At 40.1% G+C, this 144,179-nt stretch overlaps 2 protein-coding genes across 6 annotated transcripts in view; one reads left to right on the top strand and one right to left on the bottom strand.

The window, feature by feature from the left end:
* Positions 1–32,487: 32,487 nt before the first annotated feature.
* CD109 (CD109 molecule) lies at positions 32,488–116,275 on the bottom strand. 4 transcript variants are annotated; one of them, XM_074895912.1, is made up of 33 exons: positions 116,126–116,275; positions 115,635–115,795; positions 100,320–100,348; positions 96,461–96,691; positions 96,193–96,318; positions 87,352–87,391; positions 86,636–86,720; positions 84,316–84,412; positions 83,104–83,239; positions 82,111–82,220; positions 80,178–80,417; positions 79,725–79,826; positions 79,568–79,630; positions 77,899–78,075; positions 76,319–76,471; positions 75,509–75,583; positions 75,009–75,069; positions 74,364–74,499; positions 73,488–73,605; positions 70,685–70,798; positions 70,252–70,470; positions 68,576–68,720; positions 67,427–67,603; positions 63,215–63,296; positions 61,418–61,646; positions 60,718–60,883; positions 59,385–59,575; positions 55,265–55,420; positions 55,115–55,180; positions 47,937–48,073; positions 43,662–43,818; positions 43,121–43,223; positions 32,488–41,851 (listed from the first exon to the last, which is right to left on the bottom strand). In XM_074895912.1, the coding sequence occupies exons 1-33, from the start codon at positions 116,194–116,196 to the stop codon at positions 41,661–41,663; spliced, it is 4,344 nt and encodes a 1,447-aa protein (XP_074752013.1). In that variant the 5' UTR covers positions 116,197–116,275; the 3' UTR covers positions 32,488–41,660. The 4 variants fall into 4 exon arrangements, with proteins under 4 accessions (XP_074752013.1, XP_074752014.1, XP_074752015.1 ...); XM_074895913.1 differs by lacking the exons at positions 115,635–115,795; positions 116,126–116,275 and adding an exon at positions 100,463–100,543; XM_074895914.1 differs by lacking the exons at positions 73,488–73,605; positions 74,364–74,499; positions 75,009–75,069; positions 75,509–75,583.
* Positions 116,276–133,056: 16,781 nt separating this feature from the next.
* The window catches only part of SLC17A5 (solute carrier family 17 member 5), a 23,951-nt gene continuing 12,828 nt past the window's right edge, over positions 133,057–144,179 (top strand). Inside the window, exons 1-7 of one of the 2 annotated variants that reach the window (XM_074895910.1) lie at positions 133,057–133,242; positions 133,382–133,429; positions 136,639–136,835; positions 138,291–138,524; positions 139,028–139,115; positions 141,904–141,990; positions 143,228–143,346. In XM_074895910.1, coding sequence (XP_074752011.1) covers positions 133,173–133,242; positions 133,382–133,429; positions 136,639–136,835; positions 138,291–138,524; positions 139,028–139,115; positions 141,904–141,990; positions 143,228–143,346 — 843 coding nt within the window. In that variant the 5' untranslated portion in view covers positions 133,057–133,172. The remainder of the gene's footprint in view (positions 133,243–133,381; positions 133,430–136,638; positions 136,836–138,290; positions 138,525–139,027; positions 139,116–141,903; positions 141,991–143,227; positions 143,347–144,179) is intronic. The other variant, XM_074895911.1, reaches the window with a different exon arrangement.

Below are 144,179 nucleotides of genomic sequence, written 5' to 3'. Positions count from 1 at the left end.
GGCAGAGCAACTTGTTTCATTCTTAAACATCTATCCAGATATTTCTACCTCCTTTTCTCAGTAAATTGATTCAGATGAGTTTTCTAGTTAATATCTTAGCAGTGTATTTCTGCTTTTGCATAAAATGTTCTACTTTCCAGCCTTTCCTTTCTGTTTCAGCAATCTGCAATACCACAGTGTCTGCCTGCAGGCACACAGCATTTCCCTAACCTCAGGCAGCAGTCATTTCTAGTCTTAGTCTGTCCAGTACCTCTGGAGAGTGCTCTGCCATCACATTCACCCATCTTCCCCCTTTTCTGCATTCTCCCTCTGCCACCATGAACAAGCAGTGCAAGGATGGCACTGAGGACCTACTTGAGCTGATCAAGTTTAACTATCCTCTCTTTCAGGAGATTCTCCAGCTCTCCAGCAATGCCATTCCTGTGTTTCCACCCATCTCTCATCTTTTTGCTGTTGTTTTATGCAACCTTCTTACTGGTTTTCTTTCTGGAGTTGATCTGAGGAACTGCTGCTTGTTATGGCTGCTTTCCTGTCTCACACACATGCATTATTTTGCTTATTCAGACTCTAGATTTGATCATCTGGGGACTGGCAGCATTTATATCAGCAGTATAACAACATCCTTCCATTCAGTCCTTGGTAGTTTGGCCATTTTATTTACTGTCCCCAGATGGCCCAATACAATGTTTCAGACAGCCCTGAGGTGAGGTTTTGGCACCGTGACAGGATCTTCTAGAGTGCCCAAACAAGTCTCACAGTTCCCCAAAAACACATAATGCAGCAAAGTGAAGATTATGTGTCCTTGTTCAGGATAGGACCCAGCCATCTGTGTGTGCTTCAGGGACAGCTCTGATTCAGGCTTTCCTAGCATCAAAAAGAGGGTCTGATGGCCAGTACTTCCTTCCTTGGGAGCCCTCTTGACTCCTCTTGATCTCCCAGTTTATCACACCAAGTCAAGATGAAGCAGTAGAGTTACTTCCCCATGTTCTCTTATGGAGCAGATACTGTTCTTCATTCACATTGGCTGCTAGTATGTAACATTTCCTAATCATCATTTTCAAGAATGGTTTCAAGAATGAAGAGAAACAATTACCTGCTAATTGGCTTCCACTGTAGAAGTAGTATTTCTTGTTCAGAGAACATAATTAACATTCCTCTTCACAGATGCCTCCCTACACTGATTGAAATTTCTTCCCTTTTTTTTAGTCACTTTTTATCACCTGCCAGCCAGCCACCTTTCCTCAGTGCAAGGGCAGTACTATACCTTGGTTTTCATTTCTGGGCCGCTTCTGTCATTGCACGCTTTGTACTAACATTTTGGAGAGCTATTCGTATCAATCGCAACAGTTTGCTTTCTCAGACTTCTCAGTCTTTCCTCTGTTTGCCAATGCCTGTCCCCAATAATACTTCCATAACAGAGTAATTTTTAAATAAATTGCTACCTGAGGAGACTACATACCTGGGCTGAAACCCCTCTTGGGTTTCTGTACAACAACGTGATGATGGTCTATCTTTCAATTCAAAGAAGGATCAGACCCTTATTCTTTCAACTAAGTTGAAGTAGCCTTAGCATGAAGAAAACCCCACACCACATAATTTCTAGGACTGGGAACATATAAGCTTTCCCATTATTTCAAGGACTTTTCAGGGAAAGGTGCATCAGAATACATCCTAAAGAGAGCTTTCACAGAGGGATTATTAGCAACACATTTTCTAGCAGATTCTTTCCATGTGAGTGGTCAAAATAAATAAAAAAAATAATAAAAAAAAAAAAAAGCCTTGGATTTTTTCCTGTTGTTGTTATTAAGGAGTATTTCCAGAATAAAGTAAACTTTTCTGTACTTCCTAGCCCTGGAGCCAAATCTAGAAGAAAATTATGTAAAAGGAAGCCATACATTTTTGGTCGAAAGAAGAGCCCAGTGTCTGTGTTGTGAACATCTTCTCCCAGATAATTTGACATGCAAATCCTAACCTTGCCATCTAGCTAAAAAGGAAATGTGGCTTTGCAGCATGTTGAACAAACTTTGAAGCCAAAAGCACTATTTCTCATCTGCTAGAGGGACCTGGGCTATTATGTGTGAAGAGTTAAAGCTTTCTGGCAACCCTCTAAGCTAGGGCTGTGAAACCGCACAGGGATAGAGCAGGGCTGAGTTGTCTCCCTTGTTGTTTTAACTGTTTGATTACTGTGTGTTCCCAAAGACCTGGGAGAAATAATTGTCACCATCAGACAGTCTAATGACCAGCTGAAAAACAAAGACCCACCTGAGAGGTCATAACTCCCATAAACTGTTGCTGTTACAGGGAAAATCCCACTGATGATTTGAAGGTAAGTGTTAGACTAGAACAAATTAAACAACAGTCTCCTAGTGAACCCCCTTAAATACATGTTCCAGCTTATGAATAACTACAGAGGACCAAAGGTGTTGTATCATATCTTCCAGCATACATCATGTGTTAAGTCTCAATAGGCAGATTTATCCAATTTTATTTGATCTCTGCTGTCTGGAACACACTACACCTGTGAGACAGACCCCATGTGCAAAGCAAGACTTGTAAATGAAAGCCAAATGTGGTTGGAAATAGTGCTTGTGAGTCAGAACATGTATTTAGCTAGTGCTTTCTCCCAAACTTTTGCTGCTGAATTCTTTAGGCTCTTTTTGAGCAAACTGTAGGTGTATGGCTTCTCAGGTCTTGTTACTGACAATTTTCTTGGCACTAACCTCCAGCCAACACCAAGAGACTCAATTTATTAAGTTACCTTTTTACATCTATCTGTTATACCAGCCACTTCTCTTAGAAATAAAAAACAAGTTTAACTTTTACAGCTCAGTCACAGCAGCTTCTTGGTGGAGGATGAGGCTTCAGTACTTGTAATCAAATGTGTATCTCTCATTGCCAGCATAAGGCCAGTGGCCACCCAGAATTGTCCCTTGATCTCTCCCAAGGTCATTACAGCTTGATGCCCACCACCTAGCAGAACAAGAGAGTATTTGATAGGAGGAGGTACATTTCTCAATTTTCACCCCTGTATTCTGTAAGGAAGGTGAGGTTTTGAAGTTTTATGAATGAGAAGGCATTTTTTTCCTTTCCTATTTTGTCCAGTCTTGCAAACACAAATCTGATACACACATTTTTTCTTTTGCCAACTGATTATCTGTCTCCCAATAATTCAGTATTAAGAAGTGTAGAAGCTATGCAAGCCCATGAAATTCAGCAGCAAGTACTGGGTGAAAATTAATGGTACCAAAAATATCCTTCTTCAGAAAAACAAAATTGTAACTTTTCTTAAGACAGAGTTTCTTCTGAGCATGAAGGAGTCTCAACTGATCATCAAGAAAAGGCTTCTACCCAGATGCCCTAGCAGATTTTGTACTTAAAATATCACTCAGGTGTGTCTGTATGATATTCAGAAAATATCTGGCTTGTCATACACAAAACCCTCCAAATCTGACCTGCCCTTGTTACTGTATTCATATGTGTACATGAAAGGGAGTCTCAATCTTCTGAAAACTCAGGTTCTAATTCATGAGGGAAAGTATGTGAACAAGACTCCTAAAGTTATAGTTTTGCAGCTAGGAAAGAAAGTACCTGGGGTCTAAATAATTTTTCCTATTGGATTCCATGCCAGAAGTAAATCCTACATATTTTTCTTGAAATAGAATTAATACTGAAGAAGGTGCAAACGATACTGATGAAAATACAAGCACCAGAATATACTGAAACAGCCCACCACCCAGACCACAACTTTTAGAAACTGAAGGCCATATTTTCTTGTGATACAACTGCCACAAATTCCACAGAAGTCAATTCAGGAATGAAAGCCAACACTAGCATTTTACAGTATCACAGTATTTGTCCTGTGTGGTGGGAAGAATATCCTTTTCTGTAATCATTATCTCCAATGGCTTTTTTTGCCTTTGGTTGGAAACCTACAGTCCAAAATGAATGGTTGATGAGAGCAGGACCATCACAGAAATGTTTTTAAAGGGCATATAACATGGAATACACCCCATTTGTCTTCACATGTTGTTATCAGAGAGAAAAGCATTTACTTCAGATATGTAAAATACTGCAGAAAGACATTTTTTTGCTGTGTACACATACTTCAGCTAAATAAGGTGCTTGTTTCTCTGTCTCTAAAAAATCGGTAATACCATGATCTGAAGAGGGAGGCATGAGGGGTAGATGAGTTAGGGGGGATTAAACTCTTTTTATATGCTATTCAGACGTTGCTTAAAAGTTTTTAAAGATGTGATGAATCAAAGGTCAGGTGGGGGTTAGATTTGGTAGTGGAAAAAATATCTGGCCACATCGTCCATGGAATGTGTTGCAATCGCTTTGAAAAACTCTGGAAATCCAAAGCTGAGGAATTTTATAGAAATTAAGGAGTTATTGGCCACATTTTTGACAGAAGACAGCTCACTGGAAATATCCTCATCCTGAAAAACTCCTGATGACATATCTGGCTCATTTGTTTTTATTGCATGGCAATAGACTGACATCTAGTGGATACAGGCCTCTCAGGAGTGAATGCTGGGCCTAACCAGGACTGGGGAGATATTGTTCTGATCTAATTTTTTTTTATTACTTTTTAATGGAAAAGTACATTTTGACTAGGCAAAAACTTTCCTGGAAATTTTTCTCTTGCTTTTTCATAGGAAACAACAATTCTTTTATCATATGCCATTTTGAAGCATTTCCCCCCAACATTTGACATTTTTGGCTGAAACTTAACCTGCCGTTTTCTTTTCTTTTTTTTTTTTTTTTGGATTAAATTTGAATTTTTTCAGTTTCACATTGAGATTTTCCAAGCAGCTACATCCCCAGTCTCTGTCGATGTGAGACATCCCTTGCTGCTCTACTGTGTATATCATCCTCATTGCTCTGACAGTTCAGGGAAACAAAGCAAAGGTCTGCTCCTCACAGAGGAGTCCTAGTTGTACAACTGATCGTTTGCCTTTGCTTACACCCACAGGCAATCTGGGTTTGGACCAAGGACAGAAGTTCCAGCCTGGGCACCTGTGAAAAGGCTGAGGATTTACCCCCCGGGGAGATGTTCATGGGCAGAGCAGGACTACAAAGCTCATTTCTTAGTGGCTGGTTGGTGGAGTGTTGCCAGGGCACAGCATCTAGAACAGATCTCTGCTTTGTGGTCCAAGAAAAACACATGAAAATTAAAGCCTCTGTTGCTCTCTGCCTCCTAAGGACATGTCCCTTCCCCAGGTGCCAGGTTTCTCACCGAGTAATGACTGTATGAGTCCTCCTGTAATCAAAGCCATCTTTTCCCTTTGTTCTGTGCTTCTGATCTGCTATTGCCACCCCCAGATGTAAATCCCCAGGTGTTATTAATCCCTTTGCTTTCTAAAGGGTTTTCCCTCTCAAAGCCCTCTCCCATGGTATGGTGGGGGGTTTGGCTGACCTCCCCAGTCACCCTGCTGTGGCAAGGCTGGACCACCACCCCATCAGCCACCCCTGGACAGGAGCCAAATGTGTCATCGGGGGGAAGCCCAGCTTCTCTGACATCTATGAACAGCAATGGTTTGGCATTTCTTGTTTTCAAGCAAGCAGTTTGCTGTGTTAAACCATGAGGGAATAGGCAAGGGAAAATGAGAGGAGTCAGCAGAGCTGCAAGGTGAAGGGCTGGGAGGTCTGCAACCATATTCAGTGTGGGACAGCAGGAAAGTCCTCCTTGTCTCCATCCTCGAAATAAAATGGGGACTTTAACTGGTTGCCAGCTGTCTATTAGCTTGATCTGATGGGCTGATATCTTTGTGCCTGACAGAAGAACAGACTTGTAATGGTCAACTCTGAACAACTGAAGAGGCAGCAAGTCCCTCTCTGTACCAGGGAAATGACACTAGCAATGACATCCAGCTGTGGTCATGGTTCAGCAACACAGTTTCTCACAGTACAGGCCATGAATCAGAAGACCTGAGTGCCTGGGTATAAAACTGGCGGAAGGCTGGTAGAACTGAGAGCTGCCTGCCACCCCCTTTGTCAGAGTCACCAGCAGCGACCCCTGGGCACAACTTCAGCTACAGCTGCACTGCTCATTAAGAAACAAACTCGTGGGATGGCTCATACCCACTGCTTTATGCCTTTCCCATTGCAAACACCAGCAATCCAGTATTCAATTACCTTGACTTCACTGGGATCTCTGCTTGAAAGAAATAATACAATTAATGCTGGGGTTGTAAAATATATACTCTGTGGACTCAGCTGTTCACAAAGTCTGAGCAAAAGAGATTTCTTCAGATAGGAATCTGTGAAATATTGGTAAAAAGTTCACTGAGTTTCTTTCACTCCTCAGATTTATTCAACTAATAATTTTATTCAGCAGATTGATTTGACTATAAGCCTGTGTTGTTTAAGAGCAGCTGGGACAATAAATCACGTTGTGTATAAGAGTTACTGTTCCCTACTTTAGAGGAGAATACAAACAAGGCCTGTCCTAGAAAACAGCACACAGACACTATACCAGATGACGTGGTAGTTAAACTGTTGCAGAAAAACGAGCCTGGAAGAAATAATGTATACATCGATAATCAAATTTGATTTGATTTGAGTACATACATACATACAGAAATTGCTGTGGTTCTGAGGCTTCTTTTCTCCTGCTTTCTTTACTACAGCAAATATTTTTCCAGGCTTGTTTTGATGCATTTTTTATAGTGTTATTTCATTCCTGGAACCAGAGGAAAAACGAATGAGGAGCAAATTTCCAGCACTGCTGCAACTGAGAGTTTCACCTTGATGGTGAAAAGCAGTTGGATCCAAGCTCGGACAGAGACCAGCAAGAGGTCTAACAGGTGCTCAGCCACAGTATTTGTAAACCTCCTTTCCTTCAGCCCAAAAACCACATTGAATTTGTCCTGAATGTAATTTAAACCATAAACAAATGTAATAAATACTAGAACATTGCTATTTTCCCATTATTCAATTGGTTCTGATAGTTCAAGGTAAACCATTATATTCATTAGAATTTTCTGTGATTATTACTAACAGTAGTCATAGTCATAACAACAGTTTGGGTATCTTTTAAATACCCAAGGATCAAGTCTCAGTTGACAAACCTTCTTAAAATGTCCTGTCGTTTTCTCTGGTGGAGGCAGGCAGCAGCGGCAGAGCAGATCAGTGCAGGCTGGCATGCTGCCCAGCCCCAGGGCCAGACATCCTGCTAGCGCTCATACTGTCCTCCTGGCACTTCCCCTGCCAGCCTTCGGAGCAGAAACTTGCATCTGATTGCATTCAAAGGCAGATTGTCTTTGCTGCTTGGCCCCAGTCCCTGCAGCGGCAGAATATCCTAATTACTTTTGCAGACACAGAGCAGCGCTATTTTGCCATCACGGCAGGCCTGATGTCAGACTGTCTGAGGGGCAGTGCATAGGTTAAATAAGGCTACTGTGCATGCCATTTTCCTTTCTCATCCAGGAGTAACAGTGAACCTTCGCAGTCTCATCCTCCCCGAAAGCTCAGTGGCCCTTTCACTGGTGGCAAATTCCTCAACAGCAGTCTCATCGGGATCAAACAGAAACAGAGCTTTCTGGGCTCAGAGAAAAATAAAGACCAAAGCCCTGCCAAATGATGTGTCTGGTGCGGTTCCTCTCCAAATCCCCATGGGAATAGGATGGGAAATCAAGCGACTGTTTTTGCACTGTTACTCTATCCTCCATAACTATAAAATCCTACAGATAGGATGCTCTTTTAGAGACATATATGGGAAGCAAAAAGCAGGAAAAGCAAATTTAATTTCCTTTGTAAAAGTGAAAGTCTATAAACAGGATTTGTCTCACTATTTTTGCTTCCAATGCATTTAACTACTAATTTAAAAAAAAATCCCATCCAAGCTATGCTTAAATCAGCCACTTATTTCCAGTAACCCAGTCCAGCAGGATGCAGCTCTGGAGAGCAGAGTCCCCTGGCTGAGGACAGCACCAGCCCCTGGTGTGCAGCTCTGGGAGAGCCACCTCCAGCCCTGCCTGCCTGCAGGCAGCAGTTGTCACAGGCTCTACCCAGAGCCAACATCAAGAGGCTTGGCAGAGGCTTGTATGTCAAGTTACAGAGAAAGCGAAGGAGCTCCCACCTGCTGGCCCTGCTCAAAAGGCAGACCTGTCACTCAGAGGACTCTGAAAGGGGCCAGGTTGTTGTTTCCATTGACTGGAATCAGCCTAGCATTGGTTTCTTACCGATGGCACAGACTGTAAATGGCACTGGCTCTCAGGCAGGTCAGTCTGTCCACCCCTCATCAGATATGAACTGGATACACATTAGGATCAAGTCCAGAGGGGGTCTTCTGTGCTCTGAGCCTCACAGGATCCAAGTTTGAGACTGGCTTCAGTTCAACACACAATGCATAAGGTGAGCTGTGCACCTCAGGACAGGAGCTTCAAGAAAAATCCAGCACTGAGTAGGAAACAAATCTCACCAGTGTTTTCAGGACAGGGCCTTCTGCTCTTGCCCCATTGATTCTGGTACTGCACCTTGATTTTTCAGATTTTCCCCCATCCACTCAGGGGTTATAACCTTGAAGACAGGAACCTCAATATTTCTTTAAAAAAGGAGAAACAGGTCACTTGCTCACTCCCTTTACCTCTGCTTCCTTATTCCTACCCCTTTCCAGAGATGGAAGAATTTAAACCCAGTTATCTTCTCTGCTCCCCTCCCATCACGCTGTCCTCCCGCTGAGGATAGGATGCTCATGAAAGAAGGGCTGAGGTGTTGTCTTGCCAGCATTATTCTCAGACATGTGGAGCATCCGCAACTCTGAAGGCCTCCAACTGCATTAATGAACAGCCATGGGATGTGGTGAGGACAATATACCAGTGACAGTCTGCTTTAAAATCACTGTTCCACTGCCCAGACCTGTCAGTTGCATTAGGTAGCACTCTGGGACACTGCGGGGTTGGCTCCGGGTAGGTGACACTGGCTGGTTGTGTTGAGCAGTCAGAAGAGCTGCACTTTCTGCTCGTTTCCGGACAGGTGTGTGCCTGCCTTCTGATCTTTGGTTTTGAAGTCGGGGTGTCTGTTTCAGCATCCCAGTCGCCAGGTGAAGGTCAGAAACTGCTGTAACAAAGTTTGCTTTTCTCCACTTACCAGATGGCTAAAGGATTGCATTGGCGGGGGGGGGGGGGGGGGGGGGGGGGGAGAGAGAGGCAGGAGGGATGTGAACTCTGCAACTGTCTTTGCAGCCTGTGTCAGCTGGAAATGAGATGACAGTGCAGTGCTCTGGACAGGGCAATGGTTCAGCTCTGTTTGGAGGCTGCAGCTAATCAACTCAGACTCCCACTTCTGATGAGGCATTTCCCTTCATGAAGATAACCAAATGTGGGCTCTTCACAGACATGCACTGCCAACAGGCTATCTGCCAGACTGGGTTTTTAAAACCAGTCTTAGGAAGCAGGCCTCTCCTAAGAGATGTCCTCTTTTCCCCGTGGCAGCTGGTCAGAGCTGCTTTAGCAATGTGCTTACTGCTGAGTCCCACTGTTGTAGGAGCAGGAGCACAGCAGGAATTCTCTATGAGGGCTCAATATCTTGGAAAATATTTCCCCCCCCAAGCCACATGCAGTCATTAGTCTCTGAGAGAGAATTGTATTCCTCGCCTGCGAGGAGGTGGGTGGGGAACTAAGGGACATAAAACTCTACAGATGGCAGAAGAGTGAACTCATTTCCTTCCTTCTGATCTAGCTGTGTTTTGGGGCTGTGCTCAAGGAAATGCAAAGTGAATGTTTTAATACACTTCAAAGTCTGCCAAAGGTGCCAGAGCATTGGGAGCACTTTCTATTATGAGTATCTATCTATCTATATATATAGAGATATATATATAAAGTCATACACAAAAATAAAGGAGAAGCAGGTTCTCAAGACTTTTGAAAAATAGGTGTCTACCCTTGCTGCTACTGTGATCAGCAAAAACAACCTGCTTCTGAATCCCCAGGTGAGAAAGTGCATCTCTGATTTGTGCCTATGGGCTTTATAGAATGAAACTCTAGGGAGACATTTTTTACCCAGGAACAGTAAAACATATCCTCAGTTTGAACTGTCTTCCCAACACCAATTTCATTAGAGGCACAGGATGGGAATTTTTGGAAGTAAGAACTGTTGTTAGGGAGCAGGAGTGGTAGGGGTGTGGTTATTGAGGTGAAACATTGGTTTAGCTGTGAGAGGAAAGCAGTATGATGACTGACATGAAACTTTTAAGAACAGGTTAGACAAACATCTGTCAAGCATGACAAGTTGTCATAGAAGCAGTAGAAATAATGATCAGCTAAAGTTCCTAGCAGCTCTGTTTTCTATTATTTCTGGGATGCTCTGTGATTCTTTGGTCAAGCATATAGCACACTTTTTAATTACGACTTTGGCAAATCTAGACATAACCAATAAAACAGTTAGGGCTGTAATATTAGAGCTGTTTGTGTAGCAATTGGCTAGAGTAGGGCTGGGAAGATGTGTGTGTAAGGGAAATATGTGATATGCCGGGTGGTCTTCGCTCATCCTCCAGAAATGCCCTATGTTCCTAAATTGTTGACTATCTCTATCAATTAGATTTATTTGAAACAGTTTTAAAAGCATAAAGCATTATGTCAATGGAAAAAGCTACTAGAGGTCTGTTGGAATCTTTCCATTTATGCCTCATCCATAAAAATTATATCAGACTAAGAAAAAGGAAAATGAGCCAAACAAAAAGGCATGCACAACAGGTGAAGAACAATCAGGGCAGCACACTACTGATTCGCTCTATCAGTTACAGGACACACTGCAACTTTACAACTGCGGTGTGCCCTAAACGTCTGTCCTTGCTGACCTCGGACCTCAGAGGTGAATGGTACTGTCAAAGGATCCTGATGGAAAATGCCTTTCCTTTTTATTTCCATGGGGCTCCTATCCACCTGCCTTCATTGCTTACATCTCCCACAGCGCAGTCGTGGGCAATGGTATTTCAGGTGGCATCACCGAATGACTCCAAGCTACCTGAACTATTCTGGAGCTCATTTATTACCTCACTGTTATATCTAAAGTGTAGTTGATGTAGTCTCCATGTTACAAGAGTGTGTCTGCCTCTGAGCCACTTTCACTAGCAGGCACGCTCCCATGTTCCCAAGGGCAACTGTCCCACAGAAAGTGTGCTGCACTGCACTCACCCTATGATGGCATTTAGCTGATGAGATGGGATAAAATGACATCCTAAGACAAGACTCACTTCTGGTTGGAAAACAAACAAAAAAAAGTGATCATGACGAATAGCATCGTTTAATTGTTCAGAAAAAAACTAAGCATTGAAGACCCATAAAAAAGCCAGTAAAACACATACCATTGGTCATGTTCTCTTCTTGGAGTTGTCTTTTCTGGCTGTTTTCTGCAGCCCAGCCCATAAGCATAAATGATAAATTTAGGCTGGATGTTAGGAGGTTTCTAACAAGCAGAACAATGTGGATGCAAATAAGATTCCCAGCACAGGAACTAAATGGAGTAGGGGACAGCAAATGAAGCGGGCTCCCAGGCTGTTCTTGGAGGAGTCCAGTCAGCTGCCAGAAGGAATTACCTAATGCAGCTGGCCTCAGGTCAATGATCTGGAGACCCTCCTCCAGGGCTGTGTCCCCAGCACCCTTTTGGTCTCAACACAATCACAGAGACACCTCCCGCTGCTGCAAGCCTCCACGTGCCCATCCCCAAGCAGACATGAACCAGGCTGTCACGTTCTCCCACCCCAGTCAAAGGCAGCAGAAGCTACAATAATTTGACCCTGCTGGAAATCTGGCCTTTAAGTCACCTCTGTGACTTAAACTGCTCTAGAAGCCAGCAGGTGCAATGGTTTTCACCCCTTTGTCCCTCAGAAGTTAATTGTTCTGATTATGTCTTCCTTAAAATGGACTAACACTTATTCTCATGGGGTCTCCAGGCTGATTAGTGTTAAAAAAACCCCATTGCATAGCTGTCAGGTATTAGAATAAATGGTGTGAACAGTAGAACAGCGTGTGCTTGGAAAAAAAGAGGCATCCAGGAGCCTTTTCTAGTTGTCAATTATGCAATTTAGCAGGGGACGCTGGTGACAGCACAGTAATCATTTGGCCTTCTTCATTAAAAAGAAAACAAACCCACCATTACAGCTGGACAAGGAGAAAAAAAAAAAAAAAAAAAAGAGAGAGATTTATACTGTCTGTACTTTCCAAAGTCTTTAAATCTGAAGAGAATAGACTGAGATCAATTGCTGTAGATAAAAGAAGGGAAATGGAGAAATATTACAGATGTCTACTACAAAACGCTAAGGCTTGCATTGCCTTCAACACAGATGGCAAAAAAAATGAGGAAGACAAAAGCTCTATCTGAAAGAACCTAGAGAAAATAAGAACAATGGTCATCAAAGCACTGGTTACCCATTGTTATTTGTTCAAAGTCTGTCATATTTCCAGAGTAGCAAAATGAGTTACAGAGAACAACAACAAAAAAAAAGTGCAGTGAAAGATATAAACAATGATATGCTTTCCAATTATGTTCTAAAGACAGTTAGAAAATCCACACAATGGAACTGAAAGGAAAGAAAGAGAAGAGGAGAGAATATGAACTGCTGAGAGTATGCCAACATATTAGTCATCCCTTGAGTCTACCCTGAAAGGTTAGTGTTATTTTTAAGAACATATTCCTTTAAGGAAAAGAATAATTTCCTAGCAGAGGTAATTTCTGGATGTTCATAAACTCTCTCAAGGGAATCAGAAGCCCCAGCAATGAAGTCAACAAAAAGTAGGCAGAGGAAGAGGAGGAAGAAATCTGTACAGGAGTCCTCAGGGCCTCAAGAGTGACCTGCTACTGGAAGGAAGAGATACAGAAAAGCCTGGCAGAGAGCAGCTGTTGAGTAGGTAAAGACCTGGTGGGAAAACAACTACAAGGCAAGGGAGTGGAAAACAGATATGTGCTTCCTAGAGATCACCTCAGGTTAGACAGCAGTAGAGGAGGCTGACTCACTCTTGTTTATTTTAGGTTTGCTTAATTTGAACTATATGAGATTTTCATGGGGGTGAAGAAGGCAGGCCAAAATTCTGTCACCTACACTTTGGTCACCTATACAGAATTTATGAATCTCCAGTGTTGAAAAAATTTCAGGGTATCTCTAGCAACACTTAATGAACTAAGGGCTGTTACAGAGACAAATGAGTCACTTCTTCTGGTTCCCTACCAGGCTCCCAGGCCAGCATTTTCTCCAGGCAGCCTCAAGTTGCACTGGAACATGACCAGTTCAGTGAAGAAAACATCACTGACTTTGCAAGTTGAAAACACCATTTTTTTCCTGTTTTAATTTACTAAAAGACTGTGTGTTTCATTGTTCCGGAATTGTAAGTGGCAGCATGTTACACAGAAGACAAAGGAAATCATTGTTAATGAGCTAGGTGACAGGTCTTATCAATTGCTAAAAGGAAATAAGACTGTGAATGGAGCTCATCAGTCTGAATAAACACTATGCCAGCTCCTCATCTAGAAGCCATCTAGAAGTTACAGATTTCTGGGCACTCCTAAGTCCCTCTGATATGCCTGGGAGTTAAAGCTGCTCAGCATCTCTGGACAAATCTCCAAGTACCATGACAATTTCATCCATTGTCATCTGGAGAACACATCACTGTTCTCTCTGAATAGCAAAGCCTGATACTCACTGGGATCACTTAATGTGTCAAACAAGTTTTATTGCTAGGCATTCTTTTAAATTAGAAAAAAGTAACAGACTCAGTCATTCGATATGCTATGAGGTAAAGAAGCTGTTTTTCAAGGTTAGTGATGACACTTCATAGGAGTTCAGGAAGGAAGAAAAAAATCCTATAATATTAGTCTATAAATTCACTTTATCAGTTCTAAATAATGGATCATTGCTATAATCAATAGACATAAGCGACTCCTGAAACAAAGTCATTTATTGCAAGACTTGCAAAGAACTTTTTCTATTGTGTTCAAGTTTTTTTTGCTGTCTGCCTTTTCAATAAATAACCTTCCCTCAGTCTGTTTTTCAGTCTATAGACAGCTGAAAGGAGGGACTATTTTAGCAGACAGTGTGCATAGTGCCAAGCCCATTTTCAGCATAGTTTGAGTATATTCATTTTGTGGGAATCAGTGAGAAGATCTTCTTTGTGCAAGGAAATACAGTTTGGATCTCCACTGCTTTAGCTTAATCCATAGGATCAGTCCTGAAATGTGATCCACATGATTCCTAGCATAGATGGAAACATTTTGTTGTGCAGGGGTTAGAAGCTTTAACACTATGTCATTCACACTCTTTAGAAGTCAGATCATGATGTTATGAGAAATTGATAAAACCAGAGAATTTAAACCAATTTCTATGTACAGTTCATCACCAGTCTGACTGGTGCAGCCAATTGATAGCAATGTATTAATTGGCTAATATTAAAGATGTTCTTCACTGTTTTATGAGTTTGGAGCCATGAAACTGGAATTTTAAGAACTGATAAACACATATTAGGCCAAAACTAGCTGTTTCTCCTTGGCAGGTTTTGAGCTTGGGGTTTTGTTTTTCACTAGCTGTTTCTTCTGAAGCAACTGTCTCAATATTGCCTCTCCCCAGAATCCAAAGCTTTGTTTTAATTTGAATGCTACTTCTTCCAGTCTTCTTTGGTGCGAGGCTTGATTTCTTTGAGGTTTATTAAAAAAAAAAAAAATGTGTTACCATAAGGTATGACTTTTAGCTTAATAGGTTTTTTCATCCAGAGCTCAGAAATTTAAATAACCTTTGGGGGGGAAGAGTTTCTGTAATCTTGTTGGAATTTCTGGTTTAAATAAAATCAATCCATAAAACGATAACAGCAGCTGAATATTTATGTATTTATTTAAAGATGCAGATTTCATGTGATGTAGGTCTTAAAACTCAGTCTTTTACATAACAGGTGTGTTTAAGGCTCCATCATATCAGATGTTGTCTAATCCATAACAAGAGAAATAGACACTACCATAAATAGACTCTTCTAGAGTCTTCTTTTCTGTGAATCTTCTAGAGTTTTCTACGAGAAAAACAGTATCTTTTTCAATACTATCAGAAGTGCTCAGGGAAGTACAAATACCCCCTCACTCCCTGCCAAGTTTCTGAAATATCAAAGACTAAATCATTCTTTGAGTTTAAGGCATTTTTATTAAATGAGGTCAAGAAGATCATTTAATGAAAACTATCACAACTCAGTGAATCTGGAATATTTGAAACCAATCTGAACCTCAGCTCTCTGAAATTTCCAAGCTTCTGCTAGGTGAGTTAGACTTTGTAATTTTTCTACAATTCCAGCAAAGTTTTATGGTCTTCTTCCTAAATTTATGGTGAATTACAACTTTTACAGAATGAAATCATTGCCATAAAGTGCTGAATGATGACACTGCAAAGATATGTAATGTACTCATCATGAAACACTCTCAAAATAGAAATCTTTCGGGAATATCTTGGTTTGAAAATTCACATTCAGCATCAAAACTGAAAACAAGAGAAAGAGAAAACCAGGAAATTCTGAGAAATTTCTGCAGATATCTCCTGGAATTATATCAACATGATCAATACTCCTTCTTTTATCCCAATTCACTGGCAATAATAAATCTCAGGCCAAAACAGCCATCTGAGCTATCTTGAACTCCTGAAACTAGGCACTCAGGAGGCCCTTGTGCTTACACCTCAGTTGGACAGGTAAAACATGCCTTCTGAATACATATGTCTAGGAATCTGCATCCACTCCTTGCTTTCTGTTGTTTCAAAATTCAACTCTTGCCAACAAATGCTCAGCTTTTGTAACACCCTCTGATAGACCTCCGGGCTTGTGAAAAATTACAAAATTATTGCAGCACTAAATGTTTTTCAAAAATATTGTCTGGTAGTTCCAGATGTTCATACACATCACATACCACATACAGAGCAGTAGCTATAGCATTCTGAAGTACAGCCAGATGAGCACATACCTTTTTTACCAATGCAAGAATGTATGTTAACCTTCACTTAGACCCAAACATTTCCCAGTACAGCTGGCTGATAAAGATTTTCCCAGTTCTAAAATACCTTGCTTCCTAAGCCCTTGCAATGAAGTCAATCTCTTGGAGGCATAAAACTGTTGGCTTTATTACAGTACTCGGCAGCATGTGTGCCTGAGATGGAGTAGCTCTCTGGAGATAACTCTGAACTGAGCTGCTTTATCATCTCTCCCCAAGCTGCAAAAAGTCAAGTATTAAACAACTGGAGAAATTGTACAGTTCTGATATTTCCAAATTTCAGGACAGAAACTCGGAAACTTTAATGAAGTTCAGGTTTGATTCAAATTTTCCAATATTATTAAACCTGGAATGATCCCTCTCTCCTCACCACCCCCATCATTCTTCTGGATCTCCTCCATTTCTGAATCACCTTCTTCATGGCAATACAGTTCCAGAATACCATGGTCATCCTTTCTATTTATGAAGACAGTATTTGCTGAACAGGAGACAAAGCCAGCAATTTTAGGGTGCTTTTAATTTCTTTCATTTCTCGGTTTCTTGTGTGATTTTTCCACTCACCAGTTCTGCATACAGAGCTGGAGCAGCAGTCATCCAAAACGGAGAAAAGCTAATGAGGGGAGTGTCACTTCTATTTAATTAACTTTTTCTTTTAAAAAGTACAATCATATCTGCAGAGCTTTGACATTCAACTACATTAAAAACCTACTGTTTTCCATGGAGAAAATTGAATGCAATGATGAAATTTCTCTTATGGGTAGCATTTCTTTAATCCATTTTAATGATATTTCCAGAATAACTATTTAGTTACATGGGAGAGTAATAAAAACAAAGCAAAGCAATTTTTTTAAACATTTAAACGAAGCAGTAATCTATCACCCCCAAATGTGCACTCACATCAAAAGTTTATAGCTGAACTAAAACCCCATCACAGTTCTTCCTCTGACCCTTAAAACCCATCATGACACCACTAAGGATCCTAATCAAAGCAGTGTTAATGATCTTTGTACGCCTTTAAACTACCAAACATGCAAAGCAGCACAGTTAAAGTAAGTTTGTAGTTTTTGATGCTTTGTAGATTTAATTGAGTTTCAAAGAGAATACGTGAGGATCTGGTCCAGAATTTTGTCTACACCTGGGCTCTACCACACACATACTATGACTCAAAATTGATCTATCTGCTGCTTTGTAGTTGTCTCACTATTTCCTCATGTTCCTTCATCTGTCCACATCCTTCTGTGTCCTCTGTGTCTCCTGTGTTGATAGTGAATCTTCTGGAGTAGGGACCATATTTTTCCTCCATGACTGTGAAATGCTTAGCATAGGTGGGTCAGGACCACTGGGAGTGACTCTTTAGCTGTCCCAGCCACAATACAGTCAGTGACAATTGCACGTGCACCAAGTCCTGACCTACCTGAGCAGGCTGAAGTGACAACTGCTCCTCCATCACAGCTTTTGAAATTGGATATTGTGTGTGCATTCCTGAAGTTTCACATACACCAGGAAAAAGAACATGAATCGGCTGTTTAATGATCTGACTAGAACAATTTTGGCTGACAATTTTTTAATTAAGTTACACTCAGCTGAGGCTGGACGCCATATTCCATTATTTTAGCACCTTAATTGATCAGAAGTAGAATCTCATTTCAGAAAATCTGTTTAGGAAATTAGTGTATCATTTACAGTCAGCTACAGGAGATTTTTCAAAATGGGAATTTGCTGCTCATGGCTGCTGGGGACTAAACTGCTTCTTGAGCTTTTGAAAAATCCTCTCTTTGTTTGCAAAATCTTTTAATGAATGTATCCGAAATACTTAATCTGATATGCTTTTATAAAATCAGCTATAAATTCTTTCTATAGTTACATTTAAAAGAAAATCCTCTTTAAAAAATCTTTGGGTACTGAATTCCACTTTCTTTCTTTAATTAGGGGATCTAATTTTGTATCAGGAGTCTACACAAGACTTCCTGAAATACTTGTAAATCATCTGGAAGCTTGAGCGGAAACTTCGTAAATTCCTGTGGCTTTCAGACTCTTAATAGGAAGGTTTGGGCATAGGATCCAGTGAACACAGACAGCAGCTAATGTTAATTTTCTGTAAACTAGTGGCATTTCCCAAGTAAACTAAAAACCTGGGATTTTCAATCACAAAATGTAAGCAAACCTCTTCTGCTTGACTATCAGCATCTATCATAAAACATGATGGCATATAAGCTTTATATGCTCTGCTGTAAGTAATAAAAAGGAAAAAAATCGAACAGCGTAGTCATTTGATCCTTCTACCTCCTTTATTTTCTTTGTTTAACTCCATTTATGGAACAAATTGCACAAAACCTGACTGTTCTAATAAAACCAGATAAAATCCAATACAGCATGCTGAAGAGTAGAACTAAAGTTACACTGGGCTGTTTGTTGGCATCAGGAGAAAGAGGATTAACAAAGCCTTTTGTCACCTGGTTCTGAGACCCTGCCAGATTCACTCACTAGGCATTACCCAAATTATGCCAATCCTGTATGTGCAGGTTTTTTCATTCTGACTATTGGCAATGTTTTTTTCCAATGTGAACCTACCAGTACACTCTTATAATTGTAGTTAGGTCACTGGACAGCTCATTTTCAAAGGAGCAGATCACTTACAGCTCCCTGGGACTCCAGGGTTTTCAGAACTGAAATTCATCTCCATTTCTGATTCTGAAATATTCAACATAAGTACTTGAAGATGGCCTAAAAACTCAAAATATGTGCAGCTCGTGGCTGAGCATTACATCTGCACATTCAGAAGGTGCCTCAGCTGAGACTCATTGGTGGCCCCCAAAGAAAATTCGATGCCTGGCTCTCTCTGTGCTCCAAGTGCTCCAAGGCATGCACCAATTTGTGCTAATGTTTAGAATATTGCTCTCAGCAAGAAATAATAATTTTTTTAAAAGTTCATAGAATATTGGAATGGTTTGAGTTGGAAGGGACCTTAAATATCACCTAGTTCCAACCCCCTGCCATGGGCAGGGACACCTCCCACTAGCCCAGGTTGCTCAAAGCCCCGTCCAACCTGGCCTTGAACACTGCCATGGAGGGGGCAGCCACAGCTTCTCTGGGAAACCTGTGCCAGTGTCTCGCCACCCTCACAGGAAAGAATTGCTTCCTTACATCTAATCTAAACCTACTCTCTTCCGGTTTAAAAACTGTTACCCCTCGTCCTATCACTACACTCCCTGATAAGGAGTCCCTCCCCATCTTTCCTGCAGGCCCCCTTTAAGTACTGGAAGGCTGCTATAAGGTCTCCCAAGAGCCTTCTCTTCTCTAGACTAAACAAGCCCAACTCTCTCAGCCTGTCTTCATGGGGAGCTGCTCTAGCCCTCTGACCATCTTCATGGCCTCCTTTGGACCCACTTGAGCAGGTCCGTGTCCTTCTTATGTTGGACCCCCCAGATCTGGACAGTACTCCACGTGGGTCTCATGAGAGCAGAGTAGAGTGGGAGAATCACCTCCCTTGACCTGCTGGCCACACTTCTTTTGATGCAGCCCAGGATACAGTTGGCTTTCTGGGCTGCGAGCACACATTGCTGGCTCATATTCAGTTTCCCATCCACTGATACCTTCAAGTCTTTCCTTCTCCACAGGGCTGCTCTCAATCCATTTGTCACCCAGCCTGTATTTGTACATGAGATTGCGTTGACCCATGTGAAGGACCTTGCACTTGGCCTTGCTTAACATGAGGTTTGCACAGACCCACCTCTCAAGCCTGTCCAGGTCCCTCTGGATGACATCCCTTCCCTTCAGCATGTCAAATGCACCACACAGCTTGGTGTCATCGGCAAACTTGCTGAGGGTGTACTCAATCCCACTGTCTGTGTCTCCAACAAAGATGTTAAACAGCACTGGTCCAGTTACCAACCCCTGAGGAACAGCACTCATCACTGGTCTCCACATGGACACAGAACCATTGACAACAACTCTTTGAGTGTGACCATCCAGCCAATTTCCTATCCAGCAAGTGGTCCATCTGTCAAATTCATCTCTCTCCAATTTAAAGAGTGTTGTGTGGGACAGTGTCAGATGTTTTGCACAAGTCCAGGTAAATGACATCAGTTGCTCTTCCCTTATCTATCAACACTGTAATCCCATTGTAGAAGGCCACCAAATTTTTCAGGCATGATTTGCCCTTAGTGAAGCCATGTTGGCTGTCACCAATCACCTCCTTATTTTCCATGTGCCATTTCATAGTTTCCAGGATGATGTGTTCCATGATCTTTCTGGGCACAGTGGTGAGACTGACTGGCCTGTAGTTCCCTGGTTCTTCCTTTTTTCTGTTTTTAAAAATGGGGGTTATGTTTCCCCTTTTCCAGTCCACAGGAACTTCACCAGACTTCCATAACTTTTCAAGTACTATGGATAGTGGTTTAGCCACTTCATCCACCAGTTCCCTCAGGATGTATCTCATCAGGCCACATGGACTTGTGCACCTTCAGGTTCTTGAACCTGATCTTCTTTTATGGTGAGTGATTCTTCATTCTCCCAGTTCCTGCCTTTGCCTTCTGCATCTTGGGTGGTGTGGCTGGAGCACTTGCTGGTAAAGTCTGAGACAAAAAAGTAGGTGAGTACCTCAGCCTTCCCCTGAGTAACCAGGTCTCCCATTTCCTTCCAGAGACAATTTCCCTAATCTTATCACCAACATACCTATAAAAGCTTTTCTTCTTGCCCTTGATGTCCCTGGCGAGATTTAATTCTATGAGGGCTTTGGCCTTCCTAACCTGATCCCTGGCTGCTCAGACAGTTTCTATGTATTCCTCCCAGACTATCTGTCCTGCTTCTGCCCTCTGTTGGCTTCTTTTTCAATAACACAGTTAACACAGCAGTTGATTTTCAAAATGGATGCAAACAATTTTTTCCCAGATGGTAAATGGCCCAAGGGCAGCTATTCTGGTATTTGCTTTGGCCCAGCATTGTGGCTTCTTTCATGGGCATCTGCACCCCAGAAGAATGGAAATACAGAAAGTATCTGAACAGTGTTGATACTTCATCAACACTCATTTGGAGAAGTTGAGTTGAACTCCTGCCAGGATATAAGACCTACATCACTGGGGATTTTACAGATTTGGGAGGATTTCAAATTTAAAGTGTTTATATATGCAGCTGCAAGCTGTAGAACAGAAAATAACAAACTGCTGTGCTTCTATCCAAGCCATACACATGTGGATATGCAAAATAAGTAACTTGCAGAGGTCAAAAATCTCTCCCTACAGTTATCACTGCTCCCACATAATCCTGCATGTTGGATTTGGTTGATTTCTGCTTGATAAATTTGTGCTACCAGCTACATTCTCTGTCATTCTCTCAGTCACTTGAAATCGTGACTAGTAGCTCTACCAAGCAGTGTTGCTGAGCAGACAGGATAGACTTCTTTCTGTAAATGTTAATGGGATTTTTTTAAAAGATGCAAATCAGCGCCAAAGAATTTTTCAAGAGTGAAAACTTTAAAGATGTCAGGGCATCTCTATATCCTTGCTCATTCTCACTCCAAGTTGCCTTTGTGGAGGTAGTGAGTATTCTCACCAGGAAAAGATAAATTCCCTGTTTGTTTTATTACCCATGTCATCAACCTCCATCTTGCAATTGTGCTGTCCTCCCAAGGAACAGGGGTTGTTTCTGTTTTGAATAATCAGGCCAATGGTTGTCAGCTGTCATTGCCAACAGCCATGTCCAGCAGCCAGTGTCTCCTGCCTAGATTGATGCCCAACAGTAGTTTGCTGAAGAGTTTACCCCTTCAAGGTTCAATCCTCAACACAGTCTTTCCAGAAGAAGCAGTGTGTTGATAAATAGGAAAGAATCACTCATTATACTGGGATTTCCAGCACACCAGTGAATGTATTAGACATGATAGATATTTAGTCACTAAAATAAGAAGCCTTTTTCCCCCACCACCTTGGTGCCAGGGAACAGCAAGAGCAGGGCTACTCACCAAGAAAGTTCATGAGGACCCCTAAGCCTACACCCTACACCCTAGAAGGGCCCTGACTCTTGGGGTCTTGTGTAGTCCTGAACTCCTAAGGCCCTTGCACAGCCAGTCACAGCACTTAAAACGTGGCAAAACTGTAAGTACAGCAAGAAATATAATAGGAAGCATTGGGACCGTGACAGCCTCATCTATAGATGTAATTTAAAGGTACTAGGTATAGAGCTGTGCTTCTGCCTAACAGCCTGCCTCCAGCACACACTTAATTCAGTGATAAATAGTTCATTTGTTCAACATCTGTTTGGACAAGTTTCATGGAAAAGTGTAACTAAAAATCACAAGTGTTCTTTTTATCTTGATTATCACAATCTTGCTTTCTGTGAGTGTTATTTTGTGCCCAAGGTATATTCAGTATCATTTTTCTGGTTTTGTAACCTCTAGCATTTTGATTTCATCCTTGGGGAAGGAAATGATGAAGAAGTAGGAAAGTTCAGCAGAAATACGATATGGAGGACAAAGCTTGGCACAGAATCATAGCAACTAATGAAAATACTCTCTGGGTAGCTTGCTCATACTCTGTAAAGCTGAATCTGCACACTATAGTCTAACAACACAGCTGCAACCAGCATAGTCACAAATTCATCATTTAAATCTATTTATAATAATGAGGAGCTGGGCTTTGAAACCTATAAAACCTATTATATGATTCAGTCTCACCTTATGAACAGCCTGGGAGAAGGGTACCTGGTATATGTACTCAGATCTGTAGTTAGGTTGCCTGCCCACATTTGTTATGCATCGACAACCCTTGACAGACTCAGAAATTCAGATCACTTTATCTGATACTTCTTATAGGATGCCTGATCCTATACTTTCCAATGAAGCGTTTTCAAGAGTGACTGTTTCATTCTGCAAGTACTCTGAACCCTGTTATAAATCGGAAGTCCAATGTCCTGGTGGTCTCACTGTCCTTTTAAGAATCAACATTGTTTTATGGAGGGAATTATGGTCTAGATTTTCATTTACACCATGTAACCTCACTGTAACTCCAGTGAACTCAAAGCAGTTTCTCTGCACTTACCTTAGCACCAGCAGAAAGTTACACCTTGCACATCTCAGTAGGTCTCTTATAAAAGCTGTCCCATGTGCATCATTGCATCAGAGCTTGCAGACATCAGCTCACAACAAAACAGACCTGGATAGGACATCAGGAGATTACTTACTCCATCTGCATCACCTAGACAGACTTGTACAGACCCAGATCATTACTAGCAGATGTTTGTGTAACTTGCTCTTACAGCATGTCTTGCTGAAGAAGCAGGCTGTCTCCCACAACAGCCTATCCCACAGTTTGTGTGTCCTATTAGGAAGGTTTTCTCTGATGTTTAAACTGAAACTTTCTTTCTGCACTTTCATCACCTGCTTCTAATCTCACCTCTCTAGCCACAGCAAACAAATTATCCTCTTCAGCTTTTCAAGAGTTTTGGATATAGCTGACAGAGAAACATTTTATCCCACACCCCTACCTCCAGGGGCTTCAAGCAACATGAAGTCATTTAACCTTCCCAAGCTGACTGTACTTTCTAGACAACTCTTGTTGTCTGTCCCTGGGAGCTCCACAGCCAGACCACTGGTTTCCTGCCACAGACCTCAAGAAAACACAACCATGTCATTCCCAGTAGCTGAGAAGTGGAAGGGCGTCATGTGTCTCCCAAGTGTACTCTTGTTTATACATCAGACTCTGTTGTTTGCGTTTTCCCACTGCAGCTTGATATTGTTGACTCTTGCTGGGCTTGTTTATGCTAGCATGTCCTGTTCATTGATATCCTTCACAGATCTCCATCACACACACACTGCGTATGACATAGAGCAAGAGATTCATGTTCAGGCCAATAAAACACGTCTTGAATACATATAGGAATGTGTTTTGCAACCTGTAAAGCAGGTTATGTAATGTCAGCCTGAAGAGTCAGTTTTGCTGCTAGTAGCACAGAATAAATACTGATCTATACATTGATCTAGCACCAACAGTCCAACATCAGTATGATTAAAATTTTGCTCCTTCTCCCTCTTTTGCTTTCCTTTCTCCACACAACCAGCTTTCTCTGTGTCCCTCAGACTCACATCCCATTGCCAAAGGTATTTTTTGTGGCTGGTGAGCAGGCACAGGTGCTGGCCACTGCCCTGGATGGGAGACAGCCACTGACCTGGGTGTTGGGGCAAAAGTGTGCAAAGAGCAAGCACTGCTCCATTAAAAAGTCACCTTTACTCACTGCCCCTCTCTTTGTCACCCCATGCCTGCAGCTGCCTGGGCTTGGGGAGCGCAAGGTGGCACTTAGTTTTGCTTGCAGATCACATGACTTGTTTTCAATCACCTCTGAGGAAAAGGACTAGTTACGAACCTTCTGCAAGCCAGATGTGCCCCATAAACTACCAGGTGGAATATGCTAATCTAGAGGGACTTGGGGTTTCAGTTTGTGTTTAAGAGTGTTCCTGCATTTGACCTGATGAGGGAAAGGCTGTGGATGTTGTCTAGCTCGACTTTAGTAAGGCCTTTGACACCATTTCCCACAGCATTCTCCTGGTGAAACTGGCTGCTTGAGGCTTGGATGGGCACAGGCTTCACCGGGTAAAAAACTGTCTGGATGGCCGGGCCCAAAGAGTTGTGGTGAACGGAGTTAAATCCGGTTGGCGGCCGGTCACGAGCGGTGTCCCCCCGGGCTCGGTTTTGGGGCCACTCCTGTTTAACATCTTTATTGATGATCTAGACGAGGGGATCGAGTGCACCCTCAGTCAGTTTGCAAATGACCCCAAGTTGGGTGGGAGTGTTGATCTGCTCGAGGGTAGGGAGGCTCTGCAGAGAGACCTGGACAGGCTGGAGCCATGGGCTGAGGCCAGCTGGAGGAGTTTCCATAAGGCCAAATGCTGGGGGCTGCCCTTGGGCCACAACAACCCCCAGCAGCGCTACAGGCTTGGGGAGGAGTGGCTGCAGAGCTGCCAGTCAGAGAGGGACCTGAGGGTGTTGATTGACAGCCGGCTGAACAGGAGCCAGCAGTGTGCCCAGGTGGCCAAGAAGGCCAATGGCATCCTGGCTTGTGTCAGCAATAGCGTGGCCAGCAGGGACAGGGAAGGGATCTGACCCCTGTACTCGGCACTGGTGAGGCCGCCCCTCAATTCCTGTGTTCAGTTTTGGGCCCCTCACTCCAAAAAGGACATTGAATGACTCGAGCGTGTCCAGAGAAGGGCAACGAAGCTGGTGCAGGCTCTGGAGCACAGGTCGTACGGGGAGCGGCTGAGGGAACTGGGGGTGTTTAGTCTGGAGAAGAGGAGGCTAGGGGAGACCTCATCGCCCTCTACAGCTCCCTGAAAGGAGGTTGCAGAGAGCTGGGGATGAGTCTCTTTAACCAAGTAATAAGCAACAGGACAAGAGGGAATGGCTTCAAGTTGCACCAGGGACGGTTTAGACTGGATATTAGGAAGCATTTCTTTACAGAAGGGGTTGTTAGGTGTTGGAATGGGCTGCCCAGGGCAGTGGTGGAGTCCCCATCCCTGGAGGTGTTTAAGAGTTGGGTCAACATAATGCTGAGGGATATGGTGTAGTTGGGAACTGTCAGTGCTAGGTTATCTGTTGGACTGGATGATCTTCAAGGTCCTTTCCAACATAGATGATTCAGTGATTCTGTGATTCTTTGACCTTGTGCAGCATTATCCCAGTCCCACTTACTGCAAATGTAGAAGAATAAAATTATTAGGAATAAGTGGAAAAAGAATGAAACTAGAGAAGCAGCTGAGGCAGAGATGGATAGGTCACGCTAGGCTTTGTTTTCAATATAATACACTGCTAAATGTCTCATACTGCTTTGGTGAGAGGCACCATTTTGAGATCACACACTTCTTCCTCTCAAAGAATTCACACCTTTTTTCTTTTGGCTTTGCTTCTCTTGTATCATGTAACAAAATTCTTCTAAACTGTGGTTGGTCTCTGTGTATTGGAAAAATGGTGGATGGTGTGAGGGAAGGAACCATGAAAGCTGTAGCATCCCATTTTAAATGGAGCAAGTGGAATATATAGCACCCCTTACAACTGTCTCAATATAATTTCATGGTTTTAAACATTTAAAAAGTTAATATTTTTATTATTCTAACTAAGATCCAATTAAAACAGAGAGGAAGAAACAACAGATCTAAGCAGCATATGAACAACTGAGCAAGGAAAATGATCATGCACAGAAACAAGATGCATTAATCATATTGAGTCTCATCTAACATCCAGCCAACACATTCACCTTTAAATGATCACTGCAGTGATGATGCATAGTTCATTCCTGAAATCAAACTGCAGACTATAAAGGAAAAATCATATGGCACCTTGCTGATACATGCTCTTGCACTGAACTTAGAATACAATGTACAGAGATATCTCTGGCTTAATTAGTTGCCCACTGAGCTACAGTTGGCTGCTATCTTTTTTCTCCATACGAAACCACAGAGCTTTCTCAGTACATTATTTCCACGTGTGCTCATATTACTATCCCTGCCCCTTGATCCAGCATTTTAACAAGCATTCATCTCTAAAAAACATATAAAGAAGTGTCTATTCACTTACCTAAAGTATCCCTCAGCCCAGACCTCCCTTTCCATCAACGTGAGCCAGAAGAATCCCCAGGGAAATCCATACAGTCTTCCTAGTAGGCAGCTGTTGTCAATCAGATCAAGAGACTCCTTTTTTTGTAATTCATTCCTTTTTATTAGCCATATGATTTATCATTCTTTGTTCCAGACATATTAAAATCCTCTCTTGCCTAGGTAGAACCGTCTAAGGCTTCAGTTGATTTCATGACATGAAGACACTGCTAGTGCCAGACAGATGTGTGCTACCACAGCACAGGGAACTGGATATTGATGTCTGAACATGAGCACCACCAACTTGCACTTCCTCTGCAAGTGTTAACAGGTGTCCATGTGTCAGAAAAAAATAAAGGAGTTAATACTTCTGCACTACTTACACATGCATCTGCCTGACACTTCCAGGACTGCTCGTGTAGGAAAAGATGGTATGTTTACACGAGTATTTAACTCAAGCTCTGTTTTTTTTCTGTTATTTGTTTTAGACTTCACCAAAGTCACTTTCCTAGGAACTGGTTCATAGTCTACTCTCTCATCTTCCCAATTTGCTTTATCTAGGGGTAATATCAATATTAAACAAGAAAAGATTAAATATAGTGCTTTGATGGCCAAAATTGATTTAAGATACTGTTCCATGTTACATTTATACAATCCCTCTTTTTCATATTTAATACAAAAATATTTAGAAATTAAACAATTATTAACAAAACTGAAATCCAGATTTTTGTGTAAGTGACTCAGTATGGAGACCACAGTACCAAACATCTTCAATCAGACTCCAAAAATAACTTCTTGTTATATACCACCCTACAAATTTTAAAGAGTCTGAAAATGTAACCGTATATGAATTTCTTCTAATAATAAAGTGTGTTGAATGGCATTGTAATAAACTCAGTGGGTTTCCCTTTTCTTACATGCTTTCATGAATAGTGAATCAATTTTATTGCATTCTCATTGACTGTAATAAAGGTGTTGGCCTAGAAGATACACATCTTGATTTATTAATCTGTTTATATATCAGATGGGAGATTATGGCAGACAGTAGTGCATAAAACTACATAAAATATAAAGTAAAACTACAAAGCAATCCTTATAGTCAGCTTGGAAGGAAACAGTGGTATGGATTTCATAAAAGACTTTAATTGAAGGCAAATGAAGAAAATAAAACAGGATACCAAATGCAACAAACAGAACCTAAAATACAAGACAAAAGCTAAGTGTCAATTGCCAGTAGGAATATAAACACAAAGCAAGTTTTGCATCTAAGAAACCTGTTCTGCTATGAAACTGTTTATTCAAGTGCGTGCTATGGTCTTATGAAAGCAGAGCCAATGATAGATTTCTGGACCCAGATAAGTAAGACCGTCAGGGACACTGAGAAGTCATGTCCATGTCCCAGCCAGGATTTACAACAGCTCCTTCATGAACTCCCACTCTATTGGCCTTTGTTAGTCTCCCAGTGCAGTACAGGCATTTCTAGCTCATTTCTACCTGGCGGCTTAAAACCCCCACTACCAGGCTTTGCACTCTGTCTAGCTACAACAGTTGGATTTCATAGCTTAGGCTTCCATGATATTATTTAGCCTACAAGCTATTTTCAGAAACTTAAGTATTCAAGATCCTTTGACTCTTTTTATTCGTATCTACATTAATTGCTCCTCGCTGCTATTTAAATCTCTTTGCTACTTTTATTGTTATCATAATAACCTCTATGCTAAACTGTTATCATATTAACTTCTGCTGCCTCTTCTGTAGATTAAACCACTGCTTTCTTTAACCCCTTCCTCATACATCTCATCTGTGAGGTCCCTGATCATTTTGGCTGCCACTTCCCAGTTGCTGCTCCTTGTCACAGGAGTACTGGGCCCACACAGGAGCAGCTACTCCAGCTGAGACTGCAACAATGCTGGATGAAGGAAGCACTGCTTTCCAGACAACACTCCTGTTTACACAGCCCAGAATGTTTGCTTCTTTTGCAATAGCTAGGTGTTTGGTGAACGATCCATTTGCATCCTGGCTTTTCTTCAGCAGAACTTCTACCTTGTTAGTCATTCCCCACTCTGCATCTGTGCAGGTCAGCACTGTCTTTCCTGAGCACAGAACTTTGCTCTTACCTCTGTTGAAGTGGAACTGATGTTCTTAGAGCATTTCTGCATTTTGTCAAGGTCAACTTGAATTCTGGTCTGTGCGGTGCTGGAAGTCCCCCCAGTCTATCGCTGCCTGCAAATTTAATAAGGCTCTTTTCTAGTTTTCCAATAGGACCCCAACACACCCCTTGAAATTTTCCCTTCTGGAGCTTCAAAAGATAATCCTTCCTCCGCTGCAACAGACAGTCTATGATTTTAAGGCTTTTAAAACCCAAAAGAGGATGATAAGCAAGTGGCAGCTCCATCCAGAGATCCTCGCACCAGAAGGACTTAGGGATTGTGTTATAGCAGATAACAGCAGAAACACCCCCAGGCCAGTCATGAAACCAGCAGAGGATGCTTCCAAAGAAAGGCATGAAATTTTAGCTGCACAATACTCTTTATTACATCAAATTTATTCCTAATCTCTCACAGTTCAAGGCTATCAACCTCTGATGCATGAGGTTTTATCTTTGCCCAGGTAAGTACCGCTGTACTCGGTCACAGTATGCTTGGAGGTAAAATCAACCCTAGAAATCATGGCTGTGCTAGATCACATTTTTTTTGACACAGAAAATATCTTACCACAAAGGTGGTCTCTATGAAGCAGCTCCATGTCTCACAGGGCACATCTCACTCAGGGGCTGCTCTACCTCTGACGGAGTCCCAGGACTTTCTATGTCATGTTGGAGACTTGGGTCTTTCCCAAAGGGTGCACCCTTTCTTCCCCTTACATGTATAGGTCATCTCTCCCCCAGACTTACTGAGCTTGGTGACTCTTAAAATACTTTCACTAGGAGATCAGTCTTCTTAGGTTCCCTCCATAGCAGAGCACAATAAATAAATAAATAAACTAATAAATAAAACAGGAGATCATTTAGGGGCTCTGACATAGCCTTTTCAGAAACCTTTCTCCTTCCACCAATTATTTAGACAGTATAGGAAGATTTGCCTACTCAGTTACTCCCCTGTCACAGTCCTGTCACCCCTCAGGACTATGCTGTGCTTACTAGGACTGCAGCAACGTGCTAGCAACCACGAGTAAACTCGAAAGGAATCAAAAGGAAAACAAGAAAATAATAATTTGCAGAGCATGCAAAACCTGCAAACAACATCCACCATTTTATATTATTCATCTTCTCCACATTCAGCAGTCAGAGCCTGCTGCAGTTCTCCTAGCCGTTAAAGCTTACCACTCCTCAGTTCCTAATGCACTAATAATGGGGAGAAAGGAGGCAGAAAATGAGCAAGAACAAATGGCAGACATCAGGCATATGTATTGAGCATAAAGGAAAATATTTTTAGAAAACAGAAAAACCATGAAGCCATCTTTAACTTTGGGAAGTGCTTTTCTATTAAAGGAACATCAGCATATGTTGTTATGTGTTAAGGGTAGTTATGTGTATTTATGTGTTAAGGGTAAGAACATACAACTAAAACATATGGCAATAAGATTAAGCAGAGTTTTTATTATCTTCTCATACTGGGCAAAAAAAAAAAAAAAATAAACCCACAAACCTGCAGCTCTTAAAGCAGTTACAGGCACGAAAAAAGCAAGAAACAAAACTGAAACATTCTGTATCTTTTATCATCTGCTGCCATCTGGAAATAGGTGTATTTTCTACAAGGTCTGGGGATTGTTGGGAGAGCTCTAGGTGAGCAAAATAAATGATAGAAAGGGATTTTTTTTCCAAGCTAATAAAGTAATTTTACTTCAGTGGATTCTTAGTCTGTACAACTGAGTTATTTTAAATTCTATCAAAATAAAATATTTCCAAGTTTATACTCCTAGGCTTTACTGTATTTCCCCATAAAAAGATAATATTGGAACATACAGTGAGAGACCCCATTGTAACAAACTTGTACTGATGCAGGAAAAGGCAAGGCTTTACCTAGATGGCAAGAGGCTTGCAATCTCACTAGAAGGGAAGAGACAGCTGCAGATACGCACAGGGAGAGGACACAAGAAACAGTGAGGAGATGCTGGTCATCGCAATAGCTCTCGAGTCCATGGGAGCATTTAAGGCTTGTTAGTGCTCACACACATCATCACATGAAAAATCACAGCAAAGGAGATGTGCAGGAGGGATTTGCAGGTACACTGATCTGACTGGCATGCAGTTAATTTTCTTCATAGTAGCCCATGCGGTGCTGTGCTTCAGATTTGTGACCAAAACAGTGTTGATAACACACTGATGTTTAACCTGTGTCAGGGCCTTTTCCATTCCTCATGCTGTCCTCCAAACAAGCAGGCTGGGGATAAGCAAAAGGTTGAGAGAGGACACAGCTGGGACAGTTAACCCAAACTGACCAAATGGACCAAATATGGTTCCATACCATATAATACCATGCTCAGCAATGAAACTGGAGATACTTTTCAAAGTAATTATTGCTCAGAGACTGGCTGGGCATCGGTCTGCTAGTGGGAGGTGGTCAGTGATTGCCTTCGAATCACTTGCTTTTTCTTTTTTTTCCTGTTTTCCCCTTCCCCCATTAAACCGTCTTTGTCTCGACCCATGCGTTTATCTCTTTGCCCTTCTGATTCTTTCCCCCATCTCACTGGGGGTGGAAGTGAATGAGCAGCTGATGGGTGCTTAGTTGCTGGCTGATATCAACTCACCACAGCAGGAAAGCAGTGATGAAGCTTTATAAGTGCAAATAAGAGCATGCAAAGCATTATGCATGTATCAATCCCTGGGGTATGCCAGCAGTAACTGCTCTTCAGCTGGGCTTTGTGCTGCCAATCACAACCCTTTGAGTCTGGCTGTTCAGCCAGTTTTCAGTCCACCTCAGTGCCAATTCATTTAGCCCATACTCCACCAGTTCATCTATGAGGATGAGAGAAACCCTTGTTAAAGTCCAGATAAACATCCACTGTTTCTCCTCATCCACGCAGCCAATCCCCTCATCACAGAAAGCTATCAGGTTGGTTAAACATGATTTCAGCTTCGTAAATCTGTGCTGACAAGTCCCAAGTGTCCGTTATCCACCCTGAGTTTGAGTTGCTATCTATTTATCTGTGAGAAAGACTGAAAAGCACTTTAATCTTGACAAGCAACAAAAGCTCTGAAGGTTAGATCTGTGAGACATCAGCGCAGGGATGGTTGCTGACCTCATGGACAAAATCACTGACAGGTCAAAGAGGTGAGCAAGGCTGAACAGAACCTCATTTCCAAGCTGAAACAGGCTCGAAGCTCTTTCAAGGGCAAGCAGTGAGAGAATTGTGAGGAGAATTAGGGAAAGGTAGGGTCATGGAGGCCAAACTTCTAAAGCATGAAAAATGACAGTTAAAATAGCCGTTCACCTGAAAAAAAAAAAAAAAAATGTGCACATCAGTTCAGTTAGGGTTTTTATAAAATACTTTGGTATAAAGATTACTTGAAGCTCTCTTATTGCCACTTCAGGTCCATGGAGCAATAAGCTCTTATCTGAAAGGGTTGCTCCCATTCACAGAAAGTACAGTTCCTACAGTTCCTGAGGTTCTCCAGGACCACAGAGGGCTTGCCTCAACTGAGTTCATCACATAATCTTAGGTATACTACTTCTGTTGATGTTAACAGCAAAGCTTCCATTAACTGTATGATGACTAAAATAATATGCTTTTAAGATGTGGTGAGCCCTAGTTAGAAAAGTCCCAGACAACGATCTGTAAGGTCATGGTTAGCAGCCTGACCATAAAAGTCACCACTGAACCACTGCAAATTATGAGCTTTAAAACACAGGTGAGGCAGCCCCTAAGACATGCTGAGGATGGGCAGTGGTCAACACAATTTGGAAACTGCAATCTACTACAAGGTGGCTGTATTGTTGAACAAGCAAACACTAGACATATATTATTAAAAGTCATCTTTAATAGAATTTTAAAATAGCTATTGCAAACTTTATTTGAAGAAAAATATATCAATGACAATTTTCCAAAATCCTGTGAAACAGTCCAGTTCCTTAACATTTGTTTTATTGCTGGAAAAGACAGAAGCAATTTGCATAGCTGGCATGTTAGTTCACCTCTGTTTGCTCAAAACAGCTCATAAAAGCATTTTTTTTTTCTACCATTTCTGATTTGATCACAAGTGGAAACATGTATGATGGTCCTAAAATAGATCAAACTAGGTATCTGACTACATCTCAAGGCAGCCAAGAATTTTAGCTCAAATTGCTTAAGGCCTGGTATGGAAAAAGAAGAGATGCAATAGCCAGTAGAACAGCTAATGTATTGTACATTACATCTGCTTATATGATACTTCGTTTGAGCCAGCGGTTTTTTATATTTTCTTCCTCATATTAGTATCTCACCACACCTAACAATACTGAAAACCACAACAAAATAATCAGTTCATAATGCAACATCATAAGATCTGAGCAAGGCTGATGAAGCTTTTGGGTAACCAAGAAATACAGAAATAAAAGGTATGATTTGAAAGTAAAGAGAAATCTTAACACTGGAGTTCTGGTGACTCAAATGTAACACATAAGCAATTAATGCTCATACACATCTGAAAATATCAAGCTATCCATTAGGAAGAATAATCACTGGATTGATCTAATACAGCACACTCAGACTTTACTGCATAGAATAGCATTAGTGCAATGGTATTTTCAAGTGGCACACAAAAATACAATAAACTGAATAAGAACACTGAAGTTTTGACATATTTTGACATGGGAAAAAGAAGAATCTAATAATAACTCAAAAGACCTGATTACATGACTGCTGTTGTATTTTATGGATAAATTACTAGTATAATAAGAGTAACTAATTTCAAAATCTTCCAATATTTAGAGAACTAAACACATAAATATCGTTTACTGCAAAAAGATTTATGGTAGAAGAAGAAAGGCTACAACAGAAATATTATTGGCCATTAGAATTAAAATTAAATAATCTTTCTTAAGTGTTTGCAATAGATAGAAAAGTTCTGCCATTAGGTACCAGTTGCTTTCCAGATATAATCTTTCCTAAAAACCTAACTGTATATTTTGAAAAACAACATCACACAGTGTTGTTTGTTCAGGCACTTTGTGAAGATCTTGAATGTTTTTAATTGCACACACACTGCACACTGTAGTACACTAGAGCCTATATAATGGCTATGTTTTCTACATATGCTTTCTACAAGAATCCGCTTAAACCAAATCTTATCAATTTTCATACTAAATTCAACAACACATTTGGAGAAATATTGCTAGGATAATATTTTGAAAACTGAATTAAAATTATTTTTGAATCTTAGGTTCTATTTTCAACAGTGACTTTCAAGACAAAAGACAGGTGTGTAACCTTGGACCTTGGCTCTTATGTTTCTCCTCCACCAGTCTGGTCACTTCCCCCTTTTATCATGTGCCGTTGATGTGCAGAAGCCACAGGCTCCTGCTTGTGAAGTAAATGGGAGAATGGCTGTGCCATGTTGGGAACATCGAGCTGGCCCAGCATACAACACTCCGAGGTGCTGTAAACCCAATAAGCAGCACTTGTTCCCTGTTCTGTACAACAGCATTTGGTATAGCAGGTTTCTAGATGACACCCAGAGAGAAATCTGTAGAGAAAACCTCTGCTAAGATCATGGATGACAGCAACGGTAGAATCGGGGGGGGGGGGGAAGAAGATCCCTTAAAACGCATTATGGTTTGTTCTAAACTTGATAATGAACAAATTACTATTTCTTGCTGATTTAACAGCATACTAATGGCCCTGCACAGACCATGTCCATTGGCAGCTAAAAAGGGCACAGGAATTACCAGAGAATACTCAGATATCAAAGAAACGGCAACCACACAGAAATGTTCAGGCAATGCAACATGAAGATTCCATCACAAAATACCTTTTGCTGACTGCTTTTAACACCACTCCTTAAAGCTCCTTGAAGACCCTGTTCCTAAAGATTTTTTGCTAAAAGATTTTGTCCTGGTTTCGGCCAGGATATAGTTAATCTTCCTCAGGCTGAGAGGGAGCACAGCTGGAGGGCCAGGCCTGGACTGGTCACTGAAGTATTCCATATTATGTGATGTTATGCTCAGTATATAAAGGAGGCAGGTGCTTTTGCTTTGCAGCTTCTGCTCGGTGCGGTGGGAAATTTCATGCTGTTGGGATCGCTGCTGGGGGCAGGCTGTGTACTGGTTGTCAGGTGGTGGGAAATCACATTGTGTATTACCTGTTTTGACTTCCTACTGTTACTGTTGCTTTGTTACTATCACTAAACTGGGGTTTTTTATTCAACCTACAAATTCTCCCTTTTTTTTTTGTCCCTCTTCTATTTCAGCAGGGAGGGAGGGAAAAAACAAGCAACCAGCTGCATGGTGACTGGCTACCAGCCAAGTTCAAACCACAATAGTCATTTTGGCACAGAATGTGGGGCCCAAAGGTTAAGATAATGACAGATCAGGTAATATTGTCTAGTGCTTTTGTCCTTTTTATCACCTCATTTGCTGTACTTAGTCCCCATGCTGCTGTTCACCACCCATGAGAGTTGGGTTAAGATTTTGGTTTTGCTGTACTATGTAATGCTGATCTATGACTTGATGCAGTCATTGGTCCTGGGACTATTTACAGCTGTGTTTGAGAATTTCAAGAATATCCTTGAAATGTTGACATTAACATGGTCATCTTACTGCTGGGAGCTAGTGTGTTCCTGCATGTGGTTCAGGCTTTGCTCAGCGTTAAGCAACTATTTAAGAGTATCACCTGGAGATCTACCCCAAGGTTGGAGAATTATGAGTGGCTGCGGGTGTGGAGTAGCATGGGCAAGTACCTATAAGAGTGGGCACCTCCAGTGTATTGGAACTTCACTCCCAAACAGGTGCAGAATCCTGAAGAATTAGTAAAATATTTAGAAAAAGTATGTTGTCACCTGGGTAATTCCAGAGAGGCACAGCTCACTGCAACATGCTGGCGCCTTGCCCCACGCCTACCAAGTGCTATTAAACACTGTTCAACACCCTCAAAATGAAGAGAAGGGCTCTGGATCTGGTAACAAAACAATTGACATTGCAACCACTACAAAGTCCACAACAGAAACTGCAGGACACAGTTTGCTTTTACCTGAAGGGGTGTCCAATACACCTGAAATCCACTACCCCAGGGGTGGAAACACAGCCCCACCATTTCCCGTGAACTGATCTAGACTACATTGGAGCAGCATGAAGCCCTGCAACACTTACAGTACGTTGATAACATCAATATATGGAGTAATATAGCAGAAGAAGTCTTCGAGAAAAGGGAGAAAAAAATGTAAATCCTTCTGAGATCCAGTTTTGCCATAAAGCACGGTAAGGTCAAGGGACCTGCACAAGAGATTCAGTGTTAGGAATAAAACAGCAAGATGGACATTGTCAGATTCCATTGGAGGTGATTAATAAAATAACAGCTATGTTCCTACCGACTAACAAAAAAGAAAACTCAAGGTTTCTTAGGTGTTATGGGTTTCTGGAGACTGCACATTCCAAATTACAGTCAGATTGTCAGCCCTCTCTATCAAGTGACCCAGAAAAATAATTATTTTATATGGGGCCTGGAGCAGCAACAGGCTTTTGAACAAATTAAACAGCAAATAGTTCATGCAGTAGTCCTCAGGCGGCTCGGACAGGACAAGATGTTAAAAATGTGCTCTACGCTGCAGTCGGGGAGAACAGCCCTACCTGGAGTCTCTGGCAGAGAACACCAGGGGAGACTTGGGGTCAACCCCTGGGGTTCTGGAGTTGGGGATACAGAGGATGATCCAAGGACCACCATACTCCAACCAAAGAAGAGTTATTGGCAGCATATGAAGGGGTCCAAGCTGCTTCTGAAGCACAGATCCTCCCGGCACCTCAACTGCCAGTGCTGGGCTGGATGTTCAAAGGGAGTGTCCCCTCTACACACCATGCAACCAATGCCACGTGGAGTAAATGGGTCACATTAATCACACAACGGGCTCGAAATTCCAGCCATCCAGGAGTACTGGAAGTGATCACAAATTGGCCAGAAGGCAAAGATTTTGGAATGGTGCCAGAGGAAGAGGTAACTTGTGCTGAAGAGGCTCCACCATATAATAAACTACTGGATAATGAGAAGCAATATGCCCTGTTTACTGACAGGTCCTGTCACATTGTGGGAAAACATCAAAGGTGGAAGGCAGCTGTGTGGAGCCCCAAACAACAGGTCGCTGAAACTGATGAAGGTGAATATAGTCAGTTAGCAGAGGTGAAAGTCGTCCAGCTGGCTTGACTATCACTGATTGAGAAAAAAGGCCAGTGCTCTACCTCTATACTGACTCATGGATGGTGGCAAATGGGTGGTTACAGCAATGGAAACAGCACAACTGGCAGCACAGAGGCAAACCCATCTGAGCTGCTGAATTATGGCAAGATACTCTGCTTGGGTAGAGAACTTAATTGTAAAACATCATATAGATGCTCATGCACCCAAGTGTTGGGCCAACAGGCGGGTCAGGCTGCCAAGATTAAGGTGGCTCAAGTAGATCTGGACTGGCAACATAAGGGTGAACAATTTCTGGCTCACTGGGCCCATGACTCCTCAGGTCATCAGGGAAGAGATGCAACATATAGATGGGCTCGTGACGAAGGGGTGGACTTAACCATGGATGGTATTGCACAGGTAATCCATGAATGTGAGACATCTGCTACAATCAAGCAAGCCAAATGGTTAAAGCCTGTTTGGTATGCAGGATGATGGTTAAAAATATGGGCAGGCCTGGCAGATTGATTATATCATGCTCCCACAAACTCGGCATGGCCAACACTATGTGCTTACAATGGTGGAAGCAGCCACTGGATGGTTGGAAACTTATGTTATGTCCCATGCCACTGCCTGGAACACCCTTTTAGGCCTTAAGGAGAAAGTCTTATGGCAGCATGGCACACCAGAAAGAATTAAGTCAGATAATGGGACACATTTCAAAACAACCTCATAGACACTTGGGCCAGAGAACATGGCATTGAGTGGATATATCACATTCCCTACCATGCACCAGCTTCTGGAAAAATTGAGCGATAGAGTAGGTTGCTAAAAACTACACTGAGAGCAATGGGTAGGGGAACTTTCAAACACTGGGACGTCCATTTAGCAAAAGCCACCTGGTTAGTCAATACCAGAGGATCTGCCAAGCAAGCTGGCCCTGCTCAATCAAACCTCCTACATACTGTGCATGGGGATAAATCCCCCATAGTGTGCATTAGAAATATGCTGGGGATAAAGGTACACCCATGCATGGGATTACTTTTGCCCAAGGACCTAGGTGCACTTGGTGGGTAACACAGAAGAACAGAGAAGTCCAATGTGTGCCTCAAGGGGATTGGATTTTAGGTGAAAATAGCAAATGAACTGAACTGTCAAATAAGCCTGTTATTGCAATTGGTACCCCGCAACATCCTCCTGCCACATCCAAAGCCTCCTGCTTCACGAACAGTCAACTCTGCCTCATTCCTCCAGCCTTAAAAGACTGTCATGACAGACAGAACCCAAAGTTACGGACTAAATTAACTCAGTAGACATTTTGGAAGGATGGCCCATAGACTAAGAGAATGACATCTGTGAGACCCAGGAAAGGAGTGGTGATTCCTTAAAATGTATTTGGAACTTAAGCATAAAGTAAATGGTATAGAATAAAGGGTGGAGACTGTCCGGGTTTTGGCCAGGATAGAGTTAACTTTCCTTGGGCTGAGAGGGAGCACAGCTGGAATGCCAGGACCGGACTGGTCATTGGAGTATTCCGCATCATGTGATGTTATGCTCAGTATATAAAGGAGGCGGGTGCTCTTGCTTTATGTCTTCCAGTTGGTGCGGTGGGGTTTTTCATGTTGTTGGGATCGTTGCTGGGGGCGGGCTGTGTACCAGTTGCCAGGTGGTGAACAACTGCATTGTGTATTAGCCATATGGACTTCCTATTGTTACTATCACTAACCTGTTTTTTTTTCATTCAGCCTATAAATTCTCCCGGGTTTTTTTGTCCCTTCCCTGTTTCACTGAGGAGGGGGGAAAAAGTAAGTGACTGGTGTGGTGATTGGCCACCAGCCAAGTTCAAACCATGACTAATAACTTCAGTGGGAGCATCTCCCCTCTAACATCAAAATCTGACTTTATAGAGCAATGGAAAAACATAGATATGCTGAACATTTGTGTAAACGTTCCTATATAACCATGAGGAAAACAAAACAAGTACTATGCCACATAATTTCCCTTTCCTCTGTTCACTGCCAACACACAATACAAAACTTATCCTCTGCAACTCATTCAAAGCACTAGCCACAACTCCAAAGTGGCGGAAGGCATTGGTGTAGGAATGTTAAAGGCCACGTAGTGTAAACATTTGTTTAAGGTCATAAAATGTACACTGTTCCTTTAAAATAGTTTAGTACAGAGGCAGATTTGGATGTCTTTAATGATATGCCTGCTGTATAGAGAAAAGTAAAATAAAAGAGGATATTTGTTCACTGACTCTGACAATTTCCATAACATGGTGCATTATGACTGATGCTTCTTAGTATGGTGTGCAAGGCAGCCAAGAGTCATTTAAAAACATGTGCTGTTTGTCTCAAAAACAAATGTAAGGGAATACTAATAAAAGCTGCACTGTCTGAAATTAGGCTGAGCAGTTTAAATCCATTTTTCTGGAGAATATTCGGGAAGCTGGGACTGCCTGCAAAATAAAACTAATTTATTCCTACTATCTACTGCAAAGGTGTAGTTTCTCTCCAGTACATTCTAGAAAATAAGCCTCTTTATCCTAACATTAATCAGGGATCAATGTCCCTCTCAGAAGCTCTACATAAAGTAAAAACTGTAAAGTATGTGAGCTTTGGGTTCTTGAAATGATATTAAATCAAGGCAAATGACATGTCAAGGTTGCTGTCCTCAAAAGCAAAAGAAGACCTGTTTTCATAGGTCATCAAAAAAGCAAACCCACAGCAAAACAGATTCCCATTTAGAGTGTGAATGTTTTCCAGATCTTACACTTGGCACAATTTAATCTATGTTCCCATACATGGGTAAAGGATTTGAGATGCAATGATGTGTTTCAATTTGTATCTTGGTTTCTATTAGTTTTGGACCCATGCAACCATGGGCATGGCTTACAGAGGTTCAGATCCTGCATCCTATTGACTAAGTAGTGCTTTGGGTTTCAATAAATACAGTATTACTTCATGTGGGTCAAAGCAGCATAGGCACTAAACAACTATTCAAGGGGCTAGATCCAAAGTGCACCAAAGACAAGTGAAAAGCGTGAAGTGACTACAAAGAACCAGGCCTAAGATCTGCCAAAGACAGAACAGAACCCTAAGTTTGTGAAAAACATTGTACCTTCTAAATATAGCAAAAGTAAAACAAATAACTAGTTTTACTAGTTACCACCTAAACTAGACTTGCGGTTAAAAACCTATACCTTAGTATTAGAAGGCACCCAGTTTGGGAAGTTCAGGCCTCTTCCCATGCTACCATCCACTGATTTCCTTTGTGAACAAAAGTACAGATGAGCACAGAATACAAAAATATACATTTTAAGCAGTAGCAAAATTTGAATAAAAATTAGAAATTGCTCAAGGAAAGTGACTGACATATTATTACATGTGCACACATACACACTCCGTCTGAAAAAGGTAAAAGAAAGGGAATCAATAGTCTTAAAATGTCTACCTCTGTTAGTCAGCATGACAGCTATTAACTTCATTTTAGTAACTAGGAATGTTATCAGCTTGGCTTCCTTACCAAAAAGAAGTAAGTATTGGATATCACAGGCAGTGTTCAAGAAGGATAAATGGGCTACCAAATAGGGAAGACGTTCAATACACTCACTCAGGAGGGAAGAGCTCCCAAGCTCACGCCATTTCTGCATTCATAGAGACCTGTAATTTGGGTATAAAAGTGCTTGTTGCTCTCCACCATCTCTCTCCTCAACTCCACTTCAGCAAAGCACTTAAGCACACAAGGATGTGCTTAAAGGCAAGCAAATGTGTCAACTGTTATGCTGGACTGAATGCATGTGCAGCCCACACTTCCTAAAAGTCTCTCCTGCCAACCAACAGGAGTTGCATGCACAGATGGCATTCAGGGCCAACCAGCTAACATGGCACAGAGAGCAGTAAACAGCTCTTTAGGGTTATGCCCCTTAAACCATTGACAGGACAACACTGCAAACACAAGATGTAAATGATGCCCCAAATTCTTTCTAGCAGACTTCCAAAAACCAGAGAAGAATCAAAGCAGCTTTCATCCTGCTGGCCATAAATATGCCAGTGACACCAGCATTCTCACATGAAAAGAGAACTAGGTTTGCTTCTGAATAACCCTGGAGAAATGAAGCCTAAAACAGACTCCATCTTTGATACATTTACAGTAAAAGTCTTTCAGAGTAAAATGCATAAGAACATCCTGAGGCCTTACTTTTAAACATGATTAGCTTATGAGTTGGCAAAAAAGTCCATGGAGCTTCTCTGTAATGATAAAGAAAGACTGACAACTTTCTGGAGCATTCAGCAGTTTGTGAATGCAGCACTTTTTGGCTCTTGAATCTGCTCTTTTTCATATTATTCCCCATGAGAACACACAGTGAAATTCAATATTAATGTTGTGTCATGCCTGCAGAACAGAACAAAGCAAGCTCTGATACCAAGCTCCCAGCGCTCTGCTTACCAGCACCCCAACAGAGGAGCAGAGAGTGTTTCAGAAAAGATGGTAAACTAACATACGTTCCTAAAAAACAAGCACAAAGCTGGGGGAAAAAAGGGAGTGGGAACACGGAAGCTAGATTTATATTTTCTCAGACTGCTTTCTCAGTAACTCTGTGCTTCTTCTGAAAATTATTTCAGTATGAAACTAACACTTGGAAAGTTTTTCCAGCAGATGCTTAAAGAAGTTTTCTGGCACAGCCAGAAATTTACCATATGGGCCAGCCCAGCTCTCCCTGAACGCAGCAGGAGTTCGGTCACTGTAATCACTACAGATGGGCTGGTATCTGAAATTTTCTTTGGACAATTTATAGAAACCTTAGATGTGAAACATAATCTGTTTCCTTTTACAGCACCCAACTGCACAGCAAGTTTACATGAAGGACAAACAGCACACAGAACAAGGAGGCCAATGAAGAGTGCTGAAGCAAGGCTGGAGAACCATCTCGGTGGCAAAGACTGCAATCACTTTCACAGAAGTCACAAGGGGTTATACTTTGCATTACTTCTGAATTGTAGCTTCTCACTGCTCTTCTCCCTGTTCAAAGGTTAGTTAACATTAGTTAATGAACTTCTGAGAACTGACCAACAAATTAGCTTCACAAAGAAAGCATTTTAAAGGGATGCACTAAACTCTGTTGCAGACCTTGTCCATAGTCCTTAAGGATATTAATTCATATCTTGAAATGAATACTGATTTATTGAGAATGTATTGATACTAAATGTATTTAAATAGAATGAAGATATTTACACGTGCATTTATATGTGACTTTTTAATATAGGTATTCATTTGCCTATCCAACAGCATTCTTATAAAAGACTAGATCCTGAGCTCTTCTCCTAGGAATTGAAGCATGTGGAAATTAATTTTGGCCATAGATTCTAAGGGTTATGTGTCTGTCTCAAATAAAAATTGCTCTAATTTGTTAAGCCACTAGGCCTTAAAACATGCTTTAGGTTAATGGACATTGTAGTTATATTTGCTAATTTCCTATTTTAGTTTAAAATTCTGTGACTGAACAAATACTTCAGCCCACATAGAGTAAATGTGATCTTCATCTATCTAAAGTAGTACGCATCATAGCATATTTGGTTGTCTCTTGTCTTGTGCTAAAACCAACCAACATGAAGAAAATTGCCTATCCAATTTTTTTATGCCTTATCTCAACTAAACCCAAATCCTTAATAATGTTTCAGCTAGCTGCTGTAATGAAAACCTAATATCTTCTCCAGCAGCTTGTAATCTTTCTTCATTTTTCATTTTGCCCAAAAGCTTTGTACATTGCTGCCTTTCTCTAAAACACACTCTACACATACATAAAAAAAAAAAAAAAAACCTAAATCAAAAAACTTTGAAACTGTTTTTCCCTTCTTTACATAACTATAGAAATCAAACCACTGGCATGTTCTCCAGTGAAGGAGTTTAAACAAGAAACAGATGGAAAAGCTACTTGAAAGATAATCATTAACTTGGTAAGCGAACCACAGTGAAGTTCCTGCTTCATTTTGGTAGTTTTTGAGAACACATTGGACCAGACTGAAGCCAATTTATACCAGCTGACAATTAAGTTATAATGACTCACACCAGCTGAGGAACCAGCCCATTAGAACAGTAAAATGTATATATGGGAAAACACCACTATTTGCTTGAAAATTTGGCATGTCAATGTCTAAAAAGTCTGCAATTCAATTAAAAAAATTAAATTTCAGTTTGATGTTGTTTTCAATAAAATTTGTGCTACCTGAAAATAAACTTTCTTTAAAACTTTGGAATCACTGAGATCCATTTGGAATGACTGACACTTACTAGGTTCATAGTAATCCACTATAGTCACTGAAGCATCTTGGATATTTGCCACTTTGAAGTCTCTCACAGCCGGAATATCCACACAAACCTGTGTTTCATTTAGCTAGAAAAACAGAAGAGAAACATCCTGAGAACCCTGGTGATGGTGCTTTCATGAAAGAGGTAAGGACTTCTAGCTCAGCGGTAGTCCACTTCATTTCTGAAGACTTGGAGTCAGGATGCATATAAAGATGCTTATCTCATTTGTAGTCATTTTGGCCAAACTACAGACTTCTTGAAATGTCTGCCTTCTTTTATATATATATATATTTTTTATTTTTTTTTAAGAGGCCTAGTCTAAAAACCCCTTACAAATATAACTGAGTTGTACCTATCTAATCAGTCCCAGTAAAAAACAGTTGAACGGTTAATTCATTGTGAACAGCAGATGTTGATTTCCCCAAAAAATACAATCATAACGTCTTTCCAAATTTAAACCAAACAATGGCAGACTCAAGATTAACATCGCTACAAACACATTTCTTTGTTATTTTCAACTTACAGAGTCTAAGTATAGGTTGACTTTTCCATTGTCCCTTTCCATCTTCTTAACTGTATTGTCTAAAGGAATGAAATCCGGTGACACAGAGAAACCACTGAGTAAGCCAACCTCCATGAGGACCATACCACTACTGGGAGCTGTGCCAGAACCCAAGTACCTTTTCAAAACACAGAAACAAAGAAACTTTTAGTATAAATACAGTAGTCCACTCTCCAAGAAACTGTTTGGTTATTAAATCCCAACTACAGAAGCAATAATGCTTAAGAATACTTAAACAAATAGAACAAAATGCTGACAAGAAAATTCCTAATGATAAAGAGATAATTGATTGATTTCTCTATTACTCTGCCTGATAATTACAACTGCATATGCAAAAGCTAGTTTAGCACTGAGAAAACTACAGCACAGAAATCATATGAGAGACTTCACTGACACCACTAGGAGCTTTCCATTGGCATCTATAAGTGCAGGTTTACATCACAAACACACAGGAAATATTTTAAACACATTTCAAAAGAAGTAATTAAGAAACCGCTGTAGGAACTCTTGAACAGAAATATACAATAGTTTCTCTTACAGATGCATTGGTTTGCTTCTGTGCATTTTTGGAGGGTGAGATAACGGCATACATCAAAAAAAGTCTCTCAAACCTTTTCATATTTCCTTCATAGAGACTGATGGTTCCATTAACAAAGTTATCAGATTATTTCTCAAAGTTCCAGTTCTAAAATGCATCACCACATTATTCATCCAGTTTTGGAAAAAGAAGTAAGTTGAGTTCCTTCTTTTTTCCTAAATAATGCTTATTATTACATTTTCTTCCAATGTGAGAATCAGATGCTGGACTAAAAAGCTTTGTTCTGTTGAGCAAGCCTTACATACTATGGCGCACAACAGAACTATCAAAATACATTTGTAGTGTTTTGTGCTACAAGTGATTCCTAAATGACCTGCAAAAGATTGTATTGCTCTAAATAAAGCAGGTGGCAGAAGAGTTTCCCCCCACTTGGCATGGAGGGTAAATGATTATTGTTGAATAGAAGTGTCTCCAATCCTCATTTTGAAGGCCTGACAGTAGTTGAAAGTAATTGAATAAAACTATTTCTTTGTAGAGCTGGATGGTTTAAAAAAAGGGAAGACTTGCTTTCAAAGCAATGCTGTTAAGCCTGGCAGCATGGTTGATTGAATACAGATATGACTTTGAAAGAAATACAGCACAACTGCTGACTTCAGTTGGCTCATGAGATTAGAAACAAATGAAACCATCTGTTGGATGATGTGCTGTGCCAAAGTAGCTGCTATTGAAAACAAATAACTGAATTGGAACTGGATGTAATTATTTCTGCATAATTACCAATAAGAGGGGAGGAAAATAACCAAGCTGTCTGGCCAGCCTGGGGTGCTACCAAAATACCAATGGGTAACCAAACCAGCTTGGTATTGTCAAGTGAATATGATATATCCCTAGAAGTTATGAGGATCTGGCTCTCAGCAAAGAAAAGGACAGCACTGTGGGTGGCTCCTGGTATCATCTCTTCACATCATGATCTCTTAGAAAAAAAAAAAAAAAAGGAATCACCATGCAAGGAGAATAACCAGTAAGAGAAAGAAAGAAAACTTGAAACTTGAACTTGAAAAAACTGAGAATGTTTTGAGTTGATTTTTACATTTCAGCAGTCCAGCAATATGAGATCTATGTGAGACCGTCTCATAGATGACACCAAGAGGAGAAAACACCAAGCTAGTGTAGGCAGAAAGCATAAACAAGAGTGAGTAGAAACATCAGCAATCAGTTTCCCATGCCTGAAAATGGCACACAGGCAACAAGACTGACTAGAGAAGAAACTGGCAGTCCTGTGAGTTAGCTCCTCTAACCAAGAATCCATTTAATTTGAATGAGACATTATCTGCTCCAGTTGAGATGACCATGGCCAATCACTATCATGCTTGGTTGAAAGAAGGTAGAATATTCTGCAGATTAGAGAAAGAAAAAAATTCCAAAACTTCAGCCTCCATTACCCAACTATACATACTCACAGCTAGCTAAACTCATTAAGATTTCAACAGTCTTTCTGTATTTGTTTACTTTGCTCTCTCTACCATGAAGCCACATCGTGTTGTAAAGATTATAAATAAGACGGTCTTTAAACTTATTCAGGAATTTAATATAGATAATGCATATATTATACACAATATAGAGAGAAAAAAAAAAAAAAAAAAAAGAGGATGACTAGTCTATCAAGCCAAGCAACCAGAGATGGTCTCAGCCTAAAGAACACAGACTTCCTAGAACTTATACCAATCCACTTTCCGTGATAAGTGTTGATGGATCTTAATGTTTAAAATATTCTGCTGGGTCAGTTTTATGCCACTAGACTTTCTCCTATCCTTTGAACGCTTCACAATTAAAACATCATCACCCTAGAGCCTTCCCAGAAAGATGGAGCCCTTCCTGTCTGTATTCCTGAGCCAAAGGTCTTAGCTAGAAAATCAGAATGCTTAGACAAGTTATCCCAGACCCATCATGTAAGCTCTTTACATGTCAGGAGTTTGTGCTAGAGTTTAGAAAGCTGTTGACACTTCATAGAAAACTTTAAAAAAGAACAAGTCCATACTATTTCAAGAGCTCTCATGTCCCTGCCCACCATCTGTATCACTGAATTGGTTACCAGAAACACATAAAAACAAGGTTGTGGCTTTGTGCCTGCTGGCTATTTTCCAAATTAAATGAATCCTCTCTGTACTGAAATCTTATTCACTGTATCTGATTACTTGTATGATGGTGTCACCTAGAGGCTCTATCTCCTGTCACAGCTCCCTTGTGGTAGGCAGAGCATAACAGTTCTAGGCATACAGTGTTTAAATAAATAACAAAATGAAGATGTGGAGGAAAGGAATGCAAGAGTAATCACAGTGGATCAGGTGGTATTTTGCAAATCTTGCATTTACAAGGAAGCCATTATAATGTCACAAGAAGAAAACAGTGTTTCTAGAGGAAGTATTCACAAACAAATGAAATCCTAAAATACAAACGATGTTGTCATCTCGACATCCTTGTAGATAATAAAAGGTATAAGATAAAAACCATAGATACAACATCCTATAGGGTTTTCTGTAAAACATGCAGTGTTCTTTATCTACAATAAGAAGTGCATACAAAAGAAACTGCCAGAGAACAAACATCTTCACATATTTCTTTTAAATACATGTATAAACACTTCCACAGCAGCAGAAATGAGGCAGCAAAGCAGTCAAAGAAACAACTTGGTTTAATGACTGGCTGACCTAAGAATATGCAATACAACTATTTAATGTCCCCTGTTCTCATCAGATCCAAATTCTATCCAGGTAACATCTGGTGGCTGTTCTGTGGCCTCTGACATGATAGTTCAGCAGTCTCAGCTCAGTTTTTAGTATGTGTTTACCAAACAAGAAACACCATCCCAGATGCATCCCCTCCTCCCTTATTCAACAGAAAGAATAGAATCAGCCTGGCTGGAAAAACTCATCACCTCTTTCAACTCTAGAATGATGCTTACATTATATTACATTACCAAATTCGTAACTATAAGACATATTGGTAAATGAAAGACCACAGATACTTGCACAATAAGACAAAACCCCAGTTGAATTTATCATTACGTAAACATGGATTTTGACTCCTGCCAAAATTGTTTTGAGCAAAGTTTATTAATAGAGATGAGAAAAGAATGATTACTTCTATTTCATGGTGTTTTCAGCACTTCAGAACTTCCTTCCCTCTTTACAAAAAAAAGAAGTATCCACTTCTAGATCAAAAGCAAAGCATTCTGTTCATGAAAGGTAAGAGTAATGGGCAGCTGTCACAGTCTGCTACTAGAAGTTAGAAATTGGAAGACGGTGGTTCAATTTTCAAGTCTGTCCACAATCCTCCATTTAGCTAAGAAGCACTTTCACCAAAGAAGCCTTTGAGTTTTTACTTGTATTTCACACAGACACTTCCATATACCTCTAACATTTAGGGTGCCACCATCTTTATGCATACTAGTAAAAAAATAGCACCTGGCCAGCAACAATTTTGCACAAAAGACCTATCACTCTATTGATTTAAGAATTGCTTCTTAGTTTAACTACTGCTGTTTTTACAAAGTAATTATTTTATTCTCGTTAGTTATACATTTATAACCCCTACATTAGTAAATCCACACAAACACATGGATAATTTAGATAATTTTAAATAATTTAAAAGCTGTATAGACAAAGAGGTGTATGAGATGCTCCAACTAAATTACCTACCTTGTGCACACATTCAGGGTCAAATGGTTTTTATCGTCTTTGTCATCTTTTACATCAACATTCAAGTCAAAGGCTTCTTGTTTCCGGACAGATCTGAGCATCTGATCACTGTGTTTTGTGTTGTAAATAACATTAAGCTGTGGATTGCAAGTAGAGACATTAGGTGACGTATGTAAAGCAAACCTGTGTGGTTAAAACACCAAGTTTCTAACAGTGTAACACCAGAGGAGTGCTCACATAAGACAGGATACATGGCCTTGTATGGGACAGCTGGACACTTGCGATTCATAAGAATTCTCTGACAGAAATATCCTTTCTGAACACTTTGCAATGCAGCAGAACCGATGCAATTAACAGGACACAACTGAGGTAAACACAGGGGAGCTCTAGGACAACCTGCAGCTTTCTCCCTAGTTGTTGTCTGGTGGTTTATAATGTATGCAGTTAATTCCTGACAGCATGAAATGGGATGAATAAAGAAAACTTCAAAGACTGACACCCACTGGGTTAAAAGAGACAGGCTATATATGAAAGCAGAGCAAGAGCAAATACATAATGTATATACAGAATTTGTCTTCAGTCTTCATGTCACAGCATTCATACACTCAAAACAGATGAGGAATAGCATGTTACTCCAAACTCAGAACAAGAGAGTTTTCTTGAAGCTAAGTAGTTTCATCATCTGGTTCATCTGTGCAAAGACAAAGCTACAGTCTTCAGTCTGCCTCAAGGACAGAGCTCTTTTCCCTTCTTCACAACAACTGCCAAGCTCTGCTAAGTGAGCCAAGTAAGGAAGTATGACAGGATGTCCAGTGCAGGACAGTAACATTAACAGAAAATAAGCTCATCTGTTAGGCACAGCTTGAAGAGTTCCCAGTTCTTCTAGTGTAGACATGTATAAGATGCTTGAAACAGTGATAGAAGAGTGGTAAAACCAGAAGCCCTTAAAAAAAGGTCTGAATAATTAGGAGGTAGCCTGATTACCTCAATGTCCTATAAAATTACCAATACAAACAGCCAAAGGAGAAATGCTGGAGCTGGAATTGAGCAACCAGTGAGTACTCTCATGTTATCAGCCATGAGAGAAAATTATGCAGTAAAAAAACAGGCTGTCCTGCCTACAGAATTGAACTTGAGGAGGTAAAGAAACAACTGAATCATTACCTGCAGTGTTTCTTTAAAACTGCCTTAGTATCAGACTGGAGGATGACAAGTGTGACAGCAATTTTTTAAAGAGTACTGGCATCTAGAAAATTGTGATTATCAAGTAAACTCTGTATCTGTACCAGAAAACATGATAAAAACTATAATAAATAGTCAAATTAATGAACAAATGAGTAAATATAACACATTGGAGAATAGCCTGTTGCTATAAACCCACCAGCTACCTGGTAAAAAAAAACATGGACAGTGTTGCTCTGTCTAATGTAAGCTACTTGTTTGTTAAATTGGCATGTAGCTGGTTAGGAATATTACTAGCCAAAGGTACCAGAACAAAAGAATGTGCCAAGCGATAAAGGGCTGTTAAGACAGGAAGACAGGGTGGGAATGAATGTTCAAACATGGAAGGAGTGGAGTCCTAAAGTAATCTGTGCTGGGTGACCACCATTAAACATACCCATACACAGCGTAGAAAACAGAGTGAATCCTGATGTGATAAAGTTTGCTGATGATACTAATTTCTTTGAGGTAGCAAAGAGTTTCAGAACGAAAGAATTTTTATGAACGTAACAATGGGGTTTGAACTGATTACTACCAGTTTATGACTTAACAAATGGTAAACTAGATGAAAATTCAGCCATAAACAAGTAAATTGGAAGAAGGACACTGTAAAGGTCCACAGAATAATGACTTGCATGGGAAAGATGAATAGGAAACAATTTTTCATGCAATTAAAGATTAAATTGTGGAATTTCTTCCCACAAGATGCTGCAGATACTAAACTGTATAAGCGTTCAATGGCAAAATAGACAACTTAATGGAATCAAAATTTTCTAAACCCACAGAAACTATCTCCAGCTGAAGATCTTGAATAATACATGATAGGACGTGGAAGACAGTCAGGTAATTACTTGCATTTATCTTCTTACAGTCTCTCCTGAGCATCAACCTCTGGCTGTTGTGGAAGACAAGAACACTGGGCTAGACTGAGGTTTGCTCTGACCCAACACAGTCCCTCTTATGCCTTCTCTCCAAATAGAAAATCTAGGGGGGCAGATTCAAGAGAAGAAAGGGGTAGTGATTCTTCATGCAATGCACCATTAGCTGCAGAACTACCTGCTGCAAGAAAATGTAGTTGTTAAAAGATCAGAAATATTTTAGAAGTTACATATTTACGGAAGAAAAAAAATTATCAAGACACTATCTACCAAGTCAGAGAGAGCACAGAGAGATGACCTGTGGATTAGGAATGCCCTGTGCTGCAAATTGGCGAAGGGCAAGAGGCTATACGAGCAACATATCACTTTGTGCTTGCCCTATTCCACTAGCCTTCATTGGTCATCCTCTCTCTACTGATCATTATGGGATACAGGATCATGAATTATATCAGTTGCCCCAGTACATCTGCTCCAGCACACTCGTGTACTTATACCAAATAAAAGAGACCAAAAATGAAATTTAACTTGAGGAAAAATTCTAAGATGCTTCAGACTTTTAACAACCAATGCAATGTTGATGGTCACTGCAAAATCCTGGCACAAACGGGGCATCACCTCTGATAGAGGACAAGAGAATGTGTTGCTGACTCAGCACTTCAGTGTAATGAATCAGAAGCTCAACTTTCAAAGCCCCAGAATGACAGAATCAAATACAAGAATCTAAGAAAATATTTATTATCAAAGAATACTTGACATCATTTGGCAAAACAGACATTTTCACCAACAACAGAACAGGAAGTTTACATACAGTTTTCACATACAAACTAATAATCATTATCTGCTCCTTTAGTCATCGAGATAAAACACATGGCAGGGCAGGGGGGAATCATCTTTGATTTTGGTAAAAAAAAAAATCATCAGAAAGTGGCTCAAATAACTCCCTTTGCATGAGCCAAACATGCACTTTGGAAAAGGGAATGAAGAGTGCTTCTGGAAAATCACAGACCCTTCACAACAGTTTCTGGCAGCAAATGGAAAACTGTCAGTCCAAACTGAAAGTTATGATGGGGGTTGTCCAGGTTATAGGTAAGGAAGTCAGTCATAGTCTAGCAAGTCTGTGCAAACATAGGAGTCTTTAATGTCTGATTTTTGCTTCTGCTGCTATGTCTCTCACTGCTTGATATGAAAGTTATGCTCTTTCTTTCAATCTACACACGTGATTCCTGTTGCCCTGCACTACACTGCTGAATTTAGTATGCTGTGTGAGTCCAAAACCAATTCTGTACAGGCACTCGGGACAGCCATGGTGCAACAGTGAAGATTTATTCTGTACAACTGCTCTGCAGGAGAAGACAGTACCACGGATAAAGCCAATCTAGAAAGCATGCCAGTTAAAGGCATGCAGAAAGTTTGGTAAAGACAAGCTGGAGGTGACTCAATGATCTGTCATCACAGAAACAAAACTGTTTTAACTTTTGCCAGAAAAAGCTAATGAATGGGAATTTACTGCCAAAGCAGGATGTCTGAAACCACATACCGAACAGGTCAATCAGCTAGTATTTTCATGGAATAAGTTATCGCTGTTATGGTCTGGCTTTCCTTTCCTTATTTCTCATGAAAATGAAGGAAAAATCTTTTTCACAACACAGTTTAATTAAAGCCTCCTTCTTCATACACTCTTACTTTGGGGACAGAAGGCTATTATAGAGAAACTAGTATTAAATCAACAAAACAAGCAACTGCATTTCTTCTTAACCCTTTTAAGAAGCAGCAGCCAAAGGTAAAGGCAGAACTGGTCCAGTCTTGTCATACTGCAGCAGTTCTGGTGAGAAGCCCAAGAAGAGAAAACTAATCTGCATGAGAGAGATGCTTGTAACAGTATCTGACCCAATCAACTGCACTACATTTCAAAAACCATGACTTTATAATGCCCTAACCAGTGCCTCCTTCCCTACCCTTTTTGCTTTGCAACTAGCAGCACAAGTGTGCTTGATTGAGGGCATGAATTCAATGAAATCATCTCCAATATTTTTCTGTCCTTTTTTGACTGCTATCTATTCAAACTGTAACAGAAAAATATGCGTGCATTTCATGGTGTACCTTTTTCAGTACCATCACGTGGAATAACACTCAGTCTCCTGCCTAAGTCTAGTAAAAATACACTGAGTAGAAAAAATGGTCAGTGCTTTTCAGTAACAATAGGTGATTATCAGCTTTTTTCTCACTCCCCCTCTATACATGACCGGGACATCAAGGAGATCTTGTTCATCTATCCACTTTGCCCATACCCATTCTCCTTGAGCCTGCCCCATCCTCCCCCCTTGTTGCTAGTCCTGGATTTCAGTGGCATTCTCCTTTCTTCTAGAAGGCATGGGTGACGCCAAATTTCTGAGGCATTTGCCAAGCCCGGTTCATAGTGGTTCCAGACAGCAGCAAGGTGTTTCTGCCAGCACTTTCAGCAGGCCACTTAGGGAAGATCGCTTCTTCAACTCCTTTCTCTAGACAGTGCCTTTCATATACTCTTTCCTCTTGCAGTCAGTGTCTTAGGTATGTGCCCACCTAATGAAGGAATGAACTAGGAGACTTTGTTGACAGCAGAACCACAAAGCTAAAAGTGTCTACTTTTGAATTATACTATCCAAACTAAATACATTTTATGAGATCCTGCAGGGTCAAGAGTGAATGCACTGCCAACTTGCACACACAGACAGCAAGGTTTCACAAAAAAATAAGGTTTTTTTATTTAAGAATCCATTCTGTTGGGAAAGCAGCCTTTTCCATTCGTGGACCAAATCTTGTGTTTTGTGATATTTAAATGAATTACTGTTTTGACATGCTACATTTGGCCAGAAAGTCAAATCCCAGAACAGTGAATCTCACCACTGTACTTTGGCGGGCCTAAGACAATGAAACCCAGCTGAAAAAATGTGATCACGATGTCATATGCTATCTGATTTATTAAATGCGACCCAGATCTAGCTTGTGTCTGGGAAAAAGAAATCTCATTCAAATGGCATTAGTGCTCTTTCTTTTAGAAGATCAGACCTGCCAAAGGAAGCAGAAGGAAAGAACTGATCCCAGCAAAGAAAAGGTTTTGGAGAAGTTACTCCAGTGTGTTAAGTACAGTATTTTGACACAAGCCACAGCATCTCTGACTCAAGGCTGCAGGAAAAAAAGCAACAGCACAGTGACCTAAATGAAGAAGATAATCTGGCGTTGGTTCCTGAACACCAGTTACTTGGGAGCCCATTTGCATGTTCATATAACAAACCAGAACTTAAAGCATGGTGCTATACACCCCCAAGGAGCCCTTTAACCATGGAGTCAGCTACTGGTTATTCTGGGTAGAAGACTTCTGCTCAGTCTTCACAGACACACTGATTTGGATGTGAAATTTTTCTGCTGGCAAGAAATTAACTGGAACCAATGTGCTTCCACAAAAGGCATTCATTTCATCAAATCAGCGTCTTCCAGCAAGAAACAATTTGCTGAAAAGTTTTTGATCAACTCGCTTAAGAAATTAGTTGACTAATATCAGGGAGTATTTCTCAACAATGATTAAGGTTAAGTAGTCTTTAACTGTTCTGGAGCCCCACTTTGTTACATTCCACATACACACACACGCGCTGAAACCACAGATGTGTGAACACAGTACTGCTGAGATGTTCATTTCTATCTTGGCCTGCAGGTCTGAATCTAAGTTATGCTCTGAAACTTTTGAACTTTGCTGTAAACTTCATTTGCACTTCTGGGAATTAATAAGCCCTGGACATGATTTATGGCACTGTGGGTTTTGCAGAATGGTGCTGAATGAATGAGGTGTATCTCTAGCTGCTGTTCACTGCTGAGAGGCAACTGTGAAGGTTTCTTTGTAAAGGTCTTTTATCCAAAAGTGTATTTACCAACCATCACCATGCTCTTCTGTTTCCCAGATGCATAAAAACACTGAAGTGAAGGTCAGGTTGAAACGATCTTGAGATCAAATCTGATCTGGCATAAAATTTCAAGACGATTAAAGGCAGCCTATGTTCAGTTTTCCCAAGTACAACTAGAAAGACTCTAGTAGAAAACTGGTTTTGTGATACACTCAGCAATTACAAGTTTATCTATATACTTCCAGTAAAATGAGTCTGCCATACTCAGAGACTAATATTTCTGTTTTATCTGTATCTATTCAAAGGTATTCTCTTTCACCTGTGTGGTTCTAAGCCACTATCATGGACAGGACAGCAGGGAAGAAAGACCCATTAGTGGTCATATCAAATCAGATCCAATACTGTCTTTTTCTCATATGGTATTTCTCATAGGACTAGGGAAAACCTTGAAGGTGGAAATTCTTTGTAATATAATCTCTGTTATGGAGGAAGAGCAAGCAGCTGAAAAGGCTATTTACAGTTTGCTAGTTCTAAATAGTATGAGCTGATCCCAGCTTAATCTGTTTAAATATAGTAAAGATGTTCGAATTTATACTACTGAAACACAGTCTTCCACAGGACAGGCAGAGAGGGGATCACTATACCTCCTTCCATTCTTTGCCATGCTCCTACTTTTGGCTGAAGCTAAGCATCTATTACTGTTGGCAGTATGCAGAATCGTTTGACTCTGTCTTTCATGCTCTTTCAGAACAGTGTAAAAATTGCTGGAGAACCTGGCCATTCTAAATCTTGTTCTGTACTGATCTGTGCCTTCCCAATGAGGCAGTTCAGCCGGGTCCACATGGCTTTTTTAATCTGACCTTTGTGCCTGCCAATGTATCACTGCAGTTTTTTGTCTTGCAAGCGGACGCTGCATTTCTGCAGGAGGACAGGGCTGTGTCAATATGGCTCTGGACCATGGAAGTGCCCCAAAACTGTTAATCATCCAGCAGTACTCAAAAGGCCGGGCCATAGGACAATAAATGACCACATGGATACGTCCATTCATACAGTATTTGGTTCACAGCATTCTTCAATTAGTAAAGTGCTTTGGTACTCATTGATCTTTCAAAAGGTTGTTCTTATTAACATGTTTTAGAAAGCTTCCAAAATATACCTTCTTTATAGAAAGAATATCTTTAGCAATAACAACTGCATTGTGTACCTGAAAGACAGCAAATCCTGTTCCCTCCGCTGCCACTGTAATGGTCATTGGTTGTGCAGGGGCAATCTGGAAGAAAGATGAGTAAAACAGTATTTTCAAAGTACTTTCAGTCAGCAGACTTTATGAAGTATTCCTTGCTTTCAACAGTACCTCCTTGGTCTGAAGCAGAAAACGGTTTTGAGTATCAATTGAAAATGTTTCTGGCGTTTTCAGAGAAGGTGCTGTCACTGTTACATCCATTTCTGTTTTGCTTGTAGTAGTGAGAGCTGCAAATAGACTCAAGGCTTGCAGAGCCACCACTGTGTCCTGTTGAGAGAAACAAATCCTTCTGTATTAAACAGAAGAAGCCTGCGTACTGAACTACCTGTGTACAGGCCATTCCTTGGGGAGCTCACAGTCCCTGCATTGTCCCATTTGTTGATTATGCTGGAGCCTTCAGGCAGCCACTTCCATATCTCCATTGGGATTCCACTGGCAAGAAGGATCCCAGCACAGAAGAGCGATGGCAGCACAGGACAAGAAGTTAGGTACTGTGACATGCAATGGAGAATGAGGTGGGAGCCAGCTAAAGAAGTTTTCCTCTTGTGGAAGACCTGACACACTGGTAGACACAACAGTCAGAACCACACAGCACATCGACAGTGAAGAAAAAGCCAATGAGGAAAGTAATGATACTGCTACTTTCCAGATTTAGTGACTATGTGTTAAATAGTCAGTACTGCACAGGAGTTTTTCGGGGTACCTTGATCACCAAGGCAAAAGATACAGATCTGAATAACTATTAACATTCATGTAAAAAAAAAGTAATTAGTGTTTATCAGACCCCCAGCAAGAATTTCAAAGGGGTTCAGCTCAGTTTTTATACTCTATTTGATCAAAAGGTTTTGTGCAATTGTTTAACCACTGCAGAATATGCTTATCATACATTATCATATATGTATATATTTTATATATATAAATATAGATTGTTATATATATATATAAAATTGTCTTTTGTTTATCTTTATGTATGACTGTAGGCTTAGCTCTCCAGGTTTTGAACACAAGAGGCAGTTTCTGAACATTTGTTCCAGCAGAGTTTAGTGAATGAGAATTTTAACATCCACTATTTTCTGAGGAAAAAAAAAAAAAACAGTAAACAATCCTATGTCTCTAATGCTTTTCAGGGATTTTTGCTCTTCATGTAGTACGTTCTGCACTTATTTTTAACCAGTGACAGTGAAGGCGTTGGCCTTGCAGGCTTGGTATACAGAGGTGTTATATACATTCATAGGTCATTTCCAGTAACAAAATTCTAACATAACAGAACCTCATTAACTACAACATGGTGACTGTGCCATACCTTGAGGTACAAGTACGTACTGCCTATTCACTCTATCTGGTTAGAAACCACTCTCCTTCCCATGCTACATCCTTGTCTGAGATGATCTGCTTCACTGATCCAGAAAGATCAACTGATTAGCAACAGTGCCAAAGTTGCTGGTATGCTGAACCACTACGGCTGGGATCCAAACTCCATTGCTTAACATGGCGTGATAGAATAGATGCAACTAATGGACTACATGAAGATTTAACAGTGTGGAGTAAGGGGCAGACTTTTTCAGTAAGAGGCCAATATTTACTCTGAAAGAACATCCTCCATTACTCCTCTGCAGAAGACAGTGACAAAGCATCTAAATGAGGCTGTGCTCATTCAGACTACTCATATGTCAGTTTTTGATGAAGATTTATGGCTTGGAAGCCCAAAACTTCTTTCACAATGAACTGAATGAAACTACAGTGAGCTATCACATCTATATACCTGATCTATCTTATAGACCTAAGGAACTATAACATTTGATTGGAGAATATAACTTTCACAGAATCATCTAGGTTGGAAAAGATGTTGAATATCATCCAGTCCAACCCTTAACCTAACATTAACAGTTCCAAACTACACCATATCCCTCAGCGCTATATTGACCCGACTCTTAAACACCTCCAGGGATGGGGACTCCACCACTGCCCTGGGCAGCCCATTCCAATGTCTAATAACCCATTCCGGAAAGAAACACTTCCTGATATCCAGTCTAAACCTTCCCTGGCACAACTTGAGGCCATTACCTCCTGTCCTATTGCTTGTTACTTGGTTAAAGAGACTCATCCCCAGCTCTCTGCAACCTCCTTTCAGGGAGCTGTAGAGGGCGATGAGGTCTCCCCTCAGCCTCCTCTTCTCCAGACTAAACACCCCCAGTTCCCTCAGCCGCTCCTCTTACGACCTGTGCTCCAGACCCTGCACCAGCTTCGTTGCCCTTCTCTGGACACGCTCGAGTCATTCAATGTCCTTTTTGGAGTGAGGGGCCCAAAACTGAACACAGGAATCGAGGTGTGGCCTCACCAGACTTTAATCATCTGAAAGTAGAAATATGTCCAACCTTACTCAAGGTGTGGAAACCAAGGAATATCTTGAAGTGTCTTTTCCAAGTCCTTACAATTAGATTTCTTATATTTACATTTCTCACCCTAAATTCAGAGAGAATTCAGCACATCTAGAAATGCTATCTGCCATTGCTGAAGGTGACTTCAGAGCTCTTCCACATCTTAGGCTCAAATGACCCTCAGAAACACAGGTAAAAAATAAGAGGGCAAAGAATCACCTACAAGGAAGATAAACATTCCCCTTGGCATGCTCTAAAGCAGAAGGCATACCCAAGGCTTTTCACCAGAAAATGTTCACAGCTGAAGCACAAGGTGCAGGGCTCAGTACGACAATGCTTCATCCAACACACAACCTGAAAAGTTAGGGAATATGGTCTCAAGCCAGACTCATAGGCCTCTCTTGCCCAGCAACACAGGCTTTGCAGAATTTGCTACTCTTTCCTACCATTTAAATATACATTCATATATATGCTATTTTTTATGTATGAATTGCATTCCTTTCTCTATGAAATATATACATTTTATGCCCAAACATTAAAAGCATTATAAAGCAAAATATACTGATTGCAAATTTATAGTAAGTTATACCATGTATCTAAACTGCAGTGAGTTATCATACCCTAACTTACAAACATCACACATGCAACTGATTACTTTCCTCCCAATTGTTTAACAATATATTAAGTTTCTAATGTAATAAACTCATGGAAGGAAACAGTCCAAACATTTTTTTTTAAAGCAACCTTAGAAGTTAACAAAAAGTATGGGGTCATTTCCACAAATTAAAAAAGGCAACTAGAGAGACATTGGAGTAATTTTGAAATTCAAACAGTTTAGACTATGGAAGAACAAAAAGATTAAATTCATTTCTTAACTTCACCCTCAGGAGTAAATTGTAAACTTCTGGATTTACAAACTTTCAAGTAAAAATGGTTTCTGGAAAATAGAGCAAAGCTTTTTTAACTCACTTAGTGCTTCAGTCAGCCTCTTCAAATAATAAGCAAGAATTAACACATTAGGAAAATACTGAAACCTCGGGGGAACCAGACTGGTTCTTAAATTGCATTTTATTCAGTATAACTAATTTCTCTCAGATTAATACCAACAAACATTTGAAAATCATGGATAGCCTGTACAGCCTTGGTACCAAGCAGTATGATGAAATGTGACATTTTACTGTGACCAGCATTTGTAGTTAATTTAAAAGCTAGTTTAAACTAATGCAATCCAAAGTACTATATAAATTTTTTGGATGCCAGCACAGCTTACAAGATGTGGTTTCAATAACATGGAAACCTCCTGGAGATAATGAAGTTCTTCCAAATTTCATGGCTCATCAAAAATTTACGCAATAATGAGGACAAAGTACATTATTAAGTTAAGACCAACTGCCAACAGAGACACTAGGTTAGGCTGTTTCCCTAAAACCTACTCCCCCTTCTTATCTTAGTTAATAGCCTTTCAGGAGTTGGAGGGCCCACATATGGAAAGACTAGAAAGAGGTTTGATATTTATCATACTTGCTTGGAAAATCTGATTAATTATTTTTCCATGGGCATCACTTCTTCTTAATTTACGATTTTTTTGTTATGAATACTTTATATAATCTAGGTGACCCTCTAATTCTGTTTCTCATTATACTTGCCAAAATACTAAAACTGGTAGTCCAGGTTTAAGATGACAATATTTCAAAGAAAGCAAGCTTGCATGTAACCAAGGCTGTTACAGCAAAACAAAATTCAGTAAATATTATGTAAAAAAATAAATGGTCTTTTTTCTCTTTTTCTATTTTTTTAAAATATATGGTGCTCATTTAGAAAGTATAACAAAGCCCCTTGAGACAAGATGTTACCTGAGTAGATGAAAATCCCCCAAGGTGATTTCTTTGCTGACTTAACCATTTCATAATAGGGATCCCCTCTGTGAATCTGTCTTGATGAAAGTGTGAGAGCAGAGCATATGCTGCAAGTTCAATATCGATGGACCGTGGCTGCCATGAATCAGAAATTTCAGAAGCAGGGGTTATCCAGAAACGAAATTCTCCTGAAAAATGAACCAATAATAACTTCAGATCCACAGACTGAATTCTTTGGACTTTTGGGAAAGACTTAAGGGAAACCTCTTAATTAATGCTTACATATGGGATCTAGCAAGGTTCTTTAAAATTGTGTTAAAGTTTAGGCACGTGTTCCGTAAAAAACTGACTTAAGCACTTCCTCAGCAGTGGCTGAATCTAGATACGAAAAAATGCTGGAGTCCAAAGAGTCACTCCCACTGATTTCAGAACTTGACATCGATCCTTTTGTTGTGACTCCAAAGTGCTCACATAAAGGAGCCCTTGTGAAAAGGCCACATCATTGCTCGGGTGCTCCTTTCTCTTCAGGACTAGAGAAAGCACCTCAGGCAGCACGGCTGCTCACTAGGCTCATTCTCTCAGTCTAAAGACTTCCAAAACAGTAACTTCCTCCCTTCTCAAAAGTGACCGTCCAAAAGGCCTAACTCAGTAAACACAGAGGGACACCCAAGAGACTCCGTTTCTAGGCTACAACATGAATTCCTTCACATTTTTCAAGAGGATGTTTACTATTTTGAACCAAAAACTTCAGTTTCTTATACTCCATATGGTCTGTTCTTCCCCCAAAACAGGGAACAACTCCAGTCATGCTGAACTTGAAAGAGATTAAACATAATGAGATGAGTCCCTACAGAAAATGCAACAGACCTCTGTATTGTCTTACAGAAAGTCCAGTCTTTCAGCTCTTTATTCCGTCACTGATTTTAACTAATTGCCCCACACACACATCCTCCTGATGTATTCAAACCATTCTGGAATAGCTAACCTCATCCATCTCCATTAACCAGGCTGATCTTAAAAGTGCACATAACAACATGGGAAAACTGACAAGTAATGTTCTTCAACAGCACTGTGGTACTTGCATCAAGAGCACAGTAACTGAGACTGAAAGGCCTAGCTTTGTTGTGAATTGTCATTCATTTATGCACACTTCTCATTAAGGCTGTCTTGGAAGTTCTTAGCTTATTCTCTATATCATACTCAAACTAGATTTTAATTCAGAAGAAGGATTCTCTTCTCTAGTTCTATATGCAGATGTATTTATATGATAGGTATTTTTAAATATGACAAAAATCCATCTATACAACTGTATCAGATAGTTGTGCAATACCTTGGTGTTCTGCTCTCTGGTTCAGTATATTCAGTGCTTCCTTTGCTTTTGTACTTTTTGCCCAGGACAATGCATATGTCACAAGTGCCAAAGTGTAATTATCCGAAATGCCTTCTTCTAATTTATCTTCTAAAAAGTTTGTAGCACTCTTGATGACATAAGCATGCTGGAAAGGAAGATCATATTGAAGAATGTAGAGTGAATTAAATATATAATGAAATATTATAATTTAAAAGAAAAATTTGTACAGAAACATTACTATCACCAAACAACCACCAAGAAATACTGAAAAATCTCTTTCAGAGTCACAGGCACAAACCTCAAAGGCAAGTCTTCTGATCTGGCACTGTCTTTTATTAATGTGAGTAATCTCAATAAAATCAATTGGAATGACTTAACATCTCTAAGGATAGTTCTCCCCATAAACTGCTTTACAAGTTCTTGGACTAAAGCCATAACAATATTCTTTTCTTGCTAAAAGCAACTGCCTTTAGATTTTGCAAAGGCACATAAAATTGAAGAGCCTAAATAGCACAACTTTGTATTGTCTCGGGTAGATAAGAGAAGTTTAAAAAAATGAGGTTAAATTTTGTCTCTGTTCAGATGTCCCTCCATTTCCTTAAACTACCAAGTGTTTGCCAGTACTATGACAATTTATGAAGTGTTCCAGAATATTAATTCTATTTAGGAATTCCAATACCTGTTTATCTGGGAACCCTAGAAGGGATGACATGATGTAAGCTGTGAGAGTGACTGGATTATTGGTGCCTCCTTGAAGATCACTGTGTAACACTTTCCCAGGCTCATGAAATTCTCCATTTAATTTCTGATGTCGGACAATCCATTTAGCTGTATCCATGAGTACATCTTGGTCAATATCTATGAATGGACGAGCTTGAAGGAAACATCTTAATACAAAAGCTGATAACCTTAGGGAAAAGGTTAATCAAATATGACAAAATTAGCAATGTATTACAACTTCTTCTGTTTAAGATGATGCAAGAATACTGTGATGCATAAGGTGTTCTACACACCTCCCAAGCACAGAGGAAAATACATGCTTCACCCAGAGAAGCAAGCAGACTAAACGTAATCCACCAAAAAATGAAGCTATTATGTCCTTGTTCCTGAAGATCACCTCTTTTGCAGCTGTTATGTTTCAAAAATAAATACAGAGTATAGACTTCAAGTCTGCCAGTACATGTATATCTTTTACTCTCCTGCCTTCTGCTGCTAGACTAAAGTGGCAAAAAACATAGTTTACAAAGTAATGAAGTTATGAGTGTGATGTTAATTATCACAATTATCCCTGTAATGATGTCACTGAAACAACCTTTGTTCGTTTATTATTAATAATCCCAAGTTCTGCTTTGACTCCCTTCTTTGCTAAACGTGTATTCATATAACCTGTCACTGCACCATTTAAGTGCTAGAGTTGCCAGTACAGATAAATTATCTTCATTTTCCAATCCATGAATACTGAGTCTAAAGCAAATTACAGAATCATTCACGTTGGAAAAGACCCTTGGATCATTGAGTCCAACCATCAGCCCTACTCTACAAAGTTCTCCCCTACACCATATCCCCCAACATCTCATCTAAACGACCCTTAAACACATCCAGGGATGGTGACTCCAACACCTCCCTGGGCAGCCTATTCCACTGTCTAAGCACTCTTTCTGTGAATTTTTTTTTCCTAATGTCCAAACTAAACCTCCCCTGTTGGTGTTTAAATCCTGTAATCCTGTTGGTGTCAATGAAAGATACTCACTGACTCCAGAAGGAGTGACTCAATCAGTGACACAGTAACTGGGACGGTTCTATTTAAAGTCAGAAGCATGTACTGAAATAAATATACGTAAGTATATTTAAACTAACTTAACATGTGTTAGCTGAACGAAGTGTTGGAACATGTCTCTATCTAGCTTCCACTACTGGGCTCACTATGCTTCTCAAAGTGAAATTCAGCACTGAAAAGGCTTTTTCAGCTGTACTTACAGTCTGAAAAAAAAAAAAAAAAAAAAGGAGGTGTGAGAGAGGTTAATAGGACAAATTTTTACCACAAGTAAAAAATTTTCACCTCCTAGGAAATGCCTCAGTCAGTCTTCAGCCTCCAGTATGGAGAGAACTAAAAATCTGTTTGAAGCAATGATGTTCACACAGCCCTAGATGGTTTCAGTCAACTGCAAGGATAAGTCATTTTATTATTCTTCATTCCTTTGAGGAAAGCAACAGAAAAACTTTCAGACCAAGCTATTCCCCTGGCTAAAATACTTCACCATTCAGCTTTTGCAAAATTAAACAGCCTTGCCCTAATAATGGCTTTGACAGCATGTTATCCAGCGGAATGACCTTAGAGTTGGCCTAAACACCTAATGAAAACCAGGCAGAAGGCTAATATAGCTGGAAATTTTTACCAGCTTCACAAAAATTTTTAGTTGCAGGGAAAATATCTAAAATACTCAAATTCCACAGTGAATCTGGCAGAACTACTTACCATGTGCTCCCAGAGGGATCTTCATTTCCAAAGGCACTAAAAGAGCCATCATCCCTCTGGAAAAGCAGCTCTCTCTGGTAGCCTGAAGTGGAAAAGCAGAGATAAGTAATGAACACTTTCCTCTCATGCAGGTTCCAGCACAAACTGTCTGCTGATGTGAAGTGAGGCACTTTCTAAGGCTGAAAAGGACAGAACTTGAGCTTATATTTCATAAAATATCTCCTAAACATACAGGAACACACAAAACCACGCAGAAGATGATGAGAAAGTGGGCAGCAGTAAGCACAAAGAATCCATCTACAAAAGCAGAAGCAGAAACTGCTCCAGCTCATCTGCTACGCAAACATGACAGCGCGGTGCAGAGACACACGCTCTCACATAACTCGGAGGCTCCGGGCGCACAGCAATGAGCCCTGCGCAGAGTAGCAGCTATTAGTTCAGTGCTTCGTTGCTTTGGGGATCTGCAGCTGTGCACCTACAGAAACGCTCCTTCCAGGAGAAGGAATGACAAGCAAAAATGAAGTACTTTCCAACTGGAAGGGCAAGGGTACAGCAAAGCTACAAATGCTGCTGAAAAACAGACCCTTCTGGCAGCTTGCTTTTGCCAAATCAAAGGACTATCTATCAGAAAAAACGTGCTGAAAGAAGCTGTTCTGAAACAAGTGAAAACTTTCAAAAGACACGAAGATCCTGAAATCCTGAGAAGGATCCATTTAAAATGCATCTGAAGATTTTTCCAGTATCCAGAACAAGTGCAGCTTTCTCCTGACTGCTGAACATCTATAATAAAAGGGCCCCAAGGGCTCACTAGCTGCTCACAACCAACAGCAGGATCCTTACTCAATAGCTGACTTTAGTGCAGAACCGATGTTCATTAATGTTAGAAATGAAGAGCTTTCTATGATATGCTTGATATGCTACTCACTGTAGGTTCCGATATCTAAAACCTTCCTCCCCTTACATTTTGATTGCCATTTGTGTATCCAGAACAATAATCACATTTATAGCATTCCACAAGACATCTTTTCTTCTTTCCTCCCACCTTGTCTTTTTCCTTGACTTTACTATTTTGGCTATTATAATTAAGAAAGTAGATTCAATAGTCTAACAAAAGACAGATGCAGACACAATACTGAATCATCTAGGCAGAAGAAAAACTCTTGGGCAACGATCACTAAATCCTACATGATTGAATTTACAAATATATTCCATGAGGTCCATCCAATTACAACCATTCCCTTGCAAAATGTTCCTTGTTTTCACTGATAAAGGATTAATCACCTGCTTACATACTATCCTGAATATAGACACACAGTGGGTGAACCACAGCCTTAATTACTGAGGAACAAATGGCCTGGTCCCTCAAGCTAAGTTACAATGTAAGATGAAATACTAGTCAGGATCTCTCTATAATGCAAGAGATACAGATATAAAGATGTGACTCTGAGCAGCCACAGTATACCAGTGCACCTTCCCACTTATCCCAGTAGCATTAGGTTTAGTTTTTCTCTCTTTTGAATTTGAAATTACAATTTTAAATTAAATATACAGTTTTTATAATGTATTTAACATGACAGTGGTTAATTGAATTATTAAAACTGGTAAATCTTTCCCATACAGAAAAATCTGTCATATCAGTTAATGATCTTGAGGAGTCAAGCACTCTTGAGAGGGAGGAAACAAGAAGGAACGAGTAGCATTTCTCACCAAGGAAAACAAAAGTCACTGACAAAGTTTAAGCCTCAAAATGATGTGCTATGAGAAACACAAATATATGTATAGGTACAAATAGATTGCTTCCTCTTCAAAAGTGTCTCACTGCAAGGCCTGAAAACTGAGGTGGTCTGCTCCTTTGCAGAATAGGCAATATACAGCAACAGGTATTATAATGACCACCCCACTGGTAGTTTAAAAGTGCTAAACTAAGACCAGCAGCCTGCTTAACAAAGACTGCTGAGCAGCCCTTACACAGGGATAAATTTAACCCAGAATTTGTTAAGATTGGGAGGGATCAGAAGGATGAGCAGAACCAGAGGGAGGACAGACCGATCGCTCAGCTATTTCCTACAGTCTGCGTGCTTTCTTCTCAATGCCAACCCCGTTGCAGTCACGCAAAATTCTCCAAACACAAGCGTATCTAACACAGGGAAGCCGGCAGAAATGCTGGAACAGGAGACCTGGGGGCTGTGATCCACCACGTTCATTCCAACGGACACTCAATCAGACATGAAAAATGATACTTCAAATGCCAACACACACAAATGGAAAGGCAAGGAAAGAAGGATCCTATTATGAAGATGTACACTAGTACTCCTAGAAGACTGGCTGGAAGCCAAGAGATGTCGGAGGCTCACTGAGCAAGGCTGAAAGAGGAGTGCATCAGGATGGAAAGGACTTCAGAAGTACGTGAAAGACGAAAAGGGTCTCACATTTCAAACAACTTGGAAATATTGCTCAAACTTGTTGCTTGCTTTGGGTCTAGCACCAAAGTTTTCCAACCAACCAGGGTTTTATTTTATTTCTGAAGAAGTGATTTCAAGATGGGATCTGTCATTCCCACAACTGAAGGAATTTTTTTTTAAAGGCAACTTTTCTTTTGCTTTGCCTTTATTCTAGGTAAATAAAAACTGCTAAAAGAAAGATCATATAGCAGTCTCTGCTAGCTATATGATCTCTTCTTCTCACAAGCATTTAGCCTTAAATTAACTACATTTACCTCAGATTATGAGGTCAATCTTTCAAATATTTAGTGAATTTTGACATGTGAAATAAAGTCTGTTTTAATCTTCATTATAACCCTTTCAAAAACTAAGCTTATAAAAGTTACATCTCAAACATTTCAACTTTAAGACTACATTTTTAAAAAAAAATCAGCAAAACAACTGATTTTTTTGTTAACTGATTAATTGTTAAAATAAAGCAAAAAACAAGAACATTTTTTAGATTATGGTTCTTTTCTATCTTAAGGTTACAAATATTTCAGCATACTTACTGTTTTGGCTACTAGTGTTAAAAACATGTATCTAAACTCAAAGCCCCAAGAACAAATATCACAATGCTTTGTATAAAAGCGACATTTAATCCTATAATTTTCAATTGCTTTGAAATAATTTTAATAAATCTGTTACTGTAAAACTTCAGAAAATTACGGTACCAAAATTCAAGCTTCAAAGAGTGACAGATTGCTTCAAACTTCAGAGTAGCTTTTTACACAACACATATCTTCCTCCCACCTTACTTTTCAACTCAGTCACGTAGTAAGGAAGGGTTTAAAAAAAACATTTAACTGCTTTTGACAGAAAATTGGGATCTTGATGAAAGGAAAATTTATTTTGAGCTGTGTCTTTTCCAAAGGAAATGTCAACAATTTAGAAAAAAAAAATAAAAAATCAAACACCAAAAAAAAGTAATCAAAGACTTACAGAGAGTATACAAAAATTTGAAAATGTCATCATGGTGCCTTAGCACAGTTATAGCTCACATGAGGATGGTCTCATTCCTCTCTGTGAACCAGGCTCTCAGCACGCAGACTGACATGTGGTGAGCGTGGCATGTCGCAGTTAGACACTGTCTGATCCAAAAGGCACAGAGAAGCGTAGTGCAACTATGTTCTCCACACTTTGTGATGCCCTGGAGTATTTCTTGATTAAAATATACAACATTTTCCAACTAAAATTTTCCAGATTTTGATTTCCAGCACAAAGTTCACTTCTGATCAAGCCTAAAACTTGGGCGGGTGAAAGCCAGCCACGAGAGCAAATGGCACTCCTAGAGCTCTACAAGGACATGGCAGGATGGGGATGGTGTCACTGAAGACACATACCCATATGGGATGCATATGGTTCACTCTGCCCACTGGCTAATCTTCATCCTCTGTGCCTCATGCAGACATCAGAAATGTTTGCTCACACATGGTTTTATCAAGGGAGAAATAACAACCACTTAGGAAATCCATATGACTTACCTTCTGAAATTCATTTTTCATCTGAAAAAAAAAAGTAACTATATAAAACCAACATTTTTTTTCTGAGCAAACTTGTCCTTGTAAATAAAATCATTTGCTCTCTAATTCTGTCAGCCCAGAAGAGGAAAAGAAAGAGAAGACAGGTCTCATGACACCAACAGAGCAGTATTTCAAATACCAAATGCAGAGTCACAGACCTCTTTTTATTAGTAAGAGTTCTTAAAAATCTTTTTTTTAATCATACAGACCTTTTCTCATAAATGATACAGCTTTTGATTTAATATCCTCTCTCAGTTGCCTGGTTTTAGTCAGGTATTGCAAAACATAAACGTTTGGAGCAAAATTGATCATATTCTGTTCACCGCAGCCGTAAGGCATCTTAATCAATGACGACAAACCGTTGATAGAAGGCCCAAGTAAATCACCTGAAAGATTAAATTTAATGAAAATAAATAAAGGCTTATTGCAAATAAATGCATACCTCACAGATAAAGGTGGGTATTATCTAAACTGGGAGAAAATGTGACACCTTAGTAACATTTGTACCAAACACCACTAACCAGGCAGAAAAGGTACTTCATCTTCTGATCAACTTTGTGCCCACTGACCCATCTCCCCACAGACCTTTTCAACTACAGAGTAATTTCAAACAGACGCTATTGAAAAACAAACAAACAAAAGATACAAGAGATATTTAATGCAAGAAAATGTTTCAGTAATGGTACATATTTGAAACTTCCTGTATTTCTTCTCTCACCCACAGTTATCAAAGCTTAGGTGTCACAAGAAACGACAGTCAGGTTTTAGGTTTTATTCTGCAGACAAGCAGAAATAAAACGATACTAGCAAACTTTGCAAGATCTTCCTTATTAAAATCTGATTCCCTCTCTAACTCTGAAAATAGATAGTCAGCACTATAATATTGTTAATTAAATAACTTAAGGGAATAACATGTTCTATCCATAAAGTCTTCCTATACTTAGGCTAATGCACGATGGTAAAATATTTAGAATTAATGATTCAACCTACTAATGCAGCAATTAAATAAAAATTAACGCAATTCCCTAAAAACCTATAAAGCAACAGCCATACTGGGCAAAATCTTGTAAGTATCCTTCAGCAGGGGCTCTGAGAGAAGCTCTGGCAAATCCTGTACAGGTTATTACACACCAGCCTCCCTGCTCTACTGGGCAGAGTTTATTACTTCTACTGGCAACTGCTCTGTTCTTTAAAAACCACCTATGCCTGCAGTGCAGAAGATGCCAGCAGCTGGATTATGAACACGTATATCTTAGATACTGGGTTCAACAAAAGCCCAGCAAGCAAAAAAATATTTTAAAAAAAATATAGCTCACCAGTAAAAAATAAAGATGGAAACAAACCAAGATAATCCTTACCAACAGCAGTGACCTGCACTCTCTCACTGCCACTTACAACATCAGAAGGAAAAGTGAAATCCAAAGTTTTTGATACTGCTTGTGGTTTATTCCCAGTCAAATCCAAAAGGACTGTCTGAGAATATGTCTGTTCCAGTCCTTCAGCCTATAAAATAAAGACAGGATTACAGTAATCTCCGACACTTTGTTGCTTTTAGGACAGGAGTTGTGTGCTTACTGCACAGAGGGATCTAAAACACTGTCAGGCATTTTGTGTTGCTTGCTCAAGAACATGGGCCTGTCCAAACTGACACAGAAATGTTTTTCTTGTAAGGACCTACCTCCAATATCTGCTTCTCAAAACCACATGTCAATTACAAAAATACACCCACAAAGTCAGTGAGAGCATCTCTGATGCCAGTGAATCAGCCAAGAACATGTCAAGGCTGAAGGTGGTACCTGCTGTCTGCAATTCTACAGCCTGTCATAGAAGGACTTAAACAGAATTTAGGTACATGACCATAAAGGTTTCATTTCCTCATGCATGCAAAATCCCTTGAGAAAAATTGTCCTTGAAGCAAAGAAAATAAATGGGTTTCTTTTCTCAGTCTACACCTTAGTTTTAACAGGCTTTTAGTCTCTTCTGCACAACAGCTGAACTTCAACAGAAAGGGCAATATGTGGCTCCACCTGAAAACAGCTTACAACCCTGCAGGACAGTGGTTTTACGTGGTCTAAGGAGAAGCTGAGAGAGCTGGCCCTGTTCAGCCTGGAGAAGAGAAGGCTCAGGGGGAGCTCATCAATGTGTACAAATACCTGAAGGGAAAGTATAAAGATGGAAATAGGCTCTTCTCAGTGGCACCCAAGAGCACAATAGAAGGGAACACACACAAATTTAAATAAAGGGATTTCCTTTTAAACATAAAAAAACCCAAAAAACCCAAACGTGTAAGGGTGTTCAAACAGTGGAATAAGATGCCCAGAAAGACTGTGAAGTCCCTGTCCTTGGGGATATTAAAAACCTGACCGTACATGGTTCTGAACATCCTGCTGTAGTTGATCCTGCCCTGAGCAGGAAGGCTGGACCACTCACTCCCTTTCAATCCCAAGCATTCTTTGGTTCTATGATCTTAGGCATTTATTTTAGGATGAGATGTACAAATGTCTACCACCTTCTACTGAAATGAAGCCTGAATGAATCAGACTTAGATGTCCAAAGTAAGGCAAGTCTCATCAATTTCTGGCTTATCAGAAAGTCTGGGGGCTAAATTTCCACCACTAGCAGAATACAGAGATGTTCAAATAAAATAGGCTTTGAATTAAAGCCAGGTGTATGGCAAAATTGATGATACTTATCCATAACACAGTTATTTGTTCCACTCTCCACAGATTATTAAGATAGCTGTAGCATCAGGCTTCACTGATACACACAGGTTTCACCTCTCTTTCAGAAGCATTTGACTCACTATTTGTTGTAGAACAGATTTATGTGTTCATTCCTGGAAGGGGATCTAAAGAATTTTAAAGGAGAAATTATTTTAAAAGAATTGTTTTCTACTTAAAACCAAAAACCTGACCTGAAACCAACCTTACAGAGCAAATGGCAGACAAGTAAATTGGTTTGCTTTATTGCGGCACTGTTGCCTATTTTAGGGAACCATTTATTTCAGAAACAAGCCAAGCTGCAGACTGTTTACCTTTACTAAAACTTTCTGAACGATGGCATCAGAAGCAGCAGATGACACTGCTGTCACTTTGATAGGAATCTCTCCCAGCTGTTTCGGTTTGATTGGGAATTGAACAGTTCTCCCATCCTCACTTGGTACAGATATAGACTGTTGATCTTCTGTAGCATTTATTTCATTGGATGTTAGAATAATTTCAAAAGCATCATTCATATCCAGGATCACAGTAACCTGTAAATACAGTAACATTTGCAATACAACGTGTTAATTTTGAAAAACTGCTTTCATAAGCTGTCACCTTTTTTTTTGTGTATAGAGAAATAGCTTTATGGTCCACTCACTGAAGAAAATATTGAAGTTTTCACAAGAGAAAGATGTGGTCTCCACTGGTAATGAAAACCCTGCAATGTCTAGTAACATTTAAGTACAAAAAGACTTATTTTACCTCAGCTTCTTCTTTCAAATAATTAAAGATGTTCACTTCCAAAATGAACTGCTCTCCTCTGATAATGGAGTATGGAAGGTTCAGGAAAATGAAGAAAGGTTGAAAAGCTTCTAGCTGCAAAACAAAATCAGCAGTGAACTCCTACAATCAGATACTAGCAAGAAAATGACTATACAACTTGTCTGCTGATCCCTTTTAAATTCAAATGACAGCGTACATTTACTTGTACTCTGCAGTTAACAAAATGTATTACTGCACAGCTGAAGCAGAAGCCAAAGATGTTCCTGGTCATAACCACCTTTATGAGAACTCAGTGGCACCATTCAGATGAGAGTTACTGACAGCTTTGACAGGGCAAGTTCCAACGAGGCACCTGAACTGGGACTAAGTCTATCATCTGGCAAATTTTGAAGCCGTGATCCTCCTGAAATCTCATTAAGGTAACTGAACTGTTTTGAGTGCACAAGTAATGGATGATTAAGAATCTGTCCATTGCCCTATTTGCATGACAATACAGAAACACATGTTGGAATATAAAATAACTAACTCTCTCAAACTGCGTAATTCACCAGCACCTTAGAATGATGTGTTATTCTGGAAGATTAATCTTGGCATAAATTTGTTACATTTCTAAAAATATGTATCTTCATAAATTAAAAGAAAAACTGCAGAAATATACCAGCAAGCAGTTACTTTTATCTGTGAACAGAGGTTTTTGGATCTAAGAAGTCAGTGGTAAGCTCTCATCAAGCTCAATGGGATCAAAATTTCACTGTTTATGAACATTTGTACAATAAGAATGGCTGAAGCATGATATCCTTTACTATTGAAATGTCAACTAAAAATGGTTTTAATTTGGTTTTCATTTTAAAAATTGTTGCACGTGTTTTGAGTTTCAGATCCAAAAACCCCACAGCTTTCTTTCTAGCTAGCAAATTTTAGAACATTTTCTTTTAAAACTTTGAAAAGTTGCTTGCTAAAGCTTTTGGTGACAAACACTTCTTTAGATATTAGACATTAGAGAAGTTCTGATGGAGAATTTTTGGTTAGTCCTTAGTCAAAGTTTTCCCTGTGTACCTATTTTCTTTGTCTTTTTTGTTTTGCTTTTCTCTAAAACTCTTTCAATACTGAAGTTTTACAGTCAGGAATATTCTGGTATATTACAATAAACTACGACAGAGTAATATTATCAACACTCTGTAGTAGAAATCAGATAAAAAACAAAATGCAAAGCAGTAAATGACATTAAGCAAGCAGATGTGACTTATTTATTTTCCCATTACAGTTCTCATGCATTTCTTTTATTTGCCTCTCTGTATGGTACTGATTAACATGTTTCAGCCATATGGAACTCTAAGTGCAATCTAAACATCCCTGAACAGTGCATGTGGGTGATTATAGTTAAATAATAATCTCAACATCTGTTCTACTTGCAGCCTTCTCAAATTTGAGGATAAGAGGCCAAGTATATATTTTCATACCGTTTGAATCAGAAAACTATTCCTCTTTCTGTCCCATCACTGTCAAGCCAAGTGAAAGAAACAAAAATCGTGATTGCAGTCTCAAAGGAGCCTTAGCTGCAAAGTCCAGATCGAGCTCCAAATTTTGTGGCAGAGTTATGATCAGGATGTTCAAAGCACATGTTCTGTGTCTGGAGTAGCAGCCAACTATGAAATCTGGACCCAGATCTCAATTTGGATCTCAAAAGTTACCCCTCCCCAAGAATTTGAAAGCATGAGAACTTAAATGGGTAAACTGGCTGTCTCCAAGCTATGTTTGCACTAGTCCTGGCATCAAGTTGGAAATCTATGACCCAGTACTGCACAGTTTCAACCTTTCTAACCTTAGGCACTTAAGTGGAGTTGTCTCAGCTAGGAACATAGTTTCTCTAGGATCTTTACATAATGAACAGAAGGAGATAACTACCTTCAGAGGATTGTTCAACGTACATAAAATACTAGCTAAATAAGACTTCAAAAAGTAATTCCTATTTTACACAGGCTAAATAACTCTAAGATGCTTCCATGAATACAGAGTGAGCTGAGGACAACTGCACTTGTACATTGGGAATCTCAGGTTAGAGAGTGCTGAATTTAGCTTAAATTGCTGAACTTCTCAAACACTTAGAAGCACAAAAAGAGTCTCAGGAGACAGGAACTTGGCAGCAAGCAGCATCTCATCCCACTGCTGGCTCTCAGTGTCCACTCTACTCCTCAATCTAAGTCACTCAAAAAACCGCACCTATGTTTAGTCCAAGACAGGTTTTGACAGATAAATGAAAGCAAGACCAGATTCTCCCATCCTCCCTCCTGAGATAAGTGTTAGCAAAGCAGTACAGTGGAATGAACTTTCCAGCAGACAATGTGCCTCTCCCACCCCGGCCACCTCTTTCTAGCTAGTCTGTGCAAAGCTCCCTGCATGCACTGTCAACTCGTGGAAAGCCCTCCTGGCAAAGCCAAGTACACATGGAAACACACTGTTCTCAGGCATTCATTCCCCCTTTCGACATATGAAGATTCTGAAGTGGGGCTATCCTGAAAGTGCTCTAACAAAACAACTGTTCCAACAGAAATAGGCACCCGAGTATCTGTGTAATGTCTGAGATACATATTTATATGAGCAGGAAGGGGAGGCAGATCATGTATGTCTTCAGTGATGGAGTTTTCTTTACAGTTTGAATACATATGGCCTCTCAATTGCTTCATTATTATAAGGATATGGCTGCTGTTAGAACTAAAATACAGCTTCCAGTAATAAACTACAGCGTTACCAGTGTTTAAAGAACTGTCTAGTGCCATGGTACCTCCACTGGAGCAGTCGTCACCCCAAGCCCACTGTTTTCAGACATCACAAAAGCACTGGCTACCCAGGATGTGATGGTATCAGGTACAATGACTTCCATTGTGGTGTTTGTGTCAGACCTGATGGCAGAAGAGGAGAGGAGACTTTCAAAAGCACCCATTTACAGACATCACTAAGTAGACATGAATGTTTAAAATGCATCAAAAATCATGTCCAAACTTTTGGCAGGAAAAGCTGCTGATTATCTGTTTTTCTTTTCCTAATCATATAGAAATATTGTGATGGGATCAAAATTATTAAAAAAATATTTTAAGTTACATGAATTGGAGGTAATTACATTGAATCACATTACACATAGTCAACTTTTACAGAACCTTTAAAACAATCCCATGTAACACTTGCTTCCCAAACTTCTCAGCTATGAAAGAATACAAGACTTGTGCTTCACAACACAGGTTGGATTTCACCATCGTTTGACAGTTCGAACTGTTCATTGAATTAGGTGCAGACAGCAAGAGATTTCCTTTTCTGGCCTAATCACCATCTTCCCATGTACTGTAGAGAAAAAGACTGGGTCTCCCTATTATCTCCTCATCTGTAAAATAAAGAGAGTTTCTTTTGTCTCCAGGATTTTTATCTAGTTTCTGTTGAAACTACAAGGCCTTCAGTTAGACATTGTCCTATTTTGTACAGCTGTACAACGCCTCATTATTTGGTGGGTCTCCAATCTCACTTGTGGCCTCTAGGTGGTAGTAGGATATCAATAATAACTACACTTTTAAGCAGTGCACTTCAGCACCAGTGCCGAATGTTACTGAATCCTACAAAATAACAACGGCAAGTGTAAATCAGTTTTCATTTGCTTCTAATCTTATACCTAGTTTTAGTGTCGATCCAAAGCCAAGTCTCTGGAAAATGTGTCCTCACATACAGATTGCTGAAATCAGGAGGTCCATTTTTAGACACCGGCATATCATCACCAAAACCATCCTCTATGGGTATCATTCCACCATCTACAAAATAAAAAGTATTTTCCTACCTACAAATACCTAGGTTTAAGAAAAATCAAATTAATACAGTTAAGAAAAGTCAAATCAATACAGTGTTTGGAGTATAATTTATAGCCTTGTTACATACAGTAACACTACCCTGTGACATCATTTTTTTTTTAACAATAAAAAACGTTTCACTCAAATTTTTATATGGTCTCTCTGGAGTGCTTATGGAACTGGTGTAATATGGGTACACATGACAAACCACTGCAACATATATCAGCTGGAACTGCAAATAAAAACTCCATTCACCCTCAGGCCTTTAATGGGTAGTGTCACTCTGGACAGCAGCAAAAAGGAAGTTTTTAAAATACCAGTCATATGCATTTTGTATGTCTTGAACCTTGGAAACAGTAATGGTTTGCAAGGCTGGATGCAGCCTGTATGAAGCACAGTAAGAAGCCTTAACCCATGGACCTCCTTCCCCACTCAGTAAATTAGATTTGGCTACATTTATTTTTATTACTTACAAAGAAAATGTTCCTTATCCTCCTCAAGAATTGCATCAGTTGATACCCAAAGGCTGCATTTCTGGATAAAATTTATACAGTATATCTCAATACAGGACATTCAGGACATCAACAGTGCTTATCTATTTTCTTTTTCTTTCTTTTTAAGAAAATAAAGTAATCATAATAAATTAATAATAGAACTAAAGCAAGTAATATACAGGAACCAACAAAACTGAGATCATCTGAACCTGAATATTGCCCTAATGACTGAAAACATTTCAAAGGGAAGACAATATCAAGCATAAAGCAATCCATATTTATGAAAGCATAAACTTTTTTTTTTTTGCATTCAGAGTGTTTACATATTGATCATTTTCATAATTCAAAACCCATATAAGCCATGGAAACAGTACATTGTCTATAGTCCCAAACTTTTAAAAGGGCATATTCTTCTAGACAGTGATATGCAAATCACTAAGCAGTAAAAAAACCCAGCTCAGAATTAAAAAAGAAAGTACCTGAAAGACACCAAAAGAACCTCTGACCAGGGGGAAATACTGCACTGTGCTGTATAAATTGAGCTCATGGAAGATCTAAGATAAGAAGAACAAAATCATCCAAAGAGTGAATGCAAACACATTTTTCAGAACTTACACTGTTGTAGATGCTGAGCTGTACCTCACACAGCAGCTTGCTTAGCTCTCATGTCAAAGAAAAAAGAATCCATGACAGGATGAAGGGGGTTAGGCTGCAATGGTTTCAAGATTAATGGAAGAGGGACCAAGACTATGTAAGCCTAAAATAGGACCTACAGCCCACTGATATTCTATGGCACTTAGGCTACGTCATTTGAGCACTTTAAGAATAATGTGTATTGTCAGCTCTTTCAAACTGTCGATGCACTAGAACTTCCGCAATTAAAGGAAATTAAAAAAGATTATTAATTTATTCTGCTCTTCAAAAAATAAAATTCTTTCTTTATTTTATAGTACTCATTTTAAAGACCACAAAGCAAAAATCATTAAGGAGTTTTTATGACTTTTTGGTCTTTCCTGAAAGAAGAAACTGCCAAGTGTTAACTATCAAATGGAAGAACAATAAAGTATTAATTGGAATTAGAAATGGTGGATCTATTACCTTGTAAGCCCTACAGTCTTTTTCCACTCATGTCAATAAACTATTTTCAGAAGTAAAAACTATTTGCATAATTAAGGACTAAAAATCCTGCCCAAAGAACATTAATCATTCAGCAAATAAACTGTAACATTTCCTTAAGCATACATGCTTCATACACACAATAACGAAAACATTTTTTCCCATTTACTTACAGAATCTTCCGTTATATCGCTACTTTCTCCTAGAAGCTTTGTAGTTTTATCAACGACTGCAAGTCCAATTACTGATCCTGGTTCTGTTGTACTGATTTTAAGGGACACTTTCTCAGATGGCTTGACCTTATCTTTGCTCCAAGAGATTTTAATCTAGAAAAAAGTAAAAAACAGCACTGGTTTAAATTATACAGTGATATTTACAGCCCCTGACAACTTCAAGGGAGCATTTTCTTAGCTTAATTGGCTATAATTAGGACGCTGGATTTGCTTTTCCTAGGATCTTTGAGAAAATACTATGGCATTCATTTTGCTCTCTTGCTCTCCTAGCTCATCAGGTCCTTGAACTGGTGGGAAGTCAGCATCAGGATCCGTTGTTATTTCAACCAGCTCTTAGTATACAAGCAGCAATCTCTTGAACCACAAGGATATACCAGTTTCTACAGCTGAGGGCAGTAAAAGAAATGCATTTGCTGTTTATTAATGCACAACACAGCACGTAACGTATTTAGGGAAAAGATAATTTGGGGAAAAAAATTCAGCTCTCAAAGATTACAACTAAGTGTTCTGCTGCGACATCAATACAGAAAAGGGATATATGTAATAGGAGCATTTGTAAGGAATATGGAAATAAATAGGCTAATACAGCATCAGTTCGCCTTCCCTGGAGTACTGAAGAGAGGAAAGGTCATCTGCTGCAAGGTATTTCTAATGCATCCCATCTCCAGTGCATCAGATGATAATGCAAAATTTCTGTTTAAAATGAACAATTTTATTCATTTTCCTCATCAAAACACCACTACTGCAAAGTCTTGAGGTGGAATTCAACTTTAAGTTACCTACATTTAGCTGTCCACATTTCAGTTCAGTATCTAAGCTCCAGTCACACATAGAGTTAAATAATTTTTCATGCAGGAGTAAGACAAACAGTGTCCCTACTGATGTCTAATTATAAGTATTAAAGTTTCCATAGGGGAGGAAGAATCTCAACCCCTTGAGAGCATTTGGGTGGTCTCACTTGTAAAAAGTCACAGTGAGGCTTTTATTTGCACAGAGGAGCAAATCTAATCCTGGTAATTAAGCTAGAAAGATCAATTCACTGATGCAATAGTAGTTTTCCCAGTCCTCTTCAACCTTTTTTGAGTTAAAGTATGCACAGTCACATGAAACACCAACACTGGTCACATTCACTGATGACAGCCCATGTACAATGTGACCACTGCCTGACTAGAACAAGGTCATCATAAACATTTGCAGTTCCGCACTTAGAGCGCTTACAAGTACCTTTCCACTATACTGGCCAGAGCAAGCTTTGGCTCAGTAACTGACCAAACTATTAAAAACACAGGGAGATGCTGTACATCTCTATGTGGAACAAATAGAGCTAATAGAAATTTCTTTCTATTAGCCCTAACTGCACCAGTATTATCAAAAGTCTTTCCAAGGATTTACACAAATCCGAGATTAGATCCTCAATGAGAAAGTTTTCACAGTTTCAATCCTATGATCTAAAATACTGTTTACCACGCAACAAACAGAAAAAAAACCCATGATCTCAGACTCAAGTTCAATATAGTTACCTTGTCATCCAGAACAGGCTGAACTGGGATAGTGAGAGCATCATTTACAACCACTCCAAGATCATCAACATAGAATACAAGTATACATGCCAAAGGAGCCCAGGAATTTTCTGCTGTTAAAGTGAATGTTTTTGCAGCCTTTGTGCCAAAAGCCATAATTTGTTCCTTAGATAACACCTGAAAGGGAAAAATGTTGGTATCTCAATGTGTCATAAGCTCTGCAATTCCTTCTGCAAATAGCTGTTAAAAGAAGAGACACATAGCTGTGATTATTTTTTTATTACTAAGTGGTCAACTAATTCTATAAGGCTGTGTATGGAACAGGTGGGTAATGTAATATTTAAACATTAGAAATAGATTTATTTTTTTCATGCTTTAATTCCTGTATCACTATGGACAGGTAACAAACTACAATGATGAGTGCACAGCCCAACATATGCTATGAGGACATAAAAATACAACAGTAATATCACTGGGCCATGTCGGTCATTTATAATAGCATTTGAGTTTGAATCAGGAATACAACCTTAAAAGCAAATCTCCCAAACACCCCTACTTACCACACTTTGGCTTGCACCATGCAGAGTGTAAACTGGGGCCCACTAACATGTTCCAGGTAAAAACAGGCATTCATTTTACCAGATCAGATTAGAGCTAGTCTGAAGGTATCTCACAATACCCAGAGCTCAGGCCCACAGCATCAACTTTTTCACTCTAAATTGCTTCTATTGGACCATATCACTTACTAATGAAACAGAGCCATGAAGGGCAGTTCCCTGCTTTTGATTGCATGGATCTGATCTTTTTTTTTTAAATCTGCTAGAAAGTGTTTCTATTTTAGAAAATACACATGAATGCCCACATTTTATATTGTCCTAAGGTTTTCCTTATTCAGTTTACTATTAAAGTCTCTGAAAGAAAAATAATTGTAGTTGTCATGATCATTATGGTGTAGACTGTGCACAAGACAGGCACATGTTAAGGACAGGATGGGAGACTGATAATGGCATATGTAATAAACTCTTCAATCCAGATATTGTAAGAAACAGTACAGCAGCTGAGCCATTAAAGAAGCCATTAGGCAAGACTTTTTTTTAAAAAACGCTTTCTACGAAGTTCCCTTGTTAACAATGCCACCCTGCTCACTGGACCATCTGTTTCCTCAGCAGGCAGGTCTTGTCCTCACCCTACACCTGCAGGCCCAGCCTTGACAGTCCTGAACCTGCATACAGGCTCCGTAAGCCCCCTGCTTCCACCTGCATCCACAGGACCTGCTGACAAGTCCCAGCTTAGGCTGCTCCTGGGACATCCCTGCCCCGTCTCCCCTCACAGGTGCTCTGCACAGTCAGAGACAGTATTGCTCTCACAGTTGCACCTTGACTCACATATCTGCAAGCAGAGACAACCCAACACCCAAATCAAAGATGCACTTCTCCCAGACAACACGTCCTTACAGTGCCAGGGGCACTTCTGATAGGTAGTGAAATGGAGCTCTCTTTCAAAAAGGACCATCCTAGAAAAAAGGAAGTTTTGGGGCCACCTCTTTCACAAAGCATGACAAAAAATGCCGAATCTCTCTAACATTCAATCACATTCCACTCACTGGAGTATTTCTCAAGTTGGTAAAAGTCATCTTGGATCGTCCTCATATGTAAAACCATTAACTTACCAGATAGTGGAACTCTCTCACTGGCTTGTTGCTTGCAATGCTCAGCTCAAAAGGCTTCCCAGCCTAGAAAAAGCATATGATTCATATGGATGAGTATGAAAACATGAAGAGCAACATGAACAGTTCTTACCTTGGCAAGTTTTGTCTCAGACTGTACCTTTATATCCTGGCTCTTTGTTTTAACCTGGAGATAAGTCTGGCTAGGGGAGCTGAACACATCATAAACACCTATGTCAGTCCTACTGCTGAGGAACTCTGCCTGCAAGACAATGCAAAACAAAGCTCTTAACAAAACAGCAAAATCTGTGTGATGTTCACATATATGGTACTGTTTACAAGAGGATGGTAGTATTAATGGCAGTACAGGACCACTTCACTGCTTATTTTGGGTATCAGTTTTGTTTTTTCCCTTGCTATATGGTACAATTATTAGATCACATTTAGACAGTATCTGTCATTTTCTTTCCAGCACTAACATGAATAGGAGGTAAGGAAAATAGCAGTAGGTGATATAACAGCTGTTGCGGATGACAAGAACAGCATATCATTGATCATAGCCCACTCGATTTGGTACGTCACTGCTCCAAAGCAACATATTACAAAGCAATACCTGAACTCTCAGAGTTTTTGTATCAGACTGGATTGGAAACTCAATATCAATTATTCCATTTTCTGGGACCGTGTAATTCAGGACATGGACTGTCAGATTTCTCTCCTCTGTTGCCTCATTCTCAAGGTGAGAAAGTGAAGAGTGGTGAAAAAGCAGGTCTGACTGTTGTGCAGTGATTGTGACAAGATTCTGCCTCTCTGCAGCTGTCAGCTGGTTGCTATCAGAACGTGTCACCTTTAGCTAAAAACAGAAAGAAAGAAAACACCTGTCAAAGGGTAAAGCTAAAATGCACATCGCGTAACATGTAACTATATATCTCTCACATCATATCAAAAAAAACAAGGGCATCCTGAGTTTTCTCACACATCAGTAACTTTAATCACTTGTGAGCACTGCATGTAGGCAAGTCAGCCAAGAACAGAATTATTCATAACTCTAGGGAGTGAAAAAAGAGCAAAAGCGAAGCAGATGGAACTGAAAGATGACCTGGCTTTCAGCTCTCTTAATTACTGTTCTTGTTGAAAATGTTTGTCTCTCAGGCAAATTACACATATCCTACTTAGAGTCTGAATATTTAATTTTATCACTTGTATCTCATCACCACAACAAAGCACAACCTAACATTACATCATGTGCAGGAAAATGCGTCAGATGAGCAAAGATGGTGCCAAGTCAGACGTCTTTATGGATTCAGCAAATGAGCTGAAGACTTAAACCAGGCCCAAAATTCTGCAACTTCTTCACTCCAGCATCCATCAACTAGCACTACAACTTACACCAACCTTTATTCCCACATTCAAGCAGATTCTCATCCATAGTACAACCATTCTCCTTCTGCATTACACACTCCAAAAATTCAATTTCTACATTTAAAAGCACCAAAGTAATGCTTCACTTTTCTTTTTTCAATGCAGAGATCTGTCACTCCATTATCTCTCCCCCTCTGCCATTATTTTCCTATCTTCTCTCTGTACACCATATGCAGATCTCCACTTACTAGTAATAACAGCAGTTGTTCCTTCACACTCCTCTGGGAGCATAACTGATACCTTCTTCTCTGACAGCTGCAAGCATTGCTAAATGCCTCAGCTACCTCTCAGCTCATCTTTGGAAGAGGAAAAAGAAGCAGGTCAGAGCTGGAGTCTAACTGGGTTGTTGGTAAGGAAAATGAAAAGGACAAAAAACAAAGACCCAAATGATCAGGCTAGCACAGAGCTATGACTTACGGCAATCTACTCTGAAAGTGTGTTAGCATATTTTACTGTCATTTAGGTCTGATTTCTATAGAGTAAAGGCTCAAGAATAGTAAAGTCGATTCCCCTTTTCAAGAAAAATGCAGAGATGCAATACGCAATCTCTGCTAAATGTAGAAATACTGAATGCAGACTATAGACAGCATGAAATACTTCTATGAGAGGACTGCAGCTGATATGAGAAAGACAGGACAGAAGGCAGAAAAGACACTTTCACTTGAGAGCAATGTGGCTTGGTGATTTTACTGAATTTTGTAACAGCTGCTTACTTATATATATGCATTATATAAAGTATATATTTCTGTGTATATAGACACAATTCCATATACAAATATTATTAGGAGGGTTGGGACTCAAGAACTACCCTATTGTTTTGAAGCACAGTCAACTAATGGAAAACAGTCAGCTAGAAACTGGAAAGATTTCTCTTCCATGAGAATGCTGACAAACTATGCTCAAATATATCCTGCCAACACTACAGCATTCCCTGCCACTTTACCCTTTTCTAGAGCAAGTGCCTCTAAGTTCAGTATTTGGCAGTATGCGTCATGAAAAAGAGGCAATTTGAAAACAAATCTGTAAATTATACTTAAAAATCTGAGGCAAACTTTGGCATCTAAGCAAAAATACAGAAGTCACATTTGTTTATACATGGACAATAGTAAAATAAAAGAACTTACAGTAGCTATGAAGTTCAGAGAAGGTTTTATAACTCTAGAGTAGTCCATAAATTCAATAAAATAGTCACTTTGCTTTGGAAATATGATGGTACTTGAATTTTGGGAGATTCCTGTTGAATAATTGTATGTGTTTAGACAACATGCTTTTAACATACATACTACTTTAGCAGCAATACAATTTACTGTCCATTATTACTAAATAGTTGTCATATTTTTCACCATTTCCACTCCTGTTACTTTTCATCCTTCCAGCTAAGGATCAATACAAAGGTGGTACACATACTGGTACTGTCTTCCACAATGCTAAATAAGCCATAGCACATAGTGCTCTGCTCCATGCAGACTGTATCAGAATGACACAAGGAAGGAACTTATGAATCCCACATCAGCCAACTTCACCTTGCCAGGGTTTCTACAGAAAGTCTGTCATGAAACCTAGTTTCTGGGACAGGCAGAAATTTGTACAAATTATTTTTTTCTAATATGCAAGGTGCAGTGGAACATGAACACACAAAAAGGCTCAGTTTGCGAAACAGCCAGTCTGGAAGAGAGTAGACACTGGACAGCACAGGACCAGAGAACTCTTTCTACTGATGTGGTTTACAAACAAACAACTAAGGTAAGTTTATGATTAAACTTAAGTTTGCAAGACTCAGGCTAATGCTAGCAATTCTTTATGCCTGCTCTAGTCATCAAAAGTGATCAGTCACTGACTTTAAGCCCCCATGTGAATATATTTCTTCGTTATTTAATAAATCATTTAACACAGAACTGTATTCAACCAAGTTAACAGGTGGTTAAAACATTTAATATCTAGGCAAGCAACAGTTCAGATGGGTTTTTTTCAGATAATATATCTGCATGTAGATGATTCATACTGGCATCAGAACATGATGCTTTTCTAGCACTCCAAGCTCTTCCACATAGCAGTAAGCTCTTCCAGCACCACCTACTTTTTGGATTTCTCTCAGAAGACATCACACAACCACATACCTGTGAGCGACTCGGTGACCACTGCAATAATTTCTATTGGCTCTGTGTAATCACTGTCACCTTGGTGCCACGACTGATCAGTGTTCAAGTTTTGCAACATAAGCTTGTTACAGGTTACATTCACAGATCCATTTATCTGCAATGTAGAAAAAAAAAAAAAAACAACCTGTTGAGCCAGCAAAGCCAAGGACATCTTTCTACCTACAACAGCTTATTTCCGGTTAAGTCCTGTAGCTCTCCCCACATACAAGTTCTGGAGTGTCAACACCAGGAAATTATGAACACTATTTTTATTTTTTGCTTTCAGTAACCATTTTTATTAAATCCAGTTGCAGTTCATCACTTTTTAGAGTCAACAATGCCTTATGGAGAAATTTACTTTTTCTTTCTTGATATCTAGCATTATCCACTTTTACATTGCCAGAGCAGTGGTACCTATGCTTTACAAAAAATTACAATTAAAAGGTCCCTGCCTGAGGAGGGGGTATACCCTACCCAACATCCCTGAGCTCAGAGTTTCTGTAAGCTAAGTGCTGCTGAAGGCACTGAAGTCAGCCAACAAAAAATGACAGACACACCATGTAGCAAAAATTGAACCTGTTTTAAATGTGTTTCACAGCTCAAACATAAAATACCTGATTTTGCCACAGGATGCCATGAATCTACCATCACTTTTCTGTCTTCAGATCAGAAGTGCATGCCTTTATAAATTTCATGTTCCAGATTACAACTAGTACAGTAACTCCAGTGCAATTACTAGGCAATTAGTAGGCAAAACGCTTTGGTCTTTACCATGCTAGAGCTCCACTTAGACTATTGCAGTGGTCTCCTCTGGCCTTGTAACACAGGGTTGAGTGTGCAGGGGCACAAACAGGGCCAGGGAGCATTCCTGGGCACAGGTCCTCCATCACCTACGCTGGTACAGAGGCTCCTGGAAAGTTTTTCTACCTGGGCCAACTAGAACTCTCCAAAATAACTTCCAGGCCCAGTTTAAGGCACCACAGTGGCCAAGTGTTGTTCCCAACAAGCAGTCTAAATGTAGACACTTTATTCTGGAAATTGAAGAGAGTTACAACACTATCCATGCAAGTCAGTCCATAGACCATGCCAGTTGAATTCGGCACTCAAGAATCGTCCCAGGCATATTTAACCTACAAAAAAAGACACAGGCTTAAAGTCTACAATGCTACAAACTGCTAACAGAAGACTCACCTCCATTGTTGTTGTTATATTTCTCTTGTTTGTCCAGTAAGACACAGAAAGGCAAGTGACTGTTACAGTTCCCTTTACTGGCTTTCCATACGTGTACCTGAAACACACCAGTCAAACAATGCATCACCTTCAGGGCTTGGACTCTTGAAGAGTTCTCAAGGCAAAATATTCTACTAAAACATTCTTCCCTCACCTCAAACATGGCTAGAACACAGTTGTACTTTGAAACGTGGAGTTTCCAGTACCGAGACGTGTTATCGACACTAAAGTCAGAAGCTCAAAACCCGGAGAAGATACTGCTGCTCTTTCCAAGCTCAATAAACCTATTACTATTATTATGGGCTGTACAGTATAGGAAAATTAACTATCAATATTAAGCTGAACTGGAAGCAAGTTACTGACTAGAACAGCAATCTAGCATCATAACTAATATGCAGTAGAGTTAAAATGGGACAAGGGAAGCATAAGCATTTTGTTTCCCAAATGCTGCTAACCCAGAATGAGAGATCTCGAGATATTTGTACTCAAATTTTTAGTAATCACAGTTCAAAGAAATCATAGAATTATTACACAGCAAACAATTTGCAGCTGTGGCAAATCTGAAAACTGTAACAAATCTGAAAACTTTAACATACTCACTTCTTAAAATGCCATTAGCAACCTGCAGTCAGCGAGCAGTAATAAAATATTTTGTATAAATATTTCCATGTTATACATAAGAGAAACCATTACATTATCAGATTCAGACAGAGAAAGGTGGGAGGAAACCCAAAATCATTCTAGCCCCTCAGTAGTAATATATTGAGATGTGATAAATTTAAGTACTTTAAATCATTATGTATTTGACTGGCAACCACTTAAGAAATATCAAAGCTGAAAAGCAGAAAGAAAGAATAATCAAATAGTGCAGTTACTGGAAGAACTCTGACAACACTATCTTGCACCTGAACTCAGTCTTTCCAAGCAGACCTAATTACAGTAATAAGCTGCCATTAACCTTGAAATGATACCACAACTGGGTAGCATCCCTGTACTTAATTTAATAATACTCCAGAGATGAGAAAGGAAAAGGGTTTTATGACATCTACAAGTGTAATGGACATATAAATTCTTTGTACACAGAGGCATTATACCTATAAAAACAGTCACCAAGAATGAAGTCATTCCCTATAAATAATTATGACATAACAGTAAAACTTTGGCACTGCTGGGATTCAATTTCAGACAATTCACTGGTGTCCAAGTCTGGATTTATTGCAACAGATAGGTACACTCATATACCTTAGGACTATATTTAATGGAGGAGTCAAGTACCCTGTGGAAGATCAAAACAACTTCAGAAACCAAATTCACATTGGCATATAAAGGAGTCCAAAAGTAAAGCAGAATTGGGAAAGAAATGGAGGAAAATTTTTTCTAAATTGCCACTTATCAGAAGCCTAGATGGTTTATAGTACCAGGCTGCAATGCCTCTAGGAAAGGAAGCTTTTTCTCAGAAGTTCAAACATTTAATTTAAATAGCTTGTTAAACAATTATTTCTGCATTTCACTTAGAAATTGAGTTCTTGCTTAGAATATATGCATTTTATGGCAATAATAACCCACAGAAAATCTTTTATTTTAGGTCTTCTTGAATGGATATTTCAGGTAGATCTATCTGGCTCTCATCTTCCCAAAATAAAATTAATTTCTATTTGAGATTAATGCATACTAAATTTTTTCTCTAGATATTTGTTCAGCTGAAAAATAAATTATTATTTATACAGTAGTTTACAGTGAAGTATCTTCTGAATGTCTCAAGAGTTTTTAATTCTTCATCAATTTACAGGTACAGATATTTTTATAGGCTGGAGAAGTCTATACTTCAAATCCACAATGTGGAAAAATTGAATCAAGAAGGATGTGCACAGAAGTTTGCATAATTTGCCAAGTGGTCTAATAAAATATAGTCACTCTACCTAAAGACCTTGACGTGGTAAGTTAGAAAGCACCACAAAAGAGCCATGAGAACAAAAAAATGCCTCAAAATATACATTATGAGCAAAAGACTCAAGAAATTTTCTGAATAAGGTAGCAAAAAACGTCCTTGCTGAAGTCTAGAAATACCCTTACCAGACCAAAAAAAACATAACGAGAAGTCTGAAGATGTATCTATCATTGTTACAACAAAATCCAGTAACTAGAAATTTATGCTAGCCAACTAATTTGGACTAGAAGGCACTTTTTCAGCATTCTAATATAAGTTTTCACTTTGACACTTAAAGATCCACAATAATTTTCGTAAGAGTGAGAGTGACAATGGTATCAATGATTTACTTACTTTGCAGTGACAACACCAGTTACATCTTCTTCTCTCAAAGAGTAGTACAATGGTGTTGTTATCATAACATCAAATTTTGGTAAGACTGAAAAAAAAAATTACAGAAAGCACTAAATTCATACAAGAAATAGTATCTTCCTCCTTTTTTAAGTAATAAGCATAGAACATGTAATATGATAAAGACCACTACAGTTTCCTAAATATAAGATAAGATATATTTTTAACCCAACCGTATGCACATCCCAGACTAAGACTTTTCACTGAAAGGAGAACAATAAGCATCATATAGGCAGACTGCACACAAGCTTATAAGACTGAACTATAAAACGTTGAGCTTATTCAACCTTTTCAGAATCAGCAAGCTTCATGATCAGACATTATACAGATTTTTGGGATGAACGCATTGTCTGCATGATCCTGGAAAAACAGGGACAATAACTGCATCTTATAGACTTAAGATAAGTATTTTAAAGATTGTGTGACATACAGACACTACAGTTATGGGTCACTGAAACTACAATGAACAGGGCAGCTGCTAAGATGATTATTTTCCCAGGATACAGTCTCAGAGTCAGTCTCAGAGAAGCAAGAGATTTGGAATTTAGAATTTCTGGAGTATTCAAGAGGTTCATACTAGCCAAGGGAAACTAGTCTAAATTAATGGAGAATCAACTACCAATTTTGGTCACTACTAAATGCCCTTAAGTAACACTTACCATATTCCATCACTTTAAATCTTTGATAATGAACTTGACCCTATTGAAAAAAAGAATCATATGAGAAAATGCATGCAGTTGTGGTTAAATTAGCAAATTAACATATCTTCTAGGCCAAATCCCACCCATATTCAAGTTAAATTACAATTTCTGATATGATGTGATGTGATTTTAAATCATGGCTCAACCATTATCAGCTCCTGTAGGAACCAGTAGTATGCATTTGCACCACAGAAGGACACACAAGCTCACATGTGCCAGACTGTAAGTACATATAATGAAGAGTTTATGGAGCTTCCAATCCATAGACATCTACCTATGCCTGGTTTCTGTATAAAAAAAGCCAAATATCCAAGCTAGATAGCAAAAAACTTCCTAACATAAGTACTCACAGTCATCATGATGAACCATGATTGACCAACCAGCAATATCTTTACTAGCTCATTTAAAATTAAGTCAAGTATTTCCATACAAGAAAGAAGTTCCTACAGTGTCTAGTATCTAGAGGACAAGACCATTTCAAAAGCATGTATAACCTTAAGGTTCTTCATTTACTCAAAAAAATTGTTACGGTCTACAGTGCATACTAACTTCAGCAGAGATACTCTTGGGTTATATCTTACTGTCTTGTTTATTTGTTAGTTAAAAATCAATGGAAGAAATAACTACAAAATACATTGTTACTTGTGTTATCTTCTATTTTCCTATTGTTCTAATTTTTTGCACTTATTTCCTGATTTTCCTCAGGAGGGTATCTGAAAGCATATTCTGGCATATCTTTGAGATGTGGTACATCAGGCCAAATATGGCACATCATTAGAAAATTAATTTTAAAGGCTTTTTTCTCTGAACATTGAAAATTCAGCAGCTATTTTTGTTCTTTGGTACAATGACAGCTGATCAAAAAGTCATGGTTAGTCAGTCACATAAATTTTGCTTTTTGTTGTCTTACTTGATTGTTCTTCCTTCCTAAAGTGTGAGTAATTCAAGTTGCACCAGGGGAGGTTTAAGATGGCTATCAGGAAAATTTCTTCACTGAAAGAGTTATCAAGCATTGGAACAGGCTGCCCAAGGAAGAGGTCAAGTCACCATCCCTGTACATATATAAAAGATGTGTAGGTGTGGTGCTTAGGGACATGGTTTAGTGGTGGACTTGGCAGTGTTAGGTTTACAGTTGGATTTGATCTTCAAGGTCTCTTCCAACCTAAATGATTCCATGATTCTGTAATTCTGACCAAGCATGTACATTATTTGTCTGAAGACATATAACCCTCATTCAATTATTTTCTTACAGCACCATACCAAAAGCTGCCATTAGCAGGGAAATGGCATGAGGTGATTTACCAGCAGTGCCTAGAACTGGAGCTCTAAATTTCAGATGATCTCTTTGACAGAGGGATGACACTGGAGCAATGATTTTCCAAGAGGAAAATCTGAGCTCAGGTGAGCTAGAAGAATGAGCTGAGAAACCAAACGAGTCTCCACTTCCCAAATGACAGGAAGGGAGAGGCTCTTTTGAAAGCTTATTTTACCTCTTCACTTAAGAGTCTTCCAGGAAACAGGGGAAAGTTCAAGACAGACAACAGTCTGTCACTAGGAGGTGGCTATTTTGAAAGGTTAGTATCACGAGCTGTTGCTCTACTGGCATGATGACGTTATGCTGATGTGGAGCTCAGAAGTCTGATTACTTCGATTATTCCTGAGAACAGTGACACCACTGGAAGTTATCATATGTGCTGCAGTATCTCAGTGAATACCATTCTAAATAAACGAGTCTGATCATGGATAATCAATTATCAGGTAGCATCAAGACGTGTCAGGTGGAAATGCATGTCTGTGGTAAGAGAGGATAAACTGAGAACTCCTGTGCAAAAAACCCTAGGACCAGGATATAAACTGGAAACAATTAACTGATCTCTCTTAGCTGATCAACAACTTTGCAAATTAGGCATCTCAGATCAAGCCCCTTATGCTTCTACATTTACACGTTTCCTAGCAAATGACTTCTATCAAAGTAAAAATCAGATTGCTACCAATTTTGTGATTAAGTCACTGATCACCGAAATAATCACTGTATTTATATTCCTAGGTTTGAAAAGTTATATGCAGAATCTTCTATTTTCACAACATTTGTGCAGATCATAATCCTTACAACACAAAAATACTACAGCACTGACATGAGACTACTATCAGATAATCTTGGGAACAGGTATCTTAGGAAAATGACCTGCAGTGAATTTATCTCGTGTCTGGTTCTCTGTACATCTTTTATTTCCAATGTTAAGCACACTTATGTCACCCCTGCTGATAAGCAAACCACGAACAGAACATTACCCCAGACAGCAGGATGAAAAAGCATCTCCCTTGAAAATGAGATTTTGTTTCACATTATCTTAGAAGTCAAAAAAAAACAATAAAAAAAAAAAAAACTGAGAGAACTATAAGCAGCAGAAAACAGAGATTAAAGTGAGACTAGCACTCTTGCCTGCACCTTGTCTAAAATTACAACTTTTATGACAGAAGGCAAGCCATGTTTCACAGTGCAGGGAAAGGAAAAGACCCTACTAGGTCATCTTGATGATTTGAACACCAATACAGATTTTCCACTAACACACATCTTTCAGTCAAACTGGTTTGGAATAGGACAGGTGACAGCACTTCAACCACTCTGTGTATCTTTTTAGTTCCTTGGGGCAGGGCTGTCTCTCTGGCAAATATTGTTCAAATGTTTTGGAGTGGAAGTAGTTAAACCAGTTTTCAGGAGTGGTGGCTTCTGAGACAAGCAGTTAGTTATATATACGACCCAAGAGAGATTATTTTTTTTTAACAGGAACACGATACCATGCCTACTCCACTTGTTTCCAGAGCTGCTTTATTTTAGTAGTTTCCGTCCTCCATGCCTTCTCCTGCTTTTTAAACACACTCACCCTTCCAGACTATTAGCATTTTGCTCTACATCAGCACTTCTTAGACTGCAAAACATCTATTACATTCTGTGCACACTGCCAAAGAGAGATGCATAGAAGTATTCTGAGATTGTACGGATGATGGAGCCTTTCTGCAGCTGAGCCTTAGATGCTGCGGATCCTGACATCTAAAAATCATTAACAACTACAGTTTAGATTTTGCTCTGCTGTGATGAACCAGACCTGTTTGAAGTCATTTGGGTCTAATCCAACAAGTGAGATCACAGGAACTGTTGCCCACAGATTTTTCTCTTCTTCTTTGGCAATCAGAAGTCCCTGAAACAAATCTGGTCTACGTCCATTTTCTTATTTGTTTCTGACATATTCGTGCGTCACAAGTTATAGCATCAGGAAAGACTCTGGGTGTGGCCTCAGGGTTTGGCCCTGAAAAAGCTCGGTGCTGGCACCGTCTGTATTCCCGTGGCTGCACCGCCATCTCACGGCCCGTGTCAGAAACACTTCCCCGCTTCTGCTCTGCAGCTAAATAAAACAGATCTTTATCTAAACAGAATTAACAGAAGCATTTCACGATCACTTTCGTGCTTTATTTTCACAGGCAGGCAATCAACCCCAAAGTAAAATTCTGTATGAATTCCCAAACTTCTGTTCAAATCCAGCAGCATATAAGCAGAGTCCCACCAATGTCACCAGTATTCACACGATCAGATCCTGATGAAGTATCAGTGTTCATCTGCAAACTACTGAATACATAGCCAATTCCAAAGGTTTTAGATACAGTCTGATTTTGAAGGAAGGTGACACTTTTTTAAAGTAATTATATATATAACCTCAAACTAAATAGATCAAATGTGAAATCTGCAGCTGACCTAGCAGCAAAACATCACAGAATTCACTGCAGATACATTGTAACATAAATAAAACCTCAAAAGTTTAAAAATTCGAAGTGTAAAGTATATATAATCAATGCCAGTTGATTTTGAAAGTTACTTTATAGCTGAAGATTTTTAAAAAATATAATACTCTTTAAAAATAATTTAGGAAGCCCTTGTTGCACCTGAAACATTACTACTCTTCAATATGCAATCATGAATTTCCAAATCATAACTTCCATAAATGAGATTACAAAATGCCTTATACCTAGGAACGACTTCTGGCCGGAGATGCCTACTACAAAATCTCAGCAACTAAAAGCCTTTCAGCAACGGGCTCCACAACAGGAAATATAAGATATCCAACTAAAACATAAGGTGGAGACTTGGGAACCAGACTGTAATTACTCTGTCTTGAGTTTTTTTGGAACAGCTGTACTAACACCTGAACTCTTATTAAAAAGTACTACAGGATGTTTAACAGCAGCAAGCAGCCAGAACCTGATTTAAAACAGTATTCAGAGGCAGTACTTCCAGGAATCCAAACTCGGTACACTTGGGAACTGATCTGTAACCACGAGAAGGGAAATGTTATTTATTGACTTAACAACACTCTTTAAAGACAAGTGGGGAAACCTGAGATAGAAAGGCTGGACAGCTGACTATTTAGCTAGAAAGCTCAGGTCATGGCATCAGGATAGCTAAGTCATGCAGAGATCAGCCTGGGTTTGACGACTGAAGATGTTCCTAAAGCCCTAAGTAGATCCATAAGCTGCACTGGATGCCATGCGGACCCAGGGCTAGCAGTAATAGTTAAGGATAGGTAAGCCCATCTGTTAAAAATGCCAGACATATACTAAGTATTCCTTAGCAGTAAATCCAAGTTCTCAGTGACCTCTGTTATCAGGAAGGGATTAGTGAATCTGTGAAACTTTATCCATGACACAGAAAAAATCCTGGACAACAGAACAGTTGCAGAACAGTGAGGAATATCCACGCAACAGCTAGGAATATCCACGCAACAGCTAGGAATATCCACTCAGATTGATCTGGGTCACTCACTAGCTTTCACTGAACACCAACTAAATCTTCACCATATCACCTACACAGAGACATCCACACATCTTAAACTTCAATCTGAATCCCATCCCCTATGACCTTGTATTTCAGGGCATAAGCTCACTTGTAACGAAGAGAATCAAAGAAGAGTTTCAAATCAGAAAAGTTCTTTTCCTTTATTCTGCAAATTTTCCTGCTGGTTTCATTAATCCAATGGTATGACATGCTATCAGAAAAATAACAATCTGTGAGACAACCCACTAGACAGACATAGTGTAATAGTGTGAATATTGCAATACTTATTTAATATACTCTGCATATGATAGCCTTATCCAAGTCAGATGCTGTGTAGGCATAAATAATGCATGTTCTTTTGTCATTATATTCAACATAGAATTTGAAAATTAAATTAGAGCAGGTGTGAACAATAGAGGAAAAGAAGTCTGAAAGTAAACAACATAAGTTTCTATGTGTGGGGCTTGGGGTTGCTATTTTATTCCCAGAGGATAAGGACTGTAAGAATAGCCAGATTTTTCTGGACCCCAAAGCCTGCAATTTTTTTATATATAATATACTGTTCTTATTCTCCTCTATTTTAATTTTCAATTCAATTAGTTTAATGTCAGAAGGAACCATTTAGTCTGACCTCGTTTTATCTCAGGTTTGATTATCCTAGTATTCAGGTGCTGCAGAAATCTGCGTTATTATAATGCATCTTCCAAAAAAGGCAACCATTTCTGATGCTAAAACATGAAGTAATAGTGAAATCCCCACTCCCATTTTTTTATTTGTTCCAGTGATCAAGAGCCTCACTGACGAAAGACATATATATGCCAAAGAAAATTTGCCTGGCTTCAATTTCTATTAGCTGGTTCATACTATGCCTTTCTCCACTAGATTGAAAAACCTTTTAAAACCTGTAACAGCACTCACAGACTGTAATCAATAGATTAATTGGTTCATCTGATCCAATTTAAACAGTAACAGATGGGACTTCTGCAGTCTTCCACTGTGGAGCTTTCTTCCCCAGCTTCATCCACAAACTCTGTCATCAGTTTATATTAGAAACACCCTGAGTGAGTGTTGATTGCATAAAAATCAATCCACCTTTCTTTGAAAGACTTTACGTACATTTCTGTTTTTCATCAGGATTTTCTACAATGACAAGCCTTTACAAAAATCTGTTGCATCAGTAAATCTACCTTATTAACCAAATCTATAATAGTCTTAAAGAATCTAATGATCAGTGGAATCCCAGATCACCTTTGTCATTGTTTTTCTCATGCCAGATGACATGTCTATAGTCTCCCTTGTTACCTCACTTACTATTTTCTATTAAGGACATTCATCTTCTCATGGCCTTCTGAAATCTCCCCACACTGAGATTCCTTAACCACCCAGAGCCATCAGCCCTAGTAAACGTTTCCATCCCTGCCACATAATTACCGTTTCCTCATGTTACTGGGCTCTGCCACCACTGGTCTTTCTTAAGTTTCTCGCAAACCTTAAAAATTCTTTCATACTTTTATTAACCACCAAGTTTTACTTGGGATCTTTACATTTCCTACAAATATGCAAGAGTTCAGACTTCATTTATATTGATACCTATCTCCTAGTTCCTCTTTTTTCCACTTACTAAATGCAGTGTTTCTTAAATAGTTTCCTCTTTCAATTAGTAATTCCACTTCTGTCCAAATTCTTCCCAAAAGGGCAATTTGCTAAATGTACCAAAAGCTTATTGCAGTACTTTCTACCTTGATTTGTCTCCTGTAACAGTGAACAAAGAAAGATATCCTAGAGTGATGAGCATTATCCCTGCCTCTGGATATTCTTCATGCCACTGAAGCATTTAGAGCTCTATTAAGAACCCAAAACACGCTATGCTAAAATCCTAAATTTTACAAAATTAATAGCAGGAAAAATGTGATGTAAATATGATAAAGACAACCTAGGAAAGGTTGTACCCTGGTAGATCTAACATGAAGGCCAGTGTCCAGTCTTTGGCAGCAACAAAGGTTCAACAACTAGAAAACTGCATCAGTCAGGGCAGTCAGCAGTGACACTGTCTCAGCTCAAGCCTCAGGGCTTTCTAGGTAACAATTTTTAATGGAGTATACCTCTGTGAATTTGTCCAGACACTTTTTGATCCCACCTAAGTTTTCAGTATTCACAATACCTGCCAGTGCTTTTCTCTACAATTCAGTTATTCTGTTTTAATTATTTTGAAACTGCTCTTTACCTCTGACTTATAGCTATGTATTAGAAGAGACAGTGAACAAAATGTTCCCTGTTTACTTTCTCCTTGTTACTCATTAGTTGAGAGACATACCCACCCTGTCATATGTTTTCCAGGCTCATTAAACTTCTGTAGTAGTACTGAGTGGCTAAAATTTAGAATAACATCAACTACAGTCTACTAAGATTTCATATCACTTGTCTGTTTTCTCACAGCTGTTTCATTAGCCCAGATGCAACTATAAGGCATTTTTCTTTCAATTTTACAATTATTTTTTTCCTTTTCTTGGTTTTGTTTCAGAAGGGAGTGGCACTCATTCACATCCTGGAAACAGCTGCTGCAGTTCATTCAGCAGGGTCCTCCTGACTTCAGAATTACTCAAGACTTTGCAGAAAGTCCAAGCAAAATTTCACAAATACTTTTCTGCCTGGCAAGTGAGCTGTTGAAGGAGCCCACCACTGTCATCAGCCTTTGTTCCCATGTCTGAGCCTCACTTCCCCACTTCCTGAAAAGCACCTATGCAGCTGTGAGTGGAGCTGTGCTGTCAACCAGATCAGTGAACTGGTCTGGGTTAGGCAAAGAAGAACACAGAGATGTTTTTCAATCTGGGTCACTTACCCGGCGTGCTTTATTATAGATTTCAGCCTTTACTACAGCTGCCTCAGCGTGACTGAAAAGCTATTGAACAGCAGTGCAGAGATGGGAAGGAGGGGCCAAGCACAGAGACAAGGAACAACATAAAACATTTTTCCCATCAAAGACAATAGTTACAAGTCCACACCCCCATGAGGATGTGTTCAAAAAATCCAGTCCTGACGCTCACTAGAGCACCACCCTCACCTACCTCAGCCTATAGAAATTTATCAAGCATATAACACATACTGGTAAATATCCCTCCCAAGTAATACAGGATCACATGAGTTTTTCTGCTTTCTACCCCATCATCTCCCTCATTAGGGAACATTAAGCAGTCCTGTTTGTACTTGCTAAATGTCTCTGAACAGCCACTGCAAGCCAAGTTGGAAATGCAGTTCCCAAATTACAGGCATTTAAAGCAGGCTGAATAAATCTGACACTAAGTTTTGAACAGCTAAACCTCCAGCTATTTGTGAAACATATTCTACAGTGTATGAGTAGCGTACAGCTTGAAGGACTGCACTGACAGAACTATTATCAATAACAACATGCAAACTAGATCATACCAGTTTTGTTATGCAACAGTTCTGCTTGGCTATTGAACCTATTTTGCATAGTTATTTCTTCCCCAGTAACTCCTCAGTCACTGTGAATAGCTGAAGCACCCCTAAAACTAGGAAGAGATTTGTAGAGTCTTTGATTCCACACCCCTTGACACCATGACTGTCTGCACGGCAGGGCACAACAAATTTCTGTATACTCATAAAATAAACATAAATGCATTTCACTTAAAAAAAAAAGATCCGTACTCTATAAGATCTTTCTTTTATACTAATATTAAAACCCTCACTTTTTAAATAACATTGTTATTTTAGAATCAAAACACAGACCTTAGAAAAAAATATATTTTTTTCTATCTTTCCTTACAAAACCATAAACTACTGAAAATCTTGTGAGGTTTGTATAATATCCTGGGTTTGCCATCAGGGAAGGATTTCTTCATCTCATCATCCATGCTTATTTCTAGTTTTGCTTCACCAAAGTAAACACAACTTTATTCATATCTATCAGAAGAAATAAAATCTCCCTGTGATTTAGCAATGTTAATACTCACATTCACTTCCACCTCTATGGACCAGTCTCCTAGTGGAGGATTCACTGATAACTGAAATTTTTTGGAAACTACGCCCAAATCGCCCTCCTCCATCAACCACTGCTGAATCAGTTTCTTCCGAGGGTCCTAGGAGAAAAGTCAGGCTGCATGTTAAATGCAAGTGATCTTGCTAGCAATACACCAATATTTAGGTAGCAATATATATGACCTTTACTTGTCACAAATTTCGAATGTATGACAAATTTCAATGTATAACTAGGTTACTTACTCGGATATATATATTCAGAGACGCTTTGTAAGGTTTGAGATCAGGATAGACGGTGACAATCCGAAACATCACGTCTTGTCCTGGTTTATACATAGATTTATCAGTCTGGATGAATACAGAGATGCTCTTTGACATGTACATCAAGCTGGTACGGTTAGAGAAGATGCGCTGGCCATCAGCATGGCCTTCCACCAGTAATTCATAATTCCCAGAAGCACTGTTCAAAGGCAGCTAAAAAGAAAATAGTGATATCCAAATAATATCCAAAATATTCTTAAAGATTTTATTATTCCAAAAAACATTTGACACAAAGACCTAACATATTCCTGAACTTGTCAACTTATGTAAATCCTCAAAAAGAGAAAGAGGATTTCAGAGCTTTAAGGGTCTTTTCAACAATGACCTGAAAATGTGTTGGCAGAAGCATCTTTTCAACATACCTCCATCTAATTATCAGTAGTAATCAGGTTTTCAACAATGTATCAATGTATTCATATACCATTCATAGACTTACAGACACAAACACGTTGTGCCCTCTCTTTTCATAGTTATTTAGAAATTTCCTGTGTTTGATTTTGGGAGCTAATTTTTTTCTGACCTCATCGTTTTTCAGTAATGAATTTTCCAAAACCAAAAGAGCTAAAGAAGCTATATGCAGGCAAGATGAACAGAACAGTAAAAAACCCCTTGCACTTATTTTAAAAGCTTTAGCTTCGTGTCCTATGGGGTACAGAAATCAAATTCAGAATGAAGATTTCATGAGGGTGAGTTACTGTCTTTCAATAGAAACCTGACTGATTTTGTCTCATTTCAGTTTAATGATTCGTAAGTACAGCACATAATGTGACTCATCTAGAAAGTAAAATAACAACTCTTCCCAAAATATTAAGGAATAAAGGAAGAGACATTTTATATGGTTAACTTATTTAGGATAAACACTGAAGGTTCCTTCAGTGCTGGCAATAAACACAAACAGGTATCACTGGCAAAGAAATCTAGACCTCACAGGTCTCTGTCTCTCCAGAGGACAGAGGAAATCTAGAGCTCGTAATTCAGATGCATCAGTTCGTTCCCTAAACTTCGGCAGGAAAAAATCCCAGCCACAGGAGTTGAAAGGCTCAAAGCAGAGCTGCTGCAACACATGGGAATTTCACCTCAAGCAGAGCCTACACAGACAACAAATGACCCCAGGGACATACAAGCCCAGATGCTGGCTTCTGTACCTCCATCTGCTTAGGAGTGTCTTTTTGAAGAAGGAATAGGGTTATAACGCAACACACAGCTCATTCCAACACACAGCCCTGCTAAAACGCTTAAAAGTCACATGCTTCTGTTTGCAATTACAACAGTAAATCTGGAGTAAAAACCTCTGAATTCAAGACAACTAAAACAGACAGGCTTGCATTTTTCAGCGTAACACATGGAAATGAAGCACTCTTGCACTGGTAATGAAAATTACAGCTGTTAACTCACCAGGCACAGCACTTCAAAAGTATCCTACCAAGCTCTATAACGAAAGGCTGTCATACTGTCAAAACTCATTTTAAGAGCACACAGCGAGGTAACGGAAATTCCCAAAGAAGGAAAAATGTCACAGGGTAACAAATGAGGTAGGTGAACATGTCTGTATTGAATACATTTCCTTCTCTGTGTGTTTATCTAAAAAGAGGAATCAACTACCACTTCATCTCTCTCTCTTGAATTTCTGTTTTTAAAAACAAGCCAGGGAAAAAAAAAATCAGGAAGGGGAAAAATAAACAGGCTCTCTTTCAGACTCAGGAGCAGGCATATGATGACACAGGAAGAAGAGATTCCCCATTTAAAATCTGGACTTATATAACTAAATTTTAGGTGCAAATCTCCACATTGAAATACATTCTGCATTTTCTTCAACTGCAGGTTTTTGTATACACATTGCCAAGAACATATGATTCATATATTTCAACACTCTCCAACCTCCACACCCAGTATTCTGGAATATATTAAATAGGAGCAACAGCCTTAGCTACTGTATCTGTCAAGTACTACCTCAAAATTAATTTATTTATTAATATTACCATCTATTAACGAAGGTGTATTCCCTGAAAAGCAGACTGGATTTCCTACAAGAAGCCCAGGAAATATTACAAACATTCAAAATCAAAATGGGGGGAAAATGAGCTTGTTTTACCTCATCATAGCAGTGAACTGTGCTCTTACAGCACTATTTTAATATACTTGAAAGGATTGTCTTTAATTCCTTCTTTAAAAGACTGTATATGCCATTTAGAGACATCATATATTTTCCTGTAGCTTTTTCCTATCATGAATAACAACAGATAGCACGGGTTGCTCCCTTGACTTTTATACTTTTTATATTTCAAAGAACTCTCCTTCCTGCAACATGGTGACAAAACTCTGTTGTACCTTTCTTGATGTAAAAGCCAGCGGCAATTAAGTTTGCATTGCCACGGCAGTGTATTAGGACAGCTGAGGTGCAAAGTAACCCACCTTCTGGTTCACACAACTATGCTAACAGAGACTGTGCTACTACAACACTTCCAGAAGGTCACTGCTACAATAACAGCAACTATTTACCTCAGCCCCACCAATTCCTTCACTAAAAGGTAGTTTGTTGACCCAAATATGAGCAAGGCAGCTTTTAACAGTAGGTAGTAGGAACTTGCTGTGAAAATATTTTAAGTTAGTCAACACATCCCCCAAGTGAATGGTATTACTATACCCATTTTGGCACTCCTAATGTAAGAGAGAAAAAGGCCACCTCACGTATTTCTCCTGACCACACCAGCCACCGTCACGAGCACCTCAGACAAGGAAGCTACTGTTTCCTCTGGAAAAGATGACGGTTGAAACCAGAAACTCATTACCCACCTTCTGCTACCAGCCAACTACACTTTAGGCAAAACATAAGCCTACCGTGGCTACACAAATGAAAAAAACATCTTACTATTAAAAAATGAGTCAGTTTTCGTCACTTCAGATAGTGGCAACAAAGGCAAGAATTCACCTTGCCTAGTTGCTTGAATACTTGAAAACCTGGCCAGATTATATTAAGGAACTTGTTAATTTAATCTTTTCGGGGTTTTAAACTGAATTTTCTATGTTTGCTAATTTACAGTTTGTACAGATGCATTTCAACCTAATAGTCTTCATAATGCTGTGCTGCTCATTGTTGTTGATTATTTATCTATCAAACATTTCCAGATTATTTAATCAGATATACAGTTTATTTGAGATCACAATTTAAACCCACTGGATTTAGAGATACACTTACAGATGTTTAAAAAAATAAAGACTTTGGTAAAACTGTTTTCCTGACAAAAACACATAGTTCGTTAGATTGGGTTTTCAAGATGAACATCCAGGATTATAAATGCAGGATTCACACTTGACCCATGATTCGATATTATACATTTTTATGTATAGTTAGCCGTTATGTACTTTCACCTAACGTGCATCTCCAAATCCTTAAAGAAGACTATGTATAAACACATTTTTATGTTAAGATTTCTCAGCTATTGCTTTGCACAATTTTTTCAGCTCTAATTAGCCCTCACGCTGTGTCTGAAATAGTGATGTGGGTATCAGATAGTCAAAGAAACCACAAAGGAAATTTCTGTGTTCAAGTTTTATGATAGCTTGTGCTGATGCTGAAAATCAGCTCCCAAATCACATAATTACTTGTAACAAGCTGCAGAACATTTGATCTGAAAACTCCTTGGCTTATTGGTCAGTAAATACACTCATCTGAGAATGTGAAAATAGCTAGGATCACATACAAAATACAACATCTCATCAACACTAACTGATGAAAAGTTAGAGTCAACATTTTCTAAGGAAGCAGGAAAGAAATACTTACTACTGGAAGAACAAGAGTCCCAAAGGAATCTGAATAAAAAAGAAGAAATACCACTGTCAGAAACCTTATAAAAACTTATCAAAACATCAACATTATCAAGGTTAATTAGAAGAGCAGTGCTCCTCCCCCACTGCCTGTAATACCCATCAGACAACCAAATTCCCTTGATGCGGCAACTCTGGAGCTCAGGGTACATGGACCATCCAGCCAACACACATGCAGTGGCTCCCACCAGCTGGTCAGCATGCACAAACTTATGGGCCAGCTGACTGCTGTCAAACATTGTCTGGACATGAAACTAAAAAATGTACAGCCTGAAGCAACTGCTGCATTAGTCAGTATATTGATATACCACGTTTATACTTCATTCAACATCTCACTCCCTGCATTTATTCCTCCCAAGTCCTGTCAAGGCCACTGTCAGACACCATTAGGCTATGGGATAAGCAGCTCATCTCCACAGACACATGAAGGAGCACAAAAGAAGCACAGCAGGTAAAGAAACCCCAATAAGACAGAGCCTTATTCCAGGGGAGCACTCAGACCATCACACATCCATGACCACAAGCCCAGAAGCACACCAGCAGCAGCGAAACCCAATACCCCAGTCTCAGACAGGATCTCCCCACCATCAGGCTACTAAATTCAGCAACTCCCTAACAATCACTATCATCCCAAATCTTCAAAAAGAACCAGCCAGAGCAGAACAGCCCAGAAAAACTGAAATGCAGTGCTCCACTTAAATAATGGTCTGAGGGGTGCCAACAGTGTCCCAGTTGGGAGCTACCTGAACGGTCTGACACTGCTGTCCTTGAGAATGACTCCCCTCTCGGGTAGCACTGCACCAAGACCAAAGCATCCCTCTGCTTCTGCAAAGAGGTTGATTCTGCAACTCCTTCACTTAAGAGAAACACAGGATATTTTGCACTAATCTCCTCTGTAGTTTAGAAGGTGGCTACTTTTTGTAGTCTTTTACTCCAAACTAGGCAAGTCCAGAGTCCTTAGCTGCTCCTCATAGGACATTCCTTCCAGCCCTGTCACCAGCTTTGTTGCCCTCCTCTGGATGCATTCAAGGACCTTCACATCCTTCTTAAATTGTGGGGCCCAGAACTGCACACAGCACTCAAGGTGAGGCTGCACCAAGGCTGAATACACTGGGATAATTACTTCTCTTGACTGGCTGGTTTTGCTGTGTGTGATGCACCCCAGGATGTGGTTTGCCCTCTCGGCTGCCAGGGCACACTGCTGACTCGTATTGACTCATACTTTCTTTTGCTGATTCCATTCAGTTAGACCTTTTTATATGTTCTGAAAAGCAATGGGTTTATACCTATCTCTTACTCATTTGTTTCATGGAGTAAGAAAAAAAAAAAAAAAAAAGAATTTATTTATGTCCTTCTGGATCCTGGACATAAAAGCATTCCAAGATGAAGCAATCACTTGGCCTTTGAACTCCAATAAATTTTAATTTTTAAAGTCAAGGAATTCTTTCTTTTTACAGTGGCAAACAAAAGGAAGTCTTGATGGACTCAACACAGGTTGACCTGGCTGCTGCCAGAGCTCTAAAGGAAAAATCCTGTTCAGCATGTACCATCTATTCAAATTATAACCTCGGTTAAACCAAATGACTCACATGCCACAAATGAAGTTTGTGGGTAGTACACTCCAGTACTTCATTCTGGTATTCAAAAGCTTAATGGGGATGGGTGGCATCGGCCCCTAAGCAACACACTTCTTTCCACAACATGTTTATGCTACCGTTAAAGCAACAATTTTTTTCCAATCATCCCTCTCTCCACTCAAAGAGCAGCCCATGCATGCAGTTGTTGATTCTCAGCAACCCCACTGGCCTTTGAGGTTTTCCAGACAGGAGTCTCAGGCAAAACACACACTTCTTTTCTCGGTAGCCAGCAGAGAGGGCACCCTGCCCCACTGCACGGTGGCAGGGAGCCCCACGCTCGGCCAAGCTTGCTTGGCACACAGGGCTACACAGGACAACCCCCAGCTACAGGAGAGGAATTACACAGTCCTGCAGAGTACCCAGCTCACAGGCAATGCAAACCCTTCTCCACTCACTGATGTATTTATTTCCAACATCTACCCAAACAACTCCATGCCCAAACAATCGCATTAAAACAGACATCATTTTAGCTAAAGGAAACATGTCTTCCTAACGCAGGAGAGACAGAGTTACTGTTAACTAGGAAGAATTCTTTTTTAAGGGATTATGATATTTCACTGATAAAGGAGGCTGGATGTAGGGTAACTAGCACAACAAAGATGGTATAAAGCTATCTACTGAAATTTTATACTAAAATCCTAACCCTTCTCTAGTTCCCATCCCTCTGTGAAATAAGGCTGTGCTAAAGCTGGGTTTTATACAACCACAACCCATGAGACTATGTGAGAGCGGGATGTGACACACTATGTCACCAGAAAAAATAAACTTTTGTCACTGCTGATAATCAGTTATTAACAAGTAACAGAAACTCAGTTTTATTTACCACACACATCTGAGTGGATATGCACATGGTAAGTATTGCCACACTAGTTTTAATCTATCCAACACAGCTAATTATAGCAACGACTATAGCAGTGACCTCAGTACTCTGGGAGACAGCAAGCACAAATCTGATATTCAAACCATAGCCCACACCACAGGGTTTCTATTTCCATCTTTACCCACATCAATGCAAACACACTAGTACAGAGCACCACAAGGGCAGAGTGCTGGAGGGCACTGCTACACATTGCCCCGCACAGCGTATAACAGGTCTCAAAGCAACCTTTCACATTACGAGGCAGGTACTTTGCAGCTTTCTCATCAAGGCGGTGCCTGCTTGCCTCCACCTATTTTGAGAATCACAGAACCATAGAACACCAGGTCGGAAGGGGCCTCAGGGATCATCTGGTCCAACCTTTCTTGGCAAAAGCAAAAACATGGTCTAGACAAGATGGCCATGCTAGAAAAACTAGCATGCAAAAGTCAGAAATCTTAAGGCAGAAATCCTAGGTTTCTTCCATGTTCCCAGGACTGGAAGACCTAACAGCAGGTCTAAACCAGATTACAGCCATGATGCAGAGGGGGAAGCAGTTGGGGAGGAAGGAGATTTAAATCACAGTCACTTCTCCTTTGTGCAACTCAGAAAGCATTTACCTTCTGAAGTGGTGTTAGGGAGCTACAGCCTCCCTGGCTGCCTTGATAAAGCCCAGAGCGCTGTCTCATTCCCAGCCAGTGAAAATCATAAAAGAGGCTCTGGGGCATGAGGTAATCTTCCAATTCATGGCACTACGTAATTATTTTGTTAGGAGCTGAGCAGCCTGGGCAGATCCGAAACTCTTTGGCATTGCAGTGAATTTCCCTGCCATGCAAGATTTTCCCATGTTCTCAGAGACTACCAGGCTGCAATAAATCCCCTGGAGTTCTGCTCAGCTACACCCTGGGATGGCTTAGGATATGCTCAAGCAAGAGCTGTAGACAAAATATTTCCTTTATGTCAAAGCTGAATTGCTGAGATTCACCACATTTTTCTGTCCACTTGATGAATTAAAGTTATATGTAATTGTACAGCAATCTCAAGTTTAGAAAGAGTTAACCATGGTCCAAGAGCTAGCACGTGGCACTGCTCTGCGGGAAGCTCTGCTATCATGCAGCTGGACACTTTTACCCACGTGCAGTGTGTAATGCTTCCATGTGATTTACACATGTCATCAGCCGAGTCCACTGTCCCCAAAAAATACAGCAGTTGTCACCCTCTTTCGGTACATCCTTGCAAGGGATCCCTTCAGTTATTAAATACAGCACCCAACGATTACACGTAACTAACTCCAGGCAGTAGAAGTAGGTTTAGAAAGATGCCCAGAACAGCTCCGCCACCTACACCATGTGTCACAGACCACTAAATGCTTCCTCCTGACTCATCACATCTGCTCTCTGCAGCAGCAGACTAACTGGCATGTCTGCAATGGGCCATGGAGGGGAAAGACCAGGCGAGAGCACGTGTCCCTGCTACTGCAAGGGATTAGTTAAAGAAAACTCCCAGCTGGGAGCCATGCCCTAGCTGCAGGGGGAGGCAGGAAAAATTCAGTGGACCATTCCAGACTAGTCTTGAGGAAAGTTAAAAAACAAACAACCAAAAAAAGACCCCACAGAGGTCACATGATCCTTCAAGGAAAAATAACCTTCCTTGTCATTCACAAAATCATTTCTCTCACAGAATTCCTGAAGCTTGTACTGTATTCATTCAATAAATACTGCATTGAGGAAATACATGGAAATACTGTGGAAACAAACACCACATTGTCCTGCCTCCTTTTCCTCAGAGTCCTTGGCATTTAGACTGTCTAGCAGAAGAGGAACCAAAGGCAGTGTAGTAGTGATATGTCACCAGTATAGATGGCAGTGGGCAGTTAAGTCAACTTTTTAATATATCTTGCCAACATGCCATCTTTTGGAGGTCTAATAGTCTTATTATCACCAAAACAAATAGGAAAAAAAGCTACAGAGCCAAATACATGCATGGTTTTTTTAGACTGCCGGAGAGCTGTACAAACGATGGCATCTTACATTCTTCCCACTGCATGGGCCTGACCCAAACCCAAAAACTTATGCTACCCTTTCTTGAGCTGACACCACCAGCACTAGGACCAGATGTAATTGTTTCAGCTTCCACTCCCCAAAAAGGACAGAAGTCCCAGAAAAACAACTATATGGCTTGGCACAGTGAACTAGAGCTTGTGAGAATATAAATCAGCACAGCAGCACTCCAGCCTCTCTAATTTACACAAACACAGGTCTTGACTCTGTATTCTAGATGTATCGCTACAGATTTTCTCATTTAACCTTTTCTACCTACGTCTCATTCCTTCTTAAGTCCTGTGTGAGAGCAGAAAAATAAAACCGGAATCACTTCAGGCTGATTTACTGAAATGATGCCATGTCTTTCTTCTGGCAGCTGTGTTCACATATCCATGCTTAGGAAATGTTTACAGAAAAACATTTTCTTTGCAGTGGTAAATGGAATTTTTTCGACTGCAGAGACTATTTCAAAAACTCACATCAGAGAAATAAAAGATAATGGTCTCCAACGTCCTTCCAGATTTTTCTTCCTATCCAAAATATATATTAATTTTGTGTTTAAAAAAGAAAAAATAAAAGAAAGAAAGCATAAATACCAAGACTAATCTGTCCAGGGGGTAAAAAAATACTATTTCTTCATAAAAGAAAGCCTGCAAATCTGTCAAGTTCACAGGTTTCTTTAAATATGTTATACTCTTCATCTATTATGCTAAAATTAGCACCCAAATTAGCACTGGCTAGTTATGCAAGTAGCCCAAAATATATAGTGTGAGCCCCTGCTGTTAAGTTATGGCTAAATTTTGGCCACGCAACAGAAGAAGGGGCAATACAGCACTCAAACGCATGCAATAGGGATTGCTAGTGGACACCCATATACAGGCTGACATCCAAAGCCAAATGAAGCCAACAGACCTGTAGCAAAGGGGTATACACTTGCTTCACAAAGCTTCCTAAACCCTTCCTGCCTGCCAGCACTACGTACACTTCCCTGCACATCCACTCATTACCTTACTCCCTGTTTCCACCACGCCTTATCCTTTTTAGTCCTTTTTGCAATTTTGGAGGCTAAAAGCACTCAGAAATTATAAAGGGAGAGAGAGAGGCAGGGTAGCAGCGCTGCCTATGGAGAAAGGGGTAAAGGGACAGGAGGAATAATCTGAACTGGACCAGAATTTATCACCTGGGGTCCTGCCAACAGGGCACTGCAGCTCTAGAGGACAGGGGAAAGGCAACATGCATAGACATTTTTTCAATTAAAGCCATGTTTAACCAAACTCTGCCACTGCTAGCAAGTTCTAGCTTCAGCATGCAATGCAGAGCATAGGGATATTTTCCTGACAGCTAGGACAATTAATGACAAATAACCTTCTCCAGCTAAATCCAAACATTTTTCCCCAATCTGCTTTTACTCCACGATCAGAAGAGTGGTGGAAACCCAACCATAGAAAGCACAACCAGAAACACTCATGGCCAGGACAGAATAGATACAGATTTACCAGAAAGTATGAAGAGAAGAGGTGCTGTCCTTCCTCTCCTCTGTACCCTCACCATGGCACTCCTGTGTCTAATTCACATGGCAGAGGAGTCATGGCACCTCCCTGCTTGTCCCTTTTACCAGTTCAGCCATTCTTCTCTCACCAATACTGCCAGATCCACCCCTGAGAAAAAACACCTTCTCCTACTCCCTCAAACATCCCGACACTGCTGACAATGAGCGACCCCTTCCTTGCCCTGCTGCATCCACAATTCCTTCCAGAAGCAAGCATCACGTTTCCTGAAGACTGGCCCTTCGAATTTCTTTTTAGACTTAGGTCATAATTCAGAGATTTAATTCTCCACTCAGTCTTCTAAAGTAAAACAACCAACTCTATGGATTATACTATTATTATCACTCAGCTGAGTGGTCAGAGAGCCACCAGTTGCAAGAATGGAATACTTAATCTGTTGGTTTATCTGAGAAACAGCATGCTGTGTAGGAAAACAAAACTAAATCATCTCTTTAATCAGAGACCTTCCAAAAGCTATCCAGGAGCTACCATACCAGAGGCTCTTTTCAACTCTTTGATGAGACCAGCCTCTAAGAGCCATCCATGGACTTTTTGTCATGCGCATGACATTATCACTGCCAACCACGCCCAAACAACCATATTCCCATGAATCATATATTTAGAGCTGTTAGCAAGACAAGTTTTGAATACTATAGAGAAAACATTCTTGATGTCAGATCCAGTCTATGAAACTAAGCAGACAACTCAGAATAATCTCAGACATAAGCGTTTTACACAATTAAACGGGAAATTAATTTCATTCACTTAGTTTTCCCTTGGTGATTATACACAAACTCACAGGCATCTGCACATCATGCTTTCAAGGCACTATTAGCCATCACTATTATCCATTCTGATGTCCATGAAATAAACACAAAGCCACTATTACTGCAATTTAAAGAAGTTGCAGGTTTTATTCCAACTTAAAACATAGGGAAATCATACTAGGACAAAATGTGGCTCTAAACCTGGCCATGCCAGCAATTTAGTTGTATTAATACAACCCTCATAGCATCAATTGCTGCAACTGGAGCAAAATTCCAAAGTCAAGTCACCTCCCAAATTCATTCACTGCAAATAAAACATTCAGGAACTATTTAAGTTTCCTCTTACAGGGAGTGAAAAAAGAAGGTTTCTTTTCATGTTGGTTTTCTTCCATTTTCTGGAATGCATTCCGAGTCTGGATCACAAAGCCACATAACTTTTCTGAGATCACAAAATTATTTAGATATATAAAAATATTACCAGAGACTTCTTTCATCGGTAAATAAAGGCAATATAAATCCCTACCATACAAAATAGGCACCTGGACCTCACAGCTGCACCTCCAGAAAGCTAGAGAAATGGGGAAGGGGTCTGTCACTCTGGCCATATTTTCTGCACACATACTTATTTGGACTGCAGTGAATCCAGCTGAACCATCATCATCTCTTGCCACGTGCTATTCAGCCTCTGCACACAGGATCTCAACTCTGCCTTCACAAACATGTAGTCAGAGATTGCAGAGAATTTCCCAGCTGCTTCCTGCCTCTGCAGGTACTTCTATAATCTTCAACACTTCAGCTTGGATCTCCTTCTAACTAGGAGACCACTAAGGACATCACCCTAGACCCATCTAGAGATCTACTGCTAGATCCCACCCCTTTCTCTTTAAAGCTACCTTTCATGTACCTGAAGGGTAATATCCAGGTGCATAGCACACTTCTAATACTTTCCCACAATTCCTCCCATCTCTCTTCAAATGCTTCCCAGAATGTAGAAGAGTATCCCAGGATCAAACTAAAAGTCTGTTTAGCTCAAGGTCCTGCCTCCAGCAATGGCCCAGGACAGACATCTGAACAGCATAAAACCAGGACAAGTACACAGTGACCCTTCCTTGGGTGCTTTTCCTAACTTATGCAATCTGAGGTTTGGGGTTTGAAAAGCAGAAATTAATGTCTTTATACAGGACCAGCCCTTGATGGACTTTTGTCTCATGACTTTGTGCAATCACGTTTTCCTTCCACAACACCTGGGACATGGAGTTCCACAATTTTTTTCCACCTCATGTGAAGGCCCACCTTCTGTCTGGTTTGAACTTGTCTCCTGAGAGATCTCCAATCTTTCCCTCTCTTCTCCCTGGAACTTCTCCAGCTGGTTCACAGCCTCCATGAGGAGTGCCCCAAACTAGGCACAGCATTCCCCAGGTTGCCTAATTAGAGCTGTGAAGATTACTAGAACACTTTCTCATGGCTTAGAGAAAATATTTCTGTGTATACATTTGAGTACAGACTTTGCCTTTTTTTTTTTTTTGAGCACCACAATATTATTTACAAGCTTTCAGCTTTTGATACCTTTAAACCATCACCTTCCCCCTACACACACAGCCTTTTCTGCAGGACTGCTGCTTTGCCTTGTAAAAGCATGCTCCTTTATTCCTCAACAGGAACAGAACTATGCAGTTGTCCTAGTGAATCACACTCCAGTTTTTCCCCTAATCATTTCCCATATTGCCAAAATTAGTTCAAAATTTAATTCATCCTCCCAGCATCCTTGCCACCCTTTCACTAATCTAATAAACATTCACCCTTTTCCATCCATGTCAGTCATACTGAACAATACAGTTTCAGGGCAACCCATTTCCAGTTTGAAAGTGAAACACTTAAGACCTACTCTGTGAATGTTATTTTCTATTCAGCCACAAATGTATTCCATGCTGTCCCCGTTTCTCCAGCTGTCTTGTCAGAGTGCCATGCCAGACTATCAAAAGCCTTTTAATAAAGTCAAAATATAACAATACCCTGCTTCTTCACCTACAACCCCCGCCAGCCCATAGTGGAACACATTTTATTTGCAGGTTTTCAATCTTACAGAACCTCTCTCTTCACACATGCTCTCAAAACTTCACTAGCAGTTTTTAAATTATTTCAATCAATTCCCTAAATATTCTACAGGCAATTTTATCAGGCCTAAACATCTATCCTACCAAAGTACTCTTTAACCTCTTCCTCCTCTTTTGCTGCCTTAATTCTTAACCCTTTTCCATGCCAGTTAGCTGATCCTCTTAGTGAAGACTGAACACTTACTGCCTCTCAGCATCACTGACTAATGCCCTTTTCATCAGAGTGAGTATCAAGCCACAACCTTTGCTAGCTTTCTTGTTATCAATATGATACTTAAAAATCCTGCCTTATTATCCTTCACATTCTTTCCTACCCATGGTTTGGCCTTTCCAGTTTTGTCCTTTCTTACCCATCCTACTCCTTTAAGTTCAAACTTTGTAATCTGACCTCATTTTCAGTTTGTTTTTCTTTTTTCTGTTGTTTTTTGGCCAGTGATAAGCCTGTGTTTAGTTACTTTATTTCTCACTCTTCTACTATATTAGGGCAATGTGTACTTCTCCCTTTAATGTGAGTCCCTCAAGAGCTTTCCCCCTTCGATTACCTTTCTTCTTGCTTCTGATAGCATCTCACCTCCAAATTCCTGTTATTTGCATCACCTTTTTTCCCCAATTCACAGCCTTTACTTTGTTTTTATCTCTTCTTCCTTTCCTAAAGCTGTAAAGCCCCCCCACTTTACAGTAGCAACAGGGAACCCCACACTGGCATATGTAATATTCCCTCTTCTGTAAGAGTTGCCCCACTGCTACTGTTTCGGCTATGAGTGAATTATTCCACCCTTCTCAAGGTATTGTGAAACAAGATTGTAGCGCTCAATCTGCCACACTTTCCCTGGATGGATATGGTGAAGAACATGGTGACAAGAATGACTTCACATATGAACACATAAGCCTCAAGCCACAGAAGGACTCTCCCTCAAACAGCACCCAATCAATAAGATAAAGCTGAAGTACTGGATGGGATTTCTACTTCCATTTTTCTGCAAACTCCTTAATGGGCCTGTTAGCAGGATGGATTCAACAAGAGGCACAGAAACCTTTCTTTGTCTTCTTCTATGTACTCCAGCAATACGAAAGCCTGTAAGCGAACACCCTCTTCTCTACTAGCTCCCTGTCTCTGGAACCAGCCCCAATACCTCCTTCCCAAAATTTTTCCTTTATTCTGATTTTGCACAGGTTATCTGCATGTGTTGACTATCTGATAACTCATTTTTCACGAGGCACAGTTACACATACATTTGGAGGCGGAGGTTACAGAAGCAAAATCATGGGACTCCTGCTCTCTTGCTGTTTGGCTCTTTAGGTATTGATGCAGAATTAGGCAGAAAGGAGCTGTCCCACTAAACTGCTAGCAACATCCTTTATCCCATAGATTTTAAGCACAGGTTTCTGTGGTCACCAGTAAGTCAGTCATTTTATTCCAAAATAAGGTACAGAGGCAACTCAAGATTAACAAAAGGGACTGGCATACCTGGGCTATTCATTCCCATTTAGCTATTACTTTACAACTTACTATTCCCATTACTATTCCCAGTGTTTTTCACTGTTTCACATACTAAGTGGTCAGAACCATACTATTAAGTATGCAAAACATGCCTGCTGGTAAAAGCAGATTTTCCATTGCCTATATGGACGATCACTACATGTCTGAGCTTGACAGACATTCTCACAAACTCTATCACGTTTCATAAATCCTAGCTGAGTAATTAATGCTCTAGCTCAGTAACCTCTGTTAACAAGTACATTTACTCTTCTCTAGAAGTACAGAAAAGCAGTGCAAATTAATTAACGCATACAAGTAATTTATAGGGAACTCAAACTATGCATGCTACTGTAAACCAGATTCTCCAGTTCACAAAGTAGTTCTCACTCACTGTGCCTTAAATACATTATGTTGTACCTTAAATACCAGAAGCTCTAACTAAATTTTATTCTTAAGAATTAAAAACATTCATGCAGTTGGGTAAATGATGACACCTCATCACACATGAAAGTTTTTCTTAAAACTAATTTGTTTTTTCAACTTACATGCTACTTACTCTTTCCAAATCATTCTAGCACCAAGGAAAAGAGACTTTTCAGAAGCTCTCGCAATTAGGGTATAAGGTTTCTCATACACTAACACCTTGCAATGTCTGGGTAGCAAACCCTGTAAGACAACACTTCTTGCCAATTCAAACTACATCGTTATTGATCAATGACTGGATAAATGTGTATGACAAGAGTCACTCTTCACTGCAATCACTGAAAACCTATCCATTCATGCATAAAATTTCACTTGCTGTCTGTTATTCCCACCATTTTTTTTTTTGTTGACCTAGAAAACATAACAGCTCAAATTGCACATAAGCCATTGTAATCTTCTGCAGTCATTTTCAATCAGGGTGAGGATCTTTCTGATACTGCATCTCCACAGAAAATGTGTCAAGGCTTGATACAGTGCACAGAAACTGCTTTAGTTAGTGCTTTGTGTTTTTCTGGACTCCACTGCAGACAATGGAAACATATTCTCTCCTGGCGACACGCAGACTGGTTTTTTTTGTTGTACCTGCTCACACAAAGTTTACCTGTAGCAGCCACATCCTGCTTGAAGACATTCAGTTGGTGTGTTTTCACTACATTTAATCTAATTAACTTAATTTCTGTATCAAAACATTGGTCTTAAACAACTTCCCTTGCTACAGTACATTTGGATTCTGGAATATCAAGACAAGCTCAAAATATCAACACTTCTTTAAATGTGTGTGTATGCACACTTTCTCCCTCACTCCAGAGAATAGTAGCCACTTATTAATAAATATATTTCCTTCCCTTTGTTATATGAAAAGCTCGATAAAGATGTGAACCAATCTCAACTGCTAAAGCCTTTCTCTAATGGACAATTTCCCAAGAATCACTCAGATATGAAAATTCCACTTCCAGTAACATTAAAACAGTGAATGTTTTATCAACCATCAGAGGGCAAGCACTCTATTTCTTATATAAAGCAAGAGTTATATTACATAGAGAAAAAATAAATTTGCCTTTAATTTAGATGAGTACAGGTACCATACTGAGCTACTGCTGAAGAACCAGAGCACATCCTTAACTTTAAGCAACTGCAGATGCACTTTGCCAGACAGGTATGTAGTAGGTCTTATGCTTAGGTACCTGGCTGAACTCGGCCTGCAAGATTAAAGAGCACTAACAAAAATGATGTCCTCAGCCTGTCTTTCAACCCCAGCATCCCATTCCCAACTCTGCGCCCATCTCAGTTCCATCAGCACAAATTTTTGCACACCAAACCAGGGAACCTATCTGCCTAAAAAAGTATTCAACAAAATAAAAACATTGGTTTTAAGTCAGATCAGTTTCTCAAAACAGTTACTCTCCTGCTTTTGCTGTCACCACACAAGGAAAAATATAGAGCATAATTGAGCCAGCTTAGGCAACAAGTGCCACTGAATTTGCAGCCTAACAAAGGTAGATCAGTTCCAGCTTTCTGGATATTCAGCACAGTCGACAACTTTAGCTACAGCTTACCTCCTGTAATACTTATTTTGCATAGACACACAGCAGTGAAAGTCATCAGATTCATGTGCACCACAGGAACAGTGATACCACTGTATTAACCACTCTGTAACCTAATAGGCCCAAGTAACAGATAAAGCAATGTTTTCTGGGCGGTAATATATGCAGCCATGATGTAATTTAAAGATTTTGTGTGCCTGGAGATATGTTTGGGTTTTTTCCTTGAACTGCAACAGCTGGTCTAATAAAACCTCCGCCAGTCTTCCTTCAGACACATTCTTAGTCTAACACGGCTACAACAATATCACTACATATATTATCTTAAGGCTGTTTTGTTTTTCAGTGAAGAATTTGAAGAATTTATTCTGACAAACTTCTTTCTCTCTGAGTAACGCCATTCACATCTGATTCACTCCTATAGCACCTTCGGATACACACATTCGACACTACATCCTGTTACAGAGCATTTCCCTTGCTCCTGGCCCATAACAGATTTGCTTATATATCTGTTCACAGAGAACAAGTGACTAACAAATTATATAACTTAACTTAAAATATGGTATGTGGCCATCCATTCTTTAAAGTTTATTGCAAGAGGAAGTACACTGCATGCTTGGCACCTTTTTTTTTTTTTTGCTGTTCCATTTATCAAGTAAAAAAGCACAAAAGATTCAAATATATATTTAAAAGTCAGGAAAAAGTTTAAAAATTAACAATAAATCCATGCACTTTGAATAATGCAGTATAGCATTTCTCCTTTTTCCTCAGTATATCCAGTCTGAGACAGTGTCACACCTATTCCTGATCACCCATCACTCTCTCTGACTTCAGTAACCCCCATTGACAAGCACTGTTCTGTGTGCTGTACAGATAGATTTCCACATATTTTCACATGCTTGGAATTACTAGTTGCTTGTCTGCTTTAAATGTTGAAAAGGACAACAACAGACAGGCTGAAACTCATGCAAGGCTCACTGAACTTTATGTTAAGCAGAACAGAAGCAGGAAATAAAATCCAGTATAGTTAAGAGGAAGAAAAGGAGAAAACAGTTTTTTCTTTTAAAAACAATACATCAGTTGGTTTGGGTTTGGTTTGCTTTTGGTTTTGTATCAAAATACTGTCAAGAAAGGTTTGATGAGGAATTGTGAACTTAAAAAGGCAAGCTTACTACTAATAGCATAACAAATGCATCGAAGTTTTCTCCACAGCATAAGAATGTTCCTTTATTCACTGCTGAATCCTCTGCTATGTCTAGTCCAATAGGCTTGGTCTGTACTTTTGAACGAGCCAAATCTAAATATGGCATGTAGTGTGTTATGCAGACTTACAATTAAGGACTGTAGGCATGACAGCCAGTCTGGTTTACTTGCATGCAGATTTTAGGTGCTAACAAATCTGCCCTCCTAAAGTAACTGCCTTAGGCATACATCACCACAACTATTAGTGTTAGATTTGGTCACTAATAGAGCAGGTGTATAAACTTTATTTAAATCAGGAATGAACACTTTTTTTTTTTTTTTTTTTTAATTAGCTATAGCACTACAGGAAATTTGCCTCAGATTTATGCTTTTACACTGGCTGCCGGATGACATATACCTGATAACAACATAAAATTAGAGTGGATAAACAATACCCAACCTGAAGTAAAACCTGCTAATACATAGTTCTGGACAACTTTTTCAGAATATTTGAAATAGCAAGAAGACCTGTGATCAGATATGCTTTTCTGCATCATGGGGCCATTAATTTTTTTATCTGGTCAAATGCACTCCATCACACTCAAAGCCTCAGTCTCCCCTAAAGGTTGTGAAGAGAGGTGAGCTTTCATGAAGGCTTTGAACTGAAAATATGATGCTTCCAATGAAGGCATCTGCATTAACAATGAGAAATTAATAGAAAAACTAATTGACCTCAACAAGAAGAAAGCGCATTAGAACAGGGTAGATTTTTCTAGGACCTCATACTGCCCCCAGACTCTACTTTTGACAAATACAAAGCTAGAGTTTGGGTGCCATTTATATTGCTTCCTACTAAGAGCAGTTTGAAAGCTAGATTAACCAGACAAAATATTTTCTTTCCTGTGAGGGCCTTTACAAAAAGGAACAGTGACCAGGATATCACAGTTCTTCAGCTACTGAGAAATGCCACCACATCCTCTACTGCTGCCCAGGAGGCATACATTATTAAATCAGCCTGCTCTAAGGTGCACTTATATTCAGTCCCCAACCTGCCTTACAATTCATTTCTTAATCCGCAAAAACTTCTGTTTCCGCAAATACACAGAGCTTCCCCGTAACGGTGTCTGACATGGTCACCTCCACTTTCCTATTGTCCTCAGGTACCCTCTTTCTTAGGGCATAAGAATCAGCCAGCTCCAGATGCTGTCTTACTTTGTTTGTTCCACCCTTACCATTACCCCGCTTGCTTCCACCTTGCGCCTTAAGCCTAGCAATGAACACCTCTTCCTCTACTACTTCTGCTTCATGGCCCCATTACATTGACCAGAGTACTTCCCTGCTCCTCAGAAACCCCACAACCATCACACTCTGCTACTATCTGATTACTGTCAGAGTTCACAGTGAGTTAGCACACCCATGCAACCACTCATTTATCCAGCTCAGCTGCCCACCTGCACGCAGAGCCAGCAGAGTACAGGATTGTTTTCCCGTAAGTGATCCCTACTTGGTAAACTAAAGTTCCTACTTTAGTACTGTTTAGAAGCCGTGGTATTTTGGGAACGACCAAGTATTTGTGGTAGAATGCAAATCTAAATCCTTCCAGGCCAACTTTATTCTCTTACCTTTCTCAAAGACCATTTCCCCGCTCAAGATTGTCTCGTTATCTCTGATCACTTCTCCCCTTACAGTGACCTGGGCTGGGCTGTCCGGCAGCAGAGTTACCCCAACAGTCACGTTTGCTCCAGGCCTGATGTTCCAGGGAACTGCCACCAAGAACGTAGGCCTGGAAAACCCAAACGGGCAGAGGGAGAAAGGGCAGGGAGTGAAATACAATCCCCCAGAAAGTAACAGCGTCCACACTCCGCGGCGGGGGCTGGAGGGATGATGCTCGCTCGCCCGGCGCCACCGAGCGCGCCCAGGCTGTGCAGGACGGGGAGGAGGCAGCGCTCCCTGCCCGCCGCACGGACGGACGGACGGACGGACAGGCTGCCCGGCGGGCGCCGCGGAGCCCCGGGAAGCGCCCCACTGCCCCGCGCAGCCTCCGCGCCGGGCGGGGAGGGGAGGCGCGGCGCCCCGCATACCCACCCGCCCGCCCGCCCCCGGCCCCACGTACCCGGCCGCCGCGGAGCTGCAGAGGAGGAGGAGGAGGAGGAGGCGGCAGCCAGCGCGGCGGGTCCGCGCCATGGCGCTCCGTGCGCGCTGCCCCGCGGCCGCGCTGCCTGTAGCCCGGTGTGTCCGCCGCTGTGCGCTGCGCAGGGCCGGGGCCGGGGCCGGGCGGGCGGGGAAGGGCGGGGGGGCGGGAGGGGAGAATCGGGCGCTGCCCCAGCGCCAGGCGCGCTCCGCCGGCGGCAGCCGCAGGAGCACCGGCGGGGCGTTCCCGAGGCCGGGCCGGGGGGAGCGGGGGGCGGCCAGGCGGCGGCGTCTGTACGGACACGCATCTGTACCCGCGGGGGCACTGCCGCCCCCCGCAGCCCGCGCACCCCACATCTTCGGGCAGATGCAGCTGGGGAGCGGGTGGGATCCTCAGACGGACGCAACATCCCACAAAATAAACAGGGAGAGTCGGGTTTTCTGCCTGTGTGTTGTCGGGAACTGCCGCTTTATCGAAACGGCTTCGCACTGCAGCAGCTCGGAGGGACTCGAGAGCCCGCCGAGGCGCGCTGGCATGGGGCTCGGGCTCGGAGGCGAGTTCTGGGTCTGGACGGGGAGAGCGATGCTGGCAGAAACGCAAGCAGCCTTGTAACTACTTAAACGTGAACCGATTGGTAATGCATCTCTGGCCGGACTGTCCTCTGTGCCCAATATCTGCGAAATAAGGTCATGTCTACATATGCATCTTAACACACTTTCAGAGTCCAAAAAGTGCACCGAAGCAGCTTGGGTGAGATTCTACTCCTTCAGCATGTTCACTGTAACTGTGCAGACCAAACACATCTAACACAGTTTTTATTTATTTGAATTCTTTCATACCTGCACAAGTCTAATACATTTAGAAATTCCACCCGGTTCTTGAAGTCTGCCTCTTCAGTGCTGGGCTGCCATCGTCTGCACTGTGTTACACAAAATACAATCAGTTATTTGTGTTTTGCTCTTAAGAAAATCAGATATGAACAGTAAATGTACATAAACACCGTGCTCTAACAGCATCCCAGTCAGTCATGCCGTCTTTTCACATCTTTTAAATCCACTTCTATAATTTTTCGTACCTCTGCTGATTCTTTTTGGAGTGCCAGTCTTTGTAGTGACAGAAAAGAGGGTGCCACCTCTGTAGACTAGGAAAGGGTTGTTATTACAGCAACCACAGCTGATGCCTGGAAAGTCCATCTTGGCAGCTCCTCACCTGCAAAAGGTGCATGATGAGGTAAAGTTTGGGAGATGTTTGCTGTTCTTATTTGCAAGTGCTTAACTCACTGTATGTGAGAAACAGGCAGCAAAGATGAAGAGTCACTGCCACTCCTTTTCTTGCAGGTGGGGAGGAAAAGTGCTTACAAGTGGTACTGCTCCCCAGCACGGATGGTAAAGCTGCTTATAGTACACATTTCTCCAGCCTCTGGCACTGAGCCTGTCATTCCACCATACCCGGCAATACTAATCAGCTCTCTTAAGTCTCCAGTACAAGATGGCCACATCCAAACTTCCTGTTGGGTACAGTCTATGCTAACCCCCAAACCACATCGCAAATTGTTCAAGAGAGCACTCGCTGGCCAGGGCAAAACCATGCCAAGGTCAGCTTGAGGGTAGAGACAATCAACTTCCAGTCCCAAGAACATTTGCTGGCACTGATTAATTCATTAGCATGAATGTAACCCAAAATCCATTAGTGAAACTGCTTGTAAATGACACAGATTTTGCCCAGCTGTGCAACTATATTGTGGACTCACATCTTCCCTTTTTTTCCTAAGGGCTTGTTATTTAAAGATACTTTTGTATATGTATTTGATCTCTTCTACAAAAATACCAGTAAAGGAATCCTACAGCAGGAAGAAAGAGAAGAAATGGATTAATAGTAATTATTAATAGTAGGATTTCATCTGTCTTGAATAGAATTATCACTGATAAGAAATGGATAAACAGAAATTGTGTTAGATGCCGTTCCATAACATGCAAACTCCATTTCTTAAAGGTATATCCATGTACTCAGAAACAGGTTAAATAAATAGCGGACTGTCCTTACTAATTGGAGATATCTAAAGCTCTGGGTCCCCTGAGCACACCCCCTTCATTCCCTTCCCAATCCAACATGAAGTCTCCTCCGCTGGAGTTATAACACCCTCTGACTCCCTCTGCCTTGTCAGAAGAAGCTTAAAGCCCCTTTTTATCATTTCATTCCCAAATAGGATATACTACGCTGTACTTATATGTAGAAGGTTTTCACGATTAAATGTACCATTTAGGAATCAAATGTGGTACATAACGATCCAATAAGTTCCCAGTTAGCACAAAACTTAAACACATAAGAGCCCACTTCAAGCATAATTTTGAGTCACATCTTACCAGCATCTAAACAAGGTCACAATTTTCAAAAGTGCTCTGCAGCTGCTAATTTTCACTGTAACATAAGTTGTGATTTCCCCAAAACACCACTTCAACTCCTACACTCTTTTATCAAATGTTGTCTTTCTTTGACCCAAACAACACTAAATACTGTACCTGAACAGGGACTAGTTATACTGTGTGATGGTTCCTGTGAGAAAGCCAGCCTCAGGAGCTCCCTCTCCCATTCCCACTCGGCACCTCCTAGCTCTGCACTCTGTAGCCCTCCCAACCCTACTCTGCAGCCTGCGCCATATAGCTCTTTCTGGAAGGAGGTTTAATTCTAACACAGCTCATTTCAGTGGCTACATTTGCAACACAGCCCCACAAGCTGCTATCAGCACAGTATGTAGATAGGAAACTGCGGAGCATGGGCAAATATGAGGCAAAACAAGGAAATTTTAAGTCAACTTCAGCCCTGTAGCCAGCGTATGCTAGAACTACACCATGTATCTTAAGCATCCTCTGCACATTTCTCTGCATACAGGGAATAAAAATGAGTCAGGAGTAGTTGGAAAATAAACATAGTTACAGAGAAATGGCCTGAGCTGATACCTTGTTCATGTTCACTGTGTTAAACTATTTGTTCTGTTGGCCCTGACTTGTGTTTCAAGGTAAGCATAATTTATCATGCAACCTTACCAGTTACAGGACTCTAACATTCCCCTGCGCTCTGTTAATCTCCTCATTTCCATTTACAGTTGTCTACACTAGGGTTTTGTTATTCAGTTACATGTCACTGTTTAGTTTGATCTAGGTCAGACTCAAACAAAAACAAGGAGCACTTCAGTTTGTGCTAAATTAGTCAAATTTAAACTTAGTGGAGCCTAGATTTGAAAAGCTTTTCCATACCCATCAGTTTCTGTTGTAAAGCACAGAACATCCTCAGCTAAAAACCACCTGTCCATCCAGAACAGGCAGATGAAATGGATTACATTGGTTCTATTAAACTGCTATGAGAGCTGTGTTTAACTAAACAAAAGACCTTACCCGGGCTACACATTATTTTCAAGACCATAGAAACAACCATGTCTCAGGCCTAAGTAGGTTTTAAATGCCTGGCTCTGACACACACCTGAGAGACTAATCTGTGCACAAAACTGGAAGAAGGGAACTGCACAGCAACTTATTGAGATCACCATGTGAGGGAAATTTGTTTTGGACCTGACTTCTGCATATTAGGAATAATTTTGAAAGAGTATAACCTAGCATGAAAGGATTTAATAATATTCAACTGCTCCAAGCCAGGGAAGTGGATACTCTGGAGACACAATTTGGGAGGTAAAACAGGTTGTCATTGTGTTTGACATGCCAACCAGGGAAGCTAGCTGAAAAATCCCTCTCTGTTCAATGTTCATGTTTTGGAGTTAAGCAAGCATTACCAGACTCAAGTTTTACACCTATATGTGATATGTCACCATAATGAAAATTCCACTTTTACCACCTTCACTGCTCCCCAGGAATCTAATTTTGCTATCCTTCATGGTCTCTCACAAACAGAGGCTGTAAAGGCTGCAAAAGAAATCTACAGCACTGGCTACGGTCTCTGGCAGCTAACAACTATACCGTTGTCTGTTCCTATACAACTTAGTTTTCGTCTAGCCTGAATATGTGTACCAGTATCAGCTGAAATCACATCTTTGAGTTGCAGCCTAGGTATAGTCTAAATAAAAATGTGTTTAAGTAAATACAGAAAACCGGAATGCTTCCTTAATGAGTCCAGAAAACAACTTCTGCCTCGGTAAATAAGAAGGATCACAGCACCTAGCAAGCTCTACTAATTGAAGATTGTCTGGATATAAACGCATGCACAGCAAGGTCTGCTTTTCTCTAATATCACATGTAGAAAACAGTACTGTTTGGTAAATGTAAAAACCTAAGCACTACAGTACTTAAAATACTGCAGAAAATCTCAACAAAGGACTTGAATGGTCCATACCCTGTCCTGCTTTTAGCATTAGATGGTGAACTTGGCTGGTCAGACATTCAGTTGAATTCAGCAGGCATTCAACCAGACTGTGGTGCAAACAAAGCATGTTTCCATGAAATGAAGCAAATTCAGGGAAATCTGAAGAGCTGTTATGTGGAAATTTGAACTAGAAGACCTCTATAGATCTCTCCCAGCACAATATTCTGTCTTTTCAAAAGCTTAGCCGGTTGCCTTATGCATCACTGAACTCAAGGCCTGCAACAAAGCTCATTTAGGGGAACGATAAATCTTTTAATTAATCTCAACGGGTTTTGGATGAAGTCCTAGCAGAAACTGTGATTCAGCACCTCATGGAACTAGGAAGAAAGCAAAAGTCTGTTTTATCACTCACAGTGAGTAGACAAGAATTATAGGGAATACTAAAAATAGGTGGGTGGAAGATCATTCTGTGGTAGTAGGAGGGCACATTCCTTGCTTGGATGTAAGCCTGAAGAATTTGTGTTTGCTGGAAAGTACTGACAGGAGCATAGGATATAAAGCTCTCCCAGAAGTGCTCAGTAATAACACTTCTGATGCTGGTTCTGATGATGGAATGTGTCAAAACGTTTTACACTACACTGACAAAGGGTGTGTCATGCACTGAAACTTGCCCTGAGCTATCAGGGTGGGGTTTCATGAAAATCTGGTTGTTATGACCCAGACTGGGAGCCCAGAGAGTCATAAAGGTTCTGTGATGCCCTTGAGTTAAATTAAGGTGAAACGACACCAGACAACCAGTTAAAATGTTTTACTTGTGGTAGAAATACCTTACACTTGGAAAAGGATAGTAAGCAATGTGGTCTCTTATAATAAGAAAGAAAAGAAAGGAAAGAAAAGAAAAAGGAAGAAGGGAAAGAGAGTCCAGATCAGCACTCCAGGTTCCAGCGTTGTCTGAGGTCCAGTAATCTTGGGTGGTGGGTGGACACACAGCAAAGTTTTCTGTCACCTTTTAAGTTCAGCTGATCAGCTGATCAGCACACTAAACCAAGAGAGGCAGGTATTCCACAACTCATTTCCATGAAAGACAAAGAAAAGGTGGAGCATGGTTTCTACACATGCATCGAGGGGGAATGGGGTGCACCAACCCCCTCGTCCAATTGAGTCAGTGGTCATGCTCACCCCCACACGCCTTTAATTTTTCATCAGTTTTTGCTTAGGTCCATCTGGTGCTGATTATTTATCTCTCTTGTCAGTCTTTTAACCAGAACATCTGGTTTCACTCAGTCCATGTTTCCCCCATTTGAGGTTTATCTAAGGAGTTTGGCAATACAACCGCAAGGGAGTGGGGACATTAATCCTTCAATACACTCTGTGCTTCCTTGGGCAGAGCTTCTTAGACTAATCACAAAGGCCAAAGCTTGTCCTTGAGGTTTTCTGTGTTGATGAATGTTTGAGGCATTAATTCCTTTGGTTCCTTACGCTGGTCTGCACTGCAATTATAATCTTTTCTCCTAGTACCTGAAGACATGTCTCTTGATAAAATAACGTTATTTGCAAATTCACTTTCAACTTGAACTGTTACTCCAGGCACAGTGGGTAGGATTCACCTGGTCAAATGCAGACTCTGCAATTGTCTACAACTAGTTATTTACACTTGCTGCATAGACAAAGGAGCTAAGTAGGCACTTTTCAGACCAGATTTATATGACTCATTAAGATATCAATGTTTGAATGAGCAGACATTCAAAAGTGTCCTTCTAAATGAATCAGTGAATCCCATCCTACAAGTACCAATTTCTATGAAATGTCTAAACAGGGATTCAAGACAAGTAGTTGAAATATATCTTGTTATCTCCAGAGCATGTAAGATGACTATAGCTTAAGTGTTCTCCTTGAGTACTCAGTGAATCAAACCTAAAGATACACATTAATTTTGACAAGCTCAGGGCCTATTTGAAGGTATCAGATTTTGTTTGTATTTGTTCAAAGGCCAGCATAAGAACAAGCACGCACTGTCCAAATAGGAGAAAAACTTCTTTTTTAATATAGCATAGAAAGAGCTCTTGGAATTATATGCTTACATTTTCACAATATTTTAATTTTTATTATTAAATTACCTGTACACATTTTAGCCATACCCATAAAAAATTAAGGTGATCAAATCTGTAAATATTGTATTACTTAATTAGAAGCAATATTGTACATGTGCTTTGAAATATCCCAACAAAGTAAAGCACTGTCTTTTAGGAAACACATCAAATGTAGAAGAACATCATGGATAAGACATCATGAGGTTTCATGAGAGATTCACTCTTAGAAATTATATTCAGAAAGAAAGGGAATTAAAGAAAGAATGACAAAATTATACTATGGAAAATGTGAAAGTCTGAGCAGCAAATCTACAAATGATAAACCTAAGAGTTCCCCTATAGCAAAGTTAATCCTCAGTTGCCAGGTTCCCTGGCCTTACAGCCCCTTTGAACTGACTGAGCAGTGCAGAAGGACCATAATGGAATAAAAATGAGGACCTTGCCTCCTGTTTTTCCCAGAACAATAGATCTTGGTAGTTGGATCTCACAGAACTATAATGAATTACTGCAAAATGACCCTATGTTCTTGTTGCTGATGTGTTGAAGGTCCTCCAAGGTGCAAGTAAATGTGGTATCTGTAACAGTTTTTTATGAGTAGCTGAATTTTCAGGTTTCCTTTGCAGGCATCCTCAAAGTAGACTCTTGACTTTACAGAAATCAATGGCACTGAAATTACTGCCTTCAGTGAGGTCAGGACTCAAAATTGTATCCTCCACCTCACGCAAATCTCTGTAATTTTGATATGAAGAACTGAGTTTTCTTGCATTACTTGCTGCATTTAGACCCTTAACTTTGATTGATATACTGTATGTTATCTGATACATATGAGCAGAACATTTGGGAAGCGGGTTTGTATAATGCATTTTTTTTTTATTGCAGAGTAGAAGTTATGCCTTAATTTTATTTTATTTTAGCATTTTTCTCTGATTGTAAAATGTTCAACTGTACACTAGGGGCATATTAAAGTATGTACAAACATACTGTTTTTATGAACGTGAGAGAAGTTAAAGACTTTTACAAATTATGACAGATTGTCCTCAAAAAATCTGTTTTCCAAGGGCAAAATCTTTTAGAATTGTATGTGATTAAATTCTATTTACCAAGCTTCATTAACCATTTTATCTTAGCCCCCTTTTATTCCCTTTGTTCTCTGAGGGTTTTCAAAAGGTCAGTGCAACCCCTCCTCATTGCAAGTACTGCTGAAACAGCCAAGAAAAACCTTATTTTTATTACACAATTTAGTGTGCATTAACACTATTTCATTTTAAAGAAGGTGAGAATTCCCTGAGGGTTCAATTATCTTAAACTATAGCCTGTAATTTAAATTACAGCTTTTCAAAAAGGAATTTCTAAAACCAGTGTTTCCAAAATGGCATAGAGTAGCAAATCACAGCATTCTGGAGTACCTGCATTCATACATTGTAACTTCACTTTTAATTAAGTACATAAAAACTGCCAGATTTTTTAATGAATGTGTGTTTCTGTAATAGCTATTTACGACATTCATCTGCCCATAAAAAAGGGGAAGTTAGTGCAGCAGTCTGCTTTATAGACCAGTGTATCCCTATAGGCAGAGGCAGCTTCCTTTCAAGAGCAGACTGGCCCCACAGAATTTATAGTGTATACAAACCTCATTTCCCACATTTCACACAAAAGGAAGTCAAGGTGTGAAGACAATGCCCTAAACTCACACTCTAAAGAGATTAATATTTTAACTCATCAGAGAAAGACGACTGTTAAGGGCCTCTATGCCACTTTCATAGGAAGAAAATAACAGATGCTGATCTATGGGAGAAAAATGTATAAAGAACTAGTTGTCAGGTATTAAAGTCAATCAAAGGCAAGTCAGAAATGAGGCACATGCTATCAACAGAGGTTACCTTCCTGAACACACTAGGAAAGTGGTGGCTGCTGCTTCTTTTTATGTCTTCCTATCAAACCTGAATGCCTCTTTGAAAGTCTAAACCAAGTAATTAGGCTAAATAGAGGGTCAACTTGCTGAAATTCTGTACTCCATGACATAGAGAAGATCAGGCTAGAGGATCTCCAGGCAGCATGATGAAAATCCATAAGGTTCCTTTTGAGCTGAGGGACCAAAATCATACACAGAGAGATAAATGTATCCCAAAAAGGACAGAGCAGGGATTTGCTCCCAAGGAAATTAAATAGAATTGACAAGAGGGAAAGAAAAGCACCTAACAATGGTGAAGACTATACTATTTCAGTCCTGGCTTCCTCCATCTTGACATGTCCAGAAAAGGTCAACACCAAAATAAGAAGACAGAATTAGAAGTAGTTGTTAAAATGAAAAGTTTTTGTAGGATGTGATCTCTTGCAGGACAGCTTTTCTTCCTTCTAAAAATGAAAACCAAACTTCCTGCTTGGAAATTGGTCAAAAGTTAAAATTGTGACCATGTTTCAGTTTAGTTTGTCTTTTTTTAAATCTAAAAAAAAAAAAAAAAAAAGAGAGAAAAAAAAATCCCTCACTTTCCAACCAGCTCCACTGTGGTATCAAGAAGTAATAGTTAGAGTAGAGGAAGGTAGACATTAATTATGTAATTATGTAGGTAAAACCTCTCAGAACCTCCATTCTATTTCAGATGACATCCATTCGATAATCACATGAGAGTCAACCTCACATTATGCAAGTTGTCTCTTGGAGAATCAGTTTCTGTAGCAGCTGAAATGGTTTCCATAGACATAAACGATTAAGAATTATTTTTAAAAAAATACATTCAAACTATTTATCAAACTTGCACAAAATTTTGTGTTTAGTTTAGACACAGGTAAATGCCAGTTGTCTCTCCCTGAGAACTAATTCTTACCACATACTGCCTACAGGAGAGGCGGGAGGGTGAAGAGTCCGATCTCAGTGATTAAAGGACCTGAGTAAAGGTTTCATGTTTCAAGGCACCAAATAAGCCAAAGTCTAAATAAACTTAGCCCTTGAGTAATGCCACTATAGGGTATTCATTCACACTGTTCAAAAAGAAGCTGTTTGTTCCATTGCCAACCACCCACAGCAGCAGTCATGTTTATTTAAATGAAGAGGGTGTGCACACAAGAGCTGCATCTTTCCAAACTTCACTGTAGCAACCAAATGTTTGGAAATTGCTGTCATAGGTCTGAAATGTGTCCTAGATTGGACAACTTTCTAAGGCCTCCTAGACATGTTTTTAGGCTGAAGATTCACCCTGTGATTTTTCTGACCACTAACAGCAGTTCTGGGAGTTTCTTCTTTTCTTCTCATTTTGTTCCTTAGCAGTAATTTTCTTTGGATATTAAAAAAATAAAACTATCTTTAAAACACCTAGTGCACATGCTGTTTTTTACTCCTGAGAGGGGTCACAGGACCACAGGAAAATTCAGGGCGGGCGACTCAGAAGATCATCTAATTCAGCCTGCTGTTTAAAGCAAGGTAAGCAATGAGGTCAGACAAAGTTATGTGAAATTTTATCCAGAAAGATCTTAAAAATCTCCACGGATTGAGACTGAAAAACCTGATGGTTAAAGGATACAGAGCTGAGGATCTTGCAGTTACATTCCTTACTGTCTGAAACAGTTGTTAAAATTTTCCAACTGCACTTTACTTATGCATCCTTAACTGCAATGTTCATACATTTTCATCCTAATTGAAATAATGTAAACCAGGTTGCCATTTGAATGACTGCAGTAGTTACTATTGCCTTGTTTCCCCTTCTCTAGTAAAGAGAAATTTGGACAACAGGACAAACAGCTCTTACGCACTGCATAATACTATCAAAATGAGAATTGGTGGTAAAGAATCAGAGTCCTTGATGCTACTGTTTCAGCTCTCTCAAAGAGGTATGGCATTATGGGATGTGTTACACTGTGAGTAGGCACAAAGGATTATGGGATAGGCATCAGGCCAGGATTCAATCCAACTGATACTCAACATGTACATGGACAAGCTGTCCCAAGACTGATCCTGAGCAATGTGGATGTGTTGACACCAACTGAGTTAAGCCAAGGTTTACTCCCTGACATGGATCACAAAGAATGTATAGATATAATTTACATCTATCTTTAAAAATTCCAGCCCTTGAGGCCTGATGCTCCCCAGCAAATAGAAGGAAAAATACTTGTATTTAAAGACAATATAAAAGTCATGAAAGACTGGAGAAGACTTTTCCATGCTAGCCAAAAAGAACAGTTTGTCTGCAAGTGTAGGATAAGAAAAAAACCAAACCTTACAAAGAAACTGAGAGTTCATAAGGGGTATATTGGCCTACTTAGCTGAGAATTTTTAAGTCTGAATTTGAACATTTGTATTACTTTCCAAATCCTGAGGTGGAGAGAGTGACTGCTATAAGTCATACACCAAAATCTTCATGGGATTAACAACTGCACAATAACCTGGAGAGAGGTCCCAGAGAGATGTCCTGCAGCAGACAAGGACATGGAGCCAGTTTGAAGAGGGGAAAAGACAGGGCTTTGCAGAGGCTCCACCACTCCACAGAAGGGTAAGGCTGGGCTTGCAGGAGGGTGCCAGAGACCCCCATGATGTTGACACCTCCAAGGGACAGTTGGCTTCCACAGCCAGAGACTTCAAGACTATGTAGCAGCTTCTGCACCCTGCCACCAGTCACCATGCAGCACATCGAAAAGCTACATAAAAGCTGCTCAGTTGTAAATGACTCATCTGACACAGTATGAGCTCTGCTGTACAACAAGGTTCAGCTTTTTAGATGTTAACTGAATGGGACCCACCTCCTTTTCTCTCTCTTTTTTCTTTTCTTCTTTTCTTTTCTTTTCTTTTCTTTTCTTTTCTTTTCTTTTCTTTTCTTTTCTTTTCTTTTCTTTTCTTTTCTTTTCTTTTCTTTTCTTTTCTTTTCTTTTCTTTTCTTTTCTTTTCTTTTCTTTTCTTTTCTTTTCCCTCTTCATTTCTTGCTTGTTTTGTAATAGTCCTATTGTATTTTTATGTAAAGTTTTTTATCTATACCCTCTAGATGTAATAGCTGGGGATAGCTGCCAATATTTGCAAAAGAAAAAGCAGGTTGGTTCTGTTATGAAAGTATTGTAATTACCATAAATTTAGGCTTAATTTTGGAGCACAGAGGGACAAATTAGAGGCATAATTTTGGGCAACATTGTAATAAATTGCTTTAGTAAAAAGATACCACATTTACTCCTTCAAAATTCAACATTTTTCGAATCAACATCAAAGGAGAAGTGTCTTTATTGTTGCAAGAAGCTTTGTTTCTTTTTGCTAGGCACACCTAGATACCAAACACCTGAAAATCTTCAGATGTATGTCTTCCTTGACACCTGCTGGTAAAAACTAGTAAAGTCAGTCTCTATTTCCCTGAGCAGTCTAAGGGATGTCACACTATCATACACATTTTCAAGTCTCCTAGATTCAGGCAAGAGACTACCTGTTATTAAGTACTTAATTCTTTCCTAAATTGGCATATTGCATTCCTTGAGCACATAAAAGCACAGCATCATGTCCTGTGTGATGGGTTCCATCCAGCTTTCTGAGATCTCTGCAAAACTTATTTACTTAGTTATCTACAAGAGAAACATTTTTTTTTAGGCTTTCTCACCTATTATCCATAATGCAAGTTTCCACATATCAGCACTTCTAAGATTAAGTAAAGCTTCTTTGCCACTGGAAATATTTTTTAAAATTTTTATCATTAACTTGCAATACAGAGTTTGTGTTCAAAGAAAGTTAGAAAACACTTAAGTGGCAGCTGCAGCATGTTCCTGGGCAGTTTCAGGCTTTGGCAAATCCAGGTATCAATCACGTTCCCAGCAGGCTTTCCTAACAGTAACAGGACAAATCTGTATTGAGATAATCTGTGCGATACCAGCATCTTTTATCCTCATCGTTCCATCTTTCACGATAGGATAACTCAAATTAATTTTGTTTTGCTACAGATCTGAACAGCCTCAACACTGCAGTGTTATAATGCACCACATCATGGGGTGGAAACTCAAAAAAATCATTCTAGCCTGGCACCAGGCAGGTACAAGACGTGGTTTTGCAAGACTGAGCCACACAGCTGAAAGCATGTCCAAAATTTATGAACATCACTGGAATTCATAAAGTACACCCCAGAAACCTGTAAATCCCTAATATTTCAGCACCTGACTCTCCACTGGTAAAATGCCTTAGAAGTCAATGTTTCAATGGCTAGACATGTGCACAGGGAGAAGTAACTCCTCACCAGGGATTCAGAAAATAAGCATTTCTTCTCAGAGCATGCTTAGTCTAAGACCATAAAGGCATAGCTCTGTCTGTAGTATATAATTCAGCTGTGGAATTCCTTGCCACAGGGAACATGGATACTAAATTTTACATGGGTTCAAAAACAGATGGCATACGTTCTTGACAGACAAATGTCTCAGGGACTACTGACTACTAAGGTACCACATCCAGCTCAGGAAAGTCCTGAGTCACCAGTCAGTGTATTCAAACATGCAGAGACTATTCAGAGGATGTATCACCCTATGTGATCTGTGCAAGCCCTTTCTCTCAGCATTTGCTATTGACTGCTGTGAGAGACAAGATACTGAGGGAAATGAACCAGTGGTCTGACACACTATAGCTATTCATATGTTTTTATAGGCCCATTGACAAAATAATTGCTTTTTTTAGCAAGCTCTCCAACATCCCTTAGTAGTCTATATATCCACAGCAAAGCATTTAAAGCCATTAACATTAAAGCCACAGGGCTGAGGGGCAGTGCTGATGGGGAATCTACTCTTCCCTAAGGACATTCATGGCTTCTACACATGAGGAAACAACTATAGCTAAAGAAATAAGATTCCACAAAGCCCTAGTACGTTGTCTTGCCCGAGTTTCAGTATTCACTGCAGAGATAAAACTAAATGCCACTGACAGAGGAGAAATACGAGTCCATCTTTCCATATACGGATGACTGTCCTGAACAGAGGACAGCTGATTAATAGGAAATGTTAGCATCATTGCTACTCCCATTTCCTTTAGGAAGAATGCCTTTAAGTAAGGGAGTCTAGACATCAAGATTGCCTGTACTTCCAATCTATACTTCCACTGGCTACCATCACACTAAAATTTAAGCAATACAAAGCCCAAGTTATTTTTCTGAATCTAGTTGAGTGTTGCCATATAACCCAGAGGAATACTTTGTAGAGAACGCAATATGTGCTTCCTTTCTTCCATATGAAAGCAATGTTGCTAAATGAGGAAAGTCCCAAGCTCTCTGTTGTCATGGCCAATGTCAAAAATTGAACTGCATAGAGTGCCTCTGCTAACAAATTATAAGAAAAGCGGGCATGATGAATATCTCCCATCCCAACAACCCCGCCCCCCCCGGGGAAGATTATTTGCGGCGACAGGGAGCCCTGAGGCATTTGCAGCAGACAGAATATTTCCAGACAGATGAAAACATGTTGTACTGCCAGAGTCACATAAATCATTTCTGATTTGGTCAGCATCATCTTATGCATGATTTAGTAATGATTTTGTATTCAGCTTTACAGTAGGACTGCACAGCTCAGGGCATCCTGATTCTTTTCCTTTTTGATCGACTGTAACTTTCTCTCTTGTGGGAAACCTGGGAAATTTTTTCTTGGATTCATGTACATAATTTTATATTCTCCCATTGTGTAAATTACCAGTCTAAACCATAAATATCCTTGTTAGTCGTTTACACCATAAAAAAGCTGTATACTGTAATGCATATATGGAGACTTAGACAAATTTAAAAGTAGATATTTCAATCCAGAGAGAACTGAACTCTGCTTATGTTATTTCCAGTTATTTGAGAATAACTGTGTGATTCTTATATTGTGAATATGGGCTGTATTTCTCTGCTCCTTTCTTCTCTTTATCTTCAAAAACAAGACTTCAGAAGTCAGATTCTTTAAAAGGGCACATAAATAAATAAGGGTATCTTGTAATATGAATTTTAAAAAGACTGAAAAAAGATATGGAAACCCAGAAACACACAGGCAGTTTTTTATATCCTAGAAAACTTCATAACCTGACAGAAGAGACTTTATCTTGCTCCATAAGGAAATGCTGCAACTTAGGTTAGCGTCACTGATATATTTGCCCAGGCCACCTTGTTCATCTCCTACACAACCCTCAACATTTAGGGCTGAGGGTTGCTTTTAGTATAGGTAGTGTTAAACAGTTTAGAATGTGTTCCTACATCATCACAGCCATATCCTGTCTGCACCACTGAATGAGAGCTTGCCCTAAGGAGCCATGGCACTGGAGGGAACAAGTCTGGAGTTTCTCTGGAGACTCAGGCACCATCCAGGCTTCTTTTCCTAACTGGGCTTCAGAGGAAAGAGAGCCATCTGCTGCTCTACACGAGACATGCCACAGTGTGTCTAGCTTGTTTATATGAAACGTCAGGGTGGGATTTAGGGAAGGAAGTGCAAACCTTTGCTGTTCTCCTCTCGTGCTTCAGAGCCATATGACAAGGGAAGTGGGGTGCCGAGCAGTGCTGTCCACCACCTCCCCAGCCTGGCAGAGCACGGTTGCATCCAGAATTGAAAGTAACCAGGACAAAAGTGATTGAATACAAACAACAGTCCTTTTTAGAAATAAAGATAAATAAAGTCAGAAAATACTTCACATTAGGACTGCATCACAAGTATGACACAGAGCCTGGTAGAGCAGAGCGCAGGCAACAACCAGCATTGCCTAGTAGGGTGGCCAGAGGCAAACCACGCTTGTTTGCATACACAGAGTCAGCCTCCAGGGAATAAGGAATGATGTTCTCATCTGCTATGACAGAGGTCAATGATCCTCACACTCCTAAATCTGCATTTTGGGTGTCACCTTTTGACTTTGGGGCTGCAGCCTTGCAATCCAGCTGCTTTTGGTGCAGTGTGTTTGTTGCTAGGTGAGGAAGATTCACTCACCGGTGAGGGTATGCAAGATCCAAGGAGGAAGCAGGGCAGAGAAATCCACATTACTTGTTGCAGTGTTTCTGGCCTTATCCCATCCTGAGTGTAGGTAGATCTAAGATACAGCTTGCCTTGGTGGGAAGAAATGAGAGGTAAAAAAAGTGGGAAGCCTAGGAAAAGCTTTGTCCTGCTCCAGTTCCTGAAGTCCCTTGTTCTCCCTGTGTTATGATGAGAGGAATCTAGGAAGAGCTTGGGGTTCAGCCTTTGGATGGAAGTGATCATACTCATGACCCTGTGCAGCACACATCGGTCCTGGTCCACACGTCCCCAGACTTCCTTCTGCATGAGCCAGGTGTGAGTGCACTGGGGTGTCTCTCAGGTGATATGTGCAGAAAGGCCAGGAAGAGAACAGCATGTGTGAAATGCAAAGCTAAAGTCTTCAAGTACTACAAATCAATTGGTTTTCCTCTGTAATTTTGGCTGTACGAATGACTTCCAGTGAAGTTTGACTCACAGAAAACACTCTTGGGCTAAGTTACAGAACCAGAACAGAAGTCCTGGTTTGCTTCATATGTTCACATAGATGTCTGACTATGTGTATGTGCCACAGTCATTCTATTAATATTTGTAAACTCAGTATACCTACCTTGTGTGAAATGATATAGTTGAATATGCTGCCAGGAATCTTTTACATTCTTTCATTTTCCAGTACGCAAACTTTTCCAGGCAGTTAATTACACAGCAGTATGATCTAGCAAAGCTGAGGGTTTCAGCAAATGACTGGCAGGATCCTCAAAATGATTCAGCATTCAGGCCTGCCAAGGGCACAGACGACCAGAGGTAGGCTTCTATGTAAAAGCCTGTAAAACTCTAAGACCTCTACCCTGTTGTTAGCTTTGACTGAGGTTGCAAACCACAGATTCCAAGAGGAAAAGCTCTATTAAATATGTTATGACACTTATTTATATATATTGGTGCACTTTTAAGGCCTCACTCCAGGAATGTGCACACACACAGAATAAAAGGCCCCATGCTGCAGACACTGCAGTTTATTCTTAGAATGCTGCTCGGGTGGCTGGGCATTTTAGTCGTTACAGAGAAACCCAGTGCCTGCACTGCGACTCTTCTCCAGTTCGGGCACGGCTGCCACACTTCACCTGCACCCAGAAGCCGTTTGCCTTCGCTCACACACGGCCCTGTGTGCCTGCCGTAGCACGGCCACCTGCCGCCGTACCCAGGAGCCCTCAACGTGTGACACTGCTCTGCCCCGCCGCTCCTTTGCGGCACGAAACCCGAAGCGCTTGTACCAGAGCAACGCTCGAACCATTCACCGCCGCCACCTCCCCGCGGCTGCCACTGAAGCGGCCCGGAGAATCAGGCGTGATTCGCCTGATGAGATTTGTCCTAAATAGAAGGAACTTTTCCCAAAATACTCGAGACAGCCGCACCCGCCGTCCCGCCAGCCTGCCCCGCCCCGCGGGCGGGAGAGAGGGAGCGGCCTCCTGCGCGCTGCAGGCGGGCCGTGGCAGCCCTTGCCCGCACCAAAGATGGCCGCCGGGGGCAGGGCGGGAGAGGCGTCGCTCCGCGGCCGAGGCCGTTTCCGCCCGCCAGCTCCCGTCACATGACCGCCGGGGGGGCAGCTGTCACTTCCCGGCGCTGGCGGGGGGACTGCGGCGCGGCGGGCCGCGCTCTCGTCCTCTCGGCGGTGGGGCCGGCCGTCTGGCCCTGGGCGCGCTGCGCGTCCGGGTGGCAGCGAGATGGCGACCGAGGCGGGAGAGGACCGCACCCCGCTGCTGAAGGAGTCCCAGCCCGGCACGGGTGAGAGGACCGAGAGGCGGCGCCGGGGGCGGCGGCGCCGGGGGCAGCTGCCCCGGCGGGTCGTGCCCCGCCGGGCTCCCGTCTGGCTGCGGACCTGCCGGCTCGGGGCCGCCGAGCCCGGTGGCGCCGTGGAGGGCGGGGTCGGGCCGCGGCCGCGCCCCGTGTGTCGCGGCGTCGCGTTGCCATGGAGCCGCGGGCCCTGGCCGAGAGCGCCGCGGCGGCCGGTGCCCTTCTGCCGCGCCAGGGCAGCGGCCGCCCGGGTCCGCGGCCTCGGGGCTGCGCCGCCCGCCCCGCGCCGGTGGTGCCTTTGGGGGGGCGCGGCGGCCGCAGCGAGCCTCAGGGTAGACGCGGCCCAGCGTCCTGGCGGGGGTCGCGGCTTTGTCCTCAGCGCGGGTGGCGGGGAGCGGGCGTGCAGCCCCGGGACTTCGTTAATTCGCCTGTAAGCGCCGGCCCTCGGCCTGGTGTCTCGTCTGTGGGACAAGCGCGTAATTCCAGTTTAAATGCCGGTCTAACTATTACCGAGTGCTGGGGTCCACCGAGGTTATTGCAGAATTTAATTTTAAGACAGAATTTGAGTAAGACTACTTGCTTGTTAGGAAGGAAGGTGGAAGAAGGCACAAAGATAATTATAGGAGGATCATTATGGGGTCAGGGCTTAACAACAGAGCTAGTGTTTTAGGGGGTTGTCTGTGCTGTTTCATTTCCCAAGAATGTACAAACTTTAAGGAGTAAAGTAAGATTTTCAGTTTCTTCAGTATGCCATGCAAAAATACTCTAACCTGCTTGGGAAACATATAACTGCGGCAAGAGGGGCTGCTAACAACGTAACTTAAAAGTGCTAGAAAGAGAGATGTTTGAGTTCAGCTCAGTTATTAAAGCAATACGTTCTTAAGTTTGCACAATGCATCATGCTGCGGTTGAGGTGGTTCGCCTCACCCACAAGGAAGAATACAGCAAAAGAGCAACTTCCTTTAACTGCCACACAGCAGTTGAAGACCTGCTTGCAGCACATACCTATTTTTTTAACTGCAGTTTAAGAATCTTGTTCAATTATAGTTACAGTATTATAAAACATGCCCCTGAAATCAGAACTGAATATAGATGTAGGACTTAAGACCACCAATCAAGGTAAGACCTTGAACATCATGGTTAGCTGCCTTTAACTTTTGGGGGGTGAATGTCTGTGTCTCTTTGATCATAACAGTCTCCTGAAGAGGTGGGTGACTGAGCGCATCTGGAATCTTCTCGAATTTTCTGCTCTGTTAACCTGATCTAATATTCTCAGGTACTGCAGATACACTTAGTGGAAAGACAGGGAAGCAATAACTTAGCAGCCGTTTGTTTTAGAGTTGCAGATCTACATGTTAGACTTTTATGATAAACTATTTGCAGTTTTAAAAAATCTGACATTGGTGTTCTTAAGTTCTTGCACATCTGTTTTGTGGAGCTTGCTCTGCAGACAAGGTTTATACCAGTAAGAAGCTTCCAGAGGAAGCACAGTGGATGTTCCAGTTAATCTGCATTTCCAGGGAAGGGTTACTTCATCAGTGTGATATTCAACCTTATGTTACTGTTTATCCTTAGCAAATACAGGCAGTAGAAAGTTTAAATAGCTTTACCTGTAATTATATTCATTGTTATAAATTATATGACTATACATTTTCCACTGAAGTCAAATTGCTTTTTAAACAACAATAAAAGACAATGAAGCTGCTTGACTAGTTTTTGTGCAGTAATCACTTCCTGCTCTTGGTACCTGTTGTTTTTAAAGTAAGCATTAAAATCTTGGCTGCTCTCCTTCATGTCATTTAAAAATCAGATGTGCCTTTTTCAAATGCTCCTGAGGCAAGACTTGCAATTACCACAAGTCTGGAAGGCATTTTGCGTATTTGTACAGTAGCTTCACTTATGACTCATTTACTAAATGAACATAGCAAATGCAGTCTCTCTGTGTCATTTTAACAACTTGTGCAGCCATAATGAACTGCACGTCAAGTTGGTCAGGGTTAGAGAATTAAAAAATGGGAAGGTTCTACTACTTTCATGAAAAATGCAGTCTTGGCAGAATGGCTCTCTTGGTGCCCCCACTGAAAAAGACAAAATTGCATGGGCTTATTCCTTGTTTCAAGAAAGTTACTGGGAAGGATCTTTAGATAGCTTGTCCATAGCGCATACTTTTTGCTTCTTACTGCGGATCAGAGAATCCAGTCAAGAGACATACTGCAGTAGCAGATGAAGCTCCACTCAGTTCTGTTGTTTATAGATGTATTTGTTCTGTTCATCATTTGAATCCTGAATGGTCAGAGAAAAATGAGATCTCTGTAGACTGATGTATTATCTGCAGGTGCTGTTCCCCAGCCCTCTTGGAGTTTCAGACATCCAGGTTTTCTGTTAGTACCATAGTTTCCTCATAAGGGAGGAAACTCCACCCTCTAACTATTTGTAAATTCAGCAGATTCTTCAAGTAGTTTCTCAACAATTTGACATTTCTGCTCAGTAGGTTCAGGCATTCCCAGTTCATAAAGGGTATCCTAGAGCTGTAAACTGTATTTTGTATAGATACAAAATTTATTGCCCCTTGTGATCTGCTGGCCAAGTTACAGTTCAACTCTGATCTGAATCTCCCGGTATTGATGAACGATCTCTACCAAATGCTGCTGTGTTACAGTGCAAAGTCTGATATCAGGGTTTAAACAGATGACAGAGTCAACTTAGTGCCACAACACAGATTTTATGCTGAATCTAAGACTCGTTTGTCAACTTCATTGTTGTATGGTGACTGTAGAAGAGGGGCATACTGGGAAACTGTTGCTGTTTTACAGTGCCACTGCATTGTTTGCCATCCCCTTTCCCTGTTTTCTCTCTTTGGCAGCTGTCAGCAAATGCCTATTCCTTTATAAGCAAACTTATAGAAGGAAAACTTGTCCTAGAAAACAGCCTGCAATCCCAATGACTGTTCTTTAACACTACTTTAAGAGTCTCTGTTTTTCTTGAACTGTGTTTACATGTGTGACAGTCTTCCTGCTAATCTTAGCTTTTTTTAGTGTGAAGTTCTACTTTGAATAAATATTACTGTATTTTGGTGAGAACTTCTGAAAACATGTTTCTAACTCCATTTCTGCAGACCATGCACCACACTTGCTCTGCAGTCCCTACACTTGTGCAGGTAGCTACTAGCTGTCTAAACCAGAACTACATATGTTTTGCACAACAGTAGAAAAGTGGTTGCTTTTTTTTCCTGCCTTTATTGAATACACCCCTTAAGACTAGAACAATTAGCTCATTTTCTTGCATATTTTTTCCTACCCATAAATTTCTGAGATTATTAATAAAAACTGCTTATCAGTTGTTCTTATTCTGTTAGGCTCTGTTAAAACAAAGATTTTTCATTTACTCTCGTTTCAGTCCCTACATGCTGCTCAGCTCGCTACAATCTAGCACTACTGGCCTTTTTTGGGTTCTTCCTCCTGTATGCATTACGAGTGAACCTAAGCGTTGCTCTTGTGGATATGGTAGAACCTAACACAAGCATAGCAAAGAATACAACTTCTAACGTGTGTCCAGAGCATTCCTCCACCATAAATGTTCCTCGCAACACAACGGTGAGGTCTCAAATATATTGTCCTTTAATGTGGCATATAAAAGTGTTTTTAATAGAAGTCTGTGTTTGATGACTCATGCTTAGGTGGCAAGAGAACAGGCTACTTATTACCAGATGGCCTTTTCAGTAGTTCCTTTAAAGCTATTCTGAAAAATAATAGCCTTAAATGACTAGCTAATTTCGAAGTGCTGTGCTCAGGGTCAGTTTCTTTACGTACGTCCTTTCTGTGCTATTCCTTACAAATTGGCTAATTTGACCTTGTAGATCTACTATGACTCACTGTTTTATATGCCAGTGATCAACAGTTACTGTTATATCTGCATCAGAGCTCACATCACTGTCCATATTTGCCTGTTTTTCATACAGTCTAAATGGCATGAAATTTCATTACAAATTAACGTGTAGTATTTTTGTCTTCACTTCTTTGATTTCTTTCCCAGATCATGATTCTTGTCTTTATATCCTGTATCTCTGACTTCCTTTCCAGTAATCCTTAAAATCACGTGTCTTAACTGAACTGTTGGATATGAAAAAATGTTTTAAAAAAACCCAAACCCACCAACTTTGTGAACTTGGACTTGCACAGATCTCATCTTATAATTGAAGTTTATTACCGAGCACTCTTGCTGTCTTCCTGCCTTCATTTTGTTTGCTTGTTTAGAGGTCATTTATTATTTAGCATGAGCAAATTATAACTGAGAACTTTACGAGAATAAGATTCTGCCTCACATTTCTGTGAATGTATGATGCTCATTTAGATGCTCATAAATTGGGCTTTTGGAAGTGATCCCAAACTTCAAAATCACTTTACTGGACAACTGTTCATGTTGTCTTGCTGACTTCCTTTATAGCTTCAGGTTCTGTATCTTGACCATCTTTGCTTTAATTACTTTTATGACTTTTATTTGTCTGCAAAAATAATTTTCCCTCTGTTGTGTTTATCCCATCCTTCCACCTACACTTGTGAGTCCTTTCCTTGGCTGCTCTCTCTATTTATATTAAATTTAAGCATCTGCATCTCCTTGTTTGCTTTTCTGTCCATACGGTTTTTGCAGGAAAAGCCATTTTCTAGTGCATAACAGAATGTCCATACTTCGATACAGAAGTGGGATTCACACTCATGCAGACTGTGTAGTCTGTACCTGTGTCACCTAACCCAAGTTGCTTAGAACTCAGAAAAGGATAACTGCCCAAACGTGGTGCATTTCACATTGTGGTGATTTGCATACTTGAGCTAGATATGTCTGGACAGACTGCAAACTACCTGAATTATCTTGCAACACGACTTTGATTGCAGTATAGATGTTAGTAAAGGAGGGAGACCCTAGGGAGGAGGCCATGAAACATTTATAATTTAGGTGTAAAAGACTAAATTATAGATCAAAGTTATATAAATATAGTCAGAGAAACTGCTGTTTTGAATTTACTGCATTATGGGGTTTTCCTCTCTTTTTAGGGTGAAAAGTATTCTTGGGATGCTGATACTCAGGGATGGATCCTTGGTTCTTTTTTCTATGGCTATATCATTACTCAGATTCCAGGAGGATATCTTGCAAGCAAAATTGGAGGGAAGCTGTTGCTAGGGTTTGGCATCTTTGGTACCTCTGTATTCACCTTGCTTACTCCCTTAGCTGCAAATTTGGGAGTTGGCTACCTCATAGCTGTCAGAGCGTTGGAAGGATTGGGAGAGGTAATCCTTTTTCTCTATGTAACTTTAAAATGTAGCTGAATAATTTATTAATAAATTGTAGTAATTAGTAGACCCTGTAGGTATTGGTATGCTGGAGTAGTATACGGATTATTTAATTTTGAGGAGTTTAGTTTTAATTTCTTTGAATAATTAAAAAGTTTGCCCTATATTTTAGCCTAAGATTTCCATATAAGAAAAGGGGTTTATTTGTAAGGACACTTGGGACAAGACTAGATTTATCCCTTGTCATTTGTCAGAAACCCAGAAGGAGTTCAGAATGGTATTGTTTGTATTCTTGCAACTTTCCCAGTATATACAGAATCAAAAGCAGGATAAATTAATTCTGCCTCCTTACTCATGCCTTGCACACTTTTTAAAAGTGGCTCCTTAGTAAACTAACAGATTGTGCTACTGCTTTTTAATGAAATATGCTTTGAAACATGCAAAATTGAAGCCAGTTCTAAAATTGTCTCATTTCAACAGAATGACGTGTTGTTTTCTAGGGTGTTACCTTCCCAGCTATGCATTCAATGTGGTCTTCTTGGGCTCCTCCACTGGAACGCAGCAAGCTCCTTAGTATTTCATATGCAGGTGAGAAATTCCCACAATGGTAATGGGATTATACATTTTCACTGAAGTAACAGGGAGGATTTACTTGAATCAAAGGGATTTATATTATAAATTTAAACAGCTTTTAATCTGGAAAGCATAACGTTGAATTAAATCTTGCTTTGCATTCATTATCTTCATTTATTCATGGCTTTTATAACCCTGAGAAAAGGTATTGATCTGCAACTAAGTATAAACTTCAATCTAACTTTGTTGTAAAGTGGTTCAAAGAGTTACTGTGAATCTGATGAATAGAAGATACTGTAAACAAAAGAGATTTAGTATTGGGAACAAAAAGGCTGGGTCAGAATCAAAGGACGGAGGTGTTTGGTTGGGGTTTTTTTTGGTGGGGGGGGTTTGTTGATTTTTTTTTTTAAGTGTGGTTTTGTAGAACTCAAGGAAGAAAATGTCCAAGGTCCCAGGTATTGGAGCAAGAGCTCTTTGCTGGAGTACAATACTCTCAGACCATATTCTCATAGATATTCTATGCATGGAAGGTGTAATGTTTGATATCAAATTTACTTGTTTGAAAATATTTGATGTTACACAGGATTCCTGATTTAGCAGAGTGATACAAAATGTACAGAAAGCACAGTACAAATATAATAGCAGTTGCAATACCTATTTGCATTACTCGTCTCTAATATGCTCACCGTCATGACGCTGGGAATCCCCAGTCGCCCAAAGGGAATACATGGGTTGAAGGCAGCTCAAGTCTGTTGTTCTGTTAGGAATTCTGTTCTTAGTTGTTTAGTTTTTATACTTTATGTTGGGCTGAGTTATGTATTCACTCCCTTCATGCTGGTCTGGCTAACACAGGGAGACAGTCATATTTTTAATGAACTCAGGGAAAAATATTTACACCACAAGCTGGTCCACTGAACTGACATAGCTGTTTGTTTAAGCTATGTTAAGCACCCTCTGGTCCCCTTTATGTTGAGATAAAGCTGTGCAAAAGCTGTGGTCAGTCACACCCTCCATTATTCCCTGAGCTTCATGGACACATTGCTTTTGCCCATCTCCACGGAGCCTTTGTCTGTTTTAGGGGTTTATTGGTCAGTCACTGCTCAATGCAGTATTTGTGGGGCAAGTGAAAAATGTAGCTTTCTAAATTTACTAGTCAAAATTGATATTATTTCCTTGAGGATGACAAATTTTGCATTCACTTAATGAAGTAATCATTTGATTTACTTTTGTTAATCTGTTACAGCTTTCTTATTTGAAATGCGCTTCATCAAGAAGACAGGGCTATACCCTGCAAACTGTGGCTACAGTTTCTTAAGTATCTAAGACAGTTTGGTGGCTCACTTGTGACAACAAGAATGAAGCCTTAATCCTTTCTTCCTCACATTTCCTCACTTCCCTCCTAGCCAAGTGTCTCATTCCTTCCTTTGCACTATTTCAGGCACTCATCAGACCCTTCCATGAGCCACTTTAACCCATCTAAGGCAGCAGAAAGCTTTTTCTCCTTTTTTTTTTTTTTTTTTTTTTTTTTCTGTTTTCTATTTCTCATTAAGTGAATTAAATCTGCTTTAAAAGAAGCTTTCTTGTGAGAGACAGCACAGAAGCTAATCAGAGAGCACAGAGTTGGGATTGACATCTACTGCATTTAACAATTGGTAGCTTTTAAACTGTCGTTTTGTATCTTGTGACACTATATGCTAATGAACTAGCGAGAAGAGGCTGTGGTCTGGAACGGTCAGTTGTTAGCAGTCATGAATGCATAAGGTGTCTTGTGTAAACAGAGTGTTTCCTTTCCCCCATGTTTTCATGGTTGGCAGTCATGTGATCTGTGGCTTATTTAATCATGATCATATTTATTTTCTAAGACAACACATGATTGAGGTTATACGTGGTTGTTATTTTGGTTTATATTTTGCAAGATTTATGTGTTTTTGTTGTTTGTGCTCTAAGCTTTCTGCCTCGAATAAAAATGATTGTTTCCATGAAGATGGAATCTAAGCAGCCAGTGTATCAACATAATCTAGTGTTTTCTGGGTTAGGATTAGGTCTGGATAAGTGATCATATAAATAACATTAAGAGGCAGGGTATGCTATTTATCACCAGAGAAGTTCCTAAGTATGTAAAGAATACTGGTTGGGTTTCTGGTTTAGATTTGGAATGTGGGGGGAATCTGTCATCCTTTACAAAATATATATTCAGGAATAGTTCTTTCCTGCTTTTGGCTTGTATCTGAACTGGAATCTGCCTATCTTTCCCTGCTTCCTTGCCCAATCCTACAACCTGTCAAATTCAGGGACCACGAGATTTGAACCTGCTGGTTATATGGATGCCTTCTGGCTCCTGCTCCTAGCATTCCTGTTACTGTGGAGCTAGTAGGAGTTATAAGAAATGGAAACTGATTATACTAAATCAGAATATTATCCCCCCACCCCCAAGTCCTTAATTATACTGTGATCAGCTCTCTCTCTTGTTTTGCAGCAATGCCAGCTGACTAATCTGCATTGTTTTGGATGTACTAGAGCCATCACTATATTGGAGATAATGTGCCAAGAATGCCTATCTTTTATTGCTTTTTGCTTGTAATTTTGGATGTTTATGACTTTGTGGGTCTGCTTACTTGGAGCTGCAGCTTATTGTGCCTGTCCTTCTTTAAGGTGAAGTGTCAGCCCTCTAGTGGTGGTGACAGATCTTTTCTGCATGATTTATTACAGAAAAATAAAATAACTCTGAAATACCACTTAGTTTAAGAAGTCTATAGGAGATGTAATTATTGTTTTTCGACTTTGCTTTGCTTTCTTATGGTAGGTGCACAGCTGGGAACTGTTGTCTCTCTGCCACTATCTGGTTTAATTTGCTACTATATGAACTGGATTTATGTGTTTTACATATTTGGTAAGTGGGTTTTTTAATTATTTGAAGTACAATCCATATTATTTTTGAAAATCATGGTGTATTATAAAACTTGTTTTAAAAACGTGTTTGACATGTAGGGTTGCTATTTTATTCCTCCTGGGAAATTAGAGATATTTAAAGCTAAACAGATTCCTGTGTGTGGCTATGTAAGCCTTGCTTCCAATGAGAAAAACTGTCTCTGTGTTGGACAAAAGCTAGTACAAGTCAAATGCTCTTACCTCTCCCACTGCTTGGAGACAACAGGCTGAAATTTCTCATTTGAAGTGTGAAATTGAGTTAATAACTTTAATCCCAGGAACAAGCTTCTACTCTGAATGAAAGAACCTGTGAACAGTTACTGCTGCTTTAAATGGAAACTGTGGAAAATCTCTCTAGCAGTTACAGGAACTCTGAAGGAATGCCCAAAATGCAAGGCACAGCATGTTTACTGTTCTAGAAGAAGCTGAAACACAGAACATATTTTCTAACAGCATATCGTAGATCTAACTGATGCTTTTTATGGGTCTATTTACATGTCTGAGCCGTTTCATATTCTGCATGGGGGAGTGTCAGAATAAAAGACATGGGTTACACTTTCCTCAACAAAACCAACTCCAATTTTTTGTATAAACAAAAAGGGTTCAAAACAAAGAATTGGACAAAATGAATTAAGTTGCAATGTTACAGTTGTACAAAAGTACAGTTAATTTGGTCTGACTATTGAAAAGTTACCTTTGTCAAATGATAGTTCTGGGGTTTGGCTTGAAAAAGGAAAGGAGCATTGGTACATCTCTTAAGATGATATAGTGATCTGCTGTGTATGTGCACAAAGTATTTTTTGTGATTAAACTTAATGTGAACTTTTACTTCCTCTGTGTGAGCCATATCCCTTGTGGCTGTTCCATGTGACTGATAAAAATACAATACGTATGCGTATGCAACTTTCTTGCTGTATGAGGCACTTCCATGTGGAAGGAAAAAAGAAAAAAAACCCACACAAAACCAGCCCCACTTTCCTGCTTAGTCTTCTTTATTGTTTGATAACTCTAAAATGTGCATTGTTAAGCCACTTTGGGGAACTACTGTTCGTAAGTAGATAGAAAAATAATGTATATTAATATTATATTAGAGTATTTGGAAAAAAACTTCTAACTAAATCATCTGAGAGTGTTATTCACTTGATATAATTGCTTATGGTTTTATTTTTATCTCTTCACCCATCTTTTCCCAATAATAGGTGCACTGGGCGTATTATGGTTCTTCTTCTGGATGTGGTTAGTTAGTGATACACCAGAAATGCACAGAAACATTTCACATCCTGAAAGAGAATATATACTCTCTTCTCTAAAAGATCAGGTACAGCACTTTGGTATAGTCATACTTACTTAAGTAAGAACATAAACCACAAATGTTATCATTAGTGTCATGCTCTGCTGATGTCTAGAAACACACCCTTAGTCTGAGATAGGGACAGAATTTGACAAAAAAAAAAAAAAAAGTGCAATTGTATAAGTGAGAATCAATCAGTAATCAAACAAAGCGTTTATAAGAATGCCTTTTGTTACAGATGTTGCAGTGCTTTTTAAATAAAAAAGTCCTCATGTCTAGGACTTCTCATTAAACTAGATTCAGACTTGTATAACGTCTTTAAACTTCGCAGTACATTTTACAACTTTTTACAATGTGTCTCCTAGAGTAAGAAAGAGATTATTGTTTGCAAAAAAAATTTTGAAAATGCTAACGAGACAGTTCCTAAAGTGTGCGTAAGAGTTTATTCATGTGACTGGGGATATGTATTATAACCTGTGAATCTGGCAGAGAGACCAAAGTTAATATCTAGGATTGAGCTAAGATTCAGCTAAATAAACAATGAGGGATGACTTTAAATATTTAATAATTTATGGTAAAAGCAGGAGGCAACAAATCTCAGCAAAGGCAGGCATAGTTTTGAAATTCTGATTACAAAATGTAATAGTAATTGGTTTGCTTTGCAACAATAAACAGCAGAGCAGTAACATACATTAGTATACTTTCAGTGAGAACTGAACACAATAAATTCATTCATTACCAGTGACTTTCATCTATCAACCAAGACTCCTTTTGTGCTCTTAGGAATGAATGATCATCATAGATTTGGGTAGGATCAAAACACTGGAATTAGTAAATGTTCCTATTGATGTCCTGATCAC

This window comes from Athene noctua, chromosome 1 (genome assembly GCF_965140245.1).
Source record: "Athene noctua chromosome 1, bAthNoc1.hap1.1, whole genome shotgun sequence".
Classification (NCBI taxonomy): domain Eukaryota; kingdom Metazoa; phylum Chordata; class Aves; order Strigiformes; family Strigidae; genus Athene; species Athene noctua.
Note: the sequence above shows the minus strand (reverse complement) of the source record. Positions and strands in the feature narration are given on the sequence as shown.

What these genes read in the sequence shown, in the direction of transcription:
- CD109 (XM_074895912.1), bottom strand. Translation starts at nt 116,196, where the DNA reads ATGGCGCGGACCCGCCGCGCTGGCTGCCGCCTCCTCCTCCTCCTCCTC. An exon ending in ATTTAAAGTGATGGAATATG is followed by an intron (nt 86,721 to 87,351) that starts GTAAGTGTTACT and finishes TTTTTTTTTCAG; the next exon opens with TCTTACCAAAATTTGATGTT. An exon ending in TAGGGTTCCCAGATAAACAG is followed by an intron (nt 60,884 to 61,417) that starts GTATTGGAATTC and finishes CTTCCTTTCCAG; the next exon opens with CATGCTTATGTCATCAAGAG.